Genomic DNA, 126,535 nt, shown 5'->3' on the forward strand with positions numbered 1-126,535 from the left:
CACCCCTGGTCCAGCGCCTGGACGGCCGCCCCCACCTCCTCGGGCTCTGCTGGGAGAAGGGAGGGCGGGTGGGAAAGAACCCCCAGCGGAGAAAGGCCCGGGCAAACATCGAGATGCTTCTGGCTTCTCAAGACCTAAGCCGTGGCCTGTTTAAACGTCTGCTCTGGTGGGACTTTGTTGTAAACGGACTCGGTTTTGTTGAGCTGCTTGAGTTTTTATTTGTTTAAAAAAAAAAAAAAAAAAAAGCCCGCAAGACCATCTCAGGCGAGAACACAGGGTTAGTCCGGAAAAACCAAGAAAAGGGCAAAAGAGACGGACGAGGAACCCAACCGCCCGCTGCACGGCGGGCGGGCGTGAGGTCTTGCGTGGCCGCGAAGCCCCCACCCCGTAGCGGGCACTACATTTCCCGAGTACCTGCCGCGCACGGGCGTCGCGGCCAGCCCCGTGGCCCCAGTCCCCCCGCAGACCGCACGAGGCAGAACCGTTAGCCATCATCTTGCAGACGAGGACACTGAGGCATGGAGGGGAAGGCGGCGCCCCAGGCCACGCGGCTGGAAGGTGGCAGGGATGGGAACCATAGCCGCATCTGGGAGGCTCTTTCCGCCACATTCCAGGCCACTCGGAGCCAATCCGCCCGTGGAGCGGGGACCCTCACAGGCGCCGCCTGGTCACCGAGTTGTCGGGGTGTCGAATGGAGCCCCTCGCCGGCAGGCTGCCCAGGTCACCCAGCAGGCCACTGCCCCTGCTGCCCAGATGACAGGGTCTCACCTAGACTGAGGTCGGAGAAAAGCCGTGCACGGACCCCTCCTGGCTGCTCGGCCCCCGTCCCCTGCTTTCCATGGCAGACGTCACCCCTGCTCCCACTGCCCTCGGTGTGCCTACCGAGGACCCTAGCTGCCCACCCCGGAGGAAGGTGTCTGAAGTCCCTCGTCTTCAGAGGCCTGTCTGCAGACGGCTAGCCTGTGCTTTAGGAAACCTGCTTCGGATGAGCCTCTGCCTCCCCTGGCCGGCGACCGTGCGTGTGGGCATTTGTCGGCCCCCGGGCACCTTCTCTGAGCCCAGCAGGCTGGGCCATGTGGGCTCCAGCAGCTCCTCCCGCCCCAGCATTCTCTGGTTTTAAGCAGCTCCAATTCCGGGTTGATGTCAAAGAGACAGAACTCTCACTAACCTAGTGGATAGACTGCAGTAAACCAGCCTTTCCCTGCCCCAGGGCCTTTGCATGGCTATTCTCTCCCCGGCCCTTACCTGATTTCTCACTCTCCGTGATGTCCATCCTGATGTTCCCTCTCCTTGCTGTTCTTTTATAGCACGAATCACAGTATATAACCGTATGTTCTCTTTCTCATACTGATGTCTACTGAGGGCAGAGGCCTCACTGGCACACAGTAGGCATTAGGTGTCCGTAAGCGTGTGTGGACCACAGGCCTGCAAGAGCCCCGGGTAGGAGTCTGTGGCCTGCATGGCACGGGGACATCCGTGATCTGGTGGTGCCCTCTGGTGGCATGATGCTGATACCACGCTGAGAGCCGACCCCTTTCCCTTTCAGCGCTCCCTCCCCTGGGCTGGCCGCCCCGGCGCACAGGGACCCGGCCACCAAGGTGACGTAAGCGGCAGAAATTGGTGCTCCTGGAGTTCTGTGAGCTGCTTCTGGATGACCAGGTGAGTTGGGAAGTCAGCCAGCTTCTCACATTATTATGAAGTCGCTGCTGTTAATGTTAAACATAAATGGCCACCCGGAGCCACCCGTGGGTCCTGGAGCAGCCTCTCTGACTCACCGCCTGGGACCCTTGGGGCCAGAGTGCCCTCCCTCTCCCCAGGTGCCCTCTCTCTGCAGCTGGCTCCCGCAGGCTTTGATGAAGGCTGTGGTGGCCGTGTCCTGGCCACTGACCCAGCTCTGTCCCCCCTCCTCCCCCCCACCCCGCGTCACCCTCCCCAGGATTTGCGTTAAACTCACAGAGAAAAGACCACGTGGGTCTGGAGTCTGAGCCAGGGAATGTTAAGGTGCGGACACACACATCCCAGACACTAAAGTATGAGGTCTGAGTATCGGAGCAGAGCCCAGAAATCCCGGGTTGGGCCCAGCACCTGCACACGTGCGGAGACCAACACAAAGGCTTCTCTGGAGGGAAGGGGTCACGGGGACATGGACGGGCGTTGCTCGAGCGCACAGGGGGGTCGCGGGGCCGTGATGCAGCCTGGAAACAACGATGGCGTTTTGAGGCTATATTCTGCAGTTCAGAAGTATGTGCTAAAAATGTTATTGAAACAACCTCAGTGAAAGATGCAATTCGTGTTACTGTTTTCGATTTGTTTATTCAGAAAAGGGTTTTTTTTATGGGCGCCTGAGTGGTCAAGTCGGTTAAGCGTCGGACTCTCGGTTTCAGCTCAGGTCGTGATCTCATGGTTTCGTGAGTTCAAGCCCCGTGTCGGGCTCTGTGCTGACCGTGAGGAGCCTGCTTGGGATTCTCTCGCCCTCTCTCTCCTCCCCTCCCCCACTCGTGCTTTGTCTCTCTCTCTCAAAAACAAATAAAAAACAAAGAAGATATTTGTATTACTTTTTAAACTCAGTACTTAGAAAAATAAAAACAGAGGAGAACTAGATGACTCTAGCCAGAATGGCCATGTGGGATCCTCCTCCTTCCCTCCCTAGTGAGGAACTTCTGTAACCTCAGGGAGCCTCGGTGTTTTGGTGTATGAAATGCACACAGTGTTATCTGCCTCAAGGTTGTAGTGAGATGCGATCAGGTCCAGGAGGGCATCTTGGAAACTGCAAATGTCGAAATGGTGTCTTGGGCATCGTTATTATTAAACCTTGCACTGGGAGCTCCTCTCAGAACTCGTGCAAATTCTACCGGCCAGGTGAAGACAAGCCACTGGGTTTTCGGAGGGCCAGTCGCTGTACGTGGGTAGTGTCCTCGCACACACACGCATACCTCCCCGTGGCCAAGGGGCACGTCGCGTTCGGTCGCCCCACGTTAGGAGCTTGTCATAGAAGGGATTTCAGAGCTGGTGCGCCACCTTGTAGGTCGTGCCCGTGACACGGCCGAGCCTGACCGTGAAGTCAGGATAATGCTGTGTTTGCTGAGCTTCTGCACCCAAGGGCCCACGCGTGGGACCAGTGTTAAGAAGAACCCAAGGGGCACGAGGGTCCTAAGTGCACGTACAAGCCTGCTCCCATCTCATCATCTCGTTGGGATGTGCCGGCACCGAAGAAAATCTCATCCACGCAGCAGAGCGCCCACTGCCCAACTCGGTCCCGAGAGAGACGGCTGCACGACGGGCCGGACACCTCCAGGATCTGGGTTGAGATCCAGACACGAGAAGGGAGGCAGCGTGACAGTGGCGATAGTGAGTCTCGTCCGTGGGATCAAGTGACGTCACCGTGGACCTCTGCGCTCGCCCAGTCTTACCTGGAGTTGCTGTGTTTGTGTTTTCTGGAAAACGTGCAGGGGCCAAGTTCACGTCCGACCCGTCACCTTGCAGACCTTCCTGTGGCCACTTTCAGGCTCTCGGAGGTTCATGTGCCCTGCAGCAGGCTTGGGTGCTTGTCTGTTTGGGGTTCCCCTGGGAACTGTTGGGCCGGGTAGGAGCCCCCACCTTCCTCCCTCCTTGGCGTCCCCAAGGATGACCATCAAAATGAGAAGAGGAGTGAAAGACGAAGTATGGTGAAGTCAAACATTTCCTTCAGTGGAAATGCTCCTTGTTCATCAGTTTGAGGTCTCAAGTTCCTCCTCCCCAAAAAATCCTTCCTCAAAATACGTGCCATGAACACGGCTGCACCCCGGAACACTCACGCAGAGCGTCCTGTTCCCCGCACACACCCACGGCACTTGTCCTTGTGGGTTCTTTCTGAGCGCTCTGCTGTTTCTTCGTGACTCGGTCTTGATAGGCTGTACGTTTCTGGGAATGCACTCTCTTCTCGGTGTCCAGTGAGGCGGCATGTGATTGCTTATAGTAGTCCCTCCCCTGTGGTCGTTTTTATTTCTGTGGCATTGGTTGTGATGTCTCCTCCTTCGTTTCTGATTTTATTAAGTCTTTACAGTCCTGTAAATAATACTGAAATTGAATCAGTAATCAAAAACCCCCCCAACACAGAGAAGTCCAGGACCAGACGGCTTTCCTAGTGAACTCTACCAAATATTTAAGAGAGAATTAATGCCCATCCTTCTCATCTCTTCGGAAAAACCGAAAAGGAGGAAACACTTCCAAATTCATTTTACGGGGCCAGCATTACCCTGACACCACAGCCAGACACAGACGCTGCAGGAAAACCACGGACCAGTATCTCTTACGAGAGTACATGCAAAAATCCTCAACAAAACAACAGCAAACCAAATCCGATAGCAGATTAAAAGAACCACACACCACAACCAAGTGGTAGTCATCCCTGGAACACACAGGTGGTTCAACAAACAAAAATCAATTCATATGATTCGCCACGTTAACAGAATAAAGCATAAGGATCTCACACTCGTCTCAACAGATGAAGAAAAGGTATCTGGCAAAATCCAGCACCCTTCCATGATTAAAAAAAAAAAAAAAGCTCAACTATAAATAGAACGTACCTCAACATAATACATGTATGAAAAGTCTACAGCTAACATCACACTCAGCAGTAAAAATCAGGAACAAGGATGCCCATTTCACCACTTTTACTCAGTATCGTACTGGAAATCCTAACCAGAGCACTTAAACACAAAAAAGAAGTAAAATGCATCCAAATTGGAAAGGAAGAAATAAAACTGTCCCTGTCTGCAGATGACAGAATCCTATATATTGAAAACTCTAAAGATTCTACGAAAAACAAAACAAAAAGACTGTTAAAACTGAGAAACAAATGTAATAGAAGTTGCAAGATATAAAATCAACATGAAAAAATCAGTCACATACCTATACACTAACAACAAACTACCTGAAGAGGGTATTCTGAAAACAATTCCACTTACACCAAAAAGAATACAATACCTGGGGATAAACTCATAACGAGAACTTTGCATAAACTACTAAAATATTGATGAAAGAAGTTAAAGACACAAATGGAAATACATCCCATGTTCATGGATTGGATCATTAAAATGTCCACACTACCCAAATTGATCTACAGATTCAAAGTGATCCCTGTCAAAGTCCCAATGGGATTTTTTAGAGAAATAGAAAAATAATTTAAAACTTCATCTAGAACTATGAAAAGATGACAAATAGCCAAATCGATCATGAGAGCAAAGAATAAAGCTGCAGTATCACACTTCCTCACTTCAAAATATATTACAAAGCCACAGTAATCAAAACAGTATGGTAACGGCATAAGCACAAACATACAGCCCGACGGAACAGAACAGAGCCTAGAGATAAACCCAGGCATTTATGGTCGGCTGATCTTTGACAAGGATGCTAAAAACGCATAATGGGGAGAGGACAGTCTTTTCAACAAATGGTGGTGGTGGGAAGATTGGAGATCTACATGCAGAAGAATGAAAATTGGACCCTTGCCTTCCCACCTACACAAAACTCAACATGGATTCGACTGCACAACTCCTGCCAGAAGACACGGGGTGAGAACTTAGGTCTACACAGAAACCCGCACACGGACGTCTGTAGCAGCTTTCCTCGTAACTGCCAGAGCTGGGTGGCGACCAAGATGCCCTTCCAGAGGTGGGTGGCTAAATTAACTGCGGCACACCCAGGCAACGAAGTCACCACTCCACACTAAAAAGAAATGAGCTCCCGAGCCACGAAAAGTCACGGAGGAAACGCGTATGCTCGTCACTAAGTGACAGAAGCCAATCTGAACGGTCTCTGCGTCTGGTCTGAGGCCAACTACACGACGCTTTCTGGAAGACAAAGCTATGAAGGCAGTAAAGATGAGCGGCTGCCGGGTGGGGGGAGGGGAAGGAACGGATAGGCGGGGCCCAGAGGTTTCTTCAGGGCAGTAAAGATACCTGTGCACACCTGTCCTTACACATTTTCCCAAACCCACAGAGCTCACACTGAGTGGCCCGAATGTGAACTGCGGGCTTCGGGCGAAATGATGCGTCCGGGTCGGCTCACCACTGTAACAGAGGGGCCCTCTGCTGGGGGCCGGGAGTGGGGAACGAGGGCATTTGGAAACCCACTGAACGTTCCGCACAGTTTTGCTGTAAATCTAAAACCAGTTTTTTAAAAAGCTGGGTGTTTTGTTTTTTTGTTTTTTTTTTTTTAAGAAAGAGAGAAAAGAACAAAGGATAAACAAAAGGTTCTCGGATATTAAAACTACCACTGCCTGAATAAAATATTCACCTAGGAGACAAAGTTAAGGATATTTCCAGGAAACAAAGAATAGACGATAAGAAAGAAAATCAGAGGACCAGTCTAGGCAGTGCAACATTCAATCTGTAGGAGAAAAACAAAGTGGACAGGATGAAGTTGGCAAAGATGTAACACAGCACAGCACCCCCGGCCCCCAGAAGCGAAAGGCGCCTGGGTGGCTCAGTCGGTTGAGCGTCCGACTTCGGCTCAGGTCACGGTCTCGCAGTTTGTGAGTTCGAGCCCCGCGTCGGGCTCTGTGCTGACAGCTCAGAGCCTGGAGCCTGCTTCAGATTCTGTGTCTCCCTCTCTCTCTGCCGCTCCCCCACTCATGCTTTGCCTGTCTCTGAAAGATGAATAAACCTTAAAAAAAAATTTTTTTTTTAAAGCGAAAGGCACGTGTCTGAGAAGGGGTACGAGCCTGAGCAGAGGAGATCGGGTTCCATCCGAGGAGGCACAGACCCTCTTCAGCAGCTGAAAGACTGACTCAGAACCCGCAGTCTGGCTTACGGTGCCCGTCAGCCCAGACGACCGTGGGATACAGGTATGTGCAAACAGGCTAACGTGCTGACAACCTCGAACCTTCTCAGGGAACTGGCAGAGAATGTGCTGGGGCAGCTGTGGCATCCAGATGTGGACCCCGGGGGGCGGGGAGCCTGAGCGCACGCGTCTCGGGACGGCCGTGCGGCACCCCCGGAGAAGCCGAGGCTCCTGGAGCAGGGCGGGCGGCAAGGCAGGAACCACCCCGTAACCAGGGAGGCGGGCTGGGGCGGAGGGAGACTTAGTGACAGGGAACAGGGCACACACACGGCACCGTTAGCTCTAGGAACAAACCCCGTCGCAGGACCCTACTTGGTTTAGCAGCATTTGTTTTGTCATCTCAAGCTGTCATACGGTATCGGGGTGCGGATACAGGGGGCGAGCGGGGAGGGGAAGGGAAAGTCGGCAGCGTGCCCCAGACGGCAGATATGCCGTGCGTACAATCCCCTCGTCCTTTCCATCGGGCCTGGCAACCGAGCCCTGCCTGCTCAGGCAGATGAAAAGCAAAACCTGGCATGCCCGGGTGGCTCAGTCAGGCGGTCACGCGTCCGACTCTTGATTTGGGCTCCGGTCATGATCTCGAGGCTCGTGAGGTCGAGCCCCGCGTCAGGCTCTGCGCGGACAGTGTGGAGCCTGCCTGGGATTCTCTCTCTCCCTCTCTCTCTAAATAAGCGAGCTTTTAAAACAACAAAGCGAAACCAGTCGCAGATCACCGTATCTTCGCTTTGTGTCTTCGGGCTGTCTTTGCTCAAATTGGAGACGGTCTTAAATCTGGCCCCCGGTCCATAGTGTAAGCCACTTACCCTTCCATCGAGAGCGTTGGAATGCCACTCCGGGCCACCCGCAGGACGCTCTTCTCCGCTCAGGCGGCCGAAACGAGTTCACGTACGACGGAAGACGGGATTAGCCGCCTTTCTGTTCGGATAATGTTTTCCCTCTCCATCTTAACCCCACTGTCACACTCCTGTGGACGGAGTCAGCGTCACACCCTTCGAGGAGGGACACGGGGCACGTGGCAGCAAAATCCTGCGGGGACGCGAGCCTGAGGGTCGCCGCCGGCCCGGCGTCTGTGCTCAGGGCCGTGTCTCCGTGTTCCCACCCGTCTGGGCAGCCAGCAGGCGCCTCACGGGATGGTGCGGGCCCTTCCTCCCTCCGTGGCGGTGGGAGTGCCCGGCCCGGCCGCCCCGCTCACGGGCCTGTGGCTCCCTCGAGCACAAATGCTACGTCTGTCGAATGAGGCTGTAGGCGCCGGGGTTCTGGATCCACGAGACGGATTTTTTAAAAAGTGTTTTTATTTCAAAGGGCACCAGAAACACTGCAGGAATGCTCACAACCAAGCGAAGTGGGACGCCAGGCGCCCCGCCGGAGCAGATGTGAAGTGTGGGCGCGGCAGAGTCCGCGAGGGCAGCGCCGAGGGCCCACGCCGCTCGTCAGGGCGCCGGAGCGTTGGGGGGCTTGGCCAACGCCGCGGGAGCGACGGCACCTGCCGGGCCGCGGGTGCCGGGAACCAGGGAGAAGCCACCTACCGAAGCGCCTGGGGCCGGCAGCGGCCGCCGCGCGTCGCATACGGGCGGTGCTGGAGGGGACGAGGACACCGGACCTGCACACACTTGCCGAGTCTCACGGGAATCCACCACTCGGACCACTTTTTATTGATGAACAGGTACACACGTTAAAAGCCGCACACTGAAGCCGGACACACGCGCCCACCGCGGACAACGGATGTGCAGACACGTGACGCAGCGCGACCCCTGGCGGCTCGCCGCGTCTGGGCCCCTGGGGCCTGTCCCTCTGGTGGGGACACGGCCCCTGCCCCGGGGCTCTCAGTCCGTCTCCGGGACATCCCTCCGCTCTGCTCGCCCGGCTACAGCTGCGTGTCTCGGGTAGGTCCCCCACGGATCTGCGTCAGCAGGGGCAGAAGCCTGACTAGGATAGGGTGCGGGTTCGTTAAAACCAAAACCCAAACCCAAACAGCTCACGGGTGAACGGAAAGGCGTAGAAGCCGGGAGGGAAACACCGGCTCTCGTCAGCGTGCAGGCAGGCTTGGAGGAGAGCCTCGGGCTTTGTCAAGGACCGCTTCCTCCGGAGTCCCGCAAAACAGGTACAGACCGGGCGAGTTTAAGGCGAGTCCCCACGGAGGGGAGCTGTTTGCTTTCTGATGGAAGTTTAAGCTCTGCACCAAAGGTCCTACTGGATCGCTTGGGACGTGGGTGGAAAAACAAACATGAACGATACAAAAAATAAAGCTGTTGCCGTCCTGAATACTCTGCGAGGGACTGAGGCTCGGGGGTCCTGTGGCTCTGCCTCGGGGTCCCCTCACGTCCTCCGTGCCGCCCGTGTCTCTCTGCGAGTGTCTGTGGCCATGCCCACCCCCTCCACCCCCGGCAGCGGCATCCGGCCGCACGGCGTACCCGGCTGCCGCGAGACTTCTCACCGAAGTGCCGCTAGGACACTCCTGATGTGGCTGGAACAAAAAAAAACATCAGTTCCGAGGCCCTCGCGCACTCGGGACCTGGAAAATAAAGCCAAAACAGGAGGGCAACGAAGGACCACACGGGAGTGATTGTTCTTTGGATCAAGACATTCTCCAAAATGCAATACATTCATAATTCATGACAAGCCCCAGGGGACAAGGGTCCCGAGGCAGCTCTCCCCTCATCCCTGAAACCTCGGATTCTGGAAAGCAGCTCGCCGGCCGCACGCAGCCGTTACCTGTTAGGTCGCCGCAACAACACCGCCCATCTTAAGCACACGCGCGCGCGCGCACACGCAGAGCTGCCGACAGGGTCGAAGCGGCCTCTTCGGGGCAGTGGGCGCGTGCCGAAGGCCACCTTCACCGTTCGGTGCACAGATCGTTTGCAAACTCGGTGCAAAGTATCGGAGCTCATCGAGACCAAAGTGTTTTCTGTGTCAGGGCCCCTCCTCGATCAAGGGCGCGCACTAATGAATCCCAGGGCCGACAGGAACGCCCCGAAACCGTTAAGCTGGAGAATTCTCATTCACTGGATTGACTTTTTTTTTTTTCTCCTCATGACTGAAAAAAGCAGCTTAGGACACAGGATTTTAATAACCCATGTAATACCCCACACAACCTCTTAGAAAATGCAGTGTCCCGAACCAAACCCTAAGTGTGCAGGAAGGTCGTGACACTTCTTCACGCGGCCACGTACCTTCTGTTAGTCGTACAGGCGGAAACCGGCCCCCGTCGCTGACGTGGACAGTCTGCGGTCTGTGACTACAAACAAAACTGCTCGCTGCAGGCATCTGGTCTGTCGGTTCCGTTCGCCCTACTGGTCACAGGTGAGCTGCCGCCACCCTTCCGGACTCGACTGAATCCCTTCGCGTCCGCCGACGGGCCTCAGACGGAGAACTCTGGACCTCCCTTCCTGGGTCTGGTCTGCGGCCGCCCCAACCGGAAGCCGACGAAGGGGTTCATCCAGAGGAGCGAGGGGGGCCCCCCGAAGACAGACCGCATCCCCTCCCATCTCAGCCTCCGCTCCCACGTCGGCTTCTCACTCTTCAGCCTCTCGATCTCCTGGAGGCAGAAAGGAGAGCAGGTGGGTGGCAGGCAGCACCGGCAAAGCCCCCGACACGCGCGGGTCGGGCCCCACGGTCACGGCAGAGGAACCGCCACAGTGTGGGATCCGGTTCCGTGGGACAGCCACGTGCTCAGGTGACGTGTGGCCTCGCGGTCAGCAGAGCAGACCCTCCTTGCCGGACCGACCCCGCGGCCTCCTGAGCGCATCCAGGCCGCAGCCACGGGCCACACCAACATGAGACACGGCCGGCCGGGGGCCACCCGCATATAGTGGTGGCAGGGCGGAGCGCGTCCTCTGGGCCGGGGCACCGGCCTTCTTTCCGTTTGTTACACACCTTTACCCAGTGTCTGCCCTAGATCCTCCAGAGCAGAGGCATGAAGGCCATCGGGTCCCTGCCCCCCCACTCAGCTGGTCTAGGGGCTGGGTCTCCTAGAAACCGGGACTCGGCCTGGCTCCCTCTGCCCGGCTCTGTTGACTCTCGAATCAAACTGATCCCTGAACCTGCACGGCGCATCGACAGGGCAATGACCGACACAGGGAGCCCGCCGCAGCTTATCCAGACGGCCCTACCTCCCGAGTTAGTACACTCGCACCCGCTGTGGCCGCTGGCCTTTCCCACTCACTCAAGCCAAATGCCGGGCGAGCGCAACGGAGAAGGAAGCGTACCGTTTCGTCATTGCATATGGAGTGAATCTGGGTACCAAACATAACTGCGGTGAACGTGAAAAACAGAAGACCCTCAAGGCACAGGAGGATCAGCAGGATTACAGTCACGGGAGGCGAGAAGTCACTGCATTCTGTGAACGAGAGAGGGCGGGCCGTGAGAGGCCACCAGAGCACAGCAGCCCCCCAAAGCACGGGACGGCCCAGCGGCCGCGCACAGGAGCGTCCTCGCAGTGCCGGCCCCGAAGCCGGCGCGGACGGACGGAAGGGCTCATCCGTAAACGGGCACGTTCGCCGTTCACCACAGGGCGGGGGCGGCCACCCCTCCAGGCACAGATCTACTCCGCCGTCTCTAGGTCAGCTTCCCCGTCACCCAAGGTTCCTGCCAAGACTGCACGTGCACGCTCAACCGCGTACTGACCTTCAGCGAGAGCTAGGGGAGGGGACAGCCCCGCAGGCCCCCCGGGGGTGAGTCTGTCTGACCTGCCGGCCGGTCTGGGGCGCGGCAGTCAGCGCCCACCTGACTCGCTCCTCCTGCGCTGTGCTTTGGGGGTCCGGTGACGCGAGGACCACACGGAACAACCCCCAGCTGGCTGACCAGAAAGCAAACGCAAGGTTTGGTGGGAGGATGCTGACTTCCGGGCAGGCTCCCACTCTGCAGAGCGACTCAGCACCAACTACTTCTGGACTGAGGAAGGACGATTCTGTGCACGTGGCTTCGATCCACGAGCAAAACGGGGGTGTTAAAACCCGTATTCCTTCCTAAAGGAACTTGTCGATTCCTGTAGCTTTTCCCTTTCCGCCTGACGGCGGCACTTGTGGGAAGGAAACCCACGCCGAGCTTACCGGTCCACTGCCCTCGGACACAGGAAATGAACTGGAGGCCACAGAGAATCAGAGCGTGGACTGAGGACAGAGCTATGTACATCTGGAACAAGACAGAAGCCGATTAGCACTCAGGGAGCGATGACATATTTTAGGAGCAAAGGCCACGTCGGCGTGTTGACCCTGTCTCGTTCATCAGTCCCAATTAAGGACGGGAGGAATCAGTCCAGCGGTTGCCGGCTGCCCACCCGAGGTCACGATGGACGCGGGACGCGTTTCGGCCAGCTGTTAGCAACTGTGACTCAAGGCATCCGAGCGAGGACGACACTGTGTCCGGTACCTAAACTAACACGAGCAGACACACCTGCCGGGGCGCGTCCTACCCACCGCGGCACAGTTTATCACGCGGGTCCCGGAGAACCCCGTCAGACGGGAGAATAAATTCGCCTGCTCCGGGCAAGGCTCTAGTTACAAACTCAACACGAGTCGGCACGCGAGGACTTTTACTCACAGTGAAGAGCACGAAAAACCTCTGATTCTTTTCTCCCACGCAATTGTTCACCCACGGGCAGTGATGATCCATCTTCCGAATACATCTTTTGCAAATACTGAAAAGGAGAAACCTGTCGGTGTTCCACGTGCTGAGAACACACGACCCCAGGCCACGCATCCGACGCACAGAACGTGGTGCTGGGAAGAGGCCTCTGGGAAGGGGCTCCTGCTCTGGAGGAGGGGCTGTCGTATCGGCCACGGTGAACACGGGCTGCTCTGGGCAGGGGTGCTCTGGGGAGGAGGTGCTGTGGGGGGGCTGCTCTGGGGAGGGGGGGCTGCCCGGGGCAGGGGTCTCCTCGGGGCGGGGGGCTGCTCTGGGGAGGGGGTGCTGTGGGGGGGCTGCTCAGGGCAGGGGGCCGTTCTGGGGAGGGGTGCTGTGGGGGGCTTCTCTGGGGAGGGGGCTGCTCTGGGGAAGGGGCTCCCCGGGGCAGGGGGCTGTTCTGGGGAGGGGGTGCTGTGGGGGTGCTGCTCTGGGGAGGGGGCTGCTCTGGGGAGGGGGTGCTATGGGGGCGCTGCTCTGGGGCAGGGGGCTCCTTGGGGCGGGGGTCTGCTCTAGGGAGGGAGTGCTGTGGGGGCGCTGCTCGGGGCAGGGGGCTGCTCTGGGGAGGGGGCTGCTCTGGGGAGGCTGCTCTGGGGCAGGGGGCTCCTTGGGGTGGGGGTCTGCTCTGGGGAGGGAGTGCTATGGGGGCGCTGCTCGGGGCAGGGGGCTGCTCTGGGCAGGGGGTGCTGTGGGGGCGCTTCTTGGGGCCGGGCGCTGCTCTGGTGAGGGGGCTGCTTGGGGCAGGGGGCTGCTCTGGGGAGGGGTGCTGTGGGGGGGCTGCTCGGGGCAGGGGGCTGCTCTGGGGTAGGGGCTGTTCTGGGGAGGGATGCTGTGGGTGGGCTGCTCAGGGTAGGGGGCTGCTCTGGGGAGGGGGCTGTTCTGGGGATGGGGTGCTGTGGGGGCACTGCTTGGGCCAGTGGGCTGCTCTGGGAAGGGGGCTGTTCTGGAGATGAGGTGCTGTGGGGGTGCTGCTCTGGGGAGGGGGCTGCTCGGGGCAGGGGGCTGCTCTAGGGAGGGGGTGCAGTGGGGGGGGCTGCTCTGGGGAGGGGTGCTGTGGGGGGGCTGCTCTGGGGAGGGGGCTGTTCTGGGGATGGGGTGCTGTGGTGCTGCTCGGGGCAGGGGGCTGCTCTAGGGAGGGGGTGCAGTGGGGGGGGGGGCTGCTCTGGGGAGGGGATTCTCTAGGGAGGGGTGCAGTGGGGGGGAGCTGCCCTGGGGAGGGGGAGGGGGGGGCGCTGCCCAGGGCGGGGCCTTCGGTACCTGCAGTGATGGGCGCGCTCAGGCTTGATGCAGCAGCACTTGGGACACTTGTAGATCACCTCCCCGGGCTTCAGCTGCAGACTCTCCACGTGCTCCTTAGTGGCATTTCCTTTGGGCACTGCCCCCTGTGGCGGGACAAGAGCGTATTTTGGTTCCAGGGAAGGAAAGCTCAAAAACAGAAGCAGTGAGCGCACGCGCCGCGGTCTGAGATGCCGTCCGATGATGCGCGATGCCACGGCCGCCGCGTGAAGTGCGGCGATGTGACCGTCCCTCGGGCAGGACCGGAAGTCACTTCCCTCGAAAAGTGGCATCTGCGTTCACATGAACTCGAAATACCTTTTTATCCTTTCTGAACCGGTCAGTCACCTGAGTCTTCCCTGGCTTGACGCAGAACACGCCGGAGGCGAGGCTTACTCGTCAGGCCTTCCCGACTCAAGGGCGCTGCCTGTCCCGAAGGGTGACACCCTTCCCTGTCACCGCGCTCTCACGGGCAGGGCTGACGTGACCAGGGTGGCCCAGAGTTTTCCCATCAGCTGCAGCCGGGCAACCCTCACGGGACGCTATCAAGAAGGACCTTCTCTCTCATCCGCGAGGTTGCGTAACGCGCCCGGGTCTGCCGGCCTCGCCACGGGCGCTCACGTACACACACGTACACACACCTGCCAAGTGCGGCCCTGAGACGGGATCGGTGCCGGCCGTGGGGAGGGCCCCGCGGTGGGAGGGCAGTGGCAGGGGTGCCCCACGTGCTGGCCAAGGTGAAATACGGCAAGAGGCAGAGCGCCAGCGAGGCCCGAGCAGCGGTCACCGGGGGGCTGCGCAGTGACCACACGTCCGCGGGACGGGACTCCAGGAGCCACGGCGGGGCGCACGAAGAAAGGGGACCCGCTGGCGTGGAGGAGGCTCTTAACGGTGGCAAGGTGGGAACGAGGTCCCCTCTCCCACCGGTTAGCGCCACGGAACCTGCACCTCGAGCAGAAAGGCACATTGGGAAGTGCAGGCCGGGGCCGCGGAGGGAGCGCAGACCCGAGGAGACGCGAGGCAGCAGTGAGCAGTGGCGGGGACACAGTGGCCGGGACGGCAGGGGACTCCTTGAGGCCCGGGCACAAGAGCTGAAGCTGCGTGGGGCAAGGGCTGACCTAATACCCGTGCACCAGCAGGAGGAGCCCAGCCCTCCCTGCTCCTCAGTTTACCTCCCAACACACAAGCACTTGTCCCTTGGCCATCCTAGCACTGGGAAGCTGTTCGGGTCAGGAGCCTAGTGTTTCCTAACACTACAATTTTCTCCTTAAGAAAGATTTAAAAGTGAAAGGTTCAAAACATTTTGGCTTTGAAAATTTAAGTCAGGATGTTAATTTTAGGGGATTTACATACCACAATCTGGAGTCTTTAATCAGGTTTCCTCCACCCATCCGGTAGTCACAACGCTGTACTGATCTTACAAACCCCGCAACGTACACGCTCCCGGTGACAGTTCAGTGTCACGTGTTTCCATAGTAGGAGGCCAGGGACCCAATTTTAAAACTCCACACACCTTCATTTTTATGAGACAGACGTGTACCCTTCCCTAGTAAAAACTGTGACCCACTGCCGTACCGTTCTGAAAAGCAGACACCCCAACAACCGCCCCTCTTTTCCAAGAGATCCCTCAGGACCGTTTCCAGCCGCACGGCCCTCACGCGGGGCTTAACGGCTGGGGGGGCCCCCCGCTGGTGTTTGGGGCGTCTTTCTTCTGGTTCCTGGCCCAGAACCCTGGGCAGGCGACAACGCTCTCGGGGCCTCGGGAGGCCCTACACTGATTCTGCGTCCCTGTCCCTCTCCCGTATCTTTCCATCTCATCCCAACTCCCTGGCATGCGTTCTGGATCCCCAAGACCTAGCCAAGGGGCAGCTGAGAACGGGGCTTTCCCCTAGACCTACATACTCATTTATGGATCTCCCAGGGCGCAGGGAGCATGTGAAAACAGGCACAGCGGTGCAAGCTGGGAACTCCAGAGTGCAGTGGAAGCTTCAAGACAAAGGCCCGGGTGATGAAAATGTCCTAAAACTGACTATGGTGGGGGTTTCACAGCTCCAGATAAGACCCACTTAACTATGCACTTTAAAAACATAAGTTTTATGGTATATGGATTAAATTCGAATTAAAATGCTGACATCCAAGGCCCCTAACTCCTCCTTGACCTTGGAAGGCCCTCCCTCTGAACACTGCATCCAACGTTCTCTGTAGTGACCCAACCAGGAAAACGAATGTGTCCGTGCAGGACAGACGCAGCGTCCTGCCCACACCTTCTCTCTACCACCTCTCCTCGGCCTCCCCCAGCCTCCTTGGGGCTTGCTCCAAGGGTTGAGACCTTTTCTGTAGGAGGAGGGGGGCCGGGATAGGAGCTGGACCGCAGGGCTCAGGAGCAGGGTTTCACTCCCAGAGGGAGGCTGTGCCACACAGACGGCAAGGAAAGAGCCCTTGCAAAGTCTCTGACGGACATCAGATTGGGCTGTGGTCAGAGACTGTGAGGTGAGGCTGCAAAGCCGCTGGGAGACCATGCATCTGAGTTTGTCCCACAGTGCCGCTCCCGGCTGCCCACCCGGCCGGGTCTATAAATGCTGTCCTCTGCCCAGGACCCCCACTAGGCAAGGGACCGAGTGAACAGAGCAGGGAAAAGCCCCGGGATCTGAGCTCAGACAGCAAAAGTCACATCAGTGTCCACGTAAACCACCCTCTGCGGACTGATCAGTATCGCTTCAGCCTCAAACTCCTAATCTCATTTATAAAAAAATCTGTACAAGACATTAACTTCTCAGTCTTTTCTTTAGAGAGAGCCACCAACAGACACGAGCCCTAAAGACTGTAATTCACAAATCAGGAGCCCCCGCCCCCGAGGTTTAAAACCACTGTTTTAATGCTGTCGAAAGAACCTGTTTTCAAATGAAGCTCCACAGGGACCACAAGCACCCGGCCGTGCACGCCGATGGCCGGAACGTCTCCGCTGAGCCTGCGGGCCCTCCTGCCCCACACAGCGGCCCTCCGCGTCCCCTCCGGGCTCTGCGGCAAGCCTGGATCCAGGGTCTGCAGGGGACTCCTGGCTGAGCTGTAAGGGCCTCAACCGCTCTGCTGACCTAGAGGAGGTCTCACACCTCAGAGGAAGAACCTCAACCCCAACGCAGAGGTTCTGAATGCAGCGGCCTTCGGGACATCGGGGACCGATGGCAGTTCACGGCGTCAGGTCTTTATTCTGAGGGAAATCGCTCCCACACGGAGCCCAACACACCACCTTGGTTTTGTCGACACCGCACAATATACACCCGGGCCGGGCTCCCTCCCTGACCCCTGAGCCGAGGACACCTCGCTTGCGCAGTCACTTCCTCCCGGGTCAACGACCCACACCTGGTGGAACCAGTGCGGTCACTAAGGAGCTCTCCCTCCCTGCTGCACAGACAAGCAGGACCTTGACCCTCTCCAGGCTAGAAAGAGATGCCAGCCTCGGCTTCTGTGTGTAATTACAGAACAATTAGCAAACTGTGAAGCTAGAAAGAACTTAGAGATCATATCTAACCTCAGTTTAGCCCACTGAAGTTCAAGTAGTTGCTTCTGGTCAAAAGACAACGGAAAAGATCGGTTAAGTGGTGAAATCTAGAACCAGATCTCCCAGCTGTCAGTCTGATCTGCAGAGAAACAAAGCACTTAAACCAGGAGGGACTTGACAAATCACTCAGGGACACCTTTGCATTTGCACCAACAGCCCGGTGGGATGGATTTTCATTTCTGCACGGAGACCCCACTTTGAGCAATGTTTATGCTCCAGTTCAGACATGAAACAAGCAGGGTGCCCGTTGGGTGCGGTTGGGGAAGCACGTGACTCCTGATCTCGGGGTCACGAGTTTGAGTTGCATGGTGGGTGTGGAACCCGCTTTACGTAAAGAAATAGGGGCGCCTGGGTGGCTCGGTCGGTTCAGCGTCCGACTCGACTTTAGCTCAGCTCATGACCTCGTAGTTCACGCGTTTGAGCCCTGCGTTGGGCTTCGCGCTGACAGTGTGGAACCTGCTAGGGATTCTCTCCCCCCTCTGCTTCCTTTCTCCACTTGTCTTTGCTCGCACGCTCTCTCTCTCTCTCAAAATAAAGGAATAAACTTAAAAAAAAAAAAAAAAACCAACACAAAAATGCTACACGTCTGTACCAGGAGTTAATAAAAGCCCGAGGCCAGAGGAACAGCACCTTCGCCACGGGGTCTGTGGTGCCCCACGACCAGACACGAGAGGGGATGAAGGGTGACCATGGGTACTCACGGGGTCTGTGAGCATGGTTCTCAGGTGGGACGACAGGGCCAGCACCGCTAGGCAGTTAAAAAGGACTCCGTTGACCACAGAGTACCAGAAGTCTTTGGAAGGCAGCAGCATGACGAAAGTCACCACAAAGTCCGCATAGACGACCAGGAGCCACGTCATGACGGCACAGATCATGCCGCAGCCGTCGCGGATGAACCAGACCCTGTCGGCCACGTCAGCCTCAGAGGAAGAGGACGACGAAGAATCGTAATTGTCGTTTTCGGCCAGGAGAGGATGATGTTCGACATCCCGGAGCCGGTGTCCTGATGACGGCATGGTGTCCCCGGGCACCCTAGGAGATGGGACAGAGCTGATGAGGCTCGGAGGGGGGCAGGTGCACACTGGGTTAGTCTGCTCCGGACCATCTCGAGAGACAGTCCACACACAGCAGAAAAGAACATTAACAACGGAACAAGACCTGAACTTTAAAATCTTTCACCTCGGGGACTAGTTTACAGCCTATGACACAGTACACCCCACGGCACGAGTGACCCCGAGGCGCACACAGCCACCGACGGCCAGCCACAGCCACGGACGAACAGAGATAAGGGAAAGAAGAGGCCGGATGCAGCCTCCCAGCCGCGGTGGAGACCAAGCGAGTCGTGCCACAGCCGCCACCCTCGCCAGCAGGCCCGGGCCGTGTCTGTGCGGAGGCCCTGGGCCCCCGTCCTCTCGGGACCCCCGCGTGCGGTGTGCTTCTTTGTCCCCTCCGTCGCCCCGAGCTCTGTGCTGTTTCTGGAGGGCGCTCCTCTCTGCTTTCATGTCTTAACGCTCTCGTTCCCTTGTGAATCCATTCGCTGAGCCGTTCTCGGACACCTCTCCCGTGCTTCCCACGCTGCCAGCGCTACAGGACAGCGCGCAGGGTGTGAGGGGACTCCGGAAAAACCCGGACTCTTCTTGGCCGGCTCTGACTGCCGCGCTAATGCGCGCCCCGCCCCGACAACGACCCGAGCGGCTGAGAGCTCGTGATCACGGTGGGGAAGGGGGGCTGGGGGTTCGCTTGGCCTTGGTGTTCATGCACGGGAAGGAGAAGCACCCACGGCCTTCCATCAGGGGCCCCGAGGACGCTCAGCGTGGGAGCAGGAGCGAGGGCACCGCCGGGCCCCCACGGGCCTACAGATGGGCACGGCTCTTCCTCGGAAGCAACTGCGGCACAGTGATGACAAGGACGAGCCGACAAGAGGCAGCTCAGTGCACGGGCACGAGACCAGACCCGGTTTCCCTCAAGCCGTAAAATAACCTCACTCGCAGGTCGGACACACATCGCTTGAAGGTTTTTTCTGAGTGACACACAAGAAACTAAAGACCAAGAGAGCGTGGACAGATCACAGCCAGCCTTCCGGCCCGTCGGTGCGCCTTCCCGGGGGTCCACTCAGTGCAGAGGAGCTCCCCGCGCCCCTCTCCCCCCAGCAAGCCGTCCTGACAGGTACCGTTCCCCAGAGGGGCACGCTGGGAGAAGGGCTTTGGCACACCAGACGTGACCATCGGAGGACGGTGCACACCCCTGGTGCAGCCCAGTTTTGTCAGTGCCCGGGCAGTGACTGGAAGCTTCTCCCGTCCCTGGAACTCTCAGGGCCCGCCCACCGGTGCTGCCTGTGGCGTGCAGACCCCCTTCTGCCTTAAGGGAGCTCCTGTGCATCTCCCCTCCCTGGCGGGCTCTCATGAAGGGTCCGGCCTTCTCCCCGTGTGCCCGTTTGCCGCGTGCAGGCTGTTGGGCCGCCGGCGAGGGCATGTTTGTTATTCGGCAGATGCAACGCCAAGAGAGCGGTCCCTTTCTCAGATTTAAGTAGTTTCATAGCGATTTCCATGAAAGACTCTTAGTGCATCGTCACTATACATCGAGGCCTTAAGCCAGAGAATCCCTACGACCAGCATCCGTTTTGCTCCACGGCCACTCCTCGAGCAAGACGCTCCCCGTGACGAGCGGGCGCTTGCTTGCTGGACAGCAAGACAAGAAGCTACAGGCCAGCCTTGCGCCAGAGCGCGTCTGGGCAGTTGGAGAGCAGGGCCCGGCAGGGCGATCGCTCGGCCCTCCCGGCAAGGTACCGGTGACAGGCGTGCTCCTGCAGGAGAAGCCGCAGACGCACGGACACCGTGGGAGGGCGCCGATGTGCCACATCTGTCAAATCCAGCCGAAGGCCACGGGAAAAGAACCTGATCGCCCAAAGTCACTTTGTGTCCAGGAAAACAAGCACTGAACGCGGCAGGGCGCGGCCGGCTAGACCGGGTTCTCGGTCACCGGCTGCACGAGCCGGCGTTTTGCCGAGTCACTGTGTTTACACCGCAGGAAGGGAGGGGAGGAAGTGAAGAAGCCATGCAGACGCTGGAAACGGGACAGCAGACGTGACGCCGCCTGCAGCCGCCGGGGCGAGGGCGCGGCCCCCTCCCCCCTCAGGGCCGCACCGCCCTCGTCTCCGAGCCCTGACGGCCACCTCTGAGGGAACCCCGGAGGCAGCGCGATCGAGCGACGGGCGAGCCGGGGGCGCACGTCATCATTTGACTTTAGCGGCCGATTTAACGGGATGCCGTCCACGCTGCCGCACCTGAGCTGTTTATGCTCACGTTAGGGACAGCGGTTTCCCAGAACGCGGCAGGTGGCACGGCGGGTCGCCGCGACGTGTGGGGACTGCCATGCGGGCGACGCTTCCCGTTGATTCTCGCCCGGCGCTCACCTCGTCTGCCACACCGATCGCTCACGGGTTCGCGTCACGGAGCCCCCTCCAGAGGCGGCGAGCGAGCCGAAGCCCACAGGTCAAAGACTGACCGTCTATACGGCACAAACCGCCCCGTCAACGAACGCAGTCGGCGTCTGCGTCAGAAAGGGGGCAGAGGCCACGCAGCCAAACAGGGCCCCTCGCTCACCTCACAAACGAGCTCGAAGCATTACTTGAACACTTTGCGCCTTTTCTTCAGGATCTGAAGGTGCATAGTGTCCTATGTGACGGGATCTGAAAGACAACAAGACCTGATGAGAAAGGTTACTTCTCTTACGACCGAAGTACACGGCATTTCTTAGGCCGTGATTAATTCGGGGAGCTGTATGACCGACATCACCCTTGTCACGTAAAGTTCCGCTATCCGGAACCACCCCTGACGAAGTCATCACTCGTCTGCATTTCCATTACTAGTAAACTCTGCAGTGGCCCCAGCATTAAATGCGAGTCTGGAAGCCCGAACCTCTTGAGAAAGATCCCCAGGGAGAATCCAGGCCACATCCGACCAGCCTGCGTTTCGAAAGCCCACAACGGTTTTAGCGGCCACAGCAGGAGAATTACAGAGAAAACCGGAGAGAGCCAGACCACGAGGGGAGAGGTGCTGGACAAGGGATGCCGGGCCCGCGGGGAGGGAGGGAAGCAGGGAACCGACTGAGGACCGCCTACTGGAGGAAAAGACCGCCCCCCCCTTGGCGTCTCCCTCTGGCTCCCGGGCACCCGCGGGTGGCAACCAGAATTGGCCTCTGGAGAAGCACTCGTGCGTGGCCCTGAGAAAAAGGGCCTGAAGATAACAAGGTGGGCGGGACCCCCGACATAAATAGTCTTTATTCCCAGCACGAATCTTTTCGTTAGTTTTTTTTTTTCAAGCTGTCCATTTATTTCCAGTCTTTCTGAAATATGACTGGCACGCATCACTGTGTGCGTTCAAGGAGGACAGCATAATTCTTTGGCTTACACGTGGCTCAGATGTTTTGAAAAAAGCCCACAACGGGGCTCGCGAAAGGCTAGAGCCCCAGAAAGAGACACAGAACAGGCAAAAGGCAGAGAGAGAACTTAAGAAGAAATAAGAAATCGTATCTGTGAAACAAAAGAGGAACATTCTGAGAACTTCCTGGTTACTGGCAATAAAAATGGTGACAGAATTTTAAAAACAGGACCGGACAGGAGAGTGAGGAACTCTCCCAAAAGGAGAGCTAAGTGACAAAGAGAAAGAACTCAGGAGAGAGCATAAAATACAGTCGGCTGGCCCACCGTCCCGGCGCCTGTCCGTTCTTTCTCCCGTGTCCTTCCGATAGCTTATTCTGCTCAAGCAAACCCTCCGTCGGTGCTGTCTTCCGAAACCAAAACCCCTGACTAGGACAGCGGGAGGTTGGCGTGCAAGTCGGGGAGGAGGAGGGGCCGGGGGTCAGGAGGCGGGAGGCGCCTCTCCCGGGGCCCCCCAGTCTCTGCCACCAGACAGACGCTCCAGAGCAGAGCGAGGCCGCTCACTGTCCTGCCTCAAGGCTCCTCAGAAGCCACTTCTCCCTCAGCACCTACCCGACGGCCCCCCTGCCTGTCCTCCCACCTCCACCCCGGCCACTGTCCCCTAGCACCTTTCCAGCCCTGAGCCCCTTCTGAGGAACAAATGTGGCCGTGACTCCAAAGCTGCTGAAACTAATTGCGGGGGGAGGGGGGGGGACTTTTAAAATACAGTATTTATATACAGTAACTTTGTTCACATAGCTATGCGGTAACCAACAACTACTAATATGCAATGATATCTTGAACTGTTTTCAGATAAGCTCACGTAACAATGTTTTAAAGTAAAGCTGGCTTTGCAAAATACAAGACTGCTCAGGCGTCCCGTTTAGAGCAGCATCTCTACAATGAGACCAAATCCCCAATTACTTGTATATATTTTAAAAAGGCGCCAACGCAGCAGCCCCTTCGAAAAGCAAAGCGGCCTGGCACTTTCTCCCAGTTCAGTTCAACACCCACCCTATGACTCAACGATTCCACTTCGAGATATTTACCCAAGAACGCTGAATGCGAACGCAAACATGGACAGCACCGTTCACGCAGCTTTATTCATCATCTTCCGGACTAGAAACAATCCAAATAGCCAGCACCAGGAGGCGAATAGACAAACTATGGCACGTTCTTGCGACGGCACACTTCTCAGCAACAAAGAGGGAAAAAGCTAGTGACGCCTGCAACAACGTGGCTAAATCCCAAAAAACCTTCCGCCATCCGCAGCAACTGTTTCCTCAACACGTCTCTGGAGGCAAGGGAAACGAAAGCAAAAACGAACCATCGGGACCTCATCAAAATAAAAAGCTTCTGCACAGCGAAGGCAACGATCAGCAAAACTGAAAGGCAACCGACGGAATGGGAGAAGATATTTGCAAACGACGTGTCAGATAAAGGGTTAGTCTGCAAAGTCTATAAAGAGCTTATCAAACTCCACACCCAAAAAACAAACAATCCAGTGGAGAAATGGGCCGAAGACATGAATAGACACTTCTCCAAAGCAGACCTCCAGATGGCCAACCGACACATGACAAAGTGCTCCACGTCACTCCTCATCAGGGGAAGACAAATCAAAACCCACCGAGATACCACCTCACACCTGTCAGAATGGCTCACGTGAACACCTCGGGCAACGACAGGTGCTGGCGAGGATGCGGAGAAAGAGGAGCTCTTGCATCGTTGGTGGGAATGCAAGCCTGATGCAGCCTCTCTGGAAAACAGCTTGGAGGTTCCTCAAAAAACTAAAACTAGAACTCCCCTGCGACCCGGCAACTGCTGGGTATTTATCCAAACAAATTAAACTAGCTATTTACCCAAAGGATCCAGGTGTGCTGTTCCGAAGGACCACATGCACCCCCATGTTTACGGCCGCACTGTCGACAACAGCCACAGTATGGGAAGAGCCCAAATGTCCATCGACGGATGAGCGGATAAAGAAGATGTGGTATAGATATAAATGGAGTCTTACTTGGCAATCAAAAAGAATGAAATCTTGCCATTTGCAACTATGTGGCTGGAACTGGAGGGGATTATGCTAAGTGAAATTTCGTCAGAGAAAGACAAATTATCCTATGACTTCACTCATATTAAGGACTTTAGGATACGAAACTCATGAACAGAAGGGAAGAGAAGCAAAACTAATATAAAAATAGGGAGGGGGACAAGACATAAGAGACTCTTAAATATAGAGAACAGAGGGCTGCTGGAGGCGTTGTGGGAGGGGGATGGGCTAAATGGGGAAGGGGCTTAAGGAATCTACTCCTGAAATCGTTGCTCTCTCTATGCTAACCAATTTGGATGTACATTAAAAAATAAATACATTAATTAAAAAAAAAATGTTCTGCCATCTACATGGCCCTTGAAACCAGGCAACATGAATTTATTTTGAAAGAATTCAAAGTGGGTTTGAACACAAGGGGAATGACTGAGAAGAGCCAAAGGTACCTTCTCAGCTGTTGGAAATGCCCCGGATCCTGAGAGGGACATAGCATCTGTCAAGACAAAAGTCGGGGCACCTGGGTGGCTCAGTCGGTTAAGCGTCCGACTCCGGCTCAAGTCATGATCTCACTGTCTGTGAGTTCGAGACCCGCGTCGGGCTCTGTGCTGTCGGTTCAGAGCCCGGAGCCTGCTTCGGATTCTGTGTCTCCCTCTCTCTCTGCCCCTCTCCTGCTCATGCTGTCTCTCTCTGTCTCAAAAATAAATAAAAACACTTAAAACAATTTTTTTTTAAAAAACTTAAAAAAACAAAACAAAATAAAACAAAACAGGGGCGCCTGGGTGGCTCAGTCGATTGAGAGTCCGACTTCGGCTCAGGTCATGATCGCACAGCTCATGAGTTCGAGCCCCGCGTCGGGCTCTGTGCTGACAGCTCAGAGCCTGGATGGAGCCTGCTTTGGATTCTGTGTCTCCCTCTCTCTCTGCTCCTCCCCCACTCACGTTCAGTCTCTCAAAAATAAACATTAAAAAAAAAAAATTTAAAAAAAACAGCCAACAATCAACAGTACGCTTAAAATTGTACATTTCATCATACATTAATTCCGCTTCACTAAAAGAATGACCAGGAGGAAAATAACCAGTGCGAGTTCATGTGCCGGGTGGGAAAGGCCAAGTGAAGCCAAGCTCCAGCCAGATGTTTCCTCCAGAAGCTGCGCTCAGGAGCCAAGACGTCTCTGACAAGACGTCCCTTCAGACAAAGTTCTTGGCCTCTTCCCTTGCTTTTTACCTTGGCTATAAACAGAAAATGTGTTCTCAAATACAAACTGAAAACAAATGAACGAAAGACATCAGTTTTCCTTGGTGATGAGTTACTACAAAAAAGAATCAAGGGGGCGCCTGCTGGCTCGGCGAGTGGAGCGCGTGACTCTCGATCTCGGAGTTTTGAGTGTGAGCCCCATGCTGGGTGTCGAGAGTACTTAAAAAAATAAAATCTAAAAAAAAAAAAATCATGATATAATTACTTTCTCTATTGCAATAAAAAGAATGTCTACCCTAGAGTCTGGTATTCATGTTTATATTACAATGCTGTTTAAACTCATTATGGCTTTAGTATTCATACACCCACTGATGACCTATAAAAAGCAGGAATAAGCAACTCTCTGCTTCAGGCACAGAAGCAGCATATGAAGCAAACACAAGCCATGAAAGATCTACTTAATTCAAACGTGGCGGGGGGCGGGGGGGGGGGGCGGTTCCAACACCATCCCCTCTACACCAGGCCCCCGATGCACCAGCACAGACAGGAGCTTTAGCCCACGGGAGTTCACAGACCAGGAGAGGTGGCAATCGGGCTGGTAAATAATATGCTAAGTGTTACCCCCAAACTAGGAGCCAAGTGTGACGAGTGAGAGGGAGCACGGCGGCTAATTCCGTCTGGGGGAGCCAGAGAAAGCGTCAAGAAAGAAAGGGGACCGCGTGGTGGGCCGTGACAACAGGCAGGGCCCAGACAGGAGAGAACAGTGTGAGAAGACCCGGGTGGGAGAGGCGCACGGCGTGCTACGGGGCCTCAGGCCTGGGGAGAAGGAGGGCGGGGAGAGGCAGAGGGGACGGGCAGACCGGGGCCACTTCCAAGGCACTCAGAACGGCCCATGGAGGAGTCTGGAAGCCTGGACTCATCCCGCTGGAACGGGAGGCACCAGTACTTTGTAAACAGATGCTTTAAAATGTAACTGGCAACAAGGTGAGACCTGGGTGGAAGGAGGCTGCTGCGGCCGAGAGCAGAGAAGGCGCAGGCCGGGGCCAAGAGGGGGCAGGGCCCGTGCGCCCCTATCTCACAGCCAGGCCCAGGAAGAAAGAGCATAGCAGGGACCGACAGCGTGGGGCACCATACAAGGACGCGACAGGGACGCGGAAACACTGCTGCCCCGGCTGCTTCTTCCCCAACACAGGAGCCGCAGACTCAGGGAGAGAGCCCGAGACTGGGACTCACAGACTTACAGGCACCTGTGGAACACACTGGCGGACAATCCTCCGCCCTCCCCCTGCCCCGACCTAGAGACCCCAGCACAGAGGGGACGAGCAAAGGGGGAACGGACGTGACCACCCGAGGGGCCACAGAAGTGTGGGGCTAGAGCCCTGGAAGGGGTCCAAAGGGCCAGCAAGGGCGCCAGAAGGGCCGGGGAAGAGCAGGCAGGCCGGAGCGGTCAGCCCCAGCGAAGCGGGCACTGGAGGAGCCCCTCAGGGATCTCGCCCTGGCAGGTTCAGTCCAGGGCCACGAGCCGGGAGAGTGGGTGGTGAGAAAATTAGAGAAGCGCTTTCCAGAAGTGCCGGTGAGTCCAGGATCTGCGCGGCTGGAAGGAAAAGCAGAGGGGATTCTGTTTCTGAGTTTCCGCTCTCGTGCACCATCTCATACGCCACGGTAATCCTAAACAGGAACAGCGGACCCTCGAATAACACGGGGTTGGGGACGCCATGCCCACAGACAGTCAAAAACCTGTGGGTAACTTCGGAGTCCCCCGAGATCGAACTCCTAACAGCCCCCCGTTGATCTGAAGCCTCACGATGACGGTAACAGCCAACAAACACAATTTTTGTACGTATTCTTATGACGAAGCACGAGAAAAAGTGTTAAGAAAGTCGTAAGAGAAAACACATTTACGGTATTATATACCGTATCAAAAAAATTCACATGTAAGTAGCCTGCGCGGTCAAACCCGGGCTGTGCAGGGTACCCGTTTGCACACGGGCCGCCTTGGACCCGCAGGGGCTCCACGCAGGTGTCACCAAAGTGCATCTTGGTTTGACTATGCCACGCTTTTAAAAGCCTACCACGGCCCCCAAAGTGATTTAATGGAAACAGAATGAAATATTTATGTACAGTTGAGCCAATTAAGATATCAGACCAAGAAAACATAAGCTAAGAGGCCTCGCCGTGCTTACTCCTGTTTCTTTTTTCTTTCTAATTCTGTACTTCGCTGAACTTTTCTTGCCACTACAAAAGTAATTTAGGCTCGCTGCACTTTTGTGTTTTGAAAGGATGAGGGTCCAAGTTTGCAGACTCGGGGTGACGATCCCCCTTCCTGAGAAGGAGGAAGCAACAGTGGGGCAGGGGGTCTATGGAAAACCATGGAGATGGGCTGAAGCTAGAGCCGTTCACACCCCACAGCACTGTTTTCTGAGCAAAGAGTAACCAGTGGGCTGTGGGTGTTACAAGTGCAGGAAGCCACTGAGATCGGGGAACGGTTGCTGCAGGGAGAGCAGCCGAGCGAGTGGTGGGCCCACGAGGTGCCTCAGACCCCCACTTTCTAACAACGTGATGGGACTGCTTTGCTCTGCCGTCCAAGAGCCCAGCTCAGCACCCAAAGGCTTACGCGGGGCTGGAGAGTAGCCACGATGACCGATGATTCGGTGGAAAACCAGGTGTCAAACAGGTGTCAAAGGCAAGGCCTGAGCTGAAATGACCCGTTGTGGAATGCAGGAGGAAGGGGAGAAGCCTGACAAGCCAGTTGGCAGAAAATTCTAAGGAGCTGGAGGTCCTGGTGAGACTAAGAACCGGGTTTGGAGGAAGTGACAAGGTGGCCAGGTCGGACGGAGGCTGGATCAGCAGGGCAGTTCCAAGAGCTCAGCAGAGGGGCCCTTCGGGATAAAAATAAGTTCCGGCACGTGGCTGTGCAAACAGGCTGCGACCTGAAAGGACGTGAAGGGAAAGGTCTAGTACGTCTGTCCCGGGGCATCAACCTTCATCCTGGATGCCAAGTGAGCCAGGGTGGAGCGGAGGACTATAGGCCGTAGAGTCGGAGCTGGACTTGCTGAAAGAAGGAAAGAATGGAGTGGCCACATAACGTGCTGTAGTGTATTTACGGCAATTACGTTCTCGAACGTTCCTTCCATCATTTTGCAATCGTGAAAGATTTCGTTTGTGCTTTCAAACCCTACCAATAATGTATGCCGTACAAAACCACGATCTTCTCAAATTATTGAATCCAAAGAACAGAATATTAACATTTAAGGGGGAAAAAACCCAACAGAATATTAAGCCAAGTAAAGCCAAGCCTCAATAGTATGCTGGCACATTATCCACACTGTGACAAGTAAACTTATTTAAGGTTTCTAGGAAGGTCTTCGACACTAAAATACATAACCGCTCTAGAACAGGCCTTGGATGCTGCCGGTCATAGATGGCAAATGGAGAAACGCACCCACCAGGAGCCAATCTCATGGGTGCACGGGGATGGTGCTGGGTTTTCCTTCTTTCCCACGGGCCATGCTTCAGTCTCTTACTGGGTCCTCCTCTTTGTAGGTGCCTCGGTGGCGGTGCTCAGGCTCAGCCCTGGGTTTTCCCTTTATCTCCGCTCTCTCTAAAGGATCTTCTGGGCTCTCAGGCCCACGAACGCTGCTGCTAATGATACACGTATCTGGGAAGCTCCGAAACGAACGGTACATCACTGAGTAGATCCTCCCCAACAACCCCCTCCGTCCACCAAACCCTTACGGACCTTCGCAGCCCCGTAGGGCGTTACCTCCTCCAGCTAGTTGTCAAGGTCAACACATAGGAGTCACTCTTCACTGAACTCTTCCCCCACCTGCCCCCCCAACCTCTTCACATCGAACCCTCCAGCAAGTCCTGTGGGCGCCATCTCCAAAACCGGCCCAAATCTGCCCTCTTCTACCTCCTGCCCGGCCAAACCACGGCCACGAGCCCTCCCCCAGGCAGTCCGCAGGGCGCCTCCCCAGCACTCCCGGTCGGTCTCTACCGTCACTGCCTCCCTCACCCCATGGCCCACCCTGAATAAGGTTTCACAGATACAAATCAGATCATACTCCTCCCTTACTTAAAACCACCCAACGTTGGCTCGGAGCCTGGAGCCTGTTTCCGATTCTGTGTCTCCCTCTCTCTCTGCCCCTCCCCCGTTCATGCTCTGTCTCTCTCTGTCCCAAAAATAAATAAAAAACGTTGAAAAAAAAAAATTTAAAAAAAAAAAAAAAAGGGGCGCCTGGATGGCGCAGTCGGTTGAGCGTCCGACTTCAGCCAGGTCACGATCTCGCGGTCCGTGAGTTCGAGCCCCGCGTCAGGCTCTGGGCTGATGGCTCGGAGCCTGGAGCCTGTTTCCGATTCTGTGTCTCCCTCTCTCTCTGCCCCTCCCCCGTTCATGCTCTGTCTCTCTCTGTCCCAAAAATAAATAAAAAACGTTGAAAAAAAAAAATTTAAAAAAAAAAAAAAAAAAAAACCACCCAACGAGGGCCTCTGCCGTTAGAGTAACATCCAAAGGCCTCCCTGTGGTCTAAAGCTCTACCTGACCTGGAGCCTGCTGACCTCCCCACCTCGCGGGCTGCAACATGCCCTGCAATGTCCCGGCACACCCCCAGGACGCTGCGCACTCTGCACCTGTCTGTGCAGTGAGCTGAGGGGCAAGGAGCGTGCCCGAGAAGACTCAGGGACACGGAGGGGAGGCGGTGGGATCTGGCCGGGGTGGGGGAGGCGGGGGCGCGGTCAGGAGTCTGGGAGCCTTGCGAAAAGCAGTCGGGGAGACGTGCGGAAGGGTTGAGGGGAGAGAGGGAGAAGGGGAGGAGGAGAGAATCCCACACTTCTGGGGGAATCTCCATTTCCAGGGTGTCATCCTGAGCACGGGCTGGATGAGGTGGCCTCAAGGACGCGCTCACCGATATCCCAGAGGTTTCACGGTTATCCCCGCGCGAGAGCCACAGCCTGTCTCTGAAAGCTTTTTCTAAAGATCCCAAAAAGGTAAACGAACCCTCGGGAATTCTAAATCCAGAGATACAAAGAACACCAGAGTTCCAAACCTCTCTTAGGTGTCCTGTCCCAGGGAACGGCTGGACCTGAATCAGGCTGGCGAATCCCAGGCTCTTTCCACGTCTTCCTAAATAGGGTTTCCTTGTTTAACATGACATGAACTCTTGCAACATCAGACTCGCCCAAATCCAAAACACTGGGAGCATCTGACGTGCTAACGTAGCTAGCTCTCGGTTGCAAATTAACGACAATGTAAGATATCAGAAAGGCCAATCACTACGCACCCCCCGTGCACCCCGGAACTTTACATACATCATTACCTTGAAGCCGGCCGCTAGCCTAAGAGCAAGGCCCTAATATGAGCTCACTTCAGGCACGAACAGATGCAGCCTTACAGCTGTAGAAACCTGCCCGAGCTCACAGCCAGTGAAGGGTGGACGTGGGACCGTTCTGACTCCAAAGCCCATGCTCTTCCGTTAAAATACACCGCCTCCCAGGGCACTTGGTGTTAGAAAATGCATTCTGTAACGAATAAATTGAATTAGGGAATATGGAACTCTAAGAATTCAAAACATTTCAACACAGAACTGATACTGTAAGAGCCTGTCTCGAGAGACACTGGCGGCCTCTCTATCCTGCCTGCCCCCTGCTTACTGGGTGCTGTAAACAAACAGCAGCCTTTCCAAAGCGCCAGCTAAACACAGAGCCCTCCTCTCCTCCCACGTACCGGGAGCACTCCTCAGGCAACCGGTATTTATTAAGTCCCTTTCGCCCTCTAGACACACAACCCCTCCACCCCTCCCTACAGGCTCGAGGACACCTCCCGCTTAGGGCTCGGCCCCTTCTCTTCTCTCCTTTCCCACCACCAAGTTTAGGCACCTCGCCTCCGGCACGTGCCTCTGCAGAATCCTAATCTCCACGGTCGGTCGGTCGCGAGGTCCAACCACCCTCCATGCAGCTGCAGGAGTCATCACCAAAAATCACCCGGTGCGTCAGAGTCAGTCTGGTCCTTTCAGCCTTGCCCATGGCATTCAAGGCCCCACTGAATCTGGCTCCCCTTCCTTTTCAGGCGTGGTGCTCGCACTCTCTTTCACACGGTGCTTATGCCGGTTCCCTCACCATGCCCTCTTACCCCTCTGTGCTTCTGTTCCTGTCTCCTCCAAGTTGAGGAATCTCATCCTCTGCTCAGCCAAATTACCCATTAATCAAGCACTTACCAAGCCCCCACTATATACAGGGGATTGTAGGATGACGTAATTGTTTTCCAAACTGTAAGATGCTGTGCCAACGTGAGGCATTATCTTGGGCCCATTAGGATCTGGATTTTATTAGACAATAGGATTCTAACAAGGTTTTCCAAGAATGGAACAAAACTCAGTGGTAAGCAGAGCTAAGATTAGCAAGACAAAGACATGTTTGTAGACAGAGGCAAAGCAGTCAGTGAGAGAGAAAAAAAATCAAAGAGGCAAAAGTAAGAGGAAATGACTGAATGCCGGTCCCGAAACAGGCTGACCAAAGAACAGACACAGAGTTAATGGGAAGAGGGATTCTCTCTTCCTCAGAGGTAAAGGAAAGAAAAAGACTGATGGACATTGGGAGATATTTTAGCTAGAAAAAAAAAACTCAAGGTTGAGCGAATTCTCCCAGTGGCCTCTGTCTCCTCCATGCTCCAGAAGGTAGCCATTCATCAGTGGTAAAGCAAAAGAGTGTATTTTTAAGTAGAAAGGGACCATGAAAGAAGGAAGGGTCCTGTGTAATAAAAACTTTAGGGGCGCCTGGGTGGCGCAGTCGGTTAAGCGTCCGACTTCAGCCAGGTCACGATCTCGCGGTCCGTGAGTTCGAGCCCCGCGTCAGGCTCTGGGCTGATGGCTCGGAGCCTGGAGCCTGTTTCCGATTCTGTGTCTCCCTCTCTCTCTGCCCCTCCCCCGTTCATGCTCTGTCTCTCTCTGTCCCAAAAATAAATAAAAAACGTTGAAAAAAAAAAAATTAAAAAAAAAAAAACAAAAAAAAAACTTTAACCTTGCCCAAAAGGAGGTCTGGCCTTTGTCCTCGGCTGACAGTCTGATTTCGGGTGGGACCTGGCCACGCCATTGAGACCAACAAGGTGGCTCCGAGGGGGGCTCTGGGGCACGCAGTATCAGCATGGCAATTGATGAATCACCCAATTATGCTTATGGAAGGGAACCCCAAAGAGGACTCGAAACACCACGGCTCCTCTGAGTTTCCCTGGCTGGGAGTGCCCCGCGCGTGCGAGCCGTCCCATCAATGCGGGGGATGGGACACATTCTGGATCCGAGAGAGAAGAAGACCCGAGCTTCACCCTGGCTCCCTCCTCAGACTCTGAGCCAGAAGCCTCTTCCCTTGGCTGATTTTAATCTTTATCTTTTACCTGTAAAAAAGCCTCGACTGTGTCCTAACAGCTTTCCGCAAGTTCCGCGAGTCCTTCTCAATAACAATCAAAACTGAAGGTGGTTTTGAGAACCCCAAAACTTGCAGCTGGTGTCAGAAGCGAGGGTGGTCTGACAGGACTGTTCCCTCTAAACTCTGGAAGTGACCCACTCTCACAGTCGACCTAACCACGTCTCAGATGCCGCAGCTGAATGGTCATGCGGCCCGTTGTGAACACTGACCCTGGACACTGGCTTTGGGGACACAAGGGAGTACAATGAGTGTGCACACTTTATGCTCTGCTCTAGTGTTTGACTTTTTATACAAAATAAGCTGTATTATTTAAGTTAACTTACTATTTTTTTTGAGAGCGATAGAGAGTGGGGGAGGGGCAGAAACAGAGGGAGGCTCGAGCTCACGAACGGTGACATCGTGACCTGAGCTGAAACCAAGAGTCGGACGCTTCACCGACTGAACCACCCAGACACCCCGAGCTGTATTATTTTTATAATTAAAAACACTATTTTTAAGAAACATAATCCCTAGGAGCCACTTCCGGAAAATTATCCGGTAGATGATCTGTAGCCTTGCCCCGCCTGCAGTGGAGCCGGGAAGCTCTCAGATCATCAGGAAAACGACTTCTCAGTTCATTCCAAACATTAGGTTCCAATGCAAACTTCTTTCTTTTTTTTTTTTTAATTTTTTTTTTTTAACGTTTTTATTTATTTTTGAGACAGAGAGAGACAGAGCATGAACGGGGGAGGGGCAGAGAGAGAGGGAGACACAGAATCGGAAGCAGGCTCCAGGCTCCGAGCCATCAGCCCAGAGCCCGACGCGGGGCTCGAACTCACAGACTGTGAGATCGTGACCTGAGCCGAAGTCGGACGCTTAACCGACTGAGCCACCCAGGCGCCCCTGCAAACTTATTTCTAGTCCCATTGCCTCAAGTTACGGAAAACGATACTATCGGTAAGAGTCTCGAGCCTGCAGGTAACACTTTCAGTAAGAAAGCAGAAACGTATCCATACTTTTGTCTGAATCCAGACTGCTCTTAATGAAGTTCCTTTTCGTTCCGTTCCTGCTAACAGTTGTCCTTTTCTAGAAGGGGATTTCTGCTTTTATAATGGATGGATTAGCACGGCTGCAACGATCCAATTTGCTCACTGGAAGCTGAGGCGGGCTCTGAGCCACTGGTAGCAGGAATATTTCTGTACGCGTTTTACGCCCTCTGCTTTGAGCTGAGACATCCGTGCGAAGAGTTCCTTCCGATGGCTGTCGAACGAATTCTTTACGAAGCTACCTTTCGCGTCATCCTGTCCTCGAAAGTCAAGGTGAACCCACCCGTCTAACTCCCAGAAATACACAACGCCCAAGTAACCTCAATAACCCGAACCCTTCTACCTCGAACACCTCCCAGGGTGTTCAAGGAATGCAATTCCACACTTCTGTTCCACCCCATTTGTTCAAATACCCCAAGAGCTTTTCCCTTTAGTCGAGTTCTGACTTCCTAACCAGCAAGCTTAACAAGGTGACCTCTCGAAAGGTGACTGTAGGTGAGTTCAGGTTGTACAACAAAGAGATGAAACTCCTCCTCTGTGAGGGGAAGAGTGTAGGGAGAACTGCATATTGATCCAGGTTTCTAGACCACCTGAGACAGTTAAGAGTGAAACAGATACATACATGAGCAGCAGGGACAGACACTAAGCAGACTCACTGCACAACCGATCACGAAAGGAAGCATAACGAGTCGGTTACTGGTAAGCTAGCAAAGTGTGTCGGTCCAACAGCAGAGAGACTTAGTTCCAGCAGCAGTGACGCCTCGGGAGGGATGAACCTTGGCTGCAAGAAAAGACGCAGACGTTGTCCTGAAGGCTGACCTGATCGCCCCAGATGCCCAGTCCGGCAACCACCCCCCCGCCAAAGATCGTTGATTGGGGGAAGGGAAGATCATCAGGAAGATGGGCGAAGAATGGGAGAATGATTCAAACTTTTCAGAAAGAAGGGGAGAACAGGAGCATTCGAGAAGCCACGGGCGAAGTTCAAGAAAGCCCTTTGTAATGCTTGGTTATAAAGCACTCTTTACAGGTTACGGAAAGGTTTTATAGCCACTCTCTCTTTTGGCTCTAACAACAACCCCGTTATTAGTTTATGAGAGGGGGAAACCGCGGCTCGGGAGAGCTAAGTGTCACGCCCAAGGTCAGGCGAAAACCTGGGGCTGCGATTCGGGCCGTATCCCGAGAGATCAAGAGTGACAGGAGACACCTGGAAGGGAAGGCAAGCGCAGGCACAGAGGTGGCACAGAGGTGCCCCCGAGGAGCTCGGGAAGGTCGCAGAAGCGCGGCGTCCGGAGGAGAGGGCGCAGGGGGGGCCGAAGGAAGGGCGGGCCGGGGACCGGGAGTGGCCGGGAGGCCGGGGTGTGAGCAGCCCGCCCGGCCCCGGCCCGGCCCGGCCCGGCCCGCCGCACTCACCCGAGGCCCGGGCGGGGTCGCCCGGCGCTGCGGCTCCTCCCGGCCTGCGGCGGCGGCGGCGGCGACTGCAGCGGCCGAGGCAGGGACGCATCATGCGGCCGCGCTCATGGCCGGGCCGGAGCGGGCCCCGCGGCTCGGCTCGGGCACGTCCCGCCGGCCCGGTCTGAGGGAGGCAGCCGCCGAGCAGACACGAGAGCGCAGAGCCCTGCCTGGGGAGCCGGGCGGCGCGACCCCCGGAAGTGAACCCCGCGGGGGTCAGCGGCGCCGCGCTTGCGCAGTTCCGGCCGCGCCGCTCGGGCCGCGGAGAGGGCGCGGGAGGCGATTGGTGGGGGCTTGGAAGTCGTCGTGGAGCCGAGAGGCGTAAGGGCTGACGGTTTTCTGCCGCAGGCAGCTCGCAGCCGAAAGCTCCTCTCGCCAAAATCAAAGGCTCCATCCAAAGGGACGTGCGGAAGGGAAAGGATGGGGGCTACGGGCTGCCGCACGGTCCAAGCCGCGCCGTCAGGCTGTCAAACTCGGTGGAGCGCTCTCGTCCCGGAGGCCGCGGGGGCGGCCCAGAGCCAGCTTTAGGTGTGGCTTGTACAGCGTGCGGAGCGAGAACTCAGAAAAGGGGGAAATGGAGGAGCGGGGGTGGAAACGATTGGGCCGGAAAGCGCGTGGGGAGAAGGGGAAGCGCCCTGGACTGGGGGCTGCTGGGGTCCGCTGCGCCTCCGGACCCCGCTCTGAGCATCCCAGCGATTCCCTCCGGACGATAGGTCCTAAGGGCTTTGAAGGTAGACACATGCTTTCTTTCTTTGACTTTCCTATAGTATTGGGGGCGACTTCCGCAGGGCTGGGAAGTAGGTGCTCAGTGTTTGTTCTTAAACTGGTAAGTGCTTGCTAAATCGTTGTAAGATTAATGACAGCCAAGGGATCTATCAGAATCTCCCTGTGTGCAAGCCACCTTCTCGCCATTTACCATTCTTGCTTCCAGAAAGTCACTCCGGCTACACTTTTGGAAGTAAGGGTGGGGGATGCATTTCAAAGTTGAAACTTTTGTGACTGTACCTTGTACCTCTGTGTTCAAAATGGGGCTGTGAATTTAGTTCACCCTCTCTGAGCCTCCCATCTCCTGCTGTCTTTGTTTTGGGATTTGTTTCCACAAGGGAGGAAAGTGAGTGAGGCCTTCCATCAGTGACCAATTCTTTTTGCATGGGCTGAAAGAAAGGATGATTATCTGTGAATAACACCGTGACAGCAAGCGGGCCTGTGCTTGGGATATCTTTGTTATGAGCAGAGTTAAAAGAATAGGGCTTTAAAAAAAAGAAAATTTGCTTAACAGATGCGGAACTGGCTTGAACTTTCACCAGACAAAGTTGACTTTATGCCTCATAGCTATGGACAAGAATCATTTGCATCGCCTCTGCAGCCTGTAAAGTCATAAATAACTTAAAGAAAGGAGAAGACCCCAAGGAACCAGATAACCCAGAAGGGTGTGCCAGACAATGTCTAGTGTTCAGTGAAGACGCCTAATAATCTTTTTGGACCATTTCAGAGTCTGTCACAAAAAAGTGGAGGGTAGAGGGATCCCCACCCCATAATTCTGATAGCTCCCAACTTGTTTATATTGCCTATGCTTTTAATCCTGGCGTATCTTGTGTATCATAATTTTGACAGTGCGCCGCTTTCCTAAAGGAAATGGCGCGATAAAAGCATCCATTAAAATATTTAACAGTATTTAGCAGCAGTTGGCAAAAACAATCAACTGTTATCAAGGGTTTGTTTTGTTTTGTTTTGTTTTTTAATCTCGACAGAATTGGCATGTTTTTTCAAAAGGTCTCCTGCGAGTCATTTCCCCTCTCCAAGCCTCAGGGTTTTTTTGTTTATCTCTAAAATAGGAGATTAGATTTGATTTCTAAGGTTTCTTCCTGTTTTAAGACTGTGGTTCAACCCAGAGTGTTTTGCCTCTCCCTGATTTCACTGAGGCCCTGGGACCAGAAAACCTAGTATTTCCCATTCCCCTTGTAGTGAGAGGAAACTTCCCACCTCCCGGGTCAGTTCTGTTTACCCTTCAGGAGCTAGGTTCCAGCTCACCACCTATCCCAGGAAGCAGCCCTTTTAAAGTAAAGGCTCTGTTCAAACATGTGGAAAGATGCTCGGCCTCATTTGCAGTCCGAGGAATGAATGCAAATCTGAAGTACAAGGAGATGCCACTTTTCACTTAGTAGGTTGGCAAAGATAAAAGGTTCGGGAAGGCTCTGTTGGCAAACAGCCCCGACTGATGCAATTGTAAATTGTTCATCTCTTTGCAGAGCAAGATAGCAATATGAGCCACAAAAATTTGACCCAGCAATTCCCCTCAGGAGTTTCTCCTACAGGTAGCCTTACCCCCGTGCACAAAGCTGTTTGCCCTGGAGTTTGTTCACACGGTAGCACGCTGTAGAAGCGAAGCAAAAGACTGGCAGTGCCCTGTAAGCCTGTGAATATATTAGGTAAAATACGTTGCAAAAAAAAAACAAAAAACAAAAAAACGTTGCGCACGCAAAAGGGAACAGCGTGCTTTACAATTGTAAAAAGGAAGTGAGGCGTGTTTTCACGAATTCAGATATCTGGTCTTCAAGCTATATCGGGTCTATTGTTAAAACTGCGTGTTCTTGTGTAAGAAAGCAGAGCGGGGAGATATATACGTTTATATGTACGTAGGCTATCCCTGGACAGATACACAAGAAATGGGCATGTAACGTATTGATTTTTTTTTTAAGTTTATTTATTTATTTGGAGAGAGAGAGCAGGGGAGGGGCAGAGAGAGGGAGAGAGGGAATCCCAAGCAGGCTCCGCGCTGTCAGCGCAGAGCCCTACTCGGGGCTCGAACTCACGCATGGTGGGATCGTGGCCTGAGCCGAAATCAAGAGTCGGGCGCTTAACCTACTGAAGCACCCAGGCACCCCTGTGACTTGTTAACTTTCTAGCCGTGTGTTTATTTTTAGAGACACAAAAATATAATTGAACGGAGTCAACACGCTACAGCAGGTGGGGAGGCACCTCACAGAAGAGACTGTCCAAAACGTGAAAAAGTGCTTGTTTTCACTAGACGCCCGGGAAACGCAGACTGAAACCACAGGGACGTGTTTACACGCCCACCAACATGGCCGGAATGAAAAAACACCGAGCCCTGGCAAGCACCTGGAATAACTCGGAGCCTCTATCCGCTGCTGGTGGGGGGACAGGTAATCGTTAAACTCCCTCCTAGGGCGCTTAGGAGTATCTGCCCAAGCCGCACGTGCACGGACCTGTGCTCACCGGAAGACACCGGCTGGACGGTTCACAACCTCAATGTCCGTGACCGACAGAATGGATAAATGGTGCGTACTCATACAATGAACTACCGTGCAAAATAGAGACCAGTCGCACAAACACGTGTCGGGTTAAAGAAGCAAGACCTGAGACGGTACGTGCTGCGTGGTTCCATCAATAAAAGGTTCGGACTCCCGGCGAAACTGGTCTTTGGTATGGACACACGTGGCGGGGCAAGGGTTACCCGCGAGGGGGGGTGCCGGGCTACTAATAAAACTCGGTGTCTTGGTCCCGGTGCCAGCTGTGTGTTCCTCCAGCTCTTCCGCAAGTAGACAGCGGCAGAGAGAGAAAGAGGCGGGCACTTCCGGAGGTTGTACAGTGGAAAATCAGAGGTTCGTTCTGGAAGGGGGTTTGGGTTTTGCCTTAGGTTTTCCCGCAGGTTCTGTGGTATCGAATGCAACAGCCAGAATTAGGGAAGCTAGAAAGCTGACCGTCCACAACGCGTGGGTATTGGACGAGGCCCCGGGAGTCTCAAGAGCCCGGAGTGGTATGTCCTGAGCTCCTCGGCTCGGGCCACCTCGCCCCCGGCTGTGGGTGGAGCCTGCTGGGGTCCCCCGCTCGGTGGGGAAGGCGAATGGCCAGTGGATGGGTATGGAGGACCTACTGGGTGCCACACTCTGGGCTCGGGTCTCTGTCGCCTCGATGGCTCTCTCATGCCCTTTAGGGCTTCATCCTGTGGCGCCTTCCTCCCTGGAACCCCGTCTCAAACTTCCCCCTCCCTGCTTTGCTCCTTGCCACGTGTCCGCTAACGCCATACGTCGTTCACTTCCGGTGCGTCGTTCACTTCCGGTGCGGCCCATCCCCGGCTGCAGAGCAAGCCTCACGAGAGGCGGGGAGCTCTGTTGCTCTTGCCTGCTAGTCCTTCCCCAGCGCCCATCAGCCAAGAAATCGACATTGAACGAATGAGTGGGCACACTGTGCGTGGCCCCTTTCCTAGAGGAACCAACGGGCTCAGCGAGGTTAAGCGGCGGCTCAGGGTCACACAGCTAGGAGGGGGAGGGCCAGGAGTCAGACGCAGGTCTGTCCTCTTTCCTGCTGGCCTCCCCATAGACTCACCTCAGCCTCACAGCCCTCCGAAGTTGGTGTGATCCCTTCGCACAGCCGGGGAAACTGAGGCTCAGAGTTAAGTGATGGCCTAGCAGGGACAGCACAGCTAGCTTGCAGACCTCCTTCTGTCTGCCTGTGAAGATCCTGTTCCTTAGGCCGTACCACGCTCCCCTAAGGAGGGGGGGGGGGTGGCCAGGCCGTACACTAGGACGGGGCTATACGGAGCCCTGCCGCCTGTCTGCTCCTGCTGCCAGGGCGCAATCACCAACCCGCCTGGAAGCAAGGCCCCGCCCATCGTGCTCATCCTCTCTTTGTCCTGTTGGCTCATTCAACAAGCATTTAAGGATCTACTCTGTGCTTGGCACCTTGTCAGGTGTTGTAGACACGCGAGTGAGCAAAAGCAGACAAAGTCCCTGCCTGTTACAGAGCGCATAGACTGAGCAAATACTCAAGTGCACGGTTACAAACAGGCGTGTTCCTATAAAGGCAAAGGACATGATGTGGTAAAAGGGTGCACCTGGGAAGCTGGCCTGCCCCCCCCCCCAGGGGGGGTGTCACGTGGCTTCCTTTCAGCTGTGATATGCGAAGGACACACGGGTATTTGATAAGCAAGGGGGTGTTGGGGGTGGAGGAAGAGGGTTCCAGGCAAAAGGGTAGGTGGGAGGCCTCAGTAGAGGGCAGCATCGATCCTCTGAAGCTCTGCAAGGGGCCAGTGTGGGGAGGACGGGGTGGGGGGCAGGGGCACTGGGGGAGACCAGGCTGGAGAGCTTGGAAGGGCCAGGTCGTGCTAACACCCAGAAGGATTCTGGCCACATCTGAGGGGCAGTAGGAAGCCACTGCAGGAGACGGTCACATTTGTGGGGTTTTCTTTTTTTAATTTTTTTTTTTTTTAGCGTTTATTTATTTTCGATACAGAGACACAGCGTGAGCGGGGGAGGGGGCAGAGAGTCGGAGGGGACACAATCCGAAGCAGGCTCCAGGCTCCCAGCTGTCAGCACAGAGCCGGCCGCGGGGCTGGAACTCACAAACCGCGAGATCACGACCTGAGCCGAAGTCGGACGCTCAACCGACTGAGCCCCCCAGGCACCCCCACATCTGTGGTGTTTACAGGTCACTCCAGCTGCCCTGTGCAGAACAGACTGGAGAAGGGCAAGGATGGAGGCAGGAAAATGTCAGCTCGTAAATGTCAGTGGAGCCATGGAATCAGAACCCTCCACGCTTTGCGGTCGGCGTAGCATCATCATTAATGGATGCCAAACCACTGGGTGAAAGTTCATTAGGAAAACAGGATATCTAAATAGCCTAAAAGTATCTTTCCCGCAGATGACTAATTATTTACAAAGGGGAAACGAGAACCTTTACGGTAGGGAAACATGTCACCGTCTCAACCGTGGGTCAAACGGCAGCAGCAGTAATGAGACAGACTGGCGTGGGCACCTCCTGATGCAACGACACACATCGGTGCCGCTGCCCGCACGGTGTTCCCTGACGACAAAGGGGCAGTCAGAGACACCTGAACCGAGAGGCGTCCCATGAGACAACCGGCCTGCGCTCCATACGCACATCAGGACAGAGAAGGAGACTGACTTCGAAGATGGAGGACGGCGCCCCAGCCAAGGGATGCACCCGGCCCCCAGAAGCTGGAAAAGGCGAGGAGGCCCTCCTCCCCTGGGGCCTCCAGAAGGAAAGATGCCCTGCTGATACCTCGATTTTAGGGTCTGACTCCAGAGCTGTAAGATACTAAGTCCATGTCCTTTGAAAGCCACAGCGTTTGTGGCAATATGTTACAAAGGGGAGGTGGAAATAGACATGACAGGCAGCGGAAAACAGAAGGGATGCCAAGTCATATCACCTCGTTTATCTGTGTAATTGGTTTCCAGAACCATCCCCTACTCAAAGTGGTTTGTGAATGTTGATTCAGCCATCCAATAAACTTACTATTTCTCCCACCTTTGCACAATATCACGAGATAATCTCAGCAAATGCTTTGTCCTGGATATCTGGTTGCATTCCGCCACCTGCCCAGAATCCGTCTCCTTCCTCATTTGCCTGTGGGGACCCGCCCTCCCCACCCAAGTAGCAGAGCGGAGCTTATCTTCACTCGTGTCCAAGTATGGCCAATCCCGTCATCCCAACAACCTGGCCTCAGAGGTTGGTTCAAAGGGCTGAGCACACAAGGAACGTTGGCCCATTTAGATCAAATCCTAGGTCACTTGCTGGAAATACTGAAGGACAGAGTCCTTTCCCCCCTGAGGTTGCTAAGTTGAAAGAACATAGGCCTGTTGCTACTGGAGACCACTTTATGTAAAAGCCCCTAATCCGAGAACGAAGCCAGCTCCGAGGGAGGTGGTCAAATAGCGGGAGTGACATCAAGTTCTGATGACATCATCGGCGCCCCTGGATCTTGCTGGGCCAGCCCCAGAAGTTAGGTGAGTTATGTGAGCCGATGTAGTCCCTTTTTTTTTGAAAAACCAGTTTGAATGGAGTTCTGCCACTTACAACTGAAAGAATCCTGATAAATACAGCTTCCGGGTCCAAATACACGATTTCTATCCGATTTCCTGATTCAGCAATTCGTGCGTTTCACAACAGGAGTATGGTTAACCCAGCACAACTTGGTCATCGGTGCTTCCTCTTCTGAGGGGTCAAATGGTTTTTTGTTAGTAATCTGTCCTGAATATTTCCCACGCCCATATCTAGTTCACTGGCCTGTGGTTGGCAGAACTTACTTTCTCTCCATCTTTGTTTAATGGCCACGCATCTGCCTCTGTCCACCCTTCTGGCAAGATCAGAATACCTTTTATGAGGCATGGAGAGACAGGGTTCATGTGAATCTCTTGAGGAGAAGTCACACGTTCCCCAAATGGAATCTGACCCTGAATGAGCTCCCATCTTCCAGCTTTACTGAATAGTCATTATCACCAGAGTCAGGTCAGGGGCTGCTGCCCTCCTTGCCTTCTGAACCATGAGATCCAGACCTGCCCCGAAATCAAGAGTGGGCTGCTTAACCCACTGAGCACTCGGGTGCCCCTAGACAGGGCTTTATTTCATACAAGCAGCCACCAGAAGGGGCATTAGAGTTCCGCGATGTAGCCGTGGAAATGTGTTTGGAGAACGTGAGTCCTCTCTCTGGAAACATATTCTCTATTTTGCTGGTGCTGGAACCAAGTTTGACATAACCCCAGTATTATCGGGAGTGGGAGACCTCCTATTTCCCATAGGAGACACTCCTATTTTTACCTTTTTCTTTTTTTTTAATTTTAGAGGTGTAGAAGCAGCAGAAACCAAAGGGCCTAAAGTTGTTTACTGTGCCGAAAAATTGCAGACTCGCCTAGAACTTTTGGTGCAAGTGAAGTGGGATCCATCAGCTTTTAAGATGACCCCTTTGAAAAAATAAATCAGGCCGCAGATTGCCCTTGTATATACCATGCACCGTTGCCTGACTTGTTTGAAAAGTGTGTTCATTAACGTCAAGACTTCACCCTAACTCTGGCATGGGCGGGCAGGAAATGGCAAATGACATCCTCGTCTTAAAGGTGGAGACGATCCGGGCCCGGAAGCAACCAGAGCCAGGCCTTATTCCCCCCCCCGCTCCCTGCCAGGGCTCCCGGGTCCCCCCACCCAAATCACCAAATCCCCCTCTCCCGCGCTCGCGGAACGGCCGGTCCCCAGGGGGGAACCCTAGTTTTGAGCAGATCCAGGAAACGGGATCCACAGTTGGACTCCGAGCGTGCTTCCGGGGACGGCGGGCCCAGGCCTCCCGTCCAGGCACAGTCGCGGTCCCGAGAGATTCGGGGCCGGGGTCGGGACCCTGACCGCGCCGGACGCCGGGCGCCGGGCGCCAGCAGCCAGCATCGGCCCCTCCCCGTCACGTGACCCGCTCTCGGGCCGCCCGCGCGGGGCGGGGGCGGGGCCGCTCTCGCGCCTGCGCAGACGGCGCCGGGAGGGGGGCGGGCACGGCCGGCTGACTGACAGCTCCCGCGGCTGTCGCCTCGGAAGGACCCGGCTCGCAGGCCCGCGCAGTGGCCGCAGCGCGGAGCCCGGAGGCGTCCGCTCGCTCCCCGGTCCGACCGGTCGGCCGGCGCCCGCCGCGGTGAGAGAGGCTCCCGCCAGCGCCTGCGAGAGGGAAACGCGTCAGCTGTCCGGGCGGCGCGGGGCTCTCCGAGGGCCGGCGGGTGAGGGGCTTGGGAGGAGGAGGGGGCGGCCGGATGACGCGGGGTCGGGGGTCGGGAGCTTCTGCGGGGTCCGCGCGTGCCGGGGGGAGAGGGTGGGAGGGGAGCCGGGAGCCCGCGGAGGGGGGGGGCAGTGCAGCGCCTGGGGGAGGATGGACAAGGGGTCCCCACCCCCCCGGTGGCAGATGGTTGTCGCCAGGTGGCTTTGGGGTGGAGTCGGCCCCTGGGTCCTGGGGGAAGAAGAGCCCCCAGACTGCTGGGAGGGGGGTGCCCGGAACCAGGAGGGGAAAGACATTTGCCAAGTCGTGCTGTGTGTTCAGTCTTAAGTTGGCTGCGTCTCTGCTCCCGGGGGGCCGGCGGGGGAGGCACGGTGGTGGGGGGTGGGGACAGGGTCTGGGGCTCTGGACGGGGTGGGGGGGGCGACAACTGTGCGCGTGCCTTCGCGGCGCTCCCCCGTCCCCCGATGCGGGTCAGTAGGCACAGAGGTTTGCAGAGGGCACGGCAGCCCAGGCGCAGCGCTGGGAGCTCCAACAGCTGGACTGGTTCGGGGTGGACTGAACCAGAAGCCCCGGGACCGGAAGGGACGGCAGGTGGTCTTCCTGGAGCCGGGTGCGTTTTCCCGCGTGTCCGGGGGTTTGTGCTTCGCGAGGTTGCCCCCGGATTGCACTCGGGAGGAGGACTTGGCGGTGGGCGCCAGCCAGCTCCCGGAACTCTGTGGGTCAGCGTGGGGCACGGGTGCCGACCTGCAGACTGAGCAGGAGCTCGCCTCTGAGCTGGCACAGGTGAGTCGGGGCTGGAGGCACGCAGACCGCTGTCAGGGACCAGGCTGCCCCCCAGGCCGCTGTCACCTAACGCTAATGTTTCTGATTCGTTTGGTGAGAGGCACCCGCTCCCGGAACCTAAGCCAGGGGAGCCAAGATACAGAACCGCGGAATTAAGCAAAGAAAAAAACACAAGGAAGATGGTGATTGGTTGTGCATGAGCGCTTCTCCAGGTCTTTGACACGTTTCTGGGTGGAAGTTTGTGTGCTCGCTTTGTTCAGAGTCTCTCCCTCCCACGGTCACCTGTTTTTAGTTCCGTTTTGTTCAGAAGTAGGACTGCTTACGCCTGTGGACAGGGGGCGAAAGGCTTCTGAGATCAATTCACAGCGAAAAAGTTGCCTCCTGAGATTTTCTTTTTCCATAAAAGAACTGAAGATGGCCTAGGACTCACATGTAGCGCTCTTAGTGATTAGCATATCGTCTCTAGCCTCTTGCGTGGTTCTGGGATACGTTCCCGTGGGTTTTTCTGTTGTTGTTTTGTTTTTGCGGGGTTTGTCTTTTGTATGGCCTGCGTCAGCTAACGTGCAGATAGTCTGAATTATTTGAGAATGTAACACCTAAGGGCAGTGACCAAAGCTACCACTCAGTGACGTGAATAAATTACAAACCTTAAATAATTTGCTACGGAATTCTAGAAAGTGAAGAAGAGTGATTCTCTCTATGACAATTAACTTCGGTTCTTCCGAGGTAAATTGATTCATGGGGACCCCAAGAGAGGACACCTTTTAGGACAAACCCTATGAAAGGTTTAGGATGGAATGACTCATTCTACATGCTTCCCCCCCCCCCCCACCCGCTTCCTTCCTCAAAAAAGAAAATAATCAGGTTGAAAGAAACATCAAAAGCAACCTGGGAAGATCTAAAAAAAAAAAAAAAGAAAACAACAAAGTCATGAAAATTCAACCAGCAGCAGGAAAAACATGCAAAGGAAGGAGTAAAACCCTGTTGCTGATGCTAACCCCCCACTTTGATGTGACAGAGTACTTTACAAAGGGCTCTGGCACAAAATCTCGGTTGATTTTCGCAAGAAACTTGGCATGATAGTGGGTGTTTCGTGCCCATGTCGCAGATGAGGAAACTGAGACCAGGCGACTGCCCAAAGTCTCTTAGGTACAAAGGGGCAGAGTGAAATGTTAGACCTAGCCATCGGACGCCAGATGCAGCAGCCTGCCATCGGCCTGTGGAGTGGGGTGCGGTGGGGGGACAGATGTGGCCCGGGGGCTGGCCGCGCGTCCTTCTCTCCCCCCGCCCGTCTCAGTCACGGAGTCAGCTTAGCTCCCGTGGCCTTCACCACATCCCCACCCAAGCCTGAGGGTCCGCGTCTACTCAGATTTGTTTCTCCGTCTTAGAGAAATCTAGTAGGAAGTATGATCGCAAGGGATCTCTTGCTCCATGGCTTGGTGTTTCCAAATAGTCTAGGTGTCTTCAGCTGGGTGGGGCGAGAGAGCAAGGCGATTCTAGGGAAACTTGCCCTTAGAGTTTTCCTCGCCTGCCACCCGGAAGAAAAATGCGGTTGGTTGTGAAACCCGAGGAGCTGACCCAGTAGTGTTGTTTATTTGACGCGGTATTTTATACGTGGCATCGTCTGGGTTATGGCGACTTTTTTTTTTTTATTGTTTTTTAAACAGGGCACAGCTGTTCTCATTAGGAAAAAACAAGCTTTAATCCCGCTTTCTAGATCTGGGCAGCGAGATCCGGAAAAGGACTTTGGGGAGGGGGCGGGGGGGGGTGGTTATCTGAGATCTGTTTCAGCAGGCAATGGCACAAAACAGAATGACAATTAAAAGGGCACGACAGGAGATGTACAGATCTGAAGAAGAAAGGTGATAGAGGTCCAATCTACTCCATGCTGAGGATATCGTGTTCTTTTCTGGACATCACATTTAATAAAGGGCAGAGAAAAAAAAAATCAAGACTATTCCTTGGAAATTGCTACAGTGGTGAATGAATTATGGCTGGGTAAGCCTGAGAACCTGGGGAGCCATGATCCCAGAAGGTTTAGGGCTGTCATTTATTAAACTTGTTTTATAGGGGCCCAAGAACCAAAGGACATAAGCTCTCTGTCTAAAGTTAGAGAGACTTTAGTTTTAAGGCCTTTATCGTGCCGGAATTGAACCATACCCCTCCCCAGTGGCCTGCCAGTACTCTGGGGAGCGAATTCAAACTGCTCACTGTGGTCTGCTTGGGGGGGGGGGGGGCTAGTTGACCTTGCTTGTGTCTCCAGCTTCATCACTTAGCACTCACAAAAGCCCCACCTTCTTCCTGTGCCTTGCACACATCCAGCTCACTCTGCCTCACTCTACCCACCCTGAAGTCCTTTTCCGGATCTCGCTGCCCAGATCTAGAAAGCGGGATTAAAGCTTGTTCTTTCCTAATGAGAACAGCTGTGCCCTGTTTAAAAAACAATAAAATAAAAAAAAAAGTCGCCATAACCCAGACGATGCCACGTATAAAATACCGCGTCAAATAAACAACACTACTGGGTCAGCTCCTCGGGTTTCACAACCACCGCATTTCTCTTCCGGGTGGCGGACGAGGAAAACTCTAACTGCCTCAGGGCCTTTGCACTCACTGTTCCTTCTGCCAGATTTCCCCATGGCTGGCTCCCTGTCATTCAAGTCAACTGCTCTAATGTCACATCCGTAGAACTTCCCTGACAATTAAAATAGTTTCTGCCTGGTCCCCAGCCCACCCACTTTATTACTTTATGGTGTTTTCTTTTTTCATAACAGTGTCACAGATGTCCTTCTTTGAGAATGCTTTTATTACGTGCTGCCCATTTACCACTGTATCAACAGTGCCCCAAATAGTGCCTGGCATATAGTAGGTGTTCAATTGATATTTGTTGAATGAATGATTTTTGTGACAGATCTTTTCAAAGATGGGAGGGATTGCTGCCTTGGTAGATACCAAGTTGGTTTTCTTGCGCTAGAGACAGTCAGACACGAGCTGACTAGCCAGCCATGGGGCAAGATAATTCAAGCATTAGATAGCTAGGAAAACCAGATAACTTATGCTAGTGCCCTGGGGCTGCTGTAACAAAGCACCACAGGCTTGGTGGCTTAAGACAATGTATATTTATTCTCTCACAGTTTTAGAGACTAGGAGTCCAAAATCAAGGCACTGACAAGGTTGCTTCCTTTTTGGGGGTTCAGAGGGAGGATCTGTTTGTGCCTCCCTCTCGGCCTCTTGTGGGTCCCAGCAATCATTGGTGTGTCTAGCCTTGGAGCATTCTTCTCGCTGTGTGTGTGTGTGTGTGTGTGTGTGTGTGTGTGTTTCTGTTTCTTCTTTTATTTATTTATTTATTTATTTATTTTTCTTTATTTTTCTTTTTTTTTTTTCTTTTTTTTTTAACGTTTATTTATTTTTGAGACAGAGAGAGACACAGCATGAACGGGGGAGGGGCAGAGAGAGAGGGAAACACAGAATCGGAAGGAGGCTCCAGGCTCTGAGCCATCAGCCCAGAGCCCGACGCGGGGCTCGAATTCGTGGACCGCGAGATCGTGACCTGAGCCGAAGTCGGACGCTTAACCGACTGAGCCACCCAGGCGCCCCTGTTTCTGTTTCTTCTAAGGATACCATCAAATTGGTCATGTTCCATTATGACTTTATCTTAATTTAATTACATCTGCAAAGACCCTATTTCCAAATAAGGTCATGTTTGCAGGTTCCGGGGGTTAGGACTTCAACATATCTTTTTAGGGGACGCAATTCAATGCATAACACCTTCTCACTTCAAGATCCAGTGACATTTTAAAGGGAGAAACTGGCAGGAGGCGCTGGGTTCTTTTTAGGGATAATGGCATGGATTTGGATATTTTTACATAAAGCATCATGGTCCTGGGGCACCTGGGTGGCTCAGTCAGTTGAGCGTCTGACTTCAGCTCAGGTCATGATCCCACAGTTCGTGAGTTCGAGCCCCGCATCAGGCTCTGTGCTGATGGCTTGGAGCCTGGAGCCTGCTTTGGATTCTGTCTCCCTCTCTCTCTGCCCCTCCCCTGACTTCGGCTCAGGTCATGATCTCACAGTCTCTGGGTTCAAGCCCCGCGTCAGGCGCTGTGCTGACAGCTCAGAGCCTGGAGCCTGCTTCGGATTCTGTGTCTCCCTCTCTCTCTGCTCCTCCCCGGCTCATGCTCTGTCTCTCTCTGTCTCAAAAATAAATAAACGTAAAAAAATTTTTTTTAAGTATTAAAAAAAAAAGCATCATGGTCCTTATAACTTGCAAGCTAAGAGGTGATCTGCACGTGTCCCAGGTGAGGAGGCCGAGGGTCTGAGCAATTGTGTGACTTGCCCGAGGTCACGAGGACAAGGTGAATCTCCTGCATCTGATTGCAAGGCCCGTGGCCTCCCCAGCCCTCCCTTGCCTGCTGGGACAGGTCTTACTAGCAGTGCAAGCCCGGGGTAGGACGGGGGATGTCTGATGGCCCTGCAGGAGCCCTGGAGGGACCATTTCCTCCCTTGTCCTTGTCATGATGGCACAGAGAAATGTGGGGGGCAGCAGAGCCCTGTCACCCCAGCACTAGACCGCCCGTGGCCGGCTTGGATGCATGCCGCAACATTAGGAGAACCTGCATTTCCCCTTGTCGGGCTTTTCCAGCGATCCAAAGTCTTTTCCATAAGGCTTCAAGAGTTCTGGTGTTCAGTGTCTTAGATTATGGCCTGAAAAAGTATTGCTGATGTCCTGAGCATGAGCCGTCCAGGAATTCACAGGGAAACTTCTTTCATTTTGAGGGCCGGGGGGGGGGGGGGGGGAGGGTGCGTGAGAGCAGGGCAGGCTGCCAGCAAAATGTCTGAAATCATTTGCACCTTTGCCTTTCGAGACCTTTTTATTTCTGGCTCTGTCTCACCTTATTCGGGGAGATATTCTCTTCCTTATTTAATTAATTTTTGGTCTAGGTAATACATGCAGATGGGACAAAATTCAGACGATAAAAAAAGATGTCCGGTGCAAAGTGGCTCTTCCCTCTGCCTCCCCGACCCCCTCCCCAGGGGCACCCGTCACCACTAGTTTCCTCTGTCTCCTTCCGGATCTGATGTCCCCTGTAATGTCCCTGACTGCCACCCCCCCCCCCCCACACACACCCTGAGGGCTGTGCTTTCGTCCCCGCCTTCTGTTCCTTCTTCCTGTGTTTCCAGAACCCTTTTCGTGGGCACCTGACGGGCCGATTCGGTCCCATGTGTCGGGAGCTGATGACGGCACCTCTGCCACGAGTTTCATATGTGGAAGGAAGGTGCTCAGAAGAAACGTGTCTGTGACGTGAAATGTGGGCTTCTGAGGCCAGCGGCACAGATGAGAAAACTGAGGCCTGCCGTCAGGCCGCCCGCAAGGGCCGAGTCGGCGTGCAGATCCCGGCAGCTTGTGTTTCTGTCCCAGCTTCCGGTCCGGGCCCCACATTAGGTTCCTCTGTCTCCCTGGTTTCCTCCGGTCGGGGACGGTTGTCACCTTCCCTCGTGTTATGTATGGCGTAGCGGTCCCGGGTAAAGCAGCGTCTTCCTAGCTCTGGACGGGAGCGTTCGCGTGTGGCCTGCACGTGGGGGTTGGCCTTGTTCCACGGAGCAGGTGCGCTACGTCGGGAGCACCTGCTTTCCTCCTCGGCTTTTCTGGGCTCGTTCCAGAAATGGTCTCTGGCCTCTCGGCACCCAAGACGAATGACCAAGACCCGTCCCACCATAGGAATAATCTACAGCACGTGCTGGAGGAAATGGCACATCTGGAGGGGAGGGGAGGGGGGTATTTTTCTCTTAATCACCGAGTCCACTTAGGAGAACACCATATCCCTCCGTGACGTCCTTTCGCAAAGCAGGTGCGTTCGGAGGCATTTTCCTAGCCTTTGCATCACAGCCAGGCATGACTCAGAGCAAATGACTCACCGGTGGCAAAAATGACCAACGAGCTGGGGAAAAGACGAGAATCTAGCAACAGCGGAGCAGGCGGCAAACGGAAAATACCAGAGCAAACGAGCTCCGCGAGCTGCTGTTTGCTGACACCGTTGAGCGAGGGGGTTTGGGGGCGAACCCATGTGGCCGAGATACAAAAATGGGGCCCAGTTAAAAGGGGTGAAAGCCTCATGAGAACAGAAAACCCAATTTTGAGTTAATAGTAGATATCAGGAATGAAGTACACGCGTTAAATGTGATCAAAACAACGACAAACCTAGAAAAACCAAACAAACCAATTTTAAAAACTCAATTTGTGGTGGTAGGAGGAGGTAGGAAACCAGTTAGCCGAGGCAAGCGAGTCTAAAACCCTCCCTCCTCCGAGAGGGGGCAGATTAGCTGAACTTCATTAAGCAGCAGGATCGCTCTGAGAATCCCGAGGCTCCATTTGGATAATACAAAAATACCTCACTTATCTGCTCTTATGGAGGAAAGAGGTATTACATATAATCGAAATTTCCGCGTAAGTAGGATTAACCAGACTTATCTCTCCTATGGGAGAAGAGTAGCATCTCCGATGTCCTCGCCTCTTCTAAGGAATCCTGCCAGCTGGCCCCGGGTGGCCAAACGCCGACGGGTCCCACGGGATCGGTGCCTCCCACCCCTTCTCCTCTCGCTCGAACGCAACTCTTGTCCCCACACGGCCACCAGGATGTAGCATCTTTGCAAAGCATAGATCAGGTCGTGATGTTCCCCGGAGGTAAACCCTCCAGTGCTCTCCCACTGCTCCTGGGATGAAATCCCAGCCCCTTAGCTTGGCCTCCAAGCCCCTGCCTCGGGCCTGGCTTGCAGCCGTGCCACAGCCTCCGCTCCTTCCCTCCCTCCCTGGGTCTCCCCCGCTGAGCCACACTGCCTCACTCCTGCTTTAATGGGCCAGGTTCACGGCCACTGCAGAGCCATTTCCTCAGGCTGGGATGCTGGTCCTCCAGATGGTAGAATGACCCTCCCTGGCCCCTCAGGCCGAAGGAGCTGCCTACGTCCATCTGGTTTCCCTGGCCCAGCGCTGCCCAGTAGAAATACAGGGTGAGCCGCGTGTATTATATTAAGTTGCCAGCAGCCGCACTAAACAACTAAAGAAAACAGCCTCAATTAATTTTTATAATCGATTTTGTTCAACCCACCATATCCAAAATATCCCTCCCATACCTAATCAGTATAAAAATTATTAGCGAGACATCTTAGATTCTCATTTCACACTAAGTCTGAAATCTGGTGTGGTCAGCACAGCTCAGTGAGCCACAGTTTCGTGGGCTTACTAGCCATGCATAGCGAGCGGCTACTATGTTAGATGGTGCTATGCTCTATTTTTTTTTTAATTTTTTTTTTAACGTTTTATTTATTTTTGAGACAGAGAGAGACAGAGCATGAATGGGGGAGGGGCAGAGAGAGAGGGAGACACAGAATCGGAAGCAGGCTCCAGGCTCTGAGCCATCAGCCCAGAGCCCGATGCGGGGCTCGAACTCACGGACTGTGAGATCGTGACCTGAGCCGAAGTCGGACGTTTAACCGACTGAGCCACCCAGGCGCCCCTGCTATGCTCTATTTTAATCACGGCACGTTCGATGGGCTGTAATGATATCTTTAATCTCTTTGTTCTCTGCCTAGAACACAAGCTCCCTGAGGGCTAGGCTACTGTTTGTCTAGTTCATCTGAAACAATGCCTAGCACAGGGCACATGCACAATAATATTTGTGGAATGATTGAACCAGCCTGTGACAGGATGCGTGAGACCCTCACCTTACCGTTCAGAGCCAGTCATGTAACCAGTGCATTCGGAGCCAGTTTTTTTTTTTTTATGTTTATTCATTTTTTGAAAGACAGAGAGACAGAGCACCAGCAGGGGTGGGGTGGACAGAGAGGGAGACACAGAACCTGAAGCAGGCTCCAGGCTCCGAGCTGTCAGCACAGAGCCCGACGCGGGGCTCGAACTCGCAAACCATGAGATCGTGACCTGAGCTGAAGTCGGACGCTCGAGCTGTCAGCACAGAGCCCGATGCGGGGCTCGAACCCACAAACCATGAGATCGTGACCTGAGCTGAAGTCAGACGCTCAACTGACCGAGCCACCCTGGTGCCCCTGGAGCCAGTTTTAATCAGAGGAACTCAATTCCCAAGGTTTCCTGTGACCAACAATATTAACTGTTCGCACAGAGACTTAGATATTGTCTGTCCAAGGTCTCCTGTGATCACTTTTTATCGGATTTGTTTGGGGGAGGGGTGGGGTACCATGATAACCGAAGAGCAAAGCTTTTCACTAGGAAGGGTTTTCACCCGATTGAGATTCTTTGGCGATGTTTGGTGCTCGGAGTTGATATAGATCAGAGATTTCAACTGGGGAAACATCTAGAGACATTTTTGACCGGCACACCCGCGGGGTGCGTCTGGCATCCGGGGGTAGAGGCCAGAGATGCTCTAGACACCTTGCAGCACACACCCAGGACAGTCCCCGCGGCGAGGAGTGACCCGCCCGAGCGCCGATGGCCCTGCCGTCGAGAAGGCCTGCTGTAGGCCAGCGCGTCTGCGTCGCCTCTGATAACGTCAGGAAGGGTATGAGCCTCTGCAGATGCGACAGATTCTGTGCAGACCCCATCTTTTTGTTCCCTTCTCTCTCTCAGGTTCAACCTGCCCCTGCTTATTGGTTCTTTTCCTACAAGTGTAGACGCAACAAAATTGCCCTCAGCGAGAGCACTTGAGACGAAAGAAAATCAGCTTCCCTTGGAAACCGGGAGCTAGCATTCTGCAGAGCAGACATCTGGAAAAGCCTGTGTCTCAAGAACCGTGGATCAATACGCTCGAAGCGCCCCCTGAAAGCTATTTGGATACGTTCTGAGCAAAGCCGCGGCAGAAACTGATTTCTTTTCAGTTACATGCGCATAAACGTGCCAGCTACGCTTTGAAAAAATGCTCATTTAGACTCCAAAGCAGGATTGGAGCACAGAATTATATGCATTTTAATTCTCGTGATACATTAAGTCCCCTCCCCACAAGTAAGAGAATTCAGCTCCCTTATTATTGGGGGTAGAAAAGTGATGAACTATATACATTTCAATTTTCAGGTTTTGGGGAATACGTTGACTCTTGAACAACAGGTTCAACGGGCTTGAACTGAACCAGTTACATATATGCAGATATATATCTATGTGTATATATATATTTATTTTATTTTATTTTATTCTATTTTATTTTTTTTTAATGTTTATTTATTTTTGAGACAGAGAGAGACAGAGCATGAACGGGGGAGGGTCAGAGAGAGGGAGACACAGAATCTGAAACAGGCTCCAGGCTCTGAGCCGTCAGCACAGAGCCCAACGCGGGGCTCGAACTCACGGACTGTGAGATCGTGACCTGAGCCGAAGTCGGACGCCCAACCGACTGAGCCACCCAGGCGCCCCGATATATATATATATATATATTTTTTTTTTTTAAACAAATACAGTACAGTACCATAACTGTATTTTTTCTTCTTTATGATTTTTTAAATAGTGTTTTCTTTTATCTAGCTAACTTTATTGTAAGAACAGTACATATGATCCACTGGGGCGTCTGGGTAGCTCAGTCGGCTAAACGTCCGACTTAAACTCAGGGCATGATCCCGCGGTCTGTGAGTTCGAGCCCCGTGTCGGGCTCTGTGCTGACAGCTCAGAGCCTGGAGCCTGCTTCGGAATCTGTGTCTCCCTCTCTCTCTGCCCCTCCCATGCTCATGCTCTGTCCCTCTCTGTCTCTCAGTAATAAACGTTAAAAAAGTTAAAAAAAAAAGTAGTATATATGATCCCCATAACATATAAAACACATGTTAGTAGACTGTTTACGCCAGATGTAAGGCTTCCGGGCAACAGTAGGTTATGAGTCGTTAAGTTTTGGGGGAGGCAGAAGTTATACGCAGATTTGCAACCGCGTGAGGGGTCGGCACTCGCCCCCACCTCCCCCGCCATGTGGTTTAAGCGTCAACTACCCGTACCTGCAAATACAAGCCGAAGTTGTACCAGAGTCGGCGATGTTTGTTACCCTACCCGCGTCTCCAGCGAGATCTGAATTCGTCTAATTAGCTGTGTGCGTGAGGGGCATCGCCTGCCGCTTGGCGCTGTGTTCTCTGCTGGGGGTACGTTCCCTTGTCTGACCAGCAGGCTTCTATTAGATCTTTACGTGTTTTGCCTGAGCTTCCCTCCCTGCCCCTTTCTTGTCTGTCTGCCATCCCCCCACCAGCTCCCGGAAATCTAAAGTTTCATCCGACCCTCTCACATCGTGGAATTAAAAAAAATTTTTTTAACGTTTATTTATTTTTGAGAGAGACAGAGACAGAATGCGAGTGGGTTGGGGCAGAGAGAGAGGGAGACCCAGAATCCGAGGCAGGCTCTAGGCTCCGAGCTGTCAGCACGGAGCCCGACGCGGGGCTCGAACCCATGAACCGCGAGATCACGACCTGAGCCAAAGTCGGCCGCTCAACCGACTGAGCCACCCAGGCGCCCCTCACATCATGGAATTTTATTTGAGCAAAACAAGGTCTAGAATTATTTAGGGCATGACTCTTTTGTTCCCGCTGCTTTCCAAGCGTCTCCTTTAGTACTGGGATTTTTCAGTCGTTCGCTTCCTTTCCTGCAGGCACGGAAAACCTAGCATTTGTGGGTGAACAGTGCCGAACCTTCCTTGTTTGCTGATCTCTCCTGCAATAGGAATCAGGCAACCCCTTTAAATGCTGTGGAATAAATATCTAAATCCGACGTCGCCTGCCCCATCTTCTCCCGTAGAGACGGGTAAGAGAGGGTCGATCCACACCGGTGTCCTGCAGATGTCTGGAGGGTCCTCATCTGGACCCCAGGTCGGCCCACTTCCCTGCTTGCATTGCAGCACGGCTGTGGAGTCTGGCTCTGCTTGGGTTTATCTAGCCTCTTGCATTTGGGCTCTGTGGCTTTAGACAGCTGTCTAACCTTCCTAAGCCTTGAAGTTTCTAAAACCACAAAAACAGGAATACTAACAGACCTAGCCCACGTGTCACGGGAGCGTTAGGTCAGCTTATCGCAGAGAGCGTTAGCTCAGCGCCCGGTGGGTCGCGAACACACGATGAACGATGAACGTTAGTTGTAATTGTCATTTAACTATCAAAAAGCATTACATAATGGTAATGCTTAGCAGTATGGCAAAGAGCAGCCCAAACCGGCTTGGCTTTCTCACGCCATCGCGTTAACTAAAGCAGCAGCAGGAAGCGTGGCTTTGACCTTCTAGAGAGCACGGGACACGGAACCACAGTGGCACTCGGGTGTGGCGGGACGCCCACGTGTGCACGGGAGAGGGAAGAGTGGTAACTTTTGAGGTGTCTGAAAATGCCGTCCTTTTTTTCTTCTTTTAATAAAAAACGTTTTTAGAGTGTGCACGAACTGGGAAGAGGGGCAGAGGGAGAGCGAGCGAGCGAGAGAGAAAGAGAGAGAGAATCTCAAGCAGGCCCCACACTCAGCACAGAGCCTGATGCGGGGCTCGATCCCACGACCCCGGGATCATGACCTGAGCTGACATCAAGAGTCAGATGCTCAACAGACTGAACCCCTCCCCCGCCCGGGCGCCCCTGAAAATACCATCCTTTTATTCAAATACGAACTTTGTAAGAGGAAGAAATTTTCGAAAAATGTGATTCGGTATAGCTTCTCTAATGGGTGGTATAAAAAACCTTTAAAATGTTAGAAAGCAAGACCTCTCGTTTCACATCTCAGACTTTGCAGAATCGATGACGCTCTGTCATTAGATCCAGCATGGAATGTCCTCGTGTATGTGTCTCCCTGTCCCTCTCTCCCCCTCTGTTTGTCCTTCTGTCTCTCCGTCTCTCTCTGATCATTGGAACAACCCAGCAGGGACGGTCTGGCCAGAGGCACTCGCTGAAATGACACCTTCCTCCGTGTCATGTTTTCGGGGATTCTGAGTCCAAAAAAAGCATACTTGATCTCTCGGGTTGACACTGAGAGTCCGGAATGGGATTTTAGGAAGATATTCTCATTTGCTCAGTAAAGGAACGGCAGTTAGGAAGTGGGGCAGATCACTCCGGGAAAGAAAACAAACAAAGCAGGCCGTGGAGGCGGTGGCGGTCCGGAAACGGCCCTGGCTCATCCACAGTCCCGGCAGGGGAACCGGGACCGCCATCCCTGGCTTCTCCTGAGCCTTGGTGTGTGACTGTCCCTGGCCCAGGCCCTGAGGTGGAGGGACGGGCTGATGACTGGCAGAGGTTTGGGTCGGGCTGTGGCCGAGCAAGGAGAGTGTGACCCCTGAACCCCCAGCCACATTGCCTCCGAGGACGCGGGCGCTGCCCTTCGCGGCTCGCAGGCCACGCTCTCTTCTGTCTGCTTGGTTGGTTCTGCCAAGAGCTGGGGACGTCCGTCTAGTTGCCTGAAAGTGGACCTTTGTGTCTTTAGGAAGGTATGCAAGTTTTCATCTCTGTTTCCTTAAAACCCCAGCGGTGCAGAAGGAAGGCCCTGGTTACAGAAGGCTTGTCTTTTTCCCTCCTGCTCGCTTGGCGGGTTCTCTGCGGCTCAGTGCCTTTGTCTGGTCGTACCGAAGGGGCTGGATGCTGACGTGGGTTTGAAGGAAGGCGGCGACCCCGTGCCACGGTGCACACCAGGACTGTGGGCCCCCAGGAAGGCGGGGTGGTTGTCTCCTGTATCACCCGGGGCAAGTCGCAGGCTTTCAGGGCAGTGACTCAGAAACCAGGCCTCTCCCTCGTCGCCCCGAACGGGGCGCGGCTTTGACTGCGTTGACTTTGTTGCAATGCCGAAGGGTGAGACCTCGACTTTACCCGCCGCTCTGGAAGCAGTCTGTCTCCTACCACTGCCACAAGGTCAGGAAGAAAGGAATTCTCCGTCTCTACTCAGGTAGATGGTCTCTAACAGGTGCACTTCTGGATGGGTCGGGCGTGACAGTGCGAGGAGAGGAGGACAGAACTGCCCCACAGCTGGTCCGGAGCTGGGCAGGGGTGTTGATGAGCACGGTTCTTCGGGGAGAGAAAGAGCCCTTACGTGTGATGCTTGAGCAGAGGCCCGTGACCTTGTTTTAAGACCGCAGCGGAGGGAGTTCCCGACCTTGGGTTCCACCTCAAGGATTCCGCGATCCTCCGTCATTGTCCCCTCAGACGAGGTGACCAGGTTCTGCCCTGTGTGTGTGGGCCTGTGCTCCAGCCTCTTTATGCTGCATGGACAATCGTCACCTTCTCAGACCGGCAGTCAGCTCACGGTTCTATGGAGCCTCTGCATGACTGACCTTGATCCTTCCGTCTGGCTCGGGCTCTTTGTACTCATGTCGGGCGCACGGCTGCACCCCTGACAGGCGACGCACGTCCTCCAGGGGTACCCACTTAGGGAAGGGTCCAGAAGGAAGCGTGGGCAGGTGCCGGGCAGCCCTCGGGAAGCGAGCCGGACCCCTGCGCTCGGTACTGCTGTGTTCTAGCTTCTTAACTTCACTTTGGTCTCGGGCTGTTTGCGCTTTATGTAGAGACTCTGGCAGGAGTCATGTCTGTGGGTTTCCTCTTCAATCTTTCTCGCCCCGTGCCTCTTTCCACCGTGCGGTCACGCCTGCTACCTGTGGCTACTCTCCTAATAGTGTCTTTCTCGCCTGTTTAGTTTTAAAACAAAGCTGACTTGACACGGAGTACTTTCTACATGCGCGAGTGCCTCCTCCATGGAGACGAAGCGTGAAAAAAATCACAGAAAAAGCAGGGACTCTGGCATTGTAGACACCCCCACTTCTCTGGCTCCTTTCCCACGTATCTGATGCTCAACCCTGTCTCCCAGGAATTGGAGAGTTTGCCCACCGGAGGCCCTTCTCCCCTGCCTTAATCATCTCTAGCCGCTCTCTGTGTACGGGATCCTCAGTTGTTTTTTGCTTTCCTCACAACGCAAGAGAGACCGTTCCTTCCCCAAGGGAGAGGGTATCGGCGCAAAAACTGCAGAGGACAGACAGCCTACCTGCAGACGGGTGCCATCTTTTAGGGTTGGCTGTTGGTGGAGATTGAGGTGGCTGACTCGGTTGCCCCAGGGACCCGGGGTCAGAACCTGCATGTCAGGAAGGGTGTGTAGTCCTTAACAGATGCCTGGGAGAAGTGTGGGCAGAGAAACCGAGGATTCTGGGACCCACAGCAGGCTGGACGATGGGCGAGCGCCAGCCAAGCAGCTGAAGGCTTGGGTCTCTTGGGCCCAACTTTTTTTTTATAAGAAAACGGAACTAACATTTACTTAGCCCCTACTACGTTCTGGCAACTCAGCTGGCTGTTTCCACCTCTTTTATTTTTCCTTTTCATTAACACATGGTAAAATTCACCCTTTTTTTTTGGAGTACATTTCTGTAAGTTGTAAAATGTGTAGGTTTGTGTAACTGCTACCACGTTCAATTAGGTAACAAAACGTTTTCTCCGTCCCCCCCCCCCCCCCGCCCCAAACCTCCTTGGGTTCTCCCAAGGGGCACACCCACTCCATCCCTAACTCCTGGCAACCAACGAAGCCCCTGTTTGGGAGCACGTCTTATAACTGGAATCATACCATAGGCGAACTTCGGAGAATGGCTTCTTTCCCTCCGCGAAATGCACCTGGGGTTCACCCAAGGCGTTACGTGCAGTGGGATTTTATCGCCGAGGGGTAGATCCTTGTAGAAGCAACCGTACTTCCTTTATCCGCCCACCTGCTGGTGGACGCTGGGTTGTGGCCGTCTTTGACGATTACCAACAGAGTTGCTGGAAACATTTGCATGCAGATTTTTGTGTCAGCTAAGCTCTCACTGAATACACCCTAGGAGTGGCGTTGATGGGTCGTGTGGCACGTAGATGTTTAACTTTATGAGAAGCGACCTGAGTCTCCTATGCAGAGCTCCAAATAATGTGTGCGGGTCCTCTGCCCTGAAGGAGGGAGAGTGTAACTACCCGCTCCTTAAGTAGGGGCTGCCCAAGCCAGGTGATCAAGGTCCGCGGCACAAAGTCCTTCCGGTGGCGTATGCCTTTGATATGACCTGATGACAGTGGCCCTTTACCTCTTGTCCTCTCCCCAGTGTAACCCCAGTTGTAGCCACGAGTAACCCCAGGGTAGCCACGAGAAAAATAGCAGACACATCCCAGTTGAGGAACATTCTAGGAAGTACCCAACACACACTCCTCAGAACCGTCCAGGTCTTCAAAGCCAAGGGAGGTGTGAGAACCTGTCAGAGCCGAGAGGAGTCTCGGGAGACGGGGTGACTAACGCAGGATCCTGGAACAGAGAAAGGACGTTAGGGAAGAGCCGAGGAAATAGGAATAAAGTAGGGACATTGGTTAATCAGAATGGACCAGTACGGCTCATGAACAGTGACAGATGCACCTCACTGAACTACGGTGCCAGCGGTAGGGGACACTTGATGTGGGCTGTGTGGGCGTTCGGCACTATCTTTGTGACTTTTCCGTAAATCTAAAACCATTCAACCCTCCACAAGTTTCTTAAGAAAACACGCAGCAGCCGCCAAACCCTTTGGCATCCCCACCGGCAACACGTGGAGTTCCAGTTACTCGGCGTGGTCAGCGCCTGGGGCTCTCAGGATCGTCTGTTTTAGCCATTTGAACGGATGTTAGCTTGTCGCGGTTGCAACCCGCCTCTCCCCGTCGGCTGAAACGTTGGCCTTGTCACGTGCCGACTCCCCCTCCGTGTGGTCTTCGCGCCGTGTCTGGCCCCCTGCCCCGTGGCCCTGAGTCGGCCGCTGCTTCTCACTGGGACGTTTGGAGGTTCTGTCCACATCCCGGCCGCAAGTCCATCGTTGGCCGTGCGACCCGCAGGTATTTTCTCCCGGTCTGTAACTCGCCTTTTCGTTGTTTGCTCGGCAATTTTCACACAGCAAGATCTTTTAATCGTCATGAGGTCAAGTTTGCCAACTGTTCCTTTGGCGGAGGGGGCTGCCGATGTTACGGCTAAGAACGGCTAAGAACTCTTCGCCCCGTCATATATCTTTCTCCTTCTCTCTCTGTCATCTATCTGTTGTCTATCTCTTTATGTGTCTGTATTTATCTATCTATGTGTCTATCATCTATGTCTCTGTCTGCCCATGGGTGCCCAGTTGTTTGAACTCCAGCTGTTGAAATGACTATCGCTGCACCGTTGAGTTGCTTTTGTCAAAAGCAAATCCGCTGTACTCGTATGGGGCTGTTTCTAGACACTGTCCCGTTTCATTGATCTGTGTGTTTATCACCCACTGACATCACACTGTCTTGATTACCACACCTATCATAGTAAGTCTTTTTTTTTTTTTTAATTTTTTTTTCTAACGTTTATTTATTTTTGAGACAGAGAGAGACAGAGCATGAACGGGGGAGGGTCAGAGAGAGGGAGACACAGAATCCGAACCAGGCTCCAGGCTCTGAGCTGTCAGCACAGAGCCCGACGCGGGGCTCGAACTCACGGACCGTGAGATCATGACCTGAGCCGAAGTTGGCCGCTTAACTGACTGAGCCACCCAGGCGCCCCTATCATAGTAAGTCTTAAATCAGAGAGTATGATTCTTCCAACTTGACTCTTTCAAAGTTGTCTTAGCTCTTCTAGTTCCTTTGTCTATCCATATAAATTTTAATATTTTTAATGTTTATTTTTGAAGGAGAGAGAGAGTGTGAGAGAGGCAGAGAGAGGTGGGGGGGGGGGGGGGGGACAAAGAATCCAAAGCAGGCCCCGGGCTCCCAGCTGTCAGCACAGAGCCTGACGTGGGGCTCGAGCCCATGAACCGCGAGATCGTGACCTGAGCCGAAGTCGGACGCTCAACCGACTGAGCCACCCAGGCGCCCCTCGAGTTATTGTCAATGCTATCCTGTTTTTTTTTTTTTTTTTTTTTTTTTTTTTTTAATTTTTTTTTTTTTCAACGTTTTTTTATTTATGCTATCCTGTTTTTAACTTCAGTTTTGGAATGTTCATTACTAATATGTGAAAATATGACTGAATTTTATGTTGTCTTTGTATCTTGCAAACCTGCAAAAGTCACCTATCCTAGGGATTTTTAAAAAAAAGATTCCTTAGAAGGCGCCTGGCTGGCTCAGTCGAAGGAGCATGAGACTCTTGATGTCGGGGTCGTGAGTTTGGGCCCCACGTTGGGTGTAGAGATGACGTAAACAAATACATGCTTTTTAACAAAAAGATTTAACAAAAAGATTCCTTGGAATTTTCTGCTTAAACGGTATGCCATCTATGAATAAAAAGGATTGTTTTCTCCGTCCCAGTATTTTTTCCCAAGGCCTTTTGATACCTTTTCCTGGCCTCATTGCACTAGATAAGGCTTCCGTGTTGTACCATGTTTATGGGAGTGATCACGAATGGGGTTGGAACCTTGTCAGGTCTGTTCTTCCGCATTGCTTGATCTGATCCTATGTTTCCTGTCCACGAAGCAGATCACGTTGTTTGATTTTTGCATCGTATTCCCAGGATAAACTCTACTTCGTCATAATCATTCTTTTTACGTGGCAGATTTGTTAACGTTTAAGATGTTTGCCTCTGTGTTTGTGCAGGATACTGGCTTGCTTTCTTGTACTGCACTGTCTTCGATTTGGTGGAGGAATACTGGCCCGAAATGAATTGGAACACGTTAGCTCCTGACGCATTTTCAAGAAGAGATTGTGTAGAATTGGTGTTGTTTCTTTATCCATACAAATTTTAGAATAAGCTTTAGAATAAGCTCTGAGCTGTCAGCACAGAGCCCGATGCGGGCCTCGAACTCGTGAGCCACGAGATCATGACCTGAGCCAAAGTCAGATGCTTAATGGACTGAGCCTCCCAGACGCCCCCGGGGCTGCTTCTTTAAACGCCTGGTAGAATTTGCCAGCGAAACCATCTGGACCTGGAGATTTCCTTTTTTGGAAGGATCTATCGATTTCTTTCATTGTTATGGGACTATTTAGGTTGTCTGTTTCATCTTGGGTGAGTTTAGGTAGTTTGTGATTTGTAAGGAATTGGAATTCACCATCTCATCTAGCTTCTTGGCTTTGTGTGTGCCCCTGTCGTCCTTGTCAAGTCTTCAACACCTCCAGTGATGTCTCTCCCGTTCATTCTTGATTTTGGTCATTTGTGTCTTCTTTCTTCCTTGACCTGTCTTGCTAGAGGGTTATCAAGTTGAATGATCTTCAAAAAGACATTTTTGATTCTATTGGTTTGTTGTTTCTCTTTTTTAACCCCATTGATTTCTGCTCTTTTTTATTTCCTTTCTTCTACCCAGTTTGGGTTATTTTGATCTTCCTTTTCTAGTTTTTAAGAAAGAAGCATAATTATTGATTTGAGACCTTTCTTATCTAGCATAAGAATTTCATTTGTAAATGTCTTTTTTTTTTTTTTTTTTTTTAGCACTGGCTTAGCTACATTTCATAGGCTCTAATTAGTTGTTTTTCACTTTCATTTAGATTGGTACACTTTCTCGTGTACTTGGAGACTTTCTTTTTGACCAGTGGATTGTGTAGAGGTGTGCCGTTTCATTTCTGAATGTGTGAAGATTTTCCTGCTATGCTTCTGTTAATTTCTAGTCTAATTCTGTTATGGTCAGAGAACATGCGTTGTGTGATTTCGTTGTTTTAGATTTGCTAAGGTTTGTTTTAGAAGCCATGATGGGGACTATCTTGGGGAATATGCTGTGTGCACTTGGAAAGAATGTTTATTCTGTTGCCGTTTGGTGGAATGTTCTATAAATGTCAGTGAGATCCAGGTGGTTGATATTGATCCACTCCTCTGTATCCCGGCTGATTTTCTGTCTACTGCTTCCATAGACGAGTCAGAGAGGAGTCCTAAAGTCTCCAGCTACAACTGTGGGTTTGTCTCTTTCTCCTTTCAGGTTTGTCCATTTTTGTTTCATGTATTTTGAAACTCTGTTGTTAAGTGCCTGCATATTTAGGATTGTGACATCTTTGGACGCCTTGACACTTTTATCATTATGTAATGTTCCCTTTTATTCCTGGCAGTTCTCCTAGCTCTAGCCTAGACTTTGTTACTAATACAGCCTTTTTGGCTTTCTTTTGATTAGCGTTTGCATGTTTCTTTTGTCTCCTTCTATTGTTAATCTAATATGATTATATTTGAAGTGAATTTCTTGTAGGTAACATGTAGCTAGGTCATGTCTTTTTATCCATTCTGATCGTCTCTGTTATTTAATTGGTGTGTGTGCACAATTTATACCTGACCTGGTTATTAATAAGTTTGGATTTAGGTCTCCCATTCTATTGTTGTTTTCTCATTGTTCCATGTAGCTTTCTCTCCTCTGTGTCCCTTTTCCTGTGTTCTCCAGGATTATTTGAGTGTTTTAACATCCCATTGTATCTATTGAGTTTTTTAACTTTATACAGTTGACCCTTTAACAACATGGGGAGTAGGGGTACCAATCCCCTGCACAAAAACTCATATATAACTTTTGACTCCCCCAAAACTGAACTACTAATAACCTACTGTTGACCCGAAGCCTTACTGACAACATAAACAGTTGATTAATACATATTTTATGTATCTATCATATATTGTATTCTCACGACGTAGTAAGCTATAAAAAAGAAAACGCTATTAAGAAAATCACAAAGAAAAGAAAACATTACAATACTGTCCTGTGCTGATTGGAAAAAACCTGTGCATGAGTGAACCCATGCTATTCACACTGAACTGCTCAAGGGTGAACTATAGCTATTTGCTTGCTTTGAGTTTTTCAGTGTTTTCTCTAGGGATTACAGTATGCACACCTAATTTCTCGTGTTTATTTAGAATCAATATCCGACCACTTCAGGGGGGAAGTGGAAACCTCACCACGAGGTAGGGGTCTTTATTCTCTCCCTTCATGTTGTAGTTGTCCTACGTGTTATGTCCATTTACACTGAAAACCTCATCAGCCAATCTTACGATTTTTGCTTTCAACTGTCCAACACATTTCAAAGAACTCAAGAGGAGGAGAATAATCTCCTGTATTTACTCAGATTTCCTCCCTTTTTTTTTTTTTTTTTTTTTTTTTTTTTTTGCTGGCTATAGAATTCTACCCTGGCAGCTCTTTTCATTCAGCACTTAAAAACCGATGCTTCCCTCCCTCCTGGCTGCCCCAGTTTCTGTTGAGAAATCTACACTCACCAAATCCTTATTCCCCGTTGAGTAACGTGTTGCTTTTCTCTGGCTGCTTTCACAATGTGTTCTTTGTCATTCATCTTCAGGAAGTATATCACGATGCACGTGGCTGTGGATTTCTTCTGTGTTAACGTTGCTGCTGAAGTCTGATGGCTTGTGTCCTTTGCCACATTTGGGGAGTTTCAGCCGTTCCCTCCGATGATTTTTTGGACTGCCTTCTCTCACCTGTCCTCCTGGGACTCTAATGACACAAACGCTAGATCTTTTAGTATCGTCCCACAAGTCCCCAAGGCTTTGTTCATTTTATTAAAAAAAATCATTTTTTCTCATCGTTGTTCACATTAGGTCATTTTCACCGATCGCTTCTCGTGGTCACTGATTTTTACCTTTGTCCTATTAATTCTGCTGTCAAGCATAGCCAGTGGCTTTTAATTTTTCAGTTACTGTATTTTGTTTAGTTCTGAAATTTCCATTTGATTCTTTATATCGTCTGTTCCTTTGCCAAGACTGTTTATCATTCCCTTCATTCCCCAAACTCCTCACTTTTGGAGTTTTTTTCTTTTTCTTTTCATAACAACTGCTTGAAGTCTTAGCTAATTCCAGTAAGTGTGTCACCTTGGCCTTGGCATCATCTGTTGATTCCCTTTTCCCACGTGAGTTGAGGATTTTCCTCATTCTTGGATTCATCCTGACTGTTCAGATACTACATTATGAAACTCTGGCCCAGGCGCTCAGATTCTGAGTCCCTACCGGCTTTTGTGGGCCTCAGTATCAGTTGTGTTTTCAAAGCCTTCGTGGTGCCGTTCAGATCTGCCCCCCACGTGCTACCCCGTGGCCAGCGGTCTCTGGCAGCGGTCTCTCCGGAACCTCAGCGCCCAGAGTCTACGATGTGCTGTTGCGGATTCTGTCTGGATGTGTGCGGCTCTTGGGGTGCGCCCAGGAGCACATCCGCAGCTTTATGGGCTGGTTCCTTTGAACTCCTCCCTCTTCCTGATGTTCCCAGGACTTTCCACTTCCAGGACCCTCCTCCCCTGGGTCCTTGCGCCAGAAAGCGGGGGCGTTACTTCTCCTGGTCTGTTGCACTCTCCCCGCAACTTAGCTCGTGTCTGCGACTAAGCGAGAGGAGGGTCGAGAGAGAAAAATCCGGTGGGTTTTCGCCCACTTGAGAGCGCAGCACCTGCAACGGACAGGAAGGCTCCTGCCTCCAGCGTTTTGGGCATCTGTGGACCCCTCAGCTGCTGTTGTCACCGCTCCTGCCGACTCGCTGGGGGGCCGGGTGCAAAGAGCCAAGAAGACAGAGGCGTGATACAAGGAACACCCTGGGATTTGGCTCACTGTGTCTGAGAACCAGGGGCCCCTTCCCCGCTCCTCAAGCGGGACCACATGGCTTCCCCTGGGGCTCTGCCGTCTACACGGATGCACACTGCTGGGCGTCAGGTTGTGGCGCGTCCAGGCAGGGGTCCTGGCGTGGGGAGCCGGCAGACTCCCCCCTGCTTTGCTGGCGCTTCCCTCATCTACCTGCCACTGAGACCTCGCAGAGACCTCGGAGAGCCGCTCTGCTCATGCTGCCCGGCCGGGTCTCAGAGGCACATTCGGTGGGTGAGACGGCACGGTGTGCTCACTTCATCTCGCGACCACGGGGAAGCCAGAAGACGTGTGTTCTAGAAGCATTCGACAATGAAATCTGGATCAAACCGAGGAGTGAGGAAATCGGGGTGTATCCGGTGCAGGAAAATTGTGGTTTGTGTGGAGAAAGAGGGAAACAAAGGTTGAAGGAGTGGGTAGATGTTAACAGAACCAGCCGACCTGCAGGGTCCAGGGAGCCCCGTCTCTCGAGATTTCCTCCTTCCATCCCGAGGTGTCTGGGAGGTGTCTGCCCTTACGGAGTGACCAGGCGGTTCCTCGGCCCCCGCTCAGCCTGCCGGGTTGCAGGGAACGGTTTCGTTTGGCCAGAAGCAAATGAGCTTTCATGTCCACGCGGGGCTGTTGGGAAAAGTACACACGGAGAGAGATTTCTCCCTGAGGAAAGAGCCTGTACTCCGGGGTATCGGGTGTCTGTGCCCAGGCTGTCACCAGCGCGTGTGGCCTCGTGCGGTGCCATCTGATTCGGTCTCGACAGGGAAGCCAATCCCATAGAGTAAACCTGTGTCTCCTTTTCTCTCGCTCGCTCACTCAAATAAAGCACAGCCTCTATTGCGAGAATAACTCTTGTTTTGCTGAGACGTTGATGCCCGTGACGGTCTCACCGAATTTCCGTCTGCACATGTTGACCCAGATGAAAACAGAGACCAGGTGTGAAGGGCAGAGCAGAGCTTCTGATGTGGCTTCTTTCCCGGGTCTGTGATGCCGACGCGTCCTCAGGGTTTCCGTCTCCCTGTGGGTTCGCGTACCGAACGTTCCGCAGATGCCCGATGTGAATACCATTCACCGTTTGTGCCTCAGACTTGTGTTTTGGTTCTGGGTCTCTGTTTTTGTTTTTGCGTTATTAGCTCACTGGACGTCACCAGCAACAGCGTAGGGCAGACGGGGTAGCCGTGGCATCGTCCTGCGTTATTTTTGCAGAGTTGTAGCCCCAGAGAGAATAATTTACATCTCGGTTTTCCATTTTGCGTGTCATTTTCATTTACCGTAAGCGTTTTCCCGACGCCACGCTGCCATTGCCGCTGCCCGCGACGTTTCAGTGAGGCAGCAGAACTGGCACAGTTTTCTTCTCGCTGAGCATTTAGGTTACGGTCACATTGTCGCTCCTTTTGCTGCGTTAACTCCTGCTGCGCGTAGGTTCCTTGGCCATGTTTTGGGTTCTTTCCTTAGGACAAACTAAATAGACTCTTAAAATGTTGTTAAACACGTTTCAACATTACAGAGGATTTCAAAAGACCACCAATGACCTCTAGAACACACGGCCGCATAACACATTGACCAATTCCAGATTTCTCCATGTTGAAGAGCAGGTTCGGGATGTGTCAAGAGATGTAGCCAGAGGGAGGCAGGTGTTTGTATAGGGAAATGAAGAAAGGATTAACACAGGCATTGTGTGTGTGTGTGTGTGTGTGTGTGAGAGAGAGAGAGAGAGAGAGAGAGAGGGAGGGAGAGGGGCCGGAGGGGGAGGGCGAGCAGAGGGGGAGGAAACTAGCCAGATGACAGCAGAAGCTGTGTCTTGAAGAAGCCAACGGCCAGAAGCTTGTGCCAGGTTGCTTGTGACCCACGGCGGTGTCCCCTCTGCACGCGGCCGTTGGAGAGCTGTGTGGGCAGCCCCGACCAGCTCCGCATTGCAGAGCGCCGTCACCGCCAGCCAGGTGAACCTCGTCCAGGAGGATTTGCCTAAAGCCCTTTCTCCCGGAGACACAGATGTCCAGCGTGCGTGTTTCTTCCTTGGGCCAACGGGAGCGAAGCCCCAAGCCCGAAGACAGCGGGCGTTTGTTCAGTTCGTCCCTCCCCTCCCCCGGCTTCTTCGGAGAGGGGCCAAGTCCCAGATCTCTTAGGGAGCCCGTCCCCATCCAGCGATTAAGTGTGGCTCTCTCCGTGCCGGGGGTCGGAGCAGCACGAATTTATGTTGCCAGATTATCCAAAACGATGGACGGCCGTGTCCGGCTATATCCAAATTGAATCCAGCTGTCCCCAAATTGTCAGCCGTGTCCTTGTAGTAAAGAAGCACAGCTGCTCACCAAGGGAGGGGTGTGCTTTGCAGTAAGTTCTGACATTTGGTTATATTGGAACCAACTCAGTGAATCCGTAGTGAAACTTCATGGGAGACACCTGTCACCGACCTCCTCCTTGTCGCCTTAAATGAGAGTGCTCACCGGTTCACAGAGGCGGTGCCTGGGACCAGTGAGACGGTAGCAAAGTGCAAAATGTCCATCCGGGTGCTCGTGGGAGGTGACTTTTGTGTCGGGACTCAGGGCCACTCGTGAGGAACTGCGAGATTTAGCATCCTGGACTGTGGAGGGGCCTTTGGTGGGCAATCTGAGTGCTCCCTCGCTGCCTCCCTGATCCCCCCCTCCCCCCCACCGGGGGGCTAATGGAACTCCTGGGTACTTGGTTGTTTGGGGCAGTGTGGTGAAATGGAATCGGTTCCGGAGCCTTCTGCAAGCTCCACGAGGCCGGACATTTGTCTCTTCCATGGCTCTTCCCCACACATAACACAGCGCCTGGCCCGTCACAGTGGATTGAATTCGACACGGCCGAGTCACGGTTTCGTGGGGAGGTCTTTGTGGAGAACTAAAGCCGTCTCGCCCTCTCACCGCACTGGGGAACCAGCAGATGGTCCCTTATGTCTTTTTCCTGTTCACCGTGGGCACTTTAGATGTTTCTTTCTTCCCGGAGGTCATAAAATACGGGTCATCTTTGGATGTGACCTTTATGACAGCTGTGGTGGGGTAAGGCCCGCATTAAGCGTCATAAAACGTTATCTCAGAATGGCACTGGCACGAATCCTGGAGGTCCAAGGGCCTCTCCTGTTGATAACCTGCTGACAAGCGGACGTCTGCCCTCTGCTTCCGGCCGCCCTGGGAAGGGGGCTGGGGGCACCATCGGGCCGGGGAGACTGCTGCTTTGGTGGACCTCCCCCATTAGACTCTCTTCTTCCCTCCAGAGCCACATAGACATAATCTGGTCCCTCGGGCAGGTGCCCACTCCTCACAAATTTGAAGACCCCTGTCCTGTCCCCCACACGTGACTTACTCCCCGGGTACGTTTCCTCCACTTTCCCACTGTTGCTCACGTGACACGATTGTCGGGTGGGCTCTCGTTTTCGTCTTTATTTTTTTGGACACTGTCCAGATCTTCAGCGGTTCTCTTTCCTTCCGTTTTTTTTTTTTTTTTTTTTTTTTAAAGACTTCACAAGCATTCGCATTCATTGAATTAAAAATGCCTTTGCCAGTTTATTTTTTCCCCACACAAGGAATCCTCATGGGTTGCTTTGGACTCAGCGATTGAAGAGAACAACGCGCGTGGGCTCTTGGACGTGTTTGCTCGCCGTTGCTGCCCTAAGAGGGGCTGATTATTCCTTTCGCGGTGTAGGATTGGACGCGATGTTCTGAGAGCATCCTGACCGGTGGAAGCAGGGTGTGGCGAAACCGCCACTCCTGCTTTGGGTCCGCCACTGTCTTCAACACGGTTTTTTATTGTTGTTAGCGTCAGACACGCAGACTTGCGGCATGCGGTGCCTCTTGGGATCGGGCACGTTTCTGTCAAAATGTCAGGCTCCCTCACCAGTATTTCGTGAGTTATTCAAGGGCAGAAAGCGAACAGATTTATTATCGAGAGGCATCTCTTAAGACGCAGCCCACCACTGAGGTCTGCCGAGAGCTTTTTGGGTCCCGATCGTGTCGTCCCCTGTGGTAGCTGGCTTTGGGTTCTGCACATGCTCCGTCACCACGTTATTTACCTTCGAGCTTGAGTAATTGGTGAAGATGTAGGTTAGAGCCCGGACTGGAGGGGTAGACCATCTTCCAGGCCACCACATGTCGTTGAGTTTAAGACCTCATCGGTTTTAAGAGTCACCGTTATTTTATGCACAATGAGGGAAGGTCACATATTGCCATTTATACTGTCACACAATGCTTTTAATCACTTAGACTTTTTATTCTGTCCTTATCGAAAGAATGCCTTTAAAATTACGTCGACGTAGATTATCGTCACGTATCGCTCTCGTCCATTACAAGGAGGGAGACGGAAGCAGAGTATGTTGGCTCAAGGACTTCCGGAACTCCTTTACATGCAGAGACCCGTTCTTCTGAAGTCCATGGGTTTCTGTAAAATACCATCCTCTCTGCCATCAACATGCTCTTTATGGAGCACCCCGTCCGTGTCCCTTTGGGGAGGACGGGAGCACCGAGGGAGGGGCAGGAGGAGGACCGACGCTGCTCCACTCCCTGAGGGGGGTGTGGTTACACGGGGCTGTTCACTTTGGGGGAATTCAGTGAGGGACACAATTACGACTTATGCACTCTTTTAGTTTATTTTTTAGTTACTTTGAAAAATAAAAGCGGGTCCGCTCTTGTCCCCAGACAGTGACAGTGGATCATGATAAGCCTGCCTAAGGGCACTGATGAGACATCCAATTTCAGAGATCTTAAAATGCAAAAAAACAAGCCTTTCGGGGCAAAGAAATACAGCCTTTGTACATCTGCCTAATCACACAGTGTCCCCGACACGTCTGTCCGTTTCACCCTCAAAGCTGTGATGAGTTTGTCAAGTACCTCGCTGAAGGTCAACCCCGATGCACACTTAGCACAGTGACCCCCGGATCTACGAGTAGGAAAGAAACACAAACAGCGCCCGTGATGAGGCTGGCTTAGACCGTGACCTCACCGCCTCCCCCTCGAGGTGCTCCCACAGCGACGCCGTTAGTAACCGCTCGCTGTTCCCTGGCACGGCCATCTCACTTAATGCATTCACAGCGTGTTCCGCCTTCCCCTCCAGAAGTGGGGTTGACATTTGTCCTTGTCTTACCTCCCCCGCCTGCCATCATCGCTTCTTGGGAGACGAGAGATGGCGCAGGCTTCCCCTGGAGAGGCTGGGAGCTGTAATCCGTCGCTCGGCAGCCACACACTCAGTCTCGGTTCCCTTGACCGGCGTGGGCTCTCAGCCCCATCAGAACCCCTAAGCGTGTGCGTTGTGCGGGGCCTTGGGCTGAGCCCACGCTCTTTTCCCACACCCGCCGGTGCCCCTTTCCTACACGCACCCCCCGTAGCCAGCGCTCAGCTTTGTCCTCCTCTGCCCTCGGAGCGGTCCTGTGTGTCACATGTGCTCCTGCCTCATGATCCCCGAGTCCACTGTTAGCCTGGGCTCTCTCGGGAGCTACAGCCATCTAGTGTCACCTGTAGCGTGCCAGGTACGTCCTAGCCCAGGGGAGCTGGGGGCTGCGTTGGGATGGACGGCTTGAGGGTGTGTGGTTGGGATCCCAGATCCGGAATGTGGATCCCGAATGGCCACAGGCGCCCCTGCCCCTCCCCAGACCTCCACCCTGCATTCTTCTGGTCAGGGACGTATTACAAAAGCCCACCTCCAAGGAGGCCGCTTCTGGACACGTAGCCCCTCGGTTTGAGCGCCTTGGAAGCCTCCGGTTTCAGATTTGGACCAGGCGGTGCTAAGTGTCCCCCGGGGTCACGCTGCAGTGGCAGCTGGCCGCGTTCCACAGTCCACCCCACGGGAAACGTCGGGACCCTGCCGACAGGATCGCTCTCCCGGGGTGCTTGTCCTCCCGTAGCAGAAACTGACCCGGCCTCCCGAGACTGTCCTTGCCTGTGGGCGTCCTCCGGCCCCCGTGCCCGATGTGGTGCTCGTGCCCCCTGCCCGTCCACACAGTCGGTTAGATCCTTGTCCTCTTTTCCCTAATAGGTGTGCACTTCGTAAAGACTGGGTCTGCGAACTCCTCTGGGCACCTAACACGGAAAACAGGTTTGTTCGTTTCAGTTGGCTGGTGGAATGCGTTTTTCTTCGCCTCCTGGGTTATGTTGGAAGCCCACTGAGGTCAGGAAGGGGGTGGGTGCCTCCCCCATGCAGCCTAGCAGAAAGGCTCAGGGGCAGGGCTTATAAACTTTATGTTTAATTTTTATTTTTTTAAAGTTTTATTTATTTGAGAGAGATAGAGCGTGAGCAGGGGAGGGGCAGAGAGAGAGGGAGAGGGAATCCCGTGCTGTCGGTGCAGAGCCTGATGCAGGACTTGAATGCACAAACCGTAGGATCATGACCCGAGCTGAAACCAAGAGTCAGACGCTCAACCGACTGAGCCACCCAGGCGCCTCGTTAACTTTATTGACTGAAAAGTCAGTAGTGATCCTACCGCGTTTCCTCCTTTTAGCTGTAAAAATACGGGCAGCGAGGGGCGCCTGGGTGGCTCAGTCCATTGAGCGTCCGACTTCGGCTCGGGTCAAGATCTCGCGGTTCGTGGGTTCAAGCCCCACATCGGGCTCTGTGCTGACAGCTCAGAGCCTGGAGCCTGTTTCAGATTCTGTGTTTCCCTCTCTGTGCCTCTCCCCTGCTCACACACAGGGTGCTCACACACCCTGCTCTCTCTCTCTCTCAAGAATAAGCACTAAAAAATTTAAACAAACAAACAAACAAACAAACATGGCAGCGGTGTTTTTCTGAGTCTTCCTTCAGCTGCTTCCTCCCTTCAGGGAGGCCAAGGGCGTTGCAGGAAGTGTTTGCGGGTGATCAGGGCCGGGTGGGTGGGCCAGCTGCCTGGGCACATGCAGCCTCTGCCCTGTGATCACCTTTGAACTCTGACCTGTGAGATCCCCACAACTGCCCTGGCCCCGAGGACCCTACAGTGAGGAAAGCAGACAAGGCTGCTGGCACACAGGGAGCCCCCCCTGGGGGAGCGCGGTCCTGAGGTCACCAAACCAAGGCCGTGAAGGGGCACAGCCGACGAGACAGTCGCCCGGACACGCAGGGGCCAGAGCGCTCTTGCCAGGTGCCCGGCTCGGACGCACCCTCGGAGAGGGTTGCCCGTGAGCGCCCCGTCCTGGGTGGGAGCCAGGTGGGGCCGCGCACGGCTGCAGAGACGTAACGGGAGCTGCCACTGCCCTCGTCGTCACGAGCGGAGCCCCTGCGGCCACCTGAGAGGCCGCTGCTGCCCGCGTCCGAGGGAGGGAGTCAGCGGGAGGACCGTCCTCTCCCCACTGGGAGCGGCAGCACCCGGCTCCTATTCTGGCTGTAAAATGGGAACGTTGGCGTCTGAGAGAATTCGGCCGGAGCGACTGGTGGTCTGGTGCTCGCCCAAAGCCCTTTGGGACATCTGGTCCTTGAGGGAAAGGGGCCCCCGTGCGCACCTTGGTTACAACGTCCCCAGGCTTGTGCTGCTTCCTCCCTGTGTCGCCAGGAACGTCCTGTCCTCTCCCTGGAGGGGCGTGTGCCCCAAGCCCACGGACACCTGCGCCCGGCTGCTTCAGCGCACGCCTTCAGACTTTTGGAGAGGCCTTTAGAAATACACGTTCCAACGTCTCTGCTTCTGTTACGGAGCCTTGTAGTGCCTACAGGCCTTTTACAGATCTCACTACAGTCGTCAGCGTTGTTCACGTGAGGACCTCCCTGACAGTTTTATTTTTAAAACCGGTGTCTGGGAAAAGTCAGCCTGCAGATGCCTCTGTCAGAACGAAAAGAACCGTATGGCCCAGCGCGCTTCCCTTTTTTGCTTTCGCTCCAGGAAGCCCCACTGAGCTCCTCGCCCAACATAGGTCATTGTTCCCTTGATTCCACGGGCCTGTAAGTTGCCCTGGGTCCACACTGACCAGGAGAAAATCTACGTCTGAACAGCTGCCCAAACGCAGCGACATCTAAGTGGACATTGGTGACGTTTCTTACTTGACATGTATTCGTTCCCTGAAATGACTCTGGCCTCGCGGCCAAGAGGCCCAAAATTCTCTACCTGGTTCAGAGGCAAAGTCGGTGATCACCCGAAGACGATGAACGGATTCGCTTGGCAGAAGCCCTGGGGCTGCTCAGCCCCTGGAAAGGCACACGAGAGTCCTTGTTGTGGTCTTGTGTGTGAGAGGTTCTGAGCAACAGGAAGCGTGCTTTCTACCAGCCTGGGCTGGTGGCCGAGGTCTGGCTGGGGCGCCAGAGGACCGAGCTGTGCGGAGGGGCTCAAGGGCCGGCCCGCTGGGTCCTTCTCTGACTCGGGACCGCGGGGGTCGGGGCGCGTGGGGGAGCACGCACGGTGTTGAGCAAACCCAGCCTGAGCCGCAGGGAGAGCCCTGGCCCTGAGGCCGATTGTTTGCGGCAGGCGGGGTGCACGAGGGGGGATCTGGAAGCATCTCCCGAGCGGAGAGGTGAGGGGGGTTCGCACCGTCAGCCATGGTTCACGGCAGGCCCATTCGCCACAGGGTGACCGCGTTTAGCTCTCTCTTCTTCCTCCCTGTCCTCCGCTCGGGCAGCTTCAGGGAGGCACAGTCTTCCTGGAAACCGTCCGTTATCATATCACATCGTAGGGGAACCGACCCGGGAGCCAGTAATCTGATAGCTGATCTGCTTCACCGATGTCAAGACCACCCTGGAGACCAGAAACCTCAGCTGAGGTTTGTGTCTCCCCTCACTCCTGCCAAACCCCGTCGATCTTCCCGCGAGGTCACCTTGAAATAAACGCTGTGCGGTGGACCAGAGGGGACTCTTCGGCAAGGTCACCCGCTCGTTTGCGGGCGGGAGAGGGACAGCCAGGCACTAGGTGCAAAGCAAACGTCGAGATTTCCCTTGTGTGGTTGTGGTACCGATGGAAGAACTAGAGAGAGATACACGGACACGGATGTGGGCTTTGTGGGCGCCGTGGCCTCAAGAGGCTTTATCCCCCCTTCTGTTTCCAGACCTCTCTGTAATGCTGTGTTCGTGATGGAGGGAAATGGGCACCAATGAGCCCCACAAGCCCGACTGAGGGCTGGAAACGTCGGGTTCGTAGGGATCCACCTGAAGCCCACATCAGGCTCGAGGCTCACGTGGCTGGTGCACGGGCCCGGGGCCCGAGGTCCCCATGCTCACAGCGCTTTAGTGTCTCGCTCATTTTGTCCTGACACTCCTAGGCTAGAACAAACACCAGGCACCCCAGTGGGTCCTCAGGTCCTAACAACATTCTGGCTGTCTGTGTTAGTTTCCTACGGCCCCTTGAACGAGTTACACAAACTCGGGGGCTTACAGCCTCACACATTTACTGTCCCACAGTTCTGGGGGCAGTGTGATGGGGCTGATGTCAAGGTGTGGGCAGGGCAGGTTCCTTCTGGAGGCCCCAGGGAAGTCTCTAGAGTTTTCCAGCTTCCAGAGGTGCCTGCATTCTTCGGCCTGACGCCCCTCCTCCATCTGCAAAAGACCATTGTTCCAGCTCCTTCCCTGACTCTGACCCCTCTGCCTCTCTCTTCTGAGGATCCCTGTGATTATCGTGGGCCCCCCTAGATCATCCAGGACCATCTCCCCTACTCAGGGCCCCCAACTTGCCATGTAAGGTCACGTGTGTGTAGGTTCTGGGGATGAGGACGTGAACACTTAGGGGGGACCAGTGGTTAGCATACTACACCATGAGAAAAACTATTTTTTATTTCATTCTCCGCTGGACGTGGCCGTTCTCTTTTCTTGTCCCGTGTTGACTTTTGCGCAATACTTTTCATTGTGGTAGACTGCAGAAAATTCAGCTTCGCAAAGATACGAGGTCACGGGAAGCAATCCAGCGTGAGCTAACGGTGAAGCTGTGAACTGCTTCGGGCCAGCAGTTTGCTTTGTGTCTGGAAGATGTCCAGTATTGCTGTATTTTCCTCGAAATCCTGAAATATCCCACAGGACCTCTGTGAGTTTGCTCAGGTATCCCGGGGTGCCCCGGCACCAGTTTGGGAACCGCAGCTGTAGGTTAAAAGCATCCTGGCTCGGCTCCTTGGGCTGTGCCTCATGTGGGAAGGATTGGGGATCCCCCCCCTTAGCTAGGCTGTCCCCTCTAGTGGTGGGCGGTATTCGGCTAAGACGTGGCTCCGGAAAAGAACGTGGTGCCCAAGTCCAAAGAGGCCGTCGGACCCACGGTCGACTCCTGGCCGAGCCCTGGCCCCGTTTCCGGCCCGGTGCAGAGGGGCTAAGGGCCACTGGCCTCCTTAGCCGGTCACACCGACCCTGCCCTCCCATTCCGGCTCCTGCAGTCAGGCGCTTCAGGACACCCTGTGTCCACAACCACAGGGGAGGAAAGGACACTTTTCTTGGGTTATCCGGTTGTATTTTCTTAACAAAATTTAGTACAAAGGCCTAGAGGGCATCCAGTTGATGCTAGGCGACGAAGGCCGTGTGAATTCAATAGGATGCCCATGTCTGGGGAGTGAACCATGTTTAGAGGGTTAAGTCCTGGAGCTTATGTGAGTCTGATGACTGCGGGAGGGAGTTCCTTACATTCTGCTTCTCACCCAAGACCCTCACCTTCTCTCTGTTTGGACTCTCTGTTTCGCACAGAGCAGGCGGGGTTGAAAGTCTCAGGACTTGAGTCTCAGGGTCAAGGACTTTCAGTAAAGCAATCAGCATCCGTCAGGGGTGTGCAGTTTTCCTGATTTGCACCGGCCCTCTGCAGCCCTTAGGGAAAGCAAGGCAGATTTTCTGTGGGGAGGTTAGCTCGCTACTTTCCGGGAGGTGCCAGCGGGTGACATCCAAGTTGTGGCTGGAGAGAGGTCCAAATGTCCCAGGAGCTCAGGCAGTAGCTGCGAGGGACCTTTGACCTCTGCTCCTAGAACAGCAGGTGGTCCTGTTCCACACCCACCCACCCACCAGGTGACCTCGCTCAGCCATGCACCTGCCTCCCCCAGCCCCAGACTTCCGTCTCTAAAGTAGGAGTAAAAACAGAGCACTGCCCAACCGCGTGACAGAGTGGTCCCAAACAACGTTTTTACGTATTTTTGTGCCTCGGAAAGCGTCAGCTCTTCTGATAATATTGGCCTCGATGTCCTTTGTTGTCCGTGTCACCGTTGCCACAGCAGGGCTCTCGTTCACCCTCTCCTCGTGGGCCAGGAGGACGAGAACACCTCTCCGTGAGCCCCGCTCTACTCGGTCAAAGTAGAGATTGCTTAAAAAGAAAATCTTTTAAAAAATGGATGTGGGGCACCTGGGGGGCTCAGCCGGTTGGGCGTCCGACTTTGGCTCTGGCCACGATCTCACGGTTCGAGAGTTCCAGCCCCAGGTCGGGCTCTGCGCCCAGGGCTCAGAGCGTGGAGCCTGCTTCGGATTCTGTGTGTCCCTCTCTCTCTGCCCCTGCCCTGCTCGCTCGATCTCTCTCTCTCTCTCTCAAAAACAAACATTAAAAAAAAATACTTAAACAAAATGAATGACTTTCCCAGTGTGAGTCTGATGGGAGCTGGATCCTGAGGCAGGAGGCTGGCTTTCTCTGGGTCAGTCGTCAGGCAAAGGACTCAAACCAGACGCCTTCGTCAGAGGCTGGGGCTTGTGGGACAATCCGGCTGCAGAGGCACAGCTGGCCTCGTGGGTCCCAGTTCCCTGGTGTGCAGAACGGACCCGCCCTTCCTCGCGCACTGCCCCGCACTTAACCCCGAGTGAAACGGATGAGTCAGAGTTCTGAATTTGGGGGCTAGTTGGGGTTTCGACCTTACACGCGGAAGGAGGGTGCAGATCTAAAACCCACCGAGTGTCTGTGGCCCCAGAACAGACTTCGGGGAAGGTGGTTTGGTAGCCCCCATCGTCAGGCTTAGTAATGTGCGAAGCTCTGACCCAGCAACCCCGCTTCCAGAAGTGTACCCCCAGAGGGAGCTGTAGGGGGCCAGCCTGGTGGTCAAGAGCAGTGGTCCTGCGGTTGGATTGTGGGTGCTGTCGCTTCCTAGCTGTGTGCTTGGGAGTGAGTCTCCAAGGCTTGATTTACTGAGGTCGCGTGATGAGGGACGAGCTGGATGGGCGTGATTGTGAGACAGCCTGTCACGGACGCCGGGTGAGCGAGGCTTCGCAGGCCCTTCTCTTTTTGTAAGAGCAGCACGTCTGATAGTTCTTGGGGACACTAAAAGAGAGGGAGTCGCCTGAGGTGGATGGCCAGGGGCAGAGTTACGGGAAGTTCCGGATTCTCCCCCAGGGAGCCTCGTCTGATTGCTCAAGGTGCAGAGTTTGAGCAAAGCCCCGTGGGGATGTGGCTGAGCAGCCACAGGAAAGCAATCTCCTTCCGAGTTCCTTCTGCAGCTGGGGCCTCAGGGCAGGGCGGGAAAGCCTGGGTGGTGTGGCGGGAGGGGCGGGGAGGGATGGCGGAGGGGAGGAGGTCAGAAGGAGACCACCTTGGCCTGACCCCGCCTGCCCCTTTGCTCCCGTCCTGTGCGTACAGATGCCTGTGCCTAAACTCCTACCGCAGCTGTCCCTCAGCCTCCTGGTTCCCGAACTTTCCAAAGTCCTCGCTGCCTAGGCCCTTTGTGTAGGCTGTTCCCTCTGCCTGGACCACTCTCCTGTGTCAGAGGACCCTCGCGTCTTCTCGGCCAGTGCTCCTTCCCGCTCGGCTCATATCCGCCTTCCTGACCCCCCCGTCCAAAGAAGCCCTTCTCGTCGCTCTCGGGGACATCGCCTGGGGACTCGCAGCAGCGCTCAGTACTTCTGGAGCTCTTGTTTGGGTTTCTGTTTCATCAAGTGTCTCTTACCCTCCCGTCCCCTTACCCCTCCTCCGCCCCATCTCTTAGCCTGCGCCCGCCCAACACCAAATGCTCCTTACAGGCTCGTCCGTGACTGGACCCCCAGCTGCTGGCGCATAGTAGCTGCTCAGTAAGTATTTGTCGAGGGCACCTGGCTGCCTCCGTCAGTAGCACATGTGACTCTCCACCTCAGGGTGGGACGTAAAACCTACTTAAGAAGCGAAAAGAAAAGAGATACCTGTTGAATGAGCAGGTTGGGTGGTTAAGGCCTTTGGGTTATAGGTTGATGTAGAATTTTATTTACTTGTTTTTATACATTTTTTAAGCTTATTTGTTATTCATTTTTGAGAGAGAGAGAGAGGGCGCGTGCCAGCGGAGGAGGGACAGAGAGAGCGAGAAAGAGAATCCCAAGCAGGCTCGGTGCTCTCAGCCCCGAGCCTGACCTGGGGCTCGATCCCACGAACTCTGAGATCGTGACCTGAGCCGAAATCAAGAGTCAGATGCTCCAACGACTGAGCCACCCGGGTGCCCCCGAATTAGAATTTTAGTCTAATTTGGTTGGTGGAAACTTTGTGCCCCAAGGCCCAGGAAGTGAAGTGGAAGTACGTTCGCAGGAAGGCGTGTTCTACCTCAAGGCCACAGAAAAGCATTTTCAATGTGCACGCGGCAGCGTAGTTGGAACGATGCTGCTGTGATTTAAAACCCTAGGTCTCAGAGTCTGCGGCCCTGGAGTGGGTTCGGGAGCCTCCAAAGGCACTGGGGCACGATCCACAGATGTGTTTTCTTCGGCCCACGAGGTGTTTTGAAATGAATTCGAATTCGCTGCCCGCGTTGGGGAATTGGAGGATTTCACGTAGTGCATTTCCGCAGTTCTTCGGAAAGCTCTTTAGATCTGGTGCCGCTGGGTCCCGAGTGCCGCACCTGGTGGCTCCGAGCAGGGATGGTGCAGTTGGTTCCCGAGGGGCCCACTCCCTCTGGCCGGCCCGACATAGGTGGTCACGTGAGGTGTGGGATCCTGTGTGTTCAGAGCGACCGTCCCCTTGTCCTGCACGGAGGCTCATAATTATGCGTCCTTCCTGAAGGAAGACGGTGGGATGCTTCCGAGGCCCTTACCACCGGCGGCTGCTTCTCCCTGGTGTCTGAGCTCCGTGGCCCGATTCGGCAGCCCTGCCTTCTCTGCCACGAGGGATGGCATCCCCGGGCTGAGGGCCCCGGGGGCCGGCAGTGTGCGGTGACCGTGCCCTGCTCTGCGGCGGGCCTGGGTCTGCACGCTGTGGCCCACGGCGCCCTCACGCGCCAGGACTGGGTCCCCCGCCACTTCTCCCCCCCGCTTTGTGCCTCTCCCTCCTTCCTGAGCCCACGGAGGAGGCTTCTGGGAAAGGATGACCTACTCCCAGAATTTCGAGCTAGGGAGACGCTGGGAGAGCCGCTTGCTAGCCTCAGGCCAGACCAGAAATAGCTGTGATAATTCGATCTGATCGTGAAGCCCCGAAGCTGGGGGTTCTGCTTGGGGACGTGGGTGCAGCCTGTCCCACCGCGTGACACTGTCTCGAGGTACGGAAGTTTGTTTCCCTTTCCCTCGGAATTTTCACTTGTTCAGAAACTGCATCCCTGTGATGAAGAACAAAATCGAAAGGTGCCAGGACTATAACGCGCTTGTCTTCTTTTCCAGCCCTTTTCTGTACGTATGCTTCTCTGTTACATAAGAAGATTACAATTCACGCCCTACAATATTCGCAGCAGCCAGACCAGAGGACGGCATGCTGGGTTGGGGGGGGGGGGCGGGGCGCTCAGGAAATATGTTTGACTGCAGACTGTTTTGTTTACTTGGCTGTGAAGTGAACATCATTCACTCACGTTCTAATTGTTTCCAACTGCATCATTCACTGATTACTGTTGCATCATTTTGTTAGAATTTATTTGCCAGTTTCCTGTATTTAGATCCCACCCCCCCCCCCCCCCAACTTATCAGGATTAGAAATACTGTTGTTGCTGGGGCCCCTGGGTGGCTCTGTCAGTCAGGTCATGATCTCACCGTTCATGGGTTCGAGCCCTGCATCGGGCTCTGTGCGGACAGCTCAGAGCCTAGAACTTGCTTCGGATTCTGTGTCTCCCCCCGCTTTCTCTCCCCCTCCCCTACTCGAGCTCGGTCTCTCTCTGTCTCTGTCTCTCAACAATCAACATAAAATAAAAAAAGAAATACTGTTATTACAGGGAGCATTTTTCTCCACGTAACTAGCTTTGAGTTGAATTATTTTCTTAGGATACACTTCTAGCATTTGAATTCTTGGATCAGAGGATAGAAAAGTAAGAGCTATAGAAAATACTTTCCAGGCGTACCTGGCTGGCTCAGTCAGAAGAACACAGCACTCTTGATCTTGGGGTCATGAGTTTGAGCCCCACGGTGCGTGCGGAGATTACATAAACCAACCAACAGACAAATAAATAAACAAATACATAAATAAAGATAGTTTCTAGAGCCTTATTTATCCCTATTGTCAGGGTTACTTGAGGGTATTAACTTGACCGTATCCTCATCAGCGTTTAGATTGCATTTTAAAGTTTCTGCTAACTTGGTACCTAATGGCACCGAATTGTTTTAATTTGCTTATCTGCCTGTGTGGTTATTAGTGCTGGCTGAAGAATTGCCTAAGCATTTAGCAATAGTATTTCTCCTTCGTGACTTGCCTATTTGAATAGTTTGTACATCTACTCGAATACAGAGTTTTCGGTCGGGTTGGGGTGGGTGGATTTCTGATATGTGTGATTTTTCCATTTTTACCATCCAGTGTGTTGTTACAGGCGTGGTCTTCTGTGCTTTGGAGAATCTGAGAAGGTGGTGGCCAGAAGGATCTTACAATTCAAGCCTGACTGGGGCACCTGGGTGGCTCCGTGGGTTAAGCATCTTGACTCTTGATCTCAGCTCAGGTCTTGATCTCAGGGTCATGAGTTTGAGCCCCATTTGGGGCTCTATGCCGGACATGAAGCCTACTTAAAAAAAAAAAGAATGCAAGCTAGACCACAGTGTGTCAGTCGGGGAGACCCCGGCCCAGAGAGCAGAGCCCGTGGGCACAGGTGGTGGGAGGGGAGTCCGGGCCGCCCCCAGCTCCAGACCATCACTCCTCAGTCTCTGCCTCTCTGAGTGGTAGCGCTGTCTCCTGAACCCCTGAAAACCCCACGTTGCTCTCCTGGCCCAGAAAGTTCTTTTAGGTGGAGATGTTCGCTTCTCTTTTTTGGGCCAGCGCAAGCTTCGTAGCACTCTACCGAAGATGTGTCGTTGTTACTCCAAGAGCAAGGAGCCAGCGTTCCGTCTCCCTGACTCAGGGCATTTAAAAATATCCTGGGCTGGGGAATTCGGAGGAGCCCGTGATCGATTTGTGAGCATCACGCTCTTAACAGGCAGCAAAGGCGGTTCTGATACTGAATTACGCTCAGGAGACGCACTGCGGCCGTGTCGCTGGCCACCTGTCGGCTAGATGCTTGGGGTCTGCCGAGGGTGAGGAGGAGGACGTGTCCGGTCTTGAGGTCGCTCTTGTCTGGGGGAGCTGACGCGGCAGGAGGGCGAGATCTCGCTTCCTGCTGAGCTGTCTGCCGCTCCTCACCCGGGAGGGAGGGTCGCGGAACCGGTGGGTGACTCCCCAGCTGGCAGCCGGGAGACCCCGTTCAGGTGCGAAGGTTCCGGTCCCATCGTGGACCCTCCCGGCCCCTTGAGCACATTCCCGGGCAGCTGTGTCCACGCATTCACAGACGTGCGGCCAACACTCCCTTAGTCGAGACCGTGCTGGAGGCTGGATGGCTACACAGGTGCTCCAGGGGCTCTTACTCCAGAGGGATAAGCAGAGATGCTAATATCTACCCGTGACGCTAACGGAATTGCAAATGGGTGCAAATAAAATTCGGAGGGGCGCGGAGGAATCGCTGAATAGTTTTGAACAGGGGTGGCGTGAGCTGCTCGGGAGAGGTGGGGCTGTGTCAGCCCCGGGCGATGGACGGCATCCGGGCAGGGGGAGGCAGGAAGAAGGCACGGAGCGGGAAGGGGGAGCGGCAGAAGGAACGGGCGCCACGGATGCACGCCGTCCCCCAGCCGGCTGTGTGCAGGGAGGGGGCAGGAAGGAGAAGGGGGGTCCGGGCGGCACACGATGCTCAGAAGCCATCGGAGGGCGTGCGAGGGACGCGAGAAGGGACGTCTGTGTGGCAGCCTGTGGAGGTTCTGGGTCTTGAGTGGAAGACTCCGCAGAGAGTTGCCCGGGAGGGAAGAGACGCCAGGCCGGCAGCCGAGGGGCCCCACGTGCTTAGCAGAGGCGGCTTTTCCCGCCGAGCTGGGCGACGTCTCCCATGGCCGCTGACTCCAACGGCAGGGAGCGGGCCCGTGTGTCCTCGGTGATGTTCTGATTCTAGCCCGGGGTCAGCCTTTTTGTTTAGTGGCATCAGTCTGGTGGCCCAGAGCAGGGGGAGGGCCAGCAGGCCCGGTGCCTCGGAAGTCTGTTGAGTTTGGAGGAATCCCGATCGTTGGTGTGTATTCGTGCGTTTATTCGACAGAGTTACCGAGTGCCTACCACGTGCCAGGCGTGTTGTGACAGCAAAGTAGACGGTGGCGAAATGATGTCCATGTAGAGACGTCCCGAATTCTGGAGGTCTGGAGCCTGTTCCCTATCCAGGGAATCTTGGGGCCTCGCTGATTCGGCGGAGTCTGGAGTCTCCGAGCTGCGTTCCCCTTACGCGGGCGCAGCGGTAACGCTGATGTGCCTTCCCTTCTAGATGCCTTAGGGCGCGAGAGCCGCCCCAGAGGACGCCTGGTGGCCGGCAGCGCCCGAGCAGCTCCTGTGCGTGGCCTCCAGCTCGCACTGACGCCCCCGGGAACGCGGTCCGCCGGCCCTCCCGCCTGGAATCCCCCCCAAACCATGGAGGCCCCGGAGGTGCCCGTGGGCGCGCTGCTTGACTTCGGGACTGAGCCAGCCGCGCCCTCGCCCCTGGAGGCATTGCCTCCGAAGCTGCAGGATGGGGACAGCTCGCAGGGCGACGGGGCTTCGGAGAGCGAGACCACGGAGTCCGCGGACAGCGAGAATGACATGGGCGAGTTGCCCCCACACCCGTCCTGGGACCGGTACCGCCGCTCCTCCTCCAACGAGTCCTTCTCTTCCAACCAGAGCGCCGAGTCGGCCGAGGACGAGGAGACCCAGGAGCTCCGGGAATTCATGCGCGGCTACGTGGACAAGATCTTCTCTGGCGGGTGAGCCCCCGGGACGCGGCTCTCCGTCGGGGTGGGGCTTGCGCTCCCGCACCTGCCGGTGAGGCCGGAAACTTTCCGTTTCCCAGACTCCTCTTCGTGTTCGTGGGCAGCGGGGCCTTCAGCAGCTGCCAGGGTGGGGGCCCTTCCTCGGTCCTCTTTCTTTTTTTTTGTTTTAATTTATTTATTTTGAAAGAGAAAGAGAGCCCGCGTGCGGGAGGGGACAGAGAGGGAGAGAGAATCCCAAGCAGGCTCCATGCTGTCCGCACAGAGCCCGACGCGGGGCTCGAACTCACAAACTGCGAGATGATGAGCCCAGCCGAAGTCGCACGCCCAACCGACCGAGCCCCCCAGGCGCCCCGCTTGCTCCTCTCTCTTGCCTTTCCTTCGCAGTTTTTTGGGGTGTAAATAGGCGCCCTGGCAAGGGAACACACAGAGCAGAGGGGGGGTTAGGATCAGGCGGAGGAGGGGGTGTCTGTGGGTGGGCCCCCGCTTGTCCATATCTCCACGTGGGGGTGGGGCGCAAACCCAAAGCCCTGGGCTTCCGACGTCAGCCGTTGCCTTGCGTCCCGGCCGCCCGCTAGTCCCTGGCGGCCTTGCCACCCGTCTGTGGTCTGTGGACCCGCAGCGTCAGCGTCCCGGGAGCTTGGGGCAAGTGCGGGTCTCGGGCCCCCGCCAGGCCCACTGAGTCTGAATCTGCGTTCTAACCAAACCTCTGCACTCTCTGTACACGCCCTTCGGTGAGAGGAGCTGAGGACCCCACAGGATAAGTTTCCAGTTTTATTAACACAGTAGGAACTTCTGCCTGTTGACACAGTGCAGAGAGGCATTATTTCCTACCGCGATTTGGGTCCCTTGTTTGTAATCTGGCAAGGTTGACACCTGCCTTTGCCAGGTGTATCTCCGTTTTCTTTGCAGTTAGAAGAGGGAAGACCAGGGGCCCCCGGTGGCTCAGTGGGTTCAGCGTCCGACTTCGGCTCAGGTCATGATCTCACAGTTCGTGGGTTCGAGCCCGGCGTCAGGCTCTCCACTGGCAGCTCAGAGCCTGGAGCCTGCTTCGGATTCTGTCTCCGGCTCTCTCTGCCCCTCCCCCGCTCGTGCTCTGCCTCTCTCTCAAAAATAAATAAATATTTTTAAAATTCTGAAATACATAATAATAAAACATGAAGAAAAGGAAAAAGAGAAAAGGGAAGAGCTCAGTGAAATCCGAATATCGGACTCTCCCAACATGCATTCGTGTTTGATTTTGAACGCATCCTGGGAGAGCAGATCTGGCTCCCTCCTAATTCTGTTTGACTAACACTGGAATGAGTCAGCTTCCTCTGAGCACACCCAGTTAATGAAAGGGGAGAAAGCCCAGAAGCCTGCTAATCTGTCGGGAAGGCCGATCTATATTTGCCACAGCCCGTCAGCAGTACGGAGCAAGGACAGCTGAGCTGGACGCGTCTTCGAGAGCATTCCAGAAATCGCTGCAAACCGGCTGGCACCTTCTCCTGTTTCATCCGGTGTTGGTATTTTGGGATAAGTGAGACCAAGACGTTTCCCACAAAACCTTAAATAAATGAAAAATCGCACGAGCTGATTGAGCCTCAGCCTTCTGCCGCTTCTTTGTTTTGCCTCTGCATGTGGGGTAGCGTATCGGCTTTCCACGAAGAGTGATCAGAAGTGGTTTGAGGTCGGGGGAGCGTTCTGTTCCCCCACCCCCTCCAGGGTCCCCCAGTCTCCCTCACACACAGAGCCAGGATCGTCAGAGAGGGGAGCAGGCTGGGTCCTCATGGTAACTGACCGTGCCCACCCCCCCGCATCAACCCAGCGTGTGCTGCTGGGGCTGAGCAAGTTAGCTGTTCTGGAATGTGCTGTGGCTCTGTGCTGACTTCACCAATGAGCGGGAAGGCGGCTGAGCTAGAGAACCAGGCCCTCAGAGGGTCGTGTGACCCCGGCCGGTGCTCCCATGTCACGGGAGGCAGGACCGAGGGGATGGGACACGGGCTTTGGAGCCGGGACGTCTGGATGGAGCTCCCGTTTGCCACTCGCCTGCTGTGTCTGGTCCCCTGAGCCAGTCTCCTGTCTTTGAAATAGAAACGACCCCATTTCCTCGTGGGGGCCGCCTGAGGGTGGGGTGAGCCGGGGCCGGGGAGGGGGTGTGGGGGGGGCAGGGCAGTACTTACTCGTTCCTCCTCCCCCCTGTCCCCTGCTGTGGCCGTGTTTGTTCCGGAGGACTGAAGGTTGCTTTCTTCTCCTCTGTTCCTTTCAGGGAGGACTTGGACCAGGAGGAGAAAGCCAAGTTTGGGGAGTACTGTAGCAGTGAGAACGGAAAAGGCCGGGAGTGGTTTGCTCGATACGTGAGCGCCCAGGTGAGGGGTGGTGACGGCAGGTGCTGGTGATCTGGGACACTGGGGCCACGTCTGCCTCACCCACTTTGGAGGAAGGAGTCCAGGGAAATGACCCAGCAGGAAAACAAGTAAAACTTACCCAAAGATGTTCTGAAAAGGCCTAGTTAGAATGGCAGGAAGTGGGAAAAGTAGCTCGTGTAGATGCCCCCCGCTAGAAAGAAACGTGAGCAAACTGGGCTTTTAACTGCGTGAAATGACAGACAAGTTAGTTTTGTTGTGTTTTGCTTACAATTTATTTTATTTTAGAGGGAGAGAGCAAGTGAGTGGGGGAGATGGGCAGCGGGACAGAGAAAGAATCTCGGGCAGGCACCACAGTCAGTGCGGAGCCTGACGTGGGGCTCGATCTCACGACCATGAGATCATGACCTGCGCCAAGATCAAGTCGGACGCTGAACCGACTGAGCCACCCAGGTGCCTGGGACAAGTTTTTTAAGGGCAAGCTTGTGGACTGTGTCCATGCATAGTTGTATTCCATAACCCACAATATTCAGTTTTCACAAAGATCATCAAGGCGGTGACAGCCATGTGAATTCAGAAAAGAATTTTTTTTTTTTTTTAAATACCTGCTAGGTCCTTTTTTTTCTGTAAAGTAGCTTAAACTCTTAGCTTTTAAAGTATTTTTTACTTTAATTTTTTTTTTTTTTATGTTTATTTTTGAAGGAGAGAGAGAGCGTGAGCAGGGGAGGGGCAGAGAGAGAGGGAGACCCAGAATCCGCAGCAGGCTCCGGGCTCCGAGCCGTCAGCGCAGAGCCCGATGCGGGGCTCGAACCCACAAACCATGAGATCATGACCTGAGCCCAAGTCGGAGGCTTCACCGATGGGGCCGCCCAGGCGCCCCGGCTTTTAAGGTGTCTTTATCACAATTTATTGGCTCCAAGAAAAATTAGAAGATGCAGATCAGCAAAAATAGAGAAGCGACCCACAAATCTACAACCCAGAAATCGCGCGTGTTGCCGTTTGGGGGGTTTAGTCCCTCCAAACTGTTCTGTGTTGTGTGGGCGGGTGTGTCGCATCCCTGGACCCAACACTTCCGAGGAGACGCGGGAAGACGTCGGCTTGGGCTTTGCCGAGCGACGGTCGTGTGTCCGGGCCCGCGCTCTGCTCGGGGTCCCGGTTTCCGAAGCGCAGGCGGGGCTGCTACCGCCGGGGGCTCGCGGGCCCCGCTGTGTCTAGCGGTGCCCGGCGTGGTAAGCCCTGTGCCACCTGCGCGCCCCGTGACGCGTCTGCCCTGTTCCCGGACAGCGCTGCAATACCAAGTGCGTCTCGGAGGCGACCTTCTACCGCCTGGTGCAGTCTTTCGCCGTCGTCCTGTTCGAGTAAGTCGTGCTGCTGCTCACAGCCTTTGTCCTACGAGCGTGTCTCCCCCCGACCCCCGTCCTGCCCCGTCCTAACCCGGGCCTTACAGCACCTGCTCGAAATCCCGGCATCCACCCAGAGGCAAGGCCGTGCGGCCTCTCGCGGGAGGGAGTTTGGGTCCTCCCCCGAGGCCCCCCGCAGGAGAGGTTAGGGCACTGCACCTGGGCCTGAGCGGATCCCTCCGCCAGGGCCCTCGGGACGGGCTGGGATAACACGCCCTTGACCCTGCCCTCCTGCCCAGGGCGCTGGCGTTTTGTTGATTTCCTGCCGTGAAGCGCTTCGAACTAGATAGACAACCGCCCGCCTAATGATCGGATGGGACCCGATGAGTGCAGCCTGCCCTGCGTGCTAATTAGGCCCCGCTGGAGCCTTTTATCACAGACAGCACAGCAGTCCCCGTAGGGGGTGTGCGTGGGGGAGGCAGGCCACGTGAGTGAGTCACGGCTCTCTCCCCCTCAGGCCGCGGGGCTCTAGGGCTGCCAGACCCACGTCATCCATCCTGGACCTGCGTCAGAGCAGGCGACAGCCCCCCCCCCCCTTCCCCCCAGTATGAAATGGAGGGGATGTGGCTCTGCCTCGGAGACGTGGGACAGCAGCTTTACCGATGCGGGGGAGGGGAGGCAAGGCACCGTGGGTGGGAAAGGCCAGGGTGGGGGGAAGCCCCGATCTGACAGTCATTTGTGCCCCCGCTTACCCTCCTTCCGTCATCATGGCCTCAAAGCAGCCCCGTGGCTTGTCCCCATGTCCCCATTGTCCTTCCAGGCTTGAAAACTCCCTCCTCCCCGCAGAAAGGTAGCTGCTGTTGTGACCCTTAGCCCCCCTGTGTCTGGAGGTCCCCTCACCTCTCTCTGTTCCCCCACGAACGTGGGGCACGGACTGGAGGGGAAAGACCTTAAAAAGGAGGATCCCCATGTTTCCGGCGCTCGCTCAGAATGTCCCAAGTTGAAGACAGGCTCCCGTGGGGGGCTTCTGGGTCTCGGAGCTGGGGGGTGGGGGGGAGGTGCAGTTTCCAAGCAGGCCCAGCTGTCTTGTGCACAACAGGCTCCCCGGCACTGAGACCACTCAGCCTCCAGTCACATCGATAGGAATTCTCACGAATCCATATTTTACAGAGACGGCACCTGTTCCGCTTGGCAACAGAAGTATTTCATTCTCCACTTCCTTTGAATTTTTCCCTGAAATAAAATTGGGGTGCGGGGGGAGGAAATTCCCTTCAAATTCCAACCGGACCGAAACACAGAATCTTCCCCCATTGCTTTGTGAGTGTATATATTTTTGTGTGTGGTTGGGAGAAAAGAAAGAAACCTTGTAATATGTTTTAAATATTTACTAATTTTTAAAGCTTATGAGTTTTTTAAAAAATTTCTAGCTTATGAGTGCCTTTCGTTTTTACTTTTATTTATAGTCTTTTATGATTTTATTGGCAGTTTAGTTAAGTTTTGTATTCTTTTTATATTGAAAGCTAACTGGCCCTGACCCTACTGTCTAGATAAAGTCCATCGACTTTTTTTTTTCTTTTTTTAAATAATACTCATCCAAGGTTAGGAACTAAACGGGAAAGAAAAGTGCAGAAGCACAGGATAGGGAGGCACAGCGCCTAAAATGGAGAGGGGATCCCCTTTATACAGCCCTGCCCTGGCTCCTGCGGTCTTCTCCCTGACAATGACTCCTGTGGATGGTGTGCACCCCAGAGATTCTGTGTCTTTCCAGGAAAGGCACTGCACCCACATGCACTTCTGCATTTGTGACGGCTCTGTGATGTTCCGATATCTGAACGTTCCAGCGTTTCTCCGACTCATGCCCCGTGGGTGGTAGATTGTTCCTCTCCCTCATCTGCCCTGGCTCACGTGCTGGTAGACGTCACTTCACATCTGCAGCTGTCGCAGTGCACATTCCTAGCGGCAGACGGGGCCCCTGTTTGAAGATTTCCCACCCCCCCCCCCTTTTCGCTTGCTGAGTTGACCGGACCTCTGTGTAGCTCATACATCTTAACATAGTAAGAACAATACAATAATGATAATCCTTTACATCTGGAGAACATTTTTGAGTATAGAAAGGTTCTTGTGTATACTAATTAGATTTTTCAGCAAGTGACGTAGGGCAGGGAGGTATTCATATTCCCAGTGGTTCTCAAAGTGCTGTCCCGGGGCCCAGGAGCATCAGAACATCAGCTTCACAAGGCAGTGTGTTAGAAATGCAAGTTCTTAGGCCAACTGCCCCAGACCCACACAACCAGACTCTGGGGGTGGGCCCAGGAGTCCACATCTTAACTGCCCTCGCGGTGATTCCGACGTAACTCAGAAACTTCAGTTTCTGTAACTTCAGTTCTGATATAACTGAAAACCACTGACAGCATGGGCCCTCTAACTCACTGCTGATTGCTGAGAACTAGGGGCTGGAGGGCCGCGTGGCCTGGGGCCAGTGGTTTTGGCCTGAGACCCGAGGCCCGACTTCCAGTCCTGGCGCTGCTCTTGTGTGTAGGATTAAGCGTCCTGAGCCTTTCCTGTTCTGCCTCGAAGGGAGGGAGGCCAGGCTGAGGGAGAGGCACAACAATTTTTTACTCAGTCAGCCTCGTTTCCCGTATCAGGTGCCACCAGATGGACGACTTCGGGCCTGCCAAGAACCTCATGACCATGTGCTTCACCTACTACCACATCGGTAAGGCCCAGGGACGCGACGGCCGTGGGGACAAACGTGGAAACCCCAGACTTGTCAACCTGTAACGTGACAGCAAGTGAGGGTTTTCTCCCGATTAAAGGCAAAGGCGTGAGGCTTCCAGAAAACAAAAGCACCTGATGAGTGAGATTCCTAAAACGGGAGAAGACGCGGTCTGTGTCGTGGGTCATGAGGTTGACTATCCATGGTAGGGAGGAGACCACCCAGCAGCTAGGAGGAGAGAGAACAGGTTCGTTTGGCGGGACATTTCATGGTAGACTCGGGAATAGCGGGATGTGAGGACATCAGTTTCATGTTTTAGCAAAATGTGAGGTGGATGGCTGTTGAAGAGAGATGAGGGGAGCGGGCCAGGGTCTTAGGGAGGAAAGCGTCCCTGGGTGTGGGCTGGAGAGGCCCTCACGAAGAGTGTGGGTTCTTCTTCATCCCGAGATCTCACAGCTCTTCTGGCTCATTGCGCTGGAACTTTCTGGTAATTGGAGCTCGAGGCTCCCTGCGTGAAGTTCCTTGGGCATGACAGAGGGACTCGTTCAGGCCGCCGTAGGCAGAAGGCCACTTGGGGCCTGTGTGTGGACTAGAGCCGGGTCAGGGCAGCGCTAAGCCTGGCCTCCCTTTCCCCCCCCCCCCCCCCCAGGACACACGGGTCTGCTCTCGTGCTGTAACCCCACGTCCTCTGCAGCGTGGCTTCGCCCTCTCTCCGCTCCCAGCTGCCCGTCCTCGCCATGCCTCGCTTCTGCTGGCGATAGCTGGTCAGGCGGCCTCAGCTCGAGGCCAGGCCAGCACTGGGCGGGCCCTCCATCCATGGGACCCCCTGGTCCAAACCGTGGCTCCTCCTTCTCAAAGAACAGCAGACGCGGCTCGTCTGAGTCACATCTGCGCACAGAGCAGCTTACGTTAGTAGGGGACACTCGGCACCTTAGCCCGAGGGGGCACTTTGCCCCAAAGTGGGTATCTTTGACTGAGGTAGGGTCTTGATCTATAGGCGTGCCTTGACCTGAAGGGGGCAGCTTGACTCAGAGGAGACCCTTTGGCCTGTAGGGGGCGCCTTGACCTCGACTAGACCCTTTGCCTGTAGGGGATGCCTTGACCTGCAGGAGACCTATTGACCTGTAGGGGGCGCCTTGACCTCGGGTAGACCCTCTGCCTGTAGGGGGCGCCTTGTCCTGCAGGAGACCCTTTGCTGCAGGGGGCCTTGGCCTATTTACCGTCGTCTCCCGGGAAGCCACACTCCTGGTTCAGGCCCTCCAGCTTCTTCGGGGCTGGCTCCTCACCTGTTTCTTTTAGCCCCTGTGTGCCTGGCTGCCCTCTCGTACACAGTAGGCGTCACCCTCCGTCTTCCCGGGCATCTGGGGGCCTTTGCGTGTCGCGGCCGCCGCCACAGAACGGCTCCTGCCACGCAGTGTGGTTCCATTCCTGTCCCCTCCCGCCTCTCCCCCGCTCCAGGCAAGCCACAGCTGCTGCCCCCCGAGTCCAAGGAGAAACCCGCGGGGAGCATCGACTCCTACCTCAAGTCCGCCAACAGCTGGCTGGCAGAGAAGAAGGACATCGCCGAGCGGCTGCTGAAGAACACGTCGGCCAAGACGGAGAACGTCAAGGGCTTCTTCGGGGGGCTGGAGACCAAGCTGAAGGGACCCCTGGTCAGGAAACAAGAGTAGGTGTCGCCGGGTGTGCGTCCCTCTGGGACCCACGGCAGAGGCCGCGTTCAGCCCGCCAGTGGCGGTGGCTGGGAGGCCCTGGCCTGGCAGGGGGGGAGTCTGGTTACCTTGGGCGCCTGCCAGCCGCTCCCAGGAAGCGTGGCGGCCGGCCCCGTTTGAGTCCTCACCCCGAGTTTTCTGTGCTTTGCAAATGCCATTGGGTTGGCTGCTGGGCAGGGGTGTCCCCTAGGGGACTGATGGGGAGCGTGTGGAAACTGCCTGCGGGCAGGAGCGGGATCACAAGCCCTCTGGTGAGGGTCAGTGGGCGGTGGAGAGACCACTGTCCCCCGGGACAGCTGTTCTCCCACAGGAGCTTGGGAGCCTTCTGGGTCGGGGCACTTGAGATCGGGGTGTTGAAGTGAAGACCTCCCAGGAAAGGGGACACGTCAGCAAGAGAGTGCCCGGGTTCCCGGTGCCCGTCCACCCCCTGCAGTCCCCACTGTCACCTCCGACGGCGGGTTTCCACCATGACTTGGCTCCGTTCCTCGTCTGGTGCAGGCAGCTTTGGATTCAGAGAAAATGGGGCAAGGTAGCCTAAATGCCACATCTCAATTCTGGAAGATTGGCAATTGGTAAATGTAGCGTTGCTTTAATGACACTTTTTCAGAGACAGTCGCAGTAAATGTACCCATCGCTTGCAAGACATAATCCGGGCTCAGCAGCCCGGATAGAGCTGAGAAAATGTGCAGGGGGTCACTTTGTCACCGCTGTGGTGTCTCTCCCCCAGGGAGGAGGAGAGCAAGCCCAAGGAGAAGCCACAGAAGACCGGTGAGTGCTCCCGGCGGGGGCCCGGGTGTGGCTACCACAGCGCCCCTGGTCCTGTGACCCGGCCACTGGGCATTAGCAGCCCCACCGAGTGGCCCCTGAATATCTGGGCCCCTTCCCCCCACCACCCCGGCAGCATATGATGCCGTGCGTGACCCCTGACTTCTCTCCACCCGGTCGGTCATTTCGTGTTGGACTTCTGGGGAAAACTTCTCTGGGGAGAGGACTCAGGAACCAAACTCCTTGTCCGGGAGGGTCCCCGAGGGGCTCGCCAAGGCGTGGCTGCAGCCAGAGCCACGGTCGGTCTTTCTCACCCCGGCCCCCCGCCCCGCAGTGACCGTGTGCAGCCCGGAGGAAGAGAGGAAGGGGGAAAAGATCTACCTGTACACGCACCTGAAGCAGCAGCCCATCTGGTAAGGCCGCAGCCCCGGCACCGTTGTCTCCCCCAGCAACCGCGGTCACTGCCCGCCAGGGGGGCCACAATCAAAAAGGCGAGCGGCGGCAGGTGTCCGTGAGGCCACGGGGAGATCAGAACCCTCCTCCGGCACCGGTGGGAATGTAAACCGGGCCGCCCGCCGTGTAGAACGGCCTGGCAGTTCCCCGAAGTGTTACGCGTCGAGTTACCCTGTGAACGACGGTGTGCTCAGAACAAGCCAAGACGGGTCCTCAAGGCAAACCTTACGCACATGGGCGCGTGATGGCCGAAGGGTGGAGGGCGCCCAAATGTCCACGCGTGGACACGCGAAACGTGACACGCGGTATTCAGCCACCTAAAGAGTCACTGACAGGTGACAGCGTGGGGGAACCTGGAAAATAGTTAGCCCGGTGAAAAAGCCAGATGGAAGAGACCAGCTGGTGTTTGATGCCGTTCATAGGAGACAGTTCAGGTGAGGCACGTCCCCGGAGGCAGTGTAGGTGAGTAGGGGGAGGGGAGAGACTGCTAATGGGTACGGGGGTGCCGGACGGGGGATGAGGAGTGTTCTGGAAGTAGATAGTGGTCATGGTGGCACAACTCCAAATATACTAGAAACTGTGAAACTGTCTGCTTTAAAAGACTGAGTTCATGGTATGTGAATTCTATCCCAGTAAAGCTATTTCCTCCGTACGTACAGAGACGAAAGTCGTCATTACAACAAGAGACCGGGGATCAGGGGAAACCTTGCCCTCTGTCTTGCTCTGTTCGACCTCTCGTGCTGCTGTAGTCCCTCCGGAGCCTCCCCATCCCTGGGTTGTGTTCACTCACAAGCGGGCAGAGAGGCAGCACCTAGAGCCCACAGGGCGTCCCACGCGCCCCTCCCTCGAAGACAGCCTTGTGGCCCCGGGAGAACTTGGCGCAGGAGCGTGGCCAGGTTCCGCGGAAGCAGGGAGAAGCCACCGGCCACGTCACACCTGTCTGGGGCTCTGTTGCGGGCCTTCTGGGCTGCGACTCGGCTGCTGCCTTATCACCTGCAGCGGGCTTGGCACCCCGTTCTAGAAGGGGCCAAGCGACAAAAATTTCAGGCTTTGCGGGCAAGTACTCAACTCCGCTGTTGCCGTGCAAAAGCCGCCACGGACAATGTGCCCGGGCACGGCTGTGTTCCGGTAGAACCTGTTTGACACCAACAGGGGCAGTGGCCGGATTTGGCCCACACGCCCTCCGCGTAGTTCTTTAAGGAGAACGTTTCTGACTTGTGTGTCCCTGGGAACGTGTCTGTTCTCTACACGTGGCCTGTCGGTGCCGGGTTCCCATTTATGTTACTAGACCCTGACCTAAGGCAGCAGGTGCCCCCAAATGCCCCGCTTCCGCTGGGAGGCCCAGCGCGGGTGGACAAGCGGAAGACGGATTTCGTCCGTGCCCCGCGGGCGGTAGCTTCGGCTCTGGCCCGACGGATGCAGGGTTCACCCGCCCGGCCGCCGTCCCGCCCACACACCGCCCGCGTTGCGCCTTTGTCCTGGGAGAGGGGTGCAGGTGCTGTCGTGACCCTTGGCCGGAAGCCAGGAGCGCCACCTCGGTTTGGGACAAAGGCGGATGCTCGTTGTTTTCCTTCTCTGCTCCGCGTCTGAGACTCATCAGAAACTCCTACAGATGTGGGACACTGCGTCCTTACCCCTCCCGTGTGCTGGGACCCGCCTCCCGGCCCTCCCCGGAGAGGACTTACGCACACCTCTGTCTCGCAGGCACACGCTGAGGTTCTGGAACGCGGCTTTCTTTGACGCTGTGCACTGTGAGAGGAGAAAACGGTCTCCCACCACCAGGTAGGGCAACGCCTGGGCTCGCTTCGCCTTGGGGGAGAAGACCAGGGAGTGGCTTTATTTTCCGGTTTCTGAAGAGGAAAGCAGGATGGCTGGGTCCGCGGCGTCTGTCTCCCATTCAGCTCCTTCTGACCCCGGTGCCCTGCGAGCTGCCCGCAGGGTCCTGGGCACGCACAGCTTCGTGGGTGGGGGTCCACAGCTTGCATGAGCGCTTTCTGCCCTGGGCTCTGGCATGACTTGCCCTGACCCTCCTAAAAACCGCCTCCTCCCCCAGAATGAAACCATCGGGACCCCCCCAGGCTCCACTCTGCCTGTCGCTGTAAGAAATCAGAATCCTGAGCACGAACCGCGGCCACGGGACTGTGGGGCGCAGGGCCGGCCGCCCCCGCCGCGGACTCTGCTCAGAGAGCTGATGTCTGGAGACACGGCTGCTACATTCAGCTTTGCACCTCTGGTCTGCAGCCTGAACAGACCTCCCCAGCATCCCCGAGGGTGGTCTTGCCACGTCAGGAGACCCCTTTTGTAAACCATTCCACGGAGGCACCGAGGCTGGAGGCCACTGCCTCTCTGGCCACAGCGAGCCAACATTGCCCACTGTGTATGGCGGCTGGGCAGGAAAGTGCGGCAGAGCCCTCCCGGTCCCGCGTCCCCGTATTGGCCCCCTCCCCAGTCATGGGACCCTGAAGCCCCTGAACCTCTCTAACCGGGGGGAGACCCCCGCCACCCCCAGTCACTCTCCCTGGCAGGAGGGAGCACGTGCGTGCCGTTTAAGACCGGTCCGCTAGCACTGGGGGGATCCCAAGTGCAGCCTTTCTTTTTGGGGGGCAGCTCACCTTGACGGGGCGGGGTGGCCTGCGGCGTGCTGCGGCTGCCTTTCCCGAGGGAGGCGGAGGGAGCACGCCGAGCGGGGAGATGCTGGAACCATCCGGGAGATTCTAGAGAGAGAATTCCACGCTCTGCCAGGAAGCCAGGCTGCAGGAAATGCTTAGATGCTTGTAGGCGGACGGGGTCTCCTCTTGCCGCTTGTGTAGCTGTCGGGCCCCCAGCGGACGAACAGTCTCGAGTACCCCGTCTCTCTGCGTCTCTCTGTTTCTGCCTGTAATAACGCTCCCCTTTCGCTGTTCTCTTTTTTCCATCCACATATCTTGCATGACTTTGACATGTTCCTCTGTTTACCTGTTTCTGCTGCCGCTCCAGAGGGGATGCTGGAGAGGAGGAGAAGAAGAGGTGTGTGTCCACGTGACTTTGTTCATGTTACAGGGCCGGGGTCCCCGCCAGGGCCGCCTCAGGGCGGGAGCTGCCCGCTAGCTGCCGCGGGGGGCGGAGCCCAGACTTGGGGGCACGCCCGGCCCTGGGACAGGCCGGCGACGGGTGGGAGGTCGCAGAGGACAGAGCACCAGGAAGAGGAAACAGATAGGGCACTCGAGACCCCAGAAGGCCCAGGGTCGGTTCAGACAGTGAGCCGCCAAGTCCGATTCTGTGCGCCTCCAGCCTTGCCCTGGCCACTCCGGCCCCTCCTAAGCCGCCCTCGAGCCCCCCGCCTTGACTTCACGCCGGGGAACCTGGTCCCGGCTCAAAGCCATGGACGGGTGCGGAGCACCTGCCTCTCCGCGGCCAGGCGCCGAGGTGTGCAGGGGCCACAGGGAGGGAGGACAGCCGCCCCCTCCTTCCCGGCCACCGTGCGGCATGGAGTCTGTGTGTGTGTGTGTGTGTGAGGGGGGGGGTCCCTGAAGAGAAGGGCCTAGAACGGGGCTGCTTCCTTCGAGCCACGGTGGGGTCTGACTTTAATCGTTTGACCTTCGTATTTGTCAGAGATGTTTTGTAATATATTTTCAGAGTGAAAGGCCTGCCTCTTCAAAATATGGTTTCTGATACAATGATTGTTTCTTTGCTGGAAACTTCCCAAAGTGTGCTTCCTTTAATCGGTGATGTATTTTTAGTGCTTATTGTTTTATGAGAAATCTTGTTTCTTGGGCAGCCTTATGATGGCTACAAAAGAGGCAATTGGGCTTGGGATGCCCCCGTTAGGACAAAGCCGCCCCATTCCCACAGTCTCTGTGGGCGGGGGCGTGACTAGCCACGGCCTCCCGAGGGCAAGGCTTCTTAGGACCGCGCCTGAGGCCCAGCAGGGCTGGAACATCCCGGCCACCTCCAGACTGGTCGGCCTGGAGCCCACAAGGGGATGCCGGCCTCCGGGCCCCCTGGGCCCTCTCACCCAGAGCAGACGTGGTCGGACCCCACGCATCTAGGACCTGTCCCCCGCCCCCACCGCACACACATGCCCCGGGCCTCGCCCGGACGAAGGGCGAGTCGAAGGGCGAGTGTTCCTTCGAGATCGGGGTGGGAGGCCAGCATTCCATCTGCTTTCTGGTAAACTCGGCTGATGATACTCCGAGGCGGAAAAGCCTCCTTTTCCAAAGGTATCTGTTGCTCACCTCCACATTCCCACTGTGGCAGTTTAGACACACGCTCTGCCCTCCGTGTGCTGTGAGACCTCGACCAGCACTGGGTGTTGAACTCCGTTGTAAGGAATTGGTTCGATTGCGGGCGTCACCTGATGAGTGGCTTGCTAATGACCTCCCACCTCTTTTTTCAGAGGTCAGATTAAATGTCCCACTTCTAGCCCTAGCCATGGCAAAAAGAATCACCTTTGCATCCAGGTCAGGTGGGTCAGAGCCCCTGAGTCATTCCTGTATGGTGTGGGGTTGTGCACTGCACAGCCTGTGCAACTGTACACGGCAGGCCCGATGGTGGAATGGGGATTTATGGGCCTGGACAATCCTAAGGGTAACCACTGGAGGGAAAGGGTGGGAAGGAGAACGGGATGGGATGAGCATCATGCCTGGAAGCATATTCTGGGTTTCTTCATGGGCATCTTGTCATCGGCACGAGGAGACGGGGAGTGACCCCGCCCCTCACGGCTCTCGTGCCCCTGATGCCCTGTGGCCTCCCACTGAGCCGCAGCGGCAGGAGTGGCCCTGGGCCCGGCGGGTGGGCAGCAGCGAAGATTCGATGTTCTTGGTTCTTTTGCTCTTCCTTTGGCTTCTCCATTGCCCCCACCCCTCACTCCCTCACTCCGCCTCTTCTCTCCCTCGGCTTCTTTCTCTCTCCTAACCTTGGTCGAGTCAGACTCATCACCCAGAGCTTAAGTTTTAAGGGGAAATGGGCTTAAACGCGCGTCTCCTCCACAGACGCATCTGCCCCTGCCGGCAGCCCGAGGGGCCGGGCACGGAGCGGTCCGTGCCGGGGCTGGACGGACCCCGGTCCCCTGGAGACAGGGGCGCCCCGCCAGGGGAGGGGGAGACGGCACACTGCAGAGAGCTGCTGGAGACGGCTCTCAGTCGCGACACAGGATTAATGCCGCCCAGAGAACCCCCTCCCCGCCCCAGACGCTATGCGGGCTGGTGTCTGTGCCCCCACACGGGACGGGCGGTTCTGTCCTCAGGCCTCCACGTGCACAGCCACACGCACACCGCGTTACTCTCTCACTTGGTGCCGGAGGCCTAGCGCCTCTTCACGGTGGTCGTGGGGGACGGTGTGCGGGGGCCCCCAACAGACCGGGCTCTTATCTGTGTGCTCTGGGGAGGGGCACGGAGCCTAAACCTTGGCCACGCGGAAGCCAGGGCGGGGAAAGGCAGCAGAGCCAAGATCCCGCCTAACAGGGCAGCGTGGCCTTCGGCGCGTCCAGCCTCCCCTGCTCCCCGGGCCTCCTGGCCACGAGAGGCTGTGCGGACCCCACCGAAGAGCCAGGGAGGCCTGGAGACGTGGCGCCAGCCTGCGAGCCTCCCCGGTGGGTTCTGTACGCCCGCTCCCCCGGGGCGCCGGTAGGGCCCTGTCCCCTCTGCCCATCTCTCTGCCTGTCGGATGGGCCCGGGACCTCCCATCCTTGAACCACGGAGAAGGGTACGGAGGGTGGTGTTCTCGTCTCCTAGAGAACGTTCTGGGCGAGCACGAAGCGCACGTCACCTCTGGGTCAGTAGGAAGCGTGTGAGCTTTGGGGTCTCCTCGTCCCGGGAAGGACGAGGCGATTAAGTGTGTGTTTGGGCTCCCCAGGCAGCGTGTGAGAACCCGGGCAGGTGTTGCGCGAACGCAGAGCAAGCGGCTCTTTGGGGACGGGGCTCCCTGTCCGCGTCAGGGAGGCCGCGCTGGGGCACCGGCAGCACCTGTAGACCAGGGCAGGGGGCGAGCGGCTGGGGATGCGACGGGGTCCTGAGACCCTCTCCTGTCACCTGTGCTTTCAGGGAGAAGTGGTGCCACATGACCCAGGAGGAGAGAAACGACAGCCTGCGCTTCAACGAGAACATCACCTTCGGGCAGCTGGGGTGAGGGCCCGGGACGGCCACCCCACCCGGGACCCCGGGGGGACCCTGACTTGAGTGGGGGCGGGCGGGGCCGAGCTGGGCTTCTCTCCTGCGGGAAGACCCGTCCTCGTGGTGCCCAGCTGCGGTGACAAGGGGCCCCCAGAGGAGACGCTTGGCAGAGGGGGTGCCGTCCCCGACGGCGTCACGCCTCCGTGACACCACGTCGTCGTAGCTGCGTGTCCTCAAATGGCTCGAAAGCACACGACGAGTGACATCGAGGCTGGATTCCGGTTCCTAGTGAACGCGCGTCCTAACCCCAGTCTCGTGGTGAGGGTGTCGGCTGGCCGGGGACGCCACCGCTGAGTCCCGCTTCTAGCACCTTCAGGGGGGCTGCGTGTCGGGCCCCGGCTCCCCCTCCTCCCCGGGGAACAGAAAGGGTGCTAGCTCACGGGTGTTTCCCCCCAGCACGTTCACTCACAACATGCTGGCGTTCGGACTGAACCAGAAGCTGTGCAGCGACTTCCTGAAGAAGCAGGCGGTGATCGGCAATCTGGACGAGGGTGAGCGGGGGCCGGAGGCGGGCGGGGGCGTCAGGTTTTAGGAACAAACGCTCAGCCTGCTGGGAGTTTCCCACCCCGCTCAAAGCATTGCCGGTGTTTCAATTAGAAATGTGCTACACTGTCTGGCAGGTTCACCGGTCCTGTTCTCCTGTCTGTGCAGACGCGTGGGACACTTGTCATTGCATAAGCAGGACTGGTCGGGGGGGGGGGGTGCTTACCAGCTCAGTGTTTACGAACAGCGCCAAAGACCAAGATGTAACCTGGCGCTCAGACTCTGAACTTGACCGTGGCCAAGCTCCGACCCTGAGTTGCCTCCCCTAAGCGGCCACCGTATGCCTGGTTTTGTTTCTTGAGCCACACTGCCATGAGAGGTATGGGGACAGGCAGAGAAGGCGGGGGCGGGCTTAGGGGGTCTCGAGGTTTCTCTAGAAGCTCTGACCTCTGTAATGAAAGAGGCTACGTTACATGTCCGCTCCCCTAATCTACTAGTGCAGACAGCCTCTGTGGGTCATCCCACCTGCTACCAAAACTTTCCCTTGTGGCCTAAAAAGCCTTCCACTTAAGTACTTACATGAATTTGGATTCACACAGTATTCTTTAAAACAAAAACAAAAACAAAAGCCCTCCATCCTGCACCAAATTAAAGGGGCCACAGAGGAGTGGCCTGAGGAGGCAGGAGAATGCCCAGTGCTTCCCTGGAACGTCCCGGAATGTTGTCATCAGCCCCACGGTGCTGGGCAAGCACACTGGCCCCTGCCCGCCAGGCAGCGCTGTGCGGTGGGTAGGACTCGGGCCTGGGTGCCCCGGTGCCGTTCGTCCAGCAGCACGGTGCCTTCCTCGGCCTCACGTCATTTCCACGAGAAGAGGCACCCGCTTTCCGAGAAGCCCCCTTCCAGGAGCCAGACGTGTAGCGTGCTGGCCGCCGAGGGCTCGGTGGCCCTGGCCGTCTTCAGAAGCCAGTGTTCGCCGTTCCTGGCGAGATCCTGCTTGGTCGATGAGGGGGGCAGGACCTCCCTGCCCGTGTCGACGTCTTTCTTCCGAGAATTAACGTTGTTTTCTTTTGCAGAGCAGTACAAGCTGCTGAGCGACCACATCGAGCAGATGACCGCTGAGTAGGCCACGGGAGGTCGCCCGAGGCACCCCCCCAGGAGGACTGAGGGTACCCGCCACTCTCCTGGGCCAGCGACTGGCTGTCACCCCACCCGATGACCCTGCATGACATCAGCAGCACCCAGAGCCACTCCACGCTGCTCTAGAACTAGCAGTTAGAAGAATCTGGTTGCCCGACCTCCCCACCCACCCTCTGCCTTGAATGCTCCCCCCATCCACATGCCAAAGCGTCCCTGGGGTTACATGGCTAAAACCAAGGTGACTGTCCATACTCCTGAGTGTCAGGCCTGTGACATAGGACCAAGCGGACAAGCAGGAGAGAGAGAGGGTGGGGTGCACATGCGGATGCAGAGAAGGACATCACGAGCTGGCCAGTGACCCCGGGCAGTCACTGGCGACCATCTGGGAGCCTTTTCTTCAGCAGTGGAACGGAGTAGGGCGTGCTCCCACAGTGGGGGGGGGAGGCCGAGGGGGCCATGGGTGTCTCAGGGCGGGCCAGGTGGGTCCGGGGCTCCCGCCGCCTCTCTGTCGGGTCCCCACCGTGTGACGGGAACTGGAGTCACAGGAAGCTAGCTCCAGGAGGAAAGACACCCTTCATGTTTTAGGGAGGGAGGGAGAGCGGTGCAAGGACCTTCTTCCCTGGCTGTGGGCACCCTGGGGACCTCACAGGCTCTGCGCGGCTGTGTTAGAGCCACATCAGCACAGACGTGTCTGCAGCGTGCCTGCTCGGCCGACGGCTTCCTTCTGAAGCATAGAAGGTTCTGCCGCTCGCTCCCTGGGGGAAGCGTGGGCTGTGTGTCCCGTGAGAGACCCAGAAAAGAGAGGTTTCTCTGGCGGCTGCGAGACCACCACGCTCTCCGAAAGCAGACAAAGGTGACGGAGAAATCTGTGCCAGTGTTACCGACAGCCGGGCAGAGGCGGCTTCTGGTGGCAGGTGTGAGGCTCCTTAGCTCGCACGCCGTGTGACCTCTTTCCTGCAGACTCTGCAGCCGCCCCCCCTCGTCTCCCATCTGGTGTCTGGGAACCACGGCTCTTCTCCCCGGGTTTGTGCCAGGCACAGCGGGGGAGTGACTGACCCCTGCGAGGGGTGACCCGCGAGGGCTGACCCCTGATGGCAGGACTGACCCCTGATGGCAGGCGTCCAGCCCTGCGGCTCCCCCGGCGTGAAAGTGGCCATCAGTCTGGATCCCTCTGCCTCCACCCGCCCCTCTTGGGCACTGACCTTGAAGTGGGCCTGGCGGGCTCTCTCCTTTCCCCCACGTCCTCCCCTCCTGTGTCCCCCCTCTACCTCCTCAACTCTCGGCCTTTACCTTACGGTCTCCTCTCAACCGCAGCAAATACATGCCTTGTAGTCACCCACACCGGCCAGTGCCGGAACGCTTTCCCTCGTGGGATGCCTCCTTGGAATGTTCCAGACACGAGCACGCATTGTCTGAGCTGTGGCACGAGCATCTTGGGGATGACGGGAGAGGAGATGTGAGGCTTGGTATGATCTGAGCAACGTTGCCAGCCAAAGACCGGGTCCCGAAACTCAGTTCGTTTTTATGATGGCTTCGTGTGGTGTGTGTGTTGTGTGTGTGTGTGTGTGTGTGAGTGTGTGACAGCAGCCAGTCTGGCAGTGTCACCAAACAAAGCACAGCCCTGTTGCTGGGACAGGTCACACAGACTGGAGGTCCCTCCATCCCCCAGCCAGTGTTGGGCCCCAGGGCTGGTGCATGCCTCCACGGAATGCATTTCGAGAATTAAGGTCAAATGAATGGGTGTGTGGGCCCCTCCAGCGCCTGCTTCAGATGATGGGTACCCCGGCTGAGCCGCTCCACCACGCCCCCTGGACGTGCTGTGCTCCCCTGCCCGTCTGCAGAATCAGGGCCACACAGAGGGGTCTGTCCGAGGCCCCCCGCAAGACTCTCCCTTTAGCTGCCGTGTCGTTGGCTTTATCAGTCATCTCTTAGTCGTTGAAACGCGTTGCTTCATTCTAAGGTGCACAGAAGACTTATCCTTGTATATATAAGATTTTTGTATAGAAGTTTGGTCTGATTTCCCGAGGCAGAAAGTGGGTTCTGAGACTTCCCAGCGTGCTGGGGGGCGCGACGCGGAATATTCCCCCTGGGGTAGGGCCCGCAGGACCACGCTGCCTCTGGAAGGAAATGCAGCTTTGACTGCTTTGGGCTTTTCCAAGCACTTTAGCTTCAGAATGATCTTGAGGTCCCCCCCCCCCCCCCCGCCCACATAGGCCTCTTGAAATAGCCCCTTGAAGGTGAAAGCAAGGGTTGCTTGGGTCCCCCCACCAACCCTCCACTCCTTGTCCCTACGGGTCTGACCCCGGCATTGCTCAGACCCTGCCAGAGACCTGGGTCCTCCTCAGAGTGCATGATGCCGACTCCTGGTGGTGGCATTGTGCCCTCCGGTGCCTCTGGCCATCGTCACCTAGAAAGCAGGCCGGCAGGCCGCCCGCCCCCACCGTGGTTTTCCTCTATCCCTGTAACGCGGTCTCTTCCTTCCGGAGCCCGGCCAGAGCAGACAGACAGGGGACACTGTCAGAGGTCCCAGCGTGTGAAGAGGGCGTGCACACACACGGACGCTTTGCTCTAAAAGCCCTAACAGCTCTTCTTGTAAACTCAGGAACCATAGACTCCATGCAGAAAGCATCAGATTATACCCAAGAAGAGAGTTTCCCGTCCCGGCAGGTACCGTGTCCAAAAGCCAGGAGCTCTGGAGGCTCAGTGGCGTTTCAGATTTTCATTTTCGCTGGCTGTCCTCAGGGGCGGGTGGGGAGGGGGGTGTGTGAGTCACAGAGAGCCAGGATGGCTCGTCCTCTCAAATAGGAAGGTCCCTGCTTGGAAAACAGGACGTTGTTGAGACGCAGCTTCGTATGTGTTTAGCCTGTCATTTTAGCAATATTGATAGACGTGTAAGAGGGGCCCCGTTACCGTTCAGATCGCGCTGCTGTGTGTGTGCATGTGTGTTTAACCAAAGGTAGGAGTATCAGACCCTGATAGTCTAAGTTATTTGTACAGTGAAATGGAGTCAGCTATGATTTTCTCATTGCCAAAAAAGGGGGGGGGGGTTGCTAAGAAGCTCTTACGTTACCAAAAGGAGAACCGCAAAGGGTCCATTTCCTGAGTTCTCTACCCAAGTCAAAACCTAGGATGTTCAGGTCAGCAGGCTCGCCCAGCTGGGGTTAGGCCAGAGACCCGGGGCGAGAGTCAGAGGACCGCCTCGCCTCTCCCTGCCCTCCTTTTTGGGAGTTGAAACCAGCGTGTCCCCTTACTTCTCCAAGGCCAGCTAGACAGTGAATTCGTTACCGTGGAGAGAAGACCCAGCCTTGAGGTTTGCTCCTCCACGGACTGCGTTCTGTGGGTCGCTCGTCCCGCAGAGCGCCTGCCGTCGCAGGCTCTTGATGCGACGAGGACAGCGTTCACCACCGTGAACGGGTCTGTAAGCGGCTTCGTCTCACCGCGGTGACCGCAGCCGCGAGTCAAGGCCGCCAGCTGGGCGCCTGGCCTTCCTGCACGTCACAGCTTCCTAACTGGTTGGCTTTTATTTAGGGGGGATCCAGGTGGACCCGTGAGGCTAGATCAGCTTTATTACCAAATTACCTAAAACCGCAGACGCCTGGGCAGCCGCGGGGGTGGCGGTGGGGGTGGCACGAGCCCTTTGCCCAGAACAGTGGGGAAGCTTGGGAAGGAGGGTCTGTGGCCCAGAGGGAGGAGGCCGGAGCGGACGGAGCCCAGCCCCAGCCTCGGGAGGGGGTGAAGACCCCCCTCCCCGCCCCCCCCCCCCCCCCCCCCCGCCAGCTCAGGCTGCTGTCTTCTCTCCCTGTTCCCAGTCATGGCCCAAGCTGCCAGGTGGGGGTCCCTCCCACCCCCCCAGCCTTGTAGTTCTCCTGAACCATTGTTCCCATGTCTCCGCTGCCCCCACCCCCCCCCAGACTGCCTCAGGGACCCTCGGGATGAGTTTCACCAAAAGGGGAATTATATTGGCTAGAGGTGCCCCTAATGACCAACGTGTAGTGTTCAGACCTCGGGTAAAGCCACACAGGGCCACGTGTCCCATACATCCTTGTCGCCGTGTGGCTGGGAATAGGGATGTGTTGGTTCACCAAGTAGCAAAGAGAGGAGTCGTTTTCAGGGTGTCCCCGTTCAGCAATACACTCAATGCTAAGAAACGTCCTCCATGGCTGGCTCCTGCGGGGTATCATCGGTCCCCTTGTTGTCCTCGGGCCCGAGAGTCACATTCCTTGGGGAGGACGGAAGGGCCTCGTGCTCTGTTTCCTGGGTGCTGGGCCTGTGTTCCCCGAGTCGACCAGAGCTCGTACGTGGAACCCCACCGAGCTGTGTCCAAGGGGCGCAAGTGTCCCCAGGATTCAAGTACGGCCGTGCTGTCCCTTGCAGGGCTCGTGGTTACTAATGGAAAGGGATAAGCTCGTCACTTCTGGAAGACAGGATGGTCTGGGTTTGCCCCATCTTCCTGTAACTTCCACACACAAGCCTGTCACAGGGTGTCCGCACAGGTGGGGTCTCTCAGCCTACAGAATCCAGGGCTTCAACAAAGCAGAGCCAGAGCAGAGCCCGCCGTAACCTGGAACCCTCCGGAACTGCACCTGAAGGGTTGCACTTGAGCCAAAAGGGGCCGCCTATTAAATCCCCCTTGACCCACCGCTCAGTCCTAGAATTGGGGGACTGTCCTGTTCCCTCCTGGGTCCTGGGCATGTGCTCATGAAAGGAGACAGGAGAAGGCACTGCGGGCGCTGTTCCCACACGTCAGCTCTGACAGGGGTGGGGTCCTGATGTCCTCTGTGCTGGGGACCGCATTGGGCGAGGCCTCCCGCAAGCCTGGGACTGTCCACTTCTGCAGACGCCTTGAGAAACACAAGCCAAACCTTTGATTATTAGGAGATGCTAGAAATTCACACAGTAGACTCACAACCCCTTAAAATACGTAAATGTGTTAGAACACGGTCAGTCTGCCGCCTTTGTTATAAACCGTGGCCTCCGCTGGGGCTTCCGGTGACGGTTTACATGTGTGCATCGTGCTTTCTCCTTTGGCCAGTGGGTCCTCGACCTGAACTTGCCACCCGCCACACCCAGACCTTGCCTTTCAGTCGCCCCAAAGTAGAGTTCAGTGCCGCGGGTGTTCAGTGCCGCGGGTGTTCTCACTGATAAAGTTAACACAACTCTGTGTCCCATTGGGTGATGTCCTACAAACAGTATTTTAAAGCTGAGGACGTTTCAAGGGTGAAGGTCTCAGAACAGTGCTAAAATCACAACTGTTTCCTGTGAAGAAAAAAAAATATGTCTCTATATTGCACCTCAGATTGTCAGAAGGTGGAAATGCAAATAAATTATCTTAAAAAAAAAAAAAAAAGCCGGTCTGCCTAATTTTTGTTTTCACGTATCCATGAGGACTCCTTACAGAATTGGCGATCTTTTCAGTGGCATGAGTGGCTTTTCGGAAGGAAACATTCTTTTCTGGGGTCAAATAGATGGTTTCCTCGTTTACGCTGAGCACGACCATCTTGTCCAGATGCACGTACGTCCCACGGAAGCGCGGGAGGAGGAGCGTCCCTCTGAGGGACAGCCCGCGTGGGGGTCTGCTGGAGTGGCCCCCTGGACTGGACCTCAGCCCGTGCCTCCGGGATGCCTAGAACCCCTTCTGGCTGGAATCCTGATCTGGCTCTTCTGTGTAGGCTCTGGGTCTGGAGTGCTCGCTTGTCCAGCAAGAAAGCAGGACGCAGGACTAAAAATGCGAGAGAGGCTAATGTCCGGGAGGAGACAAGAGCCCCGAGTGAGGGTCCTTGCTCTGTGTTAATTAGGATCAAAAGGCTTATAAGCGTGATGGGCGTGCATAGAGAGACAATGAAATCGGGAACATTAACTCATGGGCGTGGGGCAAAGGGGGTTTTGAAGATGTGCCAGGTAAGGGGTTTGGGTTGGGTGGAAGGTTGTTCACAGCAGACGTGAGGCACCACCTCTGTTTATCTAAACTGGCCCAGGGGACAGGAAAGACAGAGCATGCGACCTCAGGGTCAGCAAGGCACCTTTCTTTTGCTAATTAGCTCCACTCTGGGCAACTTTGAGCTGCAGGGATCTATAGCGCTACTTACCTAATTTGGTCCTTCCTGCCTGTGAAAGCAGCTTTCTGCTATTGTAGTAAGTTGGGGGACGCTTTCGCCCTGAATACCTAATCTTGGTCACCTCGTATACCTTTGTTCTATACTGGGGCCTTTGCCCCGCCCTCTCTATACTTAACCTATCTTGTTTACCCAGACTTGGGTGTGAGAGTCCTATGGCTTTCTAATTCTTTATGCCTTGTTAACCCATCAGTGCAGGCTCAGGGAATTCCGAACCTTATTCCCCACACTCTTCTCTGACCCAAGCTGCCTCCGCACTGTGTTTCACGGACTCGGTGGGGGAGCTGTAGGCGGAGCCCAACTGCACCCTGACAGGAGCAGGGTGCCTTTATCGGTCCCTTCCAATGTGGTGTGACAGACGTGTTTTGTGAAATGTTGGGCTTTCTCTTTTTCCCATTATAAGAAGTCAACAGCCATGGCGCCTGGGCGGCTCAGTCGGTTGAGCGTCCACCTTCGGCTCAGGTCACGATCTCATAGTTCGTGAATTTGAGGGAAGGGTCCTCAGCCTGGGGGAAGGGTCCTTAGCCTGAGGGGCTGCCACACCAGGCCCAGGGGGCAGCATGGGGTACGCACACTGGGGTGAGAGCCTGACCTCCGTGTCCCGATTCTCCCACCCAGTCTGGAGAACGCCACCCACTCATAGCCGAACACAGAGGGGTGCGTGCTCCCAACCCCAGGCTGTCACATCTGTCCCTTCCTCTTGCACTTGCAGCAGCAGCAGGCCAAGGGTGGGATTCAGAGGCAGGTACGTGGAAGGGGAAGGACCCCGTTAGGGCAGCAGAGACCCGGAAGAGCATGGGGCAGGGGTGGGGTGGCCCGGGGAAAGAGGCCAGGTCCGGTTCAACCTCCCCACCAACCGCTAAATCATTCTTTGAGCCTTGCTTTCTTCATCTATAAAATGGGAAGGAACTTGGGGCGCCTGGGTGGCTCAGTCGGTTAAAGCGCCCGACTTCAGCTCAGGTCACGATCTCGCGGTCCGTGAGTTCGAGCCCCGCGTCGGGCTCTGGGCTGATGGCTCGGAGCCTGGAGCCTGCTTCCGATTCTGTGTCTCCCTCTCTCTCTGGCCCTTCTGAAAGGCGTGCAGTGCTAGGTCATTGAGGTTTTGGTTTGTAATTCCCTAACGATACATGGCTTGGAGCTATGTTTGTGTGGCTAGTGATGATGTGTCTTCTCTGCTGAGGTGTCTGTTCAGACCTTTACCTGGTTTTAGTGGGGCTGGTTGTCTTATCGTTGGGTTACGAGGGTTCTTCGTATATTTTGACTACAAACCCTTTGTTGATACGGGCTTTGCCAATATTTTCTCCCAGTCTTGCCTTCCGGGTCCCCGAACAAGGTCTTTCACGGAATGGAAAGCTTCATTTTGAAAAGTACACGTTACTGCTTTTTGTGCGGGGGGGGTGGGTAGTCTTTTGGTGTCTTGTGGGAGGCTCATCACCAAACCCGAGGTCATGTAGATTTTCTTCTGTGTTTATTCTAGAGTTTTTGTAGATTTGCATCTGAAACTCATCTGCGGACAGTTTTGAGTGCGTTTTGGTGTACGTAGTCATGTCTGCGGCTGCATTTCATTGCATTCCGTGCAGTTTCCAACGAATTGTTCCTTAACGACCCTTGGCTAAGAGGCGGGATGGGTGGCTCCGTTCAGTGTGTCTTTCAAGGCGATAAGGGATCCAGCGGGCGCCCTGGCCGCCCTCGACCGGCGGCTGGACGACCCGCACTGCCCCCGAGGGCCGACAGGGGGCGGCCCGCCGCACCCCGCGCATGCGTGTTCCCGGCCCCGCCCCGTCTCCGCGTGGCCTGCTGACCCGAGCGAGCTGGGTCGCCGTCACGCCGGCCGGGGAGGCGCGTTTGGGACCGTGCGGGCCGCGCCCACGACCTCGAGCCCCGCTGTGGAGGTGCCCCGGGGCTTCGTGGCTTCGTGTGTCCGGTGGATGCCGGCAGGAGCTGGGGAAGGAGGAGGCGAGGCCGCGAGAGGCGGAGGTGAGCGTGTGGGAGGAGGGGGTGAGGACGCGGGAGGAGGGGGAGTTGAAGACCCAGCGGCGGCGGAGAGGTGAGGCTTGGAAGGACGCAGTGGGCCCGGGGGGCTCAGTAGTGGGCGGCGGGCGTGGGTGTCCGGCGTGGCTCTGGTGAGGGCGGCCGCCAGGGGTGGCGCCGTGCCTGGCGGGTCCCCGCCGGTGGCCTCCCCCTGCCGCCCGCGCCACCCCGCCCCAGGGGCGGCACATGTGCGTGTGGTTGGGTGGCGGGAGCCTGTCGCCTCCGGCTCGTTGGTCTTTCTCCGTCTGCTTTGGCCGTGGGGGCAGACGCACGCGGCTGGGTTGTGTGTTCTTGGACTTGGATCGGGGCCGCCGTGAGTCTGGCCGCCCTGGGGCAGCGTGGGTGCGGGCAGGAGGGACTCCTGCGCCCCCGAGCACCACGTGTGCGTCCTCGTCGGGTCTGGCAGTCTGCGCGGAGGCCCTCTGGCCCTGCGTGGCTCAACTGAAAGGCCGGGGCTTCCGCTCGGACCCTGTGAGCTCTGGCTGCCGTGGGCCCCACCCCTCCCCGGGCCCTGCCGCTCGTCCCCCCCCCCCCCCCCAAAGTCCCGCTGTCCCCAGGCAGCGGCTCCTCTCTGCCCGGGCGTGGACGAGGCTCCCACTCACCGGGTCAGTCCTTCCCTCCCGCCCGGAAGCCGTGCGGGCCTTCTCCCCTGCGGGCACCTGCACCAGTTGCCCTGGCGAGCAGCGGGTGAATTCGCTTTCCATCAGGAGGAGAGAGAAAGCAAAAACACACCCAGAGAGGGGGACCCTGGAAATCCAGCGGCACCCGAGAGCCGCCACAAGTCGCTCTGTCCACCCCACCGCCCACCTGTGCCTCTGGGGCCCAGAAAGAGAGCCGCTCTTCCAAGTGGCCGAAAAATCCAGACCTGCGTTTTCAGAGAGGGTGGCGAGGCAGGCCCGGGCTTTATTTAGTCCAACCCCGGAATCAGGAACCACCCGCCCCTTCGATGCTCCGGGGCCAGAGCGGGAAGGGGCGGGCACGGACGGCGGGCCAGGTCACCAAGCAGGGCCATTTTCCTTCGGAAACTGTCGGTGGGGTCGGGACACGGACGAGGTTAAAGAAGACGGACATCCGTGTGTGTGTGTGTGTGGTGCACACGTGAGCGTATAAACGTAGGAGATGTATGGCTCTATGACGTGACTACGTGTGACTTACGATAGGATCTCCGAGCTGTTGGTTTAGAAATTATTGCATAGAAAGTGTAGAATGTTGTAGTTAGTAGAAAAAGTTTTTAGGTTTATTTTTGGGAGAGACAGAGACAGTGCAGGCGGGGGAGGGGCGGGAGAGAGAGAGAGAGAGAGAGAGAGAGAATGAGAGAATCCCAAGCAGGCTCCAGGCTGCCAGTGCGGAGCCCCGTGTGGGGCTCGAACCCACAAGGCCGTGAGATCATGCCCCGCACTGAAGCCAAGAGTCAGATGCCGAACCGACTAAGCACCCGGGTGCCCCTAGGATGTTTTGGTGATTTGGGGAATGAGCGTTCTCCCTGGTAGAATCAGGGTGGGCTTCCCTGAGGAGGTGCCAGGGAGCTGGATTGGGGGTGACAAAAATCAGTGTGCTGAGGGTGCGAATCCTGCAAACGATCCCCTGAAAGTCTTCTGTCCCCCACTTTGTTGATGAGAGAATCACGGGGCTCACTCCCTTCCCCACCTTTGCCACCCTCCACCTCCCTTGTCTTCCGTGATGAGTCCCTGGTTCCCAAGGGTATCCCTGCGCATCGTGTCCACGTGTCAGGGGTGACTCGTGGCCCCGCAGACCCGTATGTGGAAATGCTGACTCCCGGTGCCTCAGAATGTGGCCTTATTTGGAAATAGCGTTTTTGTAGATATGATTAGTTCGGATGAGGTCACGCTGGGTAGGTGGATCCCTGTGCCGGTAAGACTGGTGTCTTTACAAAAAGAGGGTGTTTGGACACAGATCCACACACACACACGCAGGGAGAAGGTCACGTGAGGGTGGAGACAAAGGTCAGGGTGCCGTGTATAAGCCAAGGGACCCCAGAGATGGCCAGCGGCCCCCAGAGGCTGGGGGAGAGGCCTGGAGCCCACCCTGCCCACCCCTGGCTCTCGACTTCAGGCCTCTGGAGCCTCGAGAGAGTAAATTCCTGTTGTGTGAGCCCCGAGTGTGTGGCGCTCTGTGACCGCAGCCCTGGAGGCCAATCGGCCCGCGCTCTCCCGAGTCCCCGGGGTCCCAAGGTGGGAAAGGAGACCCAGCACGATTCAGGTTAAGGGGCACCCCCCGTTTATTGAGCACCTGCTCCGTACCCGGCACCGTGCTGGGCACAGCGATCCCCAGAGTGACCTCTGAGGTCGGCGAGATTGCCCCGTTGCGCAGATGAGGAAACTGAGGCTCAGAGGACACGGGCCTTACCCAGAGCCCCCCAGCCCGCCCCAGCCCTGAGCATCCAGGGTCAGCCCCCGTTTGCCCGACTGGGGAGCTCTGGTCCTATTGATGGAGCGCCCGCCCCCGTCCTCTGAGGTCTTCCTCGGCAGAGGCTTCCAGAGTCTCCTCGTCTTCTCTTCTCTCGCCCCGTAGGGCGGTCTGAGCGCTCTAAACGATAACAAGCGGGAATGACGAGGGCAGGGACAAGTACTGAGCCCTTTCTAAGGGGCTTCGTGCAGGTTTGTTCGCCTGACGCTCCCCACGATCCCACAGGGGGATACTGCTATTCGCCCTGCTTTGCAGGCGAGGCATCTGAAGCACAGAAAGGTTAAGGACCTGTCCTGAGGTCACACAGCTTGGGCGCAGTGGGTTTGGGCCCAGGTGGTGTAGCCGGGGCCGTACTTACTTGCTTCACCGCCGTTAGAATTAGTCAGAAAGCCACGAGACGCTCCCTGCCCCCTCGACTGTGGGACGCGGCGCCCCCCTTGTCCCCCACCCACTGGGTGACTACCCCTACCCCGATTGGTACCAGGCTGCTCCTTTATCTGACTCGGGTGAGCACGGAGGGGTTTTCCTGTAGAACCAGAAATGTGCTTTGCCGCGCTCGTTGGGTGCCCTGGAGTATAGGTACCTTATGACTTCCCTCAAATCTGAGAAATTCAGGCTTCTGACACCCGTGGGCCCCAGGGCACAGGAGCCACCCGTGCCGCCACGCTTCAGGACGCCTCTAGGGGGCACTCAGGACAGGCGCTGGCGGCACAGGGCCGGTTTACGTGTTGATGTGATTTCGCTTCCAGGCCAGTCCAGGCCAGACCCCGGGGGAGGGCTGCACGCTCCCCAAGCTGTGCCGCCTTCTCAGGATGTCCCGCAGACCCCTGTTCTCAGACGGCCTCCCCTTTGTCGCGGGATTGACGGCCCCACCCCCAGGGCTCACCTGGCCAGTGAGAGACCACGGGACAGCTGGGGAGGAGACGGTGTCCGTGAGTGGCCGAGCATCGCGATGTCCGTAAAGCCCGTGCATCTTGGCTCTAAAATCCTGCCGGGAGAGACCGGGACGGGTGGGGTGGGGGCGGGGAGAAGGTGCACGGCCGGCACCACCCCCACCTGTGCTGTAATGTACAGTAGCCCTACCACCCCACTTTATAGATGGGGACACTGAGGCCCGGAGGGGCCAGGTAGTCACACAGGAAATTAGAGATTGCTCTTTCCCCTAGAAGAACGTCACAGAGGTGAGCGAAGGTCCCGGAGCCCGTTCAGTCCGCATATAACCTCGTATGGTGGTTTCCAAGCTTCCCGCAAATGCCTTGACCCGTCACCCATCGGGAGCCGGGATAGGATTCTCCTCCCGTTGAATGTGTCCTCAGTGACGGACTCACGCCCAACAAATAGACTGTGGCAGGAGTGACACGTGAAAGGTGGTACCTATTCCGCCTGCCTCTGTCACGGGATGCTCGCTTCCGACCCGCTGCCGGGCCTCCCGGAGAGGCCGCGGGCAGGGTAGGCACGCGGGCTGCAGGCCCCACTGAGGACGCAGGCGGGTCGGGCTTTGAGACATGCGGCTCAGGCCGTAGCCCTGGGCCCCGAGCGCGGAAGAACCCTGCGTTCCGTCTGACACGCTGCTGTCACCGTCTTGAAATTCTTTTTTTTTTAATTTTTAACGTTTTTACTCATTTTTGAGAGACAGAGACAGAGCACTAGTGGGGGAGGGGCAGAGAGCGAGAGGGAGACCCAGAACCCGAAGCAGGCCCCAGGCTCCGAGCCGTCAGCACAGAGCCCGACGCGGGGCTCGAACCCACGAACCGTGAGATCGTGACCCGAGCCGAAGTCGGACGCTCCGCCGACTGAGCCCCCCGGGCGCCCCTTGAAACGCTTAATAATTGTTGAACGAAGGGCCCACGGTCTCATTCTGCACTGAACCCTGCAAACCAAGAGGCCTGTCCTGTACCCTGATAATAGCCATCATCCGCCAGATACGGTGCGGAAGCCTTTGAAGTGACTCCGGCCCCAGCTGCCGACTGACTGAAAACCCAGGAAAGACCCGCACGAGACCGTCCAGCTGAGCCCCCAGAAGATAACCACAGCAAGTGGTAGCCGTTTTCCAGCACTGGGTGTGGTGTGGTGTTTTCTAGATAAGTCCGCTCTTGATTTTCATCAGATCAGATAGGGATAATACGCATTTTGTCTACCTCCAAACTACGGCAGACGTCAGCCTGGGATGCTCTTTGTCGTTGTTGATTCCTGTGTCTGGTTTTTTTTTTTTTTTTTTAATTTTATTTATTATTTATCTTGAAAGAGAGAGAATGAGTAGGGGAGGGAGAGGGAGAGAATCTCAAGCAGGCCCCGTGCTGGCAGAGCAGAATTTGAGGTGGGGCCCAATCTCACAACTCTGAGATCATGACCTGAGTCAAAATCAAGTCAGACATTCAACTGACCGAGCCACCCAGGCACCCCTCGTGGGTTTGTTTAAAAAACTTTTTGTTAGGGGCGCCTGGGCGGCTCAGTCAGTTAAATGTCTGACTACAGCTCAGGTTATGATCTCGTGGTTTGTGAGTTCGAGCCCCATAGCAGGCCGTGGAGCCTGCTTCGGATTCAATGTCTCCCTCTCTCTCTCTCTGTCCCTCCCCTGCACTCTCTCCCTCTCTCAGAAAATGAATAAAACATTTAAAATTTTTTTTAAAATTTTTTTAAAGCTTATTCATTTATTTTTGAGAGAGACAGGGATAGTGTGCTGAGCAGGGGGTGGGACAGAGAGAGAGGGAGGGAGAGAACCCCGAGCAGGACCCATGCCATCAGCACAGAGCCCAACGCAGGGCTCGAGCCCATGAAGCCATGAGATCGTGGCCTGAGCCGAAGTCAGACGCTTCACAAACGACCGAGCCACCCAGGCGGCCCAGGATTCATCAGAGTGAGTCTTCAAAATTATAACCATTGCAAAATGTTGCCAATGAAAACTGCTTCTGAATCGAGACAACTGAAAATCAAATTCAGCCCCACACCATCAGATAGAAAATGGAGCGTTTGTGATGTGTACCTCGAGGTCTCTCTCCGGGTCGTAGTTCTCCAGGGTCTGGAAGGCGCTGGAATATACCTCCACCGCTTTGGCATGTAAGACCATCTCAATAGTGACAAAGTCCAAAAAAATTTTCTGTGGGGAGAGCAGGCGGAATCACATAAACCACATTCTCAAAGTCCTGGGGCCATCTTGAATATGGGGGCGGGGGGGGGGATGGGGGTGGGGACTGTTACTTGCCCTTATGGGGCAGGTCCAAGGCCCACGTTACTTTTGTTTTTGCCGAACAGACAATACGTTCCCATTCAAAAGCTGCCTCGCCCAGGAATTGTTCGGGAAACGCAGAGGGCGTGTTTCTTGGTGACTCTAAGGGGCACGCTTTGCTCTGCCCTGTCACCTGGGCTCATCTGCACAGCCTTTGCTTCTGAGGACAGGTGTTTGCAGCTTGATGGCTACAAAACCTTTGGCCTCTGTCACCCATGGGCCGTGAGTGGATCTTCCGGAAGAGACCTCAGAACCTCGCCAGAACGTAATTTTGTGATAGAGATATTGATTTCTCTAGATCAGATGGTTCGGCTCAGCTCAACAAGCTCTAACGGAGTTCCCACTGCATGCCCAGCCCCAGTGGGGGCTCCTACTGTGTGCCAGGCTTCACATAAGCTCCTCCTGTGTGCCAGGCATCACATAAGCTCCTACTGTGTGCCAGGCCTCACATAAGCTCCTCCTGTGTGCCAGGCTTCACATAAGCTCCTATTGTATGCCAGGACTCACATAAGCTCCTACTGTGTGCCAGGCCTCACATAAGCTCCTCCTGTGTGCCAGGCTTCACATAAGCTCCTCCTGTGTGCCAGGCCTCACATAAGCTCCTCCTGTGTGCCAGGCTTCACATAAGCTCCTCCTGTGTGCCAGGCCTCACATAAGCTCCTACTGTGTGCCAGGCTTCACATAAGCTCCTACTGTGTGCCAGGCTTCATGTAAGCTCCTGTGTGCCAGGACTCACATAAGCTCCTACTGTGTGCCAGGACTCACATAAGCTCCTCCTGTGTGCCAGGCCTCACATAAGTGCCTCCTGTGTGCCAGGCCTCACATAAGCTCCTACTGTGTGTCAGCTTAGGAGGAGAGGCGCCTACTCTGCTTTGGGCCCCAGCAGGACACGGGCTCGGTGTTGGGGGAGGAGTGGGCGGTTTGGAAACCCACCACATCACATAAACATTGCAGTGCCTGCTGGGGGAGGCAGGCTCAGAGGAAGTCCCCAAGCGAGCACGGGAGGGGGGAGGGGCCAAGGCCAAGGTGGTGATGGGGATACGTGCGTCCCGTCTCCTTCCTTCTGCCCCTGGGAGGCTGGCCTGGTGGTCACCTTCTGCCATTTACTGGCGTGTGGCCTCTCTGACCCTCAGTGACTTCATCTGCACGGCAGGGACACGTGTGGTCCCAATTCACCAAGCCCCGTGAGTCAGTATGGCGGTTGCGTCCGTGTCCCCGGATCACCACCAGCTCCACCGGGGACTGAGGCAGCCCTCCAGATTTCTGACGCACGCCCAGCGGTGTGGACCCCCGGACGAAAGCATCACTCACGTGCTCTCACAGGAGCCAGAGAGCTCTTTTGTCAATGTGATCATTGTACATACAGAAACGTGACCTAACCCCGATACGGTGGTAATCATTCTTTCCAGTTCTGAGGGGTTTTTTGTTTGTTTGTTTGTTTGTTTCTTGTTTTTCTCTTGCGGAACTGGGAGCGCTTTTTAGGGGATGGTCTGGATAAGTGCCTCTTCCAAACTTAATCCCCAAAGTTCAAAGGGTGCCCGCTTTCAACTGCGTGCGTTTGCTGGCCCCTAACTGGGGAGCCCAAGCCTCTTGTGCTCAACTCTCGCTGGCACCCCGCGGGCCTCATAAACAGCAGATGCCTGATGGTGGCCTGCTGGTGACTTCGGGTCCTGCCTGCCGCACAGAGGCGGAGCACCAGCGACCATCACCGCTCCCGCTTGTGCGTTAACTTGTTCGTTCGTCTCCCAGACGTTCACTGAGTACTGCTAAGTGCCAGGCCCTGGACCCTGTGCAGGGACCCGGCAGGGGGACACGACAGCCAGGCGCCGTGCCGTGCCCCACGTGTGCGTGCCCTGTGGCGCACAGCGTCGGGGGGCAGGCATGGAACAGCAAGTCGCCCCCCACGCTCTCCACTCCCTAACGAATGGCGTGCGTCATGGGTCTTCCCCGGGGTGGCAACTTCATGAGGACAGGGGCCTTCCTTTTCTGGCTATGGTGTCCCGGCACCAGGCACAGCGCCTGGCACATAGTAGGTGTGTATTTAACATGTGTTGGATTAATGAGGGAATTAAAAATACAATTAACCTATCCGCCACGCCCCGGAATAACTGACCCCAGAGGGAGCAGAGCAGTGAATCGACGTCAGGGCCGGACTGGGCTGGGGGTCCAGGTGAGTTTCGCTGGAGATGAGGGGGTGTCACCTTGATGCAGAGTAAGGGCTAAGCCTTCCTGGCAGAGGGGCACAGCCTGTGCAAAGGCACTGGGGTGCGTCGGGGGTTTGGCGCCCTTGAGCTTGGAGTGATGCGTCCAAGATAAGGCTGGGTTGGGCTTCCGGAGGCTTGGGGAGGATTTCCGCCTTTATCTTTAGAATCAGGGAAGCTGTGGGAGGGCATTAAACCCGGGCGAGACAAGTTTCAGCTGCCTTTTGTGAGGTCCCCGGGGCTGCAACTTGGGAAATGGACCGGATGGGGGATCGAGAGTGGGTGCAGGGACCTCTGTGACCAGCCGGGGCTCTGGGCCCAGGAGTCTGGGTTGCAGTGCCGGCGGCAGGGGTGCGTGAGGAGGAAGCTCCCGTGCCCAGCCCCCTGCGCCTAACCACGGCTGGCTCGGCGGAGGGTGAGGAAAGGAGGAGGGAGTGAGGACAAAGGCTGCGGGTCCCTCCGTGGCGAGGAGGGGGTCGGGGGACGGAGTCTGCCGAACTGGCCTGGCGGGGAGCCGGGCCCGGGTGCTCAGAGGCGGGGCTGTGAGCGCTGAGCGGCTAGATCGGGCCAGGATTAATCGTCCTGGGAGCCGGGGCTCTGAGAGCCGTCTGGGCAACGGGTGTTCGCCCACGCTCACGTACACGCATCTGCGCTCACACACACGTGCACACGCACACTCCCGCAGACAGGCACGGGCTCACGCACACACACACACGCACTCCTAGAGGCCAGAGCACGTCTACCACAGGGCGACCACAGCTACCTGAAGATCTGTCAGCTTCCGCTTCTGGAAGGCTTCAATCCTCTCCCCCAGCCGGTGGGTGGTGTGGCTGGCATCCACCGAGGCCCTCTGCACGCTGGTCTCTGCCTGGCTCCGGAGGTGGGAAGTGTCACGGGGTGGTTCTGGCCTTTGGACACTATTCTGGATCATTTTCAGGTCTTCCTCTGGATCAGCTCCCTGCCTCACGGACGCCTCTCGCCAGTTTGGTCATCGGAGGAAAGGCCGAGTGCGACCGTGGTGGAAGGGGCAGGCACTGCTCGGACAGACCTGCTGACTAGCCGCGTGACCCCGGGCAAGTCGCTAAACCTCTCTGAGCCTCACTTTCTCTGCCTGTCACGGGGGACGGCGATCGCAGCGGCTTTGCATCAAACGGGGGGCACCTGCCGAGCTATCCTAACAGGTGCTGCGCTGTCGATGATCATTAATTCCCGCACGTGGAACGTTCTTTAGGTAATTAGCCAATTCGTATGACCCGGTCCCACGCCGGGCACCCTCGGAGTGGAGCTCCACGCCTGCCCCTTACCTCCCTGGCGTGACCTAAGGCAGGTCACGTCTTTCGGCCTCGGCTTCCTCATCTAGATGATGGCAGTGGGGCTACAAGTTCGAAGTGCCCCCAGCCCACTGCTGGCCCCGCACCTCTGACTCGCATCCTGAGCCCAGGGCTGTGCACGCACCTGCGCAGGTAAAGGTTCACCTGGCTCTTTGGGGAGGTCGTCCGTCACCTGCACGGGGCTCGGCCTTGCCCAGACACACGCGGGGCACTCACCTGGGACTGGGGAGGGTGCTGTTAAGGAGCCAGGTGACTCGGCAGCCCCTGCCCAGAGGACGCCTGTGACGGACGCCCAGTGTGGCCCGGCAGCCTCGGGCCCACGGCCCAGGGAAGGATACAATCGTTAGCCGATCCGACGGTGACTTCTGCCTCAGTTTCCCCAGCTTTGCCAGTTGCTTGATCTCGTTCTTCTGGACTTGCTTTAACTTCTTGATCTCGGCCTAAAGGAGGGAGGAGGGCTGCATCTTGCATGTCCAGATGGGCCACTCCAGGTCGGCCGGAGCCCCCCGCCCCCCCCCCCCCCCCCCCCCCCCCCCCCCCGCTTACCCGCGTCTGCTTGATGTGGGCCCCGTAGAGTTTCAGGGGGCTGATGACCTTGGTCTCCAGCCTCTCGACCTGGGGGAGTGTGGACAGGCAGAGAGTCAGAGCGGACAGAACCGGGGAGGCTTGGCGGCTGCACGGATAGAGCGCCGCGGGCACACCCGTGGGTGGGTGCGTGGCAGGAGCCCGTGGGGGGCTGTGGACGCCCGGGACGCAGTCCCTCGTCCCTTAGGGTTGTGAGCGCCGCCTGAGCTCAGGGCTCGACCTCCCAAAGGCTCCGGCAGCACATTTCACCCCACGAGCCTTGTTTCCTCACCTGTGAAATGGGTATAATGACTGTGCCCACTGAGGGTTTCGTGACGGTTCATTGGGACCCGTGGCTCTTTCAGTTCTCCAGCCTGCCTCACGATCTCACGCGGGGGCTAAACAGACCCACTGGGAGCCCAGAAGGGCAGGGGATTCAGACCCGACTGAGCCAAGTGCGCTATGCAGCCCCCGAGGGCACAGCATGGTCTTGGGGCGGTTGCCTCACAGCCCCGAGTCAGTGCCTAACTGCCAGGTGTAGGAGTCCCCGACCCCTTCCCCCCCAGGCTCCTTAAGACCCTGATTGCCAGGCACCGCCCCCAGGGGTGCTGACTCAGCAGGTTCTCCGTGAGGCCCAGGAACCTGTGTTTCTAGCAAATTCCCGGGTGAGGCCGATGCCTTGACGCCCAGTGGCCTGAAAATTTGGCCTGACGGATGGGAGTCCCGTCTTAGAATCCCCCCATGCCCGTTCCTTTTCCTTATCCTGTGGGATAAACACGAATCTAGAAGAAAAGATATATGTTTTCCCAGGAGTCCAAAGGCAGAGGGACTTTCCTCCCTGCTTTCCTTCCAGCATTTTCTTTTTAGAAAACCTGCGATGAGAAATCCTTTCTCTGTCCCTTTGGGACGTATGTAAACCTTTTTAGAAGCAGCGGAGCGCGGCTTCCGCCCTCAGACCTGACCCCCCCTCGAGGGATCCCCCCGGGGCCACCCCGCCTACCTCGGCCTGCCGGTAATCCTGGACTTTGGCCAGGTCCTCGGCGAAGCTCCTCAAGGTGGCCCGCATGTCGGGGTGCTCGGTGTTGGCGAAGTCGGTGAGCTGTTTGACCAGCCGGTCGGCCTTGTCCCGCACCTGGGCCGTCTTGCGGGTGTAGGCAGCCAGCATCGAGCAGAACTGGCCCAAGTGCTTCTCGGCGTCGGTCACCGTGTCCTCCATCACCCTCACCTGGCTGTCCCTGGGGAGGTGGGGCCCGAGAGGCCGTTCTGGGCCCCGGTCGGGACAGCCACACAGGGTCGCCCGCCTGCCACCCTGCGCCCGGTCAGGCGCCCGGTCCCTCCCTCCCGGTTCCATCGAGGCAGATTCGGGAGACCGGCCAGGCGGCAGGGCTGGTCAAGCGGCCGGCGGGAATGCAAAGGCTGCTTTGGCTCCAAATCCAGTCTTACCCTCCCTGGGACCCTGAGTGGGGCTTTTCTATTCCTGGCAGAGTTATTCTTCTTTTCCTAGCTGCGATGGCCTCTTCCTCCAAATCCCCTGAGTTTGCCTTTCCCCCCAGCTGTGGAAATTCTCTCCTCTCTCCGAACCCTGAAGGTTTTTTTTTGTTTTTTTTTTTTTTTAAATGAATAAACTTTAGGTGCGCCTGGGTGGCTCAGTCGGTTGAGCGTCCGACTTCGGCTCAGGTCATGATCTCACGGTTCGTGAGTTCGAGCCCCGCGTCGGGCTCTGGGCTGACGGCTCGGAGCCTGGAGCCTGCTTCTGAGTCTGTGTCTCCCTCTCTCTCTCTGCCCCTCCCCTGCTCACGCTCTGTCTCTCTGTCTCTCTCAAAAATAAACATTAAAAAAAAGAATAAACCTTTTTAGGGGGCCAGTTTCAGGTTTGCAGGAAAACGACGTGGAAAGTGTAGAGAATTCCCCTGTTTCCTCTGCTCAGAGCACACACGGTTTCCCCCGTTATTAACGGGGCTGCGTTTTTAAAGAAGTTCACCGGGTGGTCCCGAGGCAGCCTTGAGTGTGTGACCCTCAGAGCAACCAGGCATCAAAACGAATGGATAAGGGGCAGGCGCGCTGTAGGAGAGCATCAGTAGAATCTGGCCAGAGGAGTGCGGTCAGGGACGACCCCACAGGGGGATGTTGTCTGCTGGGCCCCGAGGCTCGAAGGGAGATTTTCCAAGTGGACATGAGTGAGGGAGAGAGGGCTTGGACCCTGTGAATTTGGCTTCCCCGGAGCTGTGGACAGTAATGCTGGAGAAGCAGAGGTCAGCTTCTGGAAGCCTCCCTGGTCTGGAGCCCCGTCTTCCCCTGACCTTGAGGTGGGGTCGTGTGGGAGGGAGAGCGCCCCTTACCGCCGGCCGCCCCCATCCCTCTTGGTGCATCAGGCCCCCGAACCCTGCTGCCCCCTCCCTCCCGGCCAGGGCCAGCGCAGAGCCGCTCACCTGGACAGAACGACGCTCATTGTGACCAGAGGCACCAGCTGTTCTGGGCTAAGGGAATAGGGACAGGGCCCCGGGGGTCCCTGGGGGAAGCCGGCAGGGCTGGGCGCAGCTGCGCCGTCTCGGCTCAAAGGACGCTGCCACCTGGTCGCCGGGCAACGTGGCCACCCACAGCTACCCTGGGAGGAGCCCCAGCTGCTTGCCTGGCAACCTGTCCCCGGGCCAGCCCCGCCCAGCCTTGCGTCAGCTGGGGGGAGGCGTCCCAGGGAGCCCCCACTCCTTGTCTGAAGGTGGGGGTTCCCCGAGAGGCAGCAGGGACCGGAGTTAGGGCAGCTTGCTGTGCCTCAGCCCCTGCTTGCCCAGGGCCCTTCCTAGCCACGAGGGGCGGCCACCCAGCCTTCCCCAAAGTCTGGGAGTGGCCGGCAGGGTCCTAGGAGGGACCGAGAGGCTCAAGAGGGGTGTGTGGGAAAACACAGTCGGCCTGGGGGGGGTCCCGGAGCCTTGTCGCTGAACGGAGGGGATAGGACACCAGCCCAAAGGAACTCCTTTAACGTCTCAATCACCATTTCATTATTTTCCCCCTTATTATAAAAACAGTACCAGCCCATTGTTAGAAAAGCGAGAAAATAAAGACACAAAAAGAAAACCCCAGGCCACCTAGAAAATTGTACTAACTTACAACACGTTGTACTAATTGTAAGGTTTGTTCGTTTCAGGGCATGTACGTTTTACCTACAGAAAGGAAGTACCCAAGTAGCAACGGTGTCAGAGGCCGGGTGAGAAGAGGGGCAGGTGCGGGGCAAACACGGAGAGCAGAACGTTGGCACCTGTCGCCGCTGCGGGACTCCCCAGACGACCGTGTTCGCCTTGCCTGTCTGGAGGTTTCCACAGTGGAGAGCGTTTTTTCAAAAGCACCTATAAAAGCAGGGACTTTAAGAGTCGGCTGAACACAGGCTCAGCCCCCAGCCCCCAGCCCTACTGTGTGACCTTGGGCTCACCGCCTCTGTAAAAGGGGACCCTGACAATACCTCCTTGCCTTGCCTATGCTTAGAAGAAAGAAGTCTGGGGGCGCCTGGGGGGCTTAGTTGTGAAGCGTCCGACTTCGGCTCAGGTCGCGATCTCGCGGTCCGTGAGTTCGAGCCCCGCGTGGGGCTCTGTGCTGACAGCTCGGAGCCTGGAGCCTGCTTCGGATTCTGTGTCTCCCTCTCTCTCTCTACCCCTCCCCTGCTTTCTCTCTCTCTCTCTCTCAAAAATAAATAAACATTAATTTTTTTTTTTTTAAATAGAAGTCTCTGGTGTGAGGGTAAAGGGACAGGGCAGGGGCCGGACCCCCGAGGTGGTGACGGCTCCCCCGTGGCTGCTGCCTGCCCCCTCCCTACCCCGTGTTCCCGTGGACCCTGAGCAGTGCGTGAGCACGACTCAGCTTCCTCCTGTGTAGATCCACGTGGGACCCACCGCCTCCTGCGACCCGCGCGCCTAGGCTCTGCCGGCCATCACGCGGCTCTTCCCTGTACGAAGCTGGGCACCTGATCGGCTCCCTCTCACATCCTTGGCTCCCTTCGCTCGTGGGGGCTGCACTGAGTTGAATAACGTCTCCCCCAATGTCCACCTAGAACCTCTGATGCAGCCTGCTCGCTGGATTTTGGACTTGTCAGCCCTCACGACCCCACGAGCCAACCCCTTACGATAAGTCTGTCATCTACCTGCCTGGTTCTGTTTCCCTGGAGACCCCGGCTCTTCTAGGATGAGGAGAAGCTACGGGAACCGGGTCGGGGTTCGGCCGCTGGGGACGGGCGTCTGTGTTGCAGACAGTGGCCACAGGAGGGCAGCAGAGACCCCCTAATGGGCACCTCCCGGGTGGCGCGGGCAGAGCGGCCCGGGGACCTGGAAACACAGGGCAGGAAGCACACGCAAGAAAGCACGGCCTGAGCCCAGATGGCAGAAAGCAGCGGGTGGGAGAGGAAGGGCGACGTTTGAATTCACGTCTTAGAGGCTTTTAGGAACCTTGAAAAATGGAAACCACCTTGTCGTAGGGCCACCTAGAGACATCTTGCGGCCAGAGGGAGAACAGCTAGGAGACAGGGAGGGACGCAGACCTCCTGACCCTTTGCCCAGAATCCAGCGTGGGCCCGCAGAGAGCAAGGACGGTCTCCTAGGAGACCTCATGGGACTGTCACACCCAGGAAGTTAGCACGGACGCAGTGCTGGCATCCAGTACCCTGTCTGGAAATTCACGCGTCCCCCATTGTCGCATGTGGGTCCCTGCAGACTCAGGAGGGGCTGCGATCCCTGCCCAATTCTTCGTCTCCTTAGAGTGGGAAGTGCCCTCAGCCTTTTTTTTTTCTTCCAGGATACTGACTTTTCTATTTTGCAACTTTTTATTTGGAAATAACTTCAGTCGTACAGAAACAACGCAAGACTCTTTCACCCAGACTCCCCGATTGCGAACATTTTACTGAGTTTGTCTCATCGCCCTCTCTCCCTCTTTCCGCGTAGTTTATTTTCTGAACCCCCGGACAGCGAGTTGTGGACCCGACGCCCCCTCGGACCCAGACCCTTCGTGTGTGTTTCCTAAGAGCACGACCGGCCTCTTACGTGGCCACAGAACAGACGGCAAAATCAGGAAATTACCTCTGCTTACACAGTATTATTCTATTATCTCATCTACAGACTTTGTTCAGAATTCACGCTTGTCCCGGTAAAGTCGTTCTCGTGAAGAAGCAAACATCATTTTCTCCTGCTCCAGGATCCAACCCAGGGTCACCGGCTGTCTTTAGCTGGCTCGATTCTGACGTTGTTGTGGCCTCTGGGCCAGTCGTTTTAGGGGACGGGCCTCCATTGGGGTCATTGATGTCTCCTGGAACATCAGGTTTCACCCTTGGGAGGAGCTCTCCCCGGTGGCCCTGGGTCTGGGCGAAGTTGATCCTCTGTCCAGGATTAGGTGTCCTGAGTGTCCCCTCCGCCCTGGCTCCCGGCTGCTGGAAGGGACACGTCCCTACGTGAGCACACAGGTCCTTGCCTCGTGGAGCTTTCTGTCCGGGGGCCCGAGTCCGGGCTCCTGGCTGGGACTCAGGACAGGCCAGGACGCCCCCACTGAGTCTCAGTTTCTTCATCCGTGAAGCGGGGACGGCAACTTCCCTCATAAGGTCACCTTGGGGAGATGTTGGGAAGGGACCCTCTGTGTCTGGCCTAGTAACCCAGGGAGGGATGGGGGCATGAGGTCCACATGGGCAGAGGGCCTGCCCCTACACGTGTCCCCACATGTAGCCCGACCTTGCTGGGCTCAGGGAGCTCTTCCCTCCCGGGGTCTGGCCTCAGACGTTGTCAGTGCAGAGACTGACTTTCGTTTTCCAGCAGCCGCCTCACCCTGTGCTGACATTTCGCGGACTGGGCGAAGCCGGGGGGCCAGCGCACGAACTCAGGGAGGGGGTTCACCTCGGGGGCGCCGCGGACCCCACGGTCGGCAGTGGTTTCGCGGTCCCGCCGGGCCCCGGCGTTCCTTCCGATTCCGAGTCCGGCTTGGGGGGGGGGGTGTGTGTGCGGGGGTCCCGGGGGTCGTGCCGAGAGGCCCCAGTGGCACCGGGGGTGGGTAGAGCTGCCAGCCGGGTCCTGGTGGGGGAAAGCGGCAGGGTGGTCCAGACCCCCGGGAGATGGCTCCATCCCAAACGCGCCCGCGCTGGGGGGCGTCGGGCCAGCCCCGGCCGGGTGTGGCCGGCAGGGGGGACGGCAGAGTTTGTGCCCGGTTGCTGGGCCTCAGACTGGCAAAGAGCAGCCGACGGTAAACCAGAGCGGCCCAGCTCTAGGTGACGGGCGGCCCTGAAAGGTGTGGGGGTGGGGGTCTCACCCTGCCCGCCCTTCCCCGCCCCTCCCCGCCCGACTCTGACTTCTGACCTCCAGGACGTGAGATAATAAATGTGTGCTGTTTCAGCCACGACATTTGTGGTCATTTGCTCCACCAGTCACAGGAAACTCCCTTCAAATTCCAAGTCTAGCTGTTTGTCCCCTCTCTGGGGCTGGCCACGGAGGACGAGAAGACTCTGCGGGCGCCTGTCCGGGGGGCGCTGACCCTGGCGCCCCCACCGCCCTCAGCGGCTTCCTCGTGCTGCCCACTCCCGGACGGGGGCCCTGAGCCCCCGACCGGACCCCCGGCACTTTGCCCCGGCTCTTTGCTGCTGTTTTCCCCGTGGCCTGAGCCCTGATTCCCAGCCCACAGACCCTCAGGGAGGAGGACCGTGGAGCCAGACTGTCCCAGTTCAAATCCGTCCCTGCTGGGTGCCTTGGGGCGGCACGTGCCCTCTCGGAGGCCCAGTGTCCTCACCCGTATAGTGAGGGTGGGTCGTGACTGTTCTCCTGGCTTCCAAGGGCATCTTGTGAAACACCCATGAAGCTCTTTGCCGCATTTCCTGATGATGTCACTTGCTTTTTTTTTTTTTTTTAATTTCTTAACGTTTATTTATTTTGGGGAGGGAGAGAGAGACAGAACGTGAGCAGGGAAGGGCAGAGAGAGGGGGAGACACAGAATCTGAAGCAGGCTCCAGGCGCTGAGCCGTCAGCACAGAGCCTGACACGGGCCTCGAACCCACGAACCACGAGATCGTGACCTGAGCTGAAGTCCGACGCTCAACCGACTGAGCCACCCAGGTCCCCCTGCTCTTTCTTGTTCCATCTTTAGGGCCATGGTCAAATGTCTCCTCCCCCTGGGCTTTGTATCTTCCGTGCCGGGATACATGGTTTAATCACCTGTAAGGACAATACAGTTGCTAACATTTATTGGGCTCTTACTCTGTGCCAGGTACTGGGCTAAGTGCTGTACACAGAGTGATACATGTCACAATTACTGTTGTGCATAATAATTATCTTTCTGTCTTCATGCTTGCCCCAGCCTCTCACACATGGTAGGTCCCCTGCAGCCCCTCTGCAACTGGCTGGAACTTCACCCCCGGCCAAAAACACGATGCATCATTTAGAAATAGTACTGGTTACAAGTAAAAGGAAACTCCGAATAACCATGGCTTTAAGAATATGGACATTGATTTCTCACCTGTATGATGTCATGATGTCAGAGCCCTTCTCTTTCCTCTATTGGCTTCTACTCCTAGAGTTGTCTCCTGGTCCAAAATAGCTGCTGGAACTCCAGCCATCACATCCACCTTCTATCTGCTCAGAAGAAGGGGGCGGGGCGAGGCAAAGAAGACCAGGCCCCTTCCTTGACTTAAGTTGTGCACATCACTTTGTGCTCACATCCCGTCGGCCAGAACCCAGTCATACAGCCACACGCCTAGCTGCAAAGGAGGCTAGGGAATGTAGCCTAGGCTGCAGGGCCTGACTTTTGGCAGGCCTCACAGCTACCAACTCCCCAGGGACTCAGTTTGTACCCACGCCCACAAGAGCCCCGGCCTCAGGGAGCTCGATGTGGACTCCCTCCGTCTTTCCCAACAGGGGCCCAACGTCAGGGATCTGGGGAGCTTGGCAAACACCCTGTGCTCTCTGGAACTCAGAGTTCATGTGCTGACCCAGCACCAGTGACAGGCCTGATGTCCTTCCTCCAGGCCAGCGGGCTCCCTGGGCTCGGCATCATTTTTGTGGCGTGCCTCACTGCCCGTCTGCAGTCTTGACCAAACAATTAGGAAAGGACTCTCGGATTTCTTCAAATGAGCAGAAGAAAGCAAAGAAAA

General features: G+C 55.8%; 3 protein-coding genes and 3 long non-coding RNA genes across 9 annotated transcripts in view; 3 read left to right on the forward strand and 3 right to left on the reverse strand.

The window, feature by feature from the left end:
- The first annotated feature begins 728 nt into the window (after positions 1–728).
- Positions 729–17,978, forward strand: LOC109245599 (uncharacterized). The gene is made up of 3 exons (XR_002070974.2): positions 729–1,659; positions 6,672–6,826; positions 16,510–17,978. It is a non-coding gene; the product is annotated as an uncharacterized LOC109245599 (long non-coding RNA).
- ZDHHC7 (zinc finger DHHC-type palmitoyltransferase 7) lies at positions 8,452–18,291 on the reverse strand. The gene is made up of 6 exons (XM_019413023.2): positions 17,977–18,291; positions 13,699–13,823; positions 12,361–12,457; positions 11,871–11,952; positions 11,028–11,158; positions 8,452–10,357 (listed from the first exon to the last, which is right to left on the reverse strand). The coding sequence occupies exons 1-6, from the start codon at positions 18,289–18,291 to the stop codon at positions 10,181–10,183; spliced, it is 927 nt and encodes a 308-aa protein (XP_019268568.1). The 3' UTR covers positions 8,452–10,180.
- Positions 18,292–35,067: 16,776 nt separating this feature from the next.
- LOC109245598 (uncharacterized) lies at positions 35,068–38,340 on the forward strand. Its single transcript, XR_002070973.2, has 2 exons — positions 35,068–35,551; positions 37,745–38,340. It is a non-coding gene; the product is annotated as an uncharacterized LOC109245598 (long non-coding RNA).
- A 4,772-nt stretch (positions 38,341–43,112) lies between these two features.
- Positions 43,113–102,055, forward strand: KIAA0513 (KIAA0513 ortholog). Of its 4 annotated transcripts, none has more exons than XM_019413012.2 (13): positions 43,113–43,333; positions 82,969–83,440; positions 85,692–85,791; positions 87,073–87,146; positions 89,774–89,844; positions 91,303–91,510; positions 92,281–92,321; positions 92,653–92,731; positions 94,476–94,553; positions 95,748–95,777; positions 98,792–98,872; positions 99,317–99,411; positions 100,478–102,055. In XM_019413012.2, exons 2-13 carry the CDS (start codon positions 83,112–83,114, stop codon positions 100,525–100,527), a joined length of 1,236 nt encoding a protein of 411 aa, XP_019268557.2. In that variant the 5' UTR covers positions 43,113–43,333; positions 82,969–83,111; the 3' UTR covers positions 100,528–102,055. The 4 variants fall into 4 exon arrangements, with proteins under 4 accessions (XP_019268557.2, XP_019268556.2, XP_019268559.2 ...); XM_019413011.2 differs by having other exon boundaries at positions 43,113–43,251; XM_019413013.2 differs by lacking the exon at positions 43,113–43,333 and adding an exon at positions 79,638–79,764.
- An 8,845-nt stretch (positions 102,056–110,900) lies between these two features.
- On the reverse strand, positions 110,901–121,014 carry CIBAR2 (CBY1 interacting BAR domain containing 2). Its single transcript, XM_053906717.1, has 9 exons — positions 120,864–121,014; positions 119,435–119,669; positions 118,417–118,485; positions 118,209–118,310; positions 117,957–117,958; positions 117,303–117,411; positions 114,096–114,209; positions 111,999–112,100; positions 110,901–111,232 (listed from the first exon to the last, which is right to left on the reverse strand). Exons 1-9 carry the CDS (start codon positions 120,881–120,883, stop codon positions 111,128–111,130), a joined length of 858 nt encoding a protein of 285 aa, XP_053762692.1. The 5' UTR covers positions 120,884–121,014; the 3' UTR covers positions 110,901–111,127.
- A 4,917-nt stretch (positions 121,015–125,931) lies between these two features.
- LOC109245728 (uncharacterized) overlaps positions 125,932–126,535 on the reverse strand; it is a 2,611-nt gene continuing 2,007 nt past the window's right edge. The window contains exon 3 of the long non-coding RNA XR_002071039.2: positions 125,932–126,017. This is a non-coding gene — a long non-coding RNA (uncharacterized LOC109245728). The remainder of the gene's footprint in view (positions 126,018–126,535) is intronic.

The sequence above is a fragment of the Panthera pardus genome, unplaced genomic scaffold, assembly GCF_024362965.1.
Source record: "Panthera pardus isolate Hobbes unplaced genomic scaffold, ASM2436296v1 HiC_scaffold_19, whole genome shotgun sequence".
NCBI lineage: Eukaryota > Metazoa > Chordata > Mammalia > Carnivora > Felidae > Panthera > Panthera pardus.

Coding starts and splice junctions, on each gene's coding strand:
- ZDHHC7 (XM_019413023.2), bottom strand. CDS start 18,291: ATGCCGTCATCAGGACACCGGCTCCGGGATGTCGAACATCATCCTCTC. Junction 13,824..17,976: donor GAACCATGCTCACAGACCCC/GTGAGTACCCAT, acceptor GTCCCGCCACAG/GGGGCAGTGCCCAAAGGAAA. Junction 11,953..12,360: donor GGTTTTTCGTGCTCTTCACT/GTGAGTAAAAGT, acceptor GTCTTGTTCCAG/ATGTACATAGCTCTGTCCTC.
- KIAA0513 (XM_019413012.2), top strand. CDS start 83,112: ATGGAGGCCCCGGAGGTGCCCGTGGGCGCGCTGCTTGACTTCGGGACT. Junction 91,511..92,280: donor CCCCTGGTCAGGAAACAAGA/GTAGGTGTCGCC, acceptor TCTCTCCCCCAG/GGAGGAGGAGAGCAAGCCCA. Junction 94,554..95,747: donor AAACGGTCTCCCACCACCAG/GTAGGGCAACGC, acceptor CTGCCGCTCCAG/AGGGGATGCTGGAGAGGAGG.
- CIBAR2 (XM_053906717.1), bottom strand. CDS start 120,883: ATGAGCGTCGTTCTGTCCAG. Junction 119,670..120,863: donor ATGAGCGTCGTTCTGTCCAG/GTGAGCGGCTCT, acceptor CCACCTCCCCAG/GGACAGCCAGGTGAGGGTGA. Junction 118,486..119,434: donor AGGATTACCGGCAGGCCGAG/GTAGGCGGGGTG, acceptor ACACTCCCCCAG/GTCGAGAGGCTGGAGACCAA.